Below are 117,383 nucleotides of genomic sequence, written 5' to 3'. Positions count from 1 at the left end.
GTAACATTCTGGAAATGAGGGGCACTCGGGTGGCTCAGTCTCTCTCTCTCAAATAAATAAGTAAAATCTTTTTTAAAATTCTGGAAATGAGAAATGTAATAATTAAAACGTAAAGCTCAGTGGACAGATTTAATAGCAGACAGACACAGTGAAGAGGGAATTCGAGAGCTAGAAGACATCTGAAGAAATGATTCAGGCTGAGTACAGTGTGACCATAGTTAAAAGGAACTGGGAAATGGAAGGATACTCAGATTCAAGAATCACAGTGAATCTCTACTAGAAATAAAAGGATATTTGCATTCCGACACATCATAATAAAATTGCGGAACACCACAGACAGACTCTAGACCATAAATGCAGAAAGAAAAGTCAGATAACTTCAAAGCTGCAGCAATTAGACTGATAGCTGTTATCTTAAAAACAACAATAAAAGTAAAGAGATAATGGAATTCACTGAGCTAAGAAAACATTGAAATCAACCTAGAATTCTATACCCACTGAAAACCTATAAAGAACAAAGGTGAAGGATGCTGGGCTAGCTCAGTCAGTAAAGCACAGGACTCTTAATCTCTGGGGTCCTGATTTTAGGCCCCACATTGGGTGTGACATAGTTAAAGAAAATGGGGGCACCTGGGTGGCTCAGCAGGTTAAGCCTCTGCCTTTGGCTCAGGTCATGATCTCGGGGTCCTAGGATCAAGCCCCACATGGGGCTCTCTGCTCCGCAGGGAGCCTGCTTCCTCTTCTCTCTCTGCCTGCCTCTCTGCCTACTTGTGATCTCTGTCTGTCAAATAAGTAAATAAAATCTTTAAAAAAAAAAAATGAACAAAGGCGAAAAGAAGGAATTTCAAACAAATAAAAACTAAAAACATTTTCTACCAAAGAGCATCACCTAAGGAAATTTCAAAGTATGTTTTTTGGTTTTTTTTGGGGGGGTTGGTTGGAGAGAGAGAAACATGTATGAACAGGTGCATGCAATCTGGTGGGGGGCAAAGGGCAGAGGGAGAAGGAGAGAATCTTAAGGAGGCTCCACACTCAGCATGGATCCCAAGGAGAGGCTCAGTCTCACCACCCTGAGATTATGACCTGAGCCAAAATCAAGAGTCAGAGATGTCTAACAAAATGAGCCTCCTGGGCAGCCCTCAAAATATGTATTTCAAGCAGCAGAAAAGTAATTTCAGATGGAAGGAATGAGATGAAGGAGTGAAAAGAGACAGAAGTGGTAAAACAATGAATCAAATAATTCTACTTTACTGATCGACCATTGACTGTATAAAACTATAATAAAGCCCCATAACATTGAAAACTTAACAGAAGGCTATCTGCCGCCTCTGGGCCCCGGCGCTGTAGTATAGGTCCCGCCGTGGTTCTGAGCTATTCCACGGCCATGATCTCCAGCAGGGGCATGAGACAACCAAGAGCATGAGCAAGCCAACACATAGTGGTGGCCTCGGGCGCCTCATAGGGCACACCACGTTCCTCTGGGATGTCATCCAAGTGCAGTGTTGCTGGAAATAGTACATGAACTGCATGCCATGGAGCTTCCCAAGGTCTCCAGGGACAGGCAGGCCTTCAAGTTCAAGAAAACAGTAGAAGCACATATCTGCGCCAAGAGGAAGCAAGAGACCTGAGCGGTGTCCCGGCTACCAGGAAGAAAACAGCTGCCTACAGGACCAAGCCCACTCCCCGCTGCAAGAGATAAAAACTTCACAGAAAAAACGAAATGGCAAGAAGGAACTCAAACACACGGCCCAGTAACACAGAAGTCAGAAGATGGGTGATGGGAATTATGGTGTTTTAACGTCCTTACAGTGTTTGGAAGAAGGCGAAAGAATGAAGATACACTTTGGATGAGTTAATGAGGCAAGATACATTTTTAGATTAACTACTCGAAGTCTAAGAATAGAATATGTAGCTTCCATCCGAATAGAGGAAGAAACATGAAGTGAACCAGATACAGTTGACCCTGAACGACACAGGACTTAGGGGTGCTGACCCCCTCCCCATGCAGTCAAAAATCCAGGTGTAATTTTTTTTTTTATAGATTTTATTTGTTTATTTGACAGACAGAGATCACAGTAGACAGAGAGGCAGGCAGAGAGAGAGAGAGAGGGAAGCAGGCTCCCTGCTGAGCAGAAAGCCCGATGCGGGACTCAATCCCAGGACCCTGAGATCATGACCTGAGCCGCAGCGGCTTAACCCACTGAGCCACCCAGGCGCCCTCCACGTGTAATTTTTGATTCCTCAAAAACTCAACTACTAATAGTCTACTGTTGACTGGAAACCTGAGTGATAACATAAACAGTTGATTGACACTTTTTTTTTTAAGATTTTATTTATTTATTTGACAGACCGAGATCACAAGTAGACAGAGGCAGGCAGAGAGAGGAGGAAGCAGGTTCCCCGCCGAGCAGAAAGCCCGATGCAAGGCTCGATGCAGGGCTCGATACCAGGACCCTGAGATCATGACCCGAACCGAAGGCTGAGGCTTTAATCCACTGAGCCAGCCAGGCGCCCCAACACTTATTTTTTGACTTGTGTCACTTCTACGCTAGAATATTTAATTTCCAGAGTGAGATCATCCAGTGCTCGCTTCTGCTGTGATGGTCATGGACGGATGTGTTGAGAAGGAGCCTCTACCTGCCAGGGTCCCTGAGTCACTAAATGAGCAACTGGCATTGGACATATAATGTGACCAAGAAATAAACCTTTGTTGCTTAAAAAAAAAAGACAAACTTATTTTTATATGTATTATATACTGTATTCTTACAATAAAGTAAACTAGAGAAAAGAAAATATTATTAAGAAAATAATAAGGAGGGGTGCCTGGCTCAGTCATTAGGTGTCTGCCTTTGGCCCAGGTCATGCTCCTAGGGTACTGGGATGGAGCCCTGCATCAGGGTCTCTGCTAGCTGGGAAGCTCACTTCTCCTTCTCCCCCTCCCCCTGCTTGTGGTCCCTCTCTTACTGTGTCTCTCTCTGTCAAATGAATAAATAAAATCTTAAAAAAGGAAAGAGAGAGAGAAAGAAAGAAAATAATAAGGAAGAGAAAATAATATTTACAGGACTGTACTGTAAGAAAAAAAAATGTGTGTAAGTGGAATCACATAGCTCAAACCCATGTTGTTGGAGGGTCAACTGTAGACAACAATTTAAAAGAGAAAGCTAGGGGTACCTGGCAGGCTCGGTCAGGAAAGCATGTGACTCTTGATCTCAGAGTCATGAGTTCGAGCCCCACTTCGGGTGTAGTGATTACATAAATAAACTTTAAAAAATAATAAAATAAAGAAAAAAATAATTTATTAGCAATGTGCCATGCAATAGATGCTACAAATTAAAAGATTGTCAGAGTGGAGAAAAACCCAGCTCTATCCATTTCATTAAAAAACCCACAAAAAGACTGAAATAAAAAGAATGGGAAAGATGCACTAGGCAAATGCTAAGTCAAAGAAAGCTGATATAACTCTGTAAGTATCAGACAAAATGTACTTGAAAGCAAAAAAAATATATTATTAGGTAAAAATATTATTAGATCACTATACATATAATGATAAAACAATACATTGCAGAAACTGACAGACCAAAAGTTGAGGTTGAAAATCTACCATGATCATGGGAGATAGTAAGTAATACCACCCTTCAATGACCAATACACCAAGTAAGCAAAAAAAAAAAAAAAAAAAAAAATCCATAAGTATTTATGAAATTTGAATAGTGCAATCACCAAGCTTAATTTAATGGAAATCCGTAGAAAAATGCCAAAGCAACATTCCAAAACCGTACAAGGACAGGATGGGGAAAGAATATGATATACCAAGTTCACTCACAAATACAGATGCAAATATGGTAAGTGAACTACTAACAAACCGAAGTTAGCAGTGTTTAAAAAGATAATAGGTTATTACCAAGTTGGATTTATCCCAGGAAGGTGTAATAGATTTAATATTAAGAAATCAACTAATTATTTATTTTTTTCAGGTGTGATAATATATTGTATTTTTGAAGGAAAATGTCCATACACTTAGGAGCTGCATGCTGAAGTATGACATGAGGAACCTATGGTGGTCACATTCATAGAGAAAGAAAATAGAATGGTGGTTGCCAGGAGCTGAGGGGAGAGGGGAATGGAGAATTAATATTTAATGGGGACAGAGTTTCAGCTGAGAAGACGAAAAAGTTCTGGAGATGGGTAATGCTGACAGCTGCACAACAGTGGGAATGTACTTAATGCAATGGACGCTTACAGATGGTTAAAATGGTAAATGTTATGTATATTCCACCATAATAATAAATGGTTAACACAAAATTCCAGGTAATACTAGTCTCTGGGATAAAAACAGGAGATGCAGTTGGAGAGGTACACACATGAGTCTTCTGGGACGTGATAATGTTCTTTCTTGGCTTGGAAATAGATCCCCAAGTGCTCATTTTATTGTTGCTTTTTTAAAGAAACATAGATTTCCATGCATGATTTTGTATGCATGCCGTATTTCTCTTAAAAGTTTAAGCACATATAAACGCGTGCTAAAACAACAATGAAAAGCAAGTAGATACATAAGCACAAATTCAGGATAACGGTTACCTCTGAGCGGGGCGGGAAGGGAGGGGACCTAGAAGGGGATCCTAGGGAACTTCAGAGGTCATGCTGGTTTTTATTTTCTAAAACTGAGTGGTGGGACAGACACAGGAATCCCTTAAATCACGATTCTTGACTCCTTACATGTATTTTGCAAATATACCTAAGTATAGGTGTAGATTTTTAAAGTTTGGCTTTCCGGGGCGCCTGAGTGGCTCAGACAGTTAAGTGTCTGCCTTCTGCTCTGGTCATGATCCCGGGGTCCTGGGGTCCACTCCTGCATCAGGCTCCCTGTTCAGCCAAGAGTCTGCTTCTTCTCCCTTTGCTGCTCCCCCTGCTTTTGCTCTCTCACTCTCTCCTTCTGTGTCAAATAAATGAATAAAATCTTTTAAAAAAAGAGAGAGAGAGAGAAAATAAAGTTCAGCTTTATTTGTAAATCTGGCATGTGTCTAACCCTGAGGCCAGCTATTTCATTGGGCTACTTGTCTAGGCTATATCTTCCCTAACACCTCTGTGTGCCATGGGATAACCACCGTGGACTTGTGATGTGATGAACGGACAGCTTCAGAGCTTAATAAATGATCACTCTCCTTTATGCAGGCGGTTAAAAGGAGAACGCGCCCTCCTTTGGGCTGTATTAAAGTTCCGCCGCAGCTCCAGTTCCTTACAGGGTGGAAACTGGGCCACTATGTCCCTTGGCTGTGCCCAGCCCATTAACTTCCTCTGCCTTTTTCCCAACACCAACAAAGAAAAAACATGGAAAATACAACCACATAAAAGATCCTGTCATATTTGACAAAGGAAACATTTTTCTAGGATAAAGTACCAAGTATCTCTAGTCTATCAGAAAGTGAGTAGGGCTTATCATGAGGGGGCCAGAGGCTGTTTGGCTGAGCCCTCACAGTCATAAAAGACCTCAAACTTAGCTCTTTGACCTCGTCTCCAAATGAGATTACAATACAGCCACAAAGACATACAAGAAAGATGGAAACATTTGTTATGCTGTTTTAAGTGTGTGTCTCCATATCAGGCTGTACTTCCTGTAGGTGTTCTGAGAATGAACAGTTGTTATGAGTCCTGTCGTTATCTTGGGACCAGCAGTCATATGGCAAAGTGGTTTCTGCTTGGAATTCTAATTTATTAAATGTAAGTGTTTAAAAATTGAGTGCAGGGGTGCCTGGGAGGCTCAGTGGATTAAAGTCGCTGCCTTCGGCTCAGGTCACCATCTCAGGGTCCTGTGATCGAGCCCCAATCGGGCTCTCTGCTTAGCAGGGAGCCTACTTCCTCCTCTCTCTCTGCCTGCTTCTGCCTACTTGTGATCTCTGTCTGTCAAATAAATAAATAAAATCTTTAAAAAAATAAAATAAAATAAAATAAAAATTGAGTGCGAATTTAACACCAATTTGGCATTTCTTCATTTTGTAATAAATCAGGAGATTTTAAAACTCAGGGCTGCCAGATTTATCAAGGAAAAATACAGAACACCCAGTTAAATTTTAATTTCAGATAAGTAACGAGTAATTTTTTAGGATGAGTATGTAGCATACAGAATCAGGGACGTATTTACACTAAGGAAAAAAAGTGTTTATTGTTTATCTGAGATTAAAATATAACTGGGTGTCCTGTAATTTTTTTTTAAGATTTTATTTATTTATTTGACAGACAGATCACAAGTAGGCAGATCCCAGGACCCTGGGATCATGACCTGAGCTGAAGGCAGAGGCTTTAACCCACTGTATTTTATCTGGCAGGCATAGTAATGACGTAGTCAGTCTTTCCATCTCTGTGTACCCTGGCATGGGCAGAAAAAGCAAATAACATTCACCGAATGTCTGCTACAGATCAGCCAAATACATTACAAGTGAGATCTCATTTAAACCTTGCCACAGTCCTATGGCACGGTCCTGTCTTATTACTTCATTTTATAAGTAAACACAAAGCTCGAGTAATTTACTCAAGGTTAGATGGCAGACATGGGATGGATGAAGAATCAAATTCAAATCTGCTTCCCCAATCTGTGCTTTCTCCCTCTCAGTGCACTTTCTACCAGAAAGCTTTCACATGGCTTTTTAAAAAGATTTTAATCAAAAAGAGATAGAGTTCTCTTGCCATTTGCAACGACACGGATGGAGCTAGAGTGTATAATGTTAAGCCAAGTAAGTCAGACAGAGAAAGACAAATACCATATGATTTGACTCATAGGTGGAATTTAAGAAACAAAACAAACAAGCAAAGGAAAAAAGTAAGAGAGAGTCAAAGCAAGAAACAGCCTTCCAATCATAGACAACAATCTGATGGTTATCAGAGGGGAGATGGGTGGGAGGGAGGGGTTAGATGGGTGATGGGGATTAAGGAGTGCCCTTGGCAGGCGCACAGGGTGTTGTGCAGAAGTGTTGAATCACCACTTTGCACACCTGAAACTAATGTAACACTGTATGTTAACTAACTGGAATGAAAATAAAAACTTAAAAAAAAGAGAGAGAGAGTTCCGGAAATATTCCAAAGCCTTTTTTATCAAAAGTTAATATTTCATGTGAAATATTTATTATATCTAATTAAATGTGTTTGCATGGCATGAAATGTAATTACAGATGAAATCTGTATCGCCTGACAGGTTTCAAGAAATTTTAATGCAGTTTTGCCTTAGGAAGGTTAGATAATCTCTCTGGAGCTCGGTTTCCTCATCTGTGAAAAGAAGGTGTTTTGTGACAACTGACGTACCTTTGGGATTTCCGCGGGGGGGGGGGGGGGCGGCGGGCGGGGGGAGGTTAGCGGTGGGAGGAGAGACATAGTAAAATCTTATACAGCTCTCTGCTGCCACCTGCTGGAAAAATTACAGCGCCCATTTCTCCTTGAAATGCGCTCTGTTCAGTAACCAGCCAGTACCCTTGATCCCAGGCTTGTTTACTTAGTAATTTCAGTCAATTAATGAGAATTATAGTTTTCTGAGTTTTCCCAGCTTCAGTGTTTTCAATTTGTAAAACAGTCCAAATGAGTCAAGCCTGAACTTTGACCATCTGGAAATTAATTTCTTAGGTTTTCCCACAGGGACATATTTTTTCTACTTGTCCAGTGTTTTGCAATGATTGTCCTGCCAAATCTGCTCACATGGAATTCGCTTTAATACTAGCCGTTAGTAAAAACAAAACAAAACATTGCCGTTAGTGTTGCATTCGTGAGGTCTGATAAAAAGTATTTAATAGAACAGAAAAAAGGCATTTTTATTCAAGTATCTTTTTTTTTTCAAGTATCTTTTAAAGATTTCTGAAACATTTAATTTTTCTGCTCAGGAAGACAGATACACTTCTCACCTACATTCCTACAAGCAAACACAATTCAGAATACATTTTTTAAAAATCTGACTGCTTAACACCTGAAATCTAGTTGTTTCTTTTTTTCTTAAGATTTTATTTGACAGAGATTGAGAACACAAGCAGCGGGGAGTGGCAGGCAGAGGGAGATGGAGAAGCAGGCTCCCCTCTGAGCAGGGACCCTGATGTGGGGCTCAATCCCAGGACTATGGGATCATGACCTGAGCCAAAGGCAGATGCCTAACGAACCAAGCCACCCAGGCACCCCTGGAGTCTAGTTTTTTTAACTGGAAAAAAAAAATTCCCAAATTAAAGGCTGAGTTGTATATTCATTATACTGGAATTAAAATTTTTAAAAAAAATTTTTTTAAATAAGGACTCAGTGCTGGCCTTAACATTTTTTTTTTTTTTTTTTTTTTTAAACATAGACTATTTTTTGGAGCAGTTTTAGGTTCCCAGCAAAATTGAGTGGAAGTCATAGAAGTTTCCATGTGCCCATGCCCCACCCCCACACAGCCTTCCCCCACCAGAGTGGTACACTTGTTAAAATGGATGGGCTTATACAGCTACATCTTTGCCCCCAAAGCCCACAGTTCACATGAGGTGTTGTACATACTCTCGGTGTTGTATGGGTTTTGACAAATGCACTCTATGTATCCACCATGATAATATCATATGAAATATCTTCAGTACGAAAAATCCTCTTTCTGCCTCTTCCATCCTCCCTCCTCCCCAACCTTTGGCAATCCTTGGTCCTTTCACTGTCTTCATCGTTTTTGCCTTTCCCCCATGTTACATAATTGGAGTCATACAATAGGCTGCCTTTTCAGACTCACTTTTCACTCAGGAGTATGGATTTAAGTTTTCTCTGTGTCTTTTCATGGTTTGATAGCTCATTTCTTTGTAGCACTGAAAACTATTCCATTGACTGGATGTACCACAGTTTATCTGTTCACCTACTGAAAGACATCTTGGTTGCTTGCAATCTTTGGCAGTTACGAATAAAGCTGCTATAAACATCGTGTGCAGGTTTTTGCGTGACATAAGCTTTCAGCTCCTTTGGGTAAATACCAGGGAGCATGATTCCTGGATCATCTGGTAAGAATATGTTCGGGTTTGTAAGAAATCACCAAACTGCTTTCCAGGATGGCTGTACCATTTTGCCTTCCCACAAGCAATAAATCACGGGTCCTACTGCTCCACACACCGACCAGCATCTGGTGTTGTCAGAGTTTGGGACTTGGGCCATTCTAATAGGTGTGTCCTGAGAAGGTTGTTGAAATTTGCAATTCCTTGATGACAACACGATGATGTGGAGCATATTTTCATCTGCTTACTTGCTATTTGTGTATCTTCCTCCATGAACTCTCTCTTTAGGTCTTGTTGTTCATTGTTCAATCGGGTTGTTAGTATTCTTAGAGTTGAGTTTTAGAAGTTCTTTGTATATTTCAGATAACAGTCTTTTATAAGGTATGTCTTTTGAAGGTATTTGCTCTCAGCCCATGTCTCATTGGCTTTCATTTTTAAAACAAAACCGCTTTCCAGAATTCCCATCATAATGCTAACAGGGCAGTCTGAATAACTCAATCATAAAATATAAAATATAGGACTAAATATATTGCCAGCTGGGCTTGAGTCAGCTTCACAGGGTGGGAGCCAAAAGCCAGTCCCTTCATATCTGAATCCACATTATCTCAGGGCTTTGTTGTATACCTGCCAGAAGCTTGATGTAATCTGAAGGGCAAAAAAAAGCAGAATCTCACTCCTTTCTAAAAATTAACCTTGAGGTAGGGCTTATTTTGAAAGGAGATCAGGAAATGTCTGGGGGGAAAAGAGGTGATGTCCATTAATGGCCATTTACTCCTTCTGCCTCGTGACTTCCCAGACAGAACTATCAACAGGCTTGGATAGTTGAATACATTTATTTATGACCATCTTTCAATTTATGATGATTCTCATTAAAATGTTAAAACTCATTAAACCCCAAACTATTTTCCAATCCTTCCATTTATGGTACCGTAATAGACAAGAGTGCATATTATTAATATTTTTTCTGATAAAACAAGTAACACAGGCTCCATATACAGAACTTGGAAAACTCAGAAGTGCAGAAAAGAAAAAATAACTTAATTCCAGCTCCCTTTATATTGCCATGCAAAAATGACTATGGCCAACATATTAATGGACAAGATCCCATGTGATTCCTCTAATTGGCTTCATGCCAAGATGCTGGCATTGAAAATCTTGGGTAAGACATTTAATTCCTTGGACCTTGGTGTCCTTGTCTGGAAAGTGAAGAATTTCTTGCCATTCTCCTGCCAAAGCCTATTTTGGGGTGATGTTTTATCACTATGACACATCTCGAGGACTCCATATAACAGCCCCTAGTTCCACACACCCTCAGTTTAAATGGAGTTTTATTTTTTGTTAGTCTGTATTTTCAACGGCCCTATGCAAATCATTGGGATCTGCCTTATTATTTTTGCTAGCAATTTTTGTGATTCAGCTGACTAGTCTTTAAAAATAAAAAGTAAAAATAAAATATCCATCTTTTTAATAAAAAAGGATGACAAAATCTGAAAAGAATCCATCATTGGGCTTTACTCTTGGTGTGTAAAGAAATAAATGTATAAAAGTAGAGGATGAAAATCACTATATTTCAATTCAATTCAGACAATTGTGATTTAGTAAGAAAAAAGGGTAGAAACTTAGGGACCAAAATAAACCAACATCAACAGAACACAAAACATATTTCAGAAGGATGGAATAGGATTTGGAAACTCAAAGGAAATCCAACTAGAAAGGAAAATTACTTACTCTAAGGAAGGGAAGGTAGAGGTGGCTTTAATTACATTCAATTATATAGAAGACATAAGCCAATTATGTGTCTTCTCTATTAAGAACCAACAGGAAATTGGCTTAGGCTGTTGTTAGATTAACTTACACATTAAAAACTGTTGATAAAGAGATGGAAAAGGCAGTGAAAATGTACCAAAAATGGAAAATGTGCTAACCTTTTGTACAGGGACTGCTGTTGTACACTGATATCTGCTCTTTCCTTTTTTTTTTTTTTTTTTTTTTTCCTTCAAGAGACTTTGGGGGGGCAGAAGCAGAGGGAGAGGAGAGAGAAAAATTCCAGCAGATGCCATGCGCAGGATCCGGAGATCATGACCTGAGCGGAAACCAAGGGTCCAACATGCAAACCGACTGAGCCACCCAGATGCTCCCTGCTCTCCCCTTCTTATATAGTAATGGAATCTCCTATTTTTCATAGGGCACGGGGACCTGTGAAATATTTTCTTTTCTTTTTTTTTTTTTTTAAAGATTTTATTTATTTATTTGACAGACAAGAGATCATAAGTAGGCAGGGAGGCAGGCAGAGAGAGAAAGGAGGAAGCAGGCTCCCCGCTGAGCAGAGAGCCTGATGCGGGGCTTGATCCCAGGACCCTGGGATCATGACCTGAGCCGAAGGCAGAGGCTTTAACCCACTGAGCCACCCAGGCGCCCCTTCAATTAATATTTTAAGAAGAAAAACAGCATATTGTTTTAGCCAATAAAAATTTGGGAGAATTTCCTTCCCCCCAGTTTTTATGGAATGTTACAGGTAACCAGCTATTTTGGAATAATTTTGGCCAGCTTTCCACCTACTCTGAAATTCAGGGATGAAGATATAATTTTATCGCATGGTATCAATCAAAGGTAAAGGGAATGATATTCAAGACTTTTGTTGGGCGCCTGGGTGGCTCAGGGGGTTGAGACTCTGCCTTCGACTCAAGTCATGGTCTCAGAGTCCCGGGATTGAGCCCCATATTGAGCTCTCTGCTCAGTGGGGAGCCAGTTTCTCCCTCTCCCTCTACTTGCCTCTCTGCCTACTTGTGATCTCTCTCTCTGTCCAAAAAAAAAAAAAAAAAAGACTGTCGTGACATACTGGTGAGATGCTCATTTCCTTAATAAAAATAATTGCAAATGATTTCCCTGCCCACACGTGGCATATCTGGGAGTCAAAATATATCTGGATCCTTGCAAAATTCTGAGTATCAAGTAAAACAACTAGAGCAGCATGTAGGTTTGGGTGAGTATACACGTGTATACAGGATGTAGCAGAAGCATAGAGAGAAATACCAAGGGAACTAACTCATCTCTAAGTGGAGACTCCATTGTTAGTGCTTTCAAAGAGCTCACGGAATTAACCATGACTCAAGGCAGAATGAATCGCCCAGAGAGCAGTACCGGAATGAAGAATGTTCAAAAGAGGAAAAACATTTCTCATTATAGGGATTTTTAAAGGTTTAAGACACTTAGAGGAAATAGCCTGAGAAATGGCCAAAGCCCATACATTTCAAACTAGACTGTGGATTTTGTTAAAATGTAGGTTCTGATTCGGGAGGTCTGAAGCAGGGGCTGAGGGTCTGCATTTCTTTTTTTTTTTTTTTTTAAAGATTTTATTTATTTATTTGACAGAGAGAAATCACAAGTAGATGGAGAGGCAGGCAGAGAGAGAGGGAAGCAGGCTCTCTGCTGAGCAGAGAGCCCGATGCGGGACTCGATCCCAGGACTCTGAGATCATGACCTGAGCCGAAGGCAGCGGCTTAACCCACTGAGCCACCCAGGCACCCCGAGGGTCTGCATTTCTAAGAAGCTCTCAGGTCATGCTCTTGGTCCTGGGACTCCTTCCAGAAGCAACTGTCTAAAGTCTATTCTTAAGATGTCAAAAGGTAGAGCTTGAAGATGGGGATGAAATCAGAGAAATATGAGGCTTGAGAAATATCAGAGAAATATCAGAGCTTGAAGATGGGGATGAAATAGCAGAGAAATCAGCATGAACCATACCACTATGGGGACAACAAGGGGGTCAGTGTTGCGGAAGTAAGGAGAGTTTGAGGAGTTACCTCGAGACATAAAATTCAGCCTCATTGAGACAGGCCTTGAAGATCAGGTTCAGAAGTTTCTACTTAATTAGAGGCAACAAGGAACCACTGAAGGCTTTTGGGAAAGGGAATGATACAATCAGTAACTAAAATCTTCATAGAAATCCCAATGAATAAAACAAGCTTAGTAAATCAATAAATATTTGAAGTTAGTTAATTTGGAGTCCATCAGCAAACATGTATTCAATGTTTCTTGCTCTTTATGACTACAAAATCAAGTGCAGGATCTTGGAAGGGGTCTGTGCAAGCAGGAGGCTCATGGCAGATTCATCCCTGTATCCATTGTTCTTCCATATATGAAGGATACAAAAGAGACATAAGGCATCTTAAGGAGTTCACAGTTTTGTTTAGGAGGGAAAGCATACTTACTGAAGAAACAAGCTTCATGCAAGGTGCAAATCTTAAAGTAGGACCAGGGGAAGATTTAGAAAGGAGGGAAATCATTTTTTAAAAGTTTAATTTTTTCTTTTAGTAATCTATATACCCAACATGGGCCTGGAACTCACAATCTTGAGATCGAGAGTCACATGCTCTACTGACTGAGCCAGACGGCCAATGATTTACCCTGGTAAATCTTTTTTTTTTTTTTTTAAAGATTTTACTTATTTGACAGATATCACAGGTAAGCAGAAAGGTAGGCAGAAGCAGGCTCCCTGCTGAGCCGAGAGCCCGGGGCTCGATCCCAGAACCCCGGGATCATAACCTGAGCCAAAAGGCAGAAGCTTTAACCCACCGAGCCACCTAGGCGACCCCTGATAAATCATGTTTGATGGAAGTTTCAACTCAAGAAGGTGGGGGTAAATCTGCTAAGGACAAACCTCTCCTATCCATTCTCCCCAACCCCTCATCTGCACAGAAGAAGCAGGTCTGTCTCCTTGGGAAGGAGGAGAATACATGTTAGACCAGGTCAGGTGCTTGTGACCCTTAGCCACTAGAAGGCAGAAACTCTATTTACCCTGCAATTACCACTGGATTTGGCAGAAAGTAGGCTTGGGTCAAATGTAATGGATGAACAAGTAGAGGGAAAGAGATAATAGAGAACACTGAAGAAATGGCAGAGAGTTGAATGTGATGTGGCTGGCAAGGCAAAGTCACTATACATTCTTGAGATGGGAAACGACAACATGGACCCAACGTACTTCTCCATCAACTGGATTGCCAATCCAGTGGACACGGGTAGGACTCAAACAGACAACCTGTGGAACTCAGCAGCACTCAACACTACCGACCCTGCCTCACTCTTGAAACATTTATTTTCCAGCTTCCATGATTCCATTCTCTCCTGGCTTTCTGCTGTTTACTTTACCAGAGGCTCCTTTTTAACTTCCTCTAAGAACTTGTCCTACTTTTCCCAATCTTTCAATGTCCATAAATGTGTATCTCCAGTCCAGAGTTTTTCTTCCAACCTCCAGATTCATAAATTCAACAACTTTCTTGATAGGTCTACTTGGATGTTTCCTAGACACATCATATTTACTATCTGCAAAATTAAGCTCTGAATTTTCTGCTAGAAACACTCCTCTCCACTTGCATATCTCAATAAATGGGATTAACATCTACCCATTCATTAAAATCCAAAGCCTGGGAATCATTCATATCTTCTTCCTTTCTCTCACACAATGTCTAATCCATCAGCAAATTCAGCTACTTCTAGGCCCCAAAATATATCCCTGTCTTTCCAGGGCCACTACTCTCTAGTCAGGCATCAACATCCTAACAGATCTCCCCTCTTCTACTTCTACTAGCTTCAATTATTCTCCACATAAAAGCCAGAGAAATCTTTCAATAATATAAATCAGATTATATCACTCTGCTTAAAACTCCTCCATGACTTTCCATGACACTTTGAATAAAATGTAAACTGCTTACCACTCAGAATCTTTATACTCATTAGGTGCTCCTGCCTCCTGGGGCTAAGATCTTCATGAACCTATAAAAAATGTTTGAGGTGGGGGGAAAAAAAGAACTAGCTCCAAAAAACTAAAAAATCAAAAATCAATGTTTGTGACTACATAATATAACAATATGTCAACTAATCCTAAATGTAAAGTTAATCATTATGTAGTCATTTATGTATTTTATTTTAATAAACGATGTGGATATAAAGTAGAGTGGGTCCCCCAAAGCTCGAATATATAGAGCCTACAGGGGTTCTAAAATGAGCCTCTTTTAAGGCCTTTATATAAGGTCCTGCATACCCCATCTGTCTGTGCCTACCTCTCCATGGTCTCCATGATGCTACTCTCCTACTTACTCACTAAACTCAGCCAGGCAGCTTTACAAATCCTACAATGTACCAGAATCTTTCCTACCGTTCCCTTTGTCCCAAGCTCTTTCCTGACTGGTTCCTTTTCCTCCACTAGTTCTCCAATTAAGTGTAATCTCCTTTTTTTTTTTTTAAAGATTTTATTTATTTATTTGAGAGAGAGACAGTGAGAGAGAACATGAGCGAGGAGAAGGTCAGAGGGAGGAGCAGACTCCCATGGAGCTGGGAGCCCGATGTGGGACTCGATTCCGGGACTCCAGGATCGTGACCTGAGCCGAAGGCAGTCGTCCAACCAACTGAGCCACCCAGGCGCTCACCCTAAGTGTAATCTCCTTAAAGAGACCTTCCCGACCAGTTCATTTAAAGTAGGCACCCCCCCTTCCATACTATCTTTTTCTCTGCTGCCTTATATCCTCCATAGCACTGTGTGTTTATGCTATCTTTCCCATTAGACTAATAAGCTCCATTAAGGCAGGGAAATACATGTGCCTTGTTCTCTCTTGTGTCCTTAGGGCCCACTCCAGTAGCTGGCCCAGAGCAGGCTTTAATAAATAGCTACTGAATGAATGAATAAATGAGTAAGACCTCATTTTCAAGGGAAGAGGGACCTCATTTTCAAGGGAAGAGGGCCAAGCTAGCAAGTTCTGTCTTGGACTCCATCTTGGGAGGCTGGAGGTACAAATCCTCGTCTGATTCTAGGAACCCAGATAGGTTTTAAAAAGAATGTTTGGAGGTTTCCTCCAACAGAAGTTTTGATGAAAGCTCTCTAATTTACCCTTCTGGGGTGGGGGTAGGGGGAACTAAAAATGGGCTCAAAACTAGGTTGAAGGGAGAGGAAGTGGTTTGGAGCAGACGCCGGGCGCGCCAGGTACGGGCTCTTCCTTTGCACCCTCCCCTCCCCTAGACTCTAACGGCTCCACCCCTTCCTGTCTTCAACTTGGAGCAAAGGGTCGCGTTCGTCTCGGTTTGGGCTCCGAGGACCTCATCTTCGTTCATTATTCATGGTGTAGGAGGGCACTATGGGTGCTCGGCTTTTTAATATTCATGAGGGGCGGTCTCTTTCCCGTGTGGGTGTGGTCTCCTGAGAGGGTTCTAAAATATTCATGAGAGAGGAGGGCACTATGGGAGCCGGGGTGGGCGGCTTACTATTTATGAGGGGGCGGGGCTTCCTTCCCGCTGGGGCTCCTGGGAGGATTCTAAAATATTCTTGAGGCCACGGGGGCGCCTGGGAGGCGGGAACGCAGCTCCGGAGCCGACCGGAGCTGGACCCGCCCTCAACCCGGCGGGAAAACCTTGAGGAGAAATTTTCTTTTTTTAAACATTAAGAAATTTGAGGATGGTGGGGCAGAACAGCTAAGTCCAATTTGCCTGTGAGTCCTTAGGCGGAAAACTGTCAAAATCTGTGGTAAAAAGAGACTTTTTTCCCCCAGTACTTTCTTGAGATAGTTTCATCTTTTCCTTGACTGAAGGGGGTAAAAAAATGCATCACCATGTGGTTTGATTCTTATATCGGCCAGTTTCTGCTTTATGGTGTCCCCGGTTTAGCTCTTTGGAGGTGTTTGGGGCCCATACCCTAGCAGGAGTGGGTCTCTTCTAGGGTTTTCTTAGGTTGAAACAAAATAGAAATTGTGGTGAATTGTTGTTGGACGGTTTTCTCTGAAAGGGGCGGAAGTTCAGCCAAGAAGGCCCTCAAACCCTTTACCAGTCAACAACGAATGGGGTGGAACGGAGGCATGGAAACTTTATTATTTTGGTCAATGATTCTCATTCTCTTGGGGGAGGAGGGAGAAAACCGGAAATAGTTTGGGATTACACTTTCGGGATTTTCAGAAAAGCCTGTATGCCCCCGCCCCACGTCGTCCAGCTCTCCTCCAGTGAGGAAAATAAGGAATTGTAAGAGGAGACTTCGGTGTTAAAAGAAGGGGCCCATTGAGTTTTAATCCTCAGAGGTTTAAATATATACGCTTAGTGGTTGACACTGAAGTCCCCGGGGCTCCGAGGGGTCAGTGAGTCTCTGAAGAACCCAAAGGCCCCGTCTAAGTTCCACTTTACATGTTCTTCACAGGCCGGACAAATCTAGGCCGGATTGATAATTTTATTACAATGAAAATACTTTAAAGTGCCTACTGTGAAAGTTAAAAACAACCTCATGGATCAACATTCTTCCATTTATTTACATGCAGCCTTTAAAATATATATACTTGCAGAAGTATCCATTGGCATGGAATAAGATAGCTTTCCTTATCATTGAAAAAAGCGGATTACAAAATAGTATGAACAGTGATCTTTTTTGTCAGAATATATATATATTCTATATATAGCTGTGATATATATAATTCTGGAGTGATATAAACCAGTTTCTAAGTGAATTTAAGTGCCTTCTTTTTGTCTTGCTGTACTTTGTAAACTTTTTTGACAATGCAATATGTTACTTGTGTAATTTTAATGATTATTTTAAAATAGCTTTTAATTGAAGTGCTCATGGAATGCTTAAGCAAAGTGCTATGGTATGGTTTTATGGTTTTAAAGGAGGTTCACAATATGTTTTTCACTGAGAGCTAAATTTCTTGGCCATGTTTTCAAAATATAACTGATTTTAAGTTGATATGTAACCTTTTAGATGAGTAAGTAACAATGTGATTTTAGCAAGTTTGTGACAAAAGGAGAATATGCATTTGGGTCAGATATATTTGTAACTCTTTGATGAAATGTCTTAGTTGTTACTTCAGAAACAGAAAGGCTTAAAAAAAAAAGAGAAACAGAAAGGCTTAGAGTTGTAGTTTTATGTACATGTATGGGTATATGTACAAAAAACAATGTCTTCTGAATTGGCGCAATAGTGACACAAAGTCACCTATTAGGAATATTTTTTAAGAATTATTTTTTGGTGTAAGTAAATTATCAGTCATTTTAATAAGTTCTAAGAAATGTTCATTTCAAAATCAAGTTGTGTAGGCCCTTCTTAAGAATTATAAGTAACCAAAAGTGGAATTAGGAGGAAAATTATTGTTCATTTATTCTAATCTTTTTAATTTTACAGGACTTTAATTTCGCTGTTTATTTGTGTTATACAGCACAGCACATAATTGGTAGTAGTAATACAATCTTCTTAATCTGTTAGAACTTGTAAATTTTAAATGTTCTAAAGTTAGAATTTCTATTTCTTGTCTCTATTTTTACTGCTTCCAACAAAGAAAATATCAATACTCAAATAGAAAAGCTTCACTACAAAATTTTAAAGCTACAATGATATTTTGATTTTTTTTAAATGTAAAGATTATAAAAGCAACATACTAATTGACAGATCTTGAATGTTTTGAATTTGTTATATTGGGTTTTTTCTGTCAAATCTTTTAAAGACTGCATATTTTCTTAGACTATATCTCATCCAAATACATGTCTCTTACTCTACTAAAATTCTTTTTCTAGAATATTTGGCTAAGAGGGAAAAGAATTTTAAACATTTCATATCATTTGAGATGAATAGATACACTCTTAATTGGTGGGAGCTCTGTTAATTAGACATTATATTAAAAGTTTTGTTAATAGAGGGGTTCCTGGTTGACTGACTCAGTAGAGCATGTGACTCTTGATTTTGGGGTCCTAAGTTTGAGCCCCACGATGTGGGTAGAAATCACTTTAAAAAAAAAGTTTTGTAAATAGATAGATAGCTATTTACCAACAAGGTATCAGTTTCTCCATTTTAAAAAATAGCTCTTTGTTGCTATAATTTCCTTTCTCCTTTGTCTCTTGTATTTTATTTTTCTAACCAGGATAAATTCATTACATAAGAAAAAGGATGGCATCTAAAATAAATACCAGTTTCACTTTGATTCCCAACCAGAAATATAGACGTAGTAATCGTCGACCCAGCAGCTATTTTTCCAACACCCTTGGCTCAGATTCTCAGCCCTTATCAACGCTTGGAAATTTTAAAGCCTTGCCATTGGAAATATTCCAAATAATCTTAAGATATTTATCAGGTGAGGTCTGGGAACTATGAGTAGGCTATATAGATGCTTGAATTTTTTTTTTTTTTTCCCTGCAAGAACTACTGTATCATCTTGGGCCCTGCTAGAATGTTAATGGTATTTACATTATGTTTGTTTTCTGGTTTCATCATTATTAGGTAAGGGATATAATGAAGAAAGTGTGGCATTCAAACTCTTTAAAGTATGCCTCTAATTATAACTTAACTGTTACATCCCTAAGTATTTCCAACTCATTGAACAGGAGATTTAAAACAATTTAAAATTTTCCCCTTTTCCTCCACTTTTTATGTATTTTATTATTTAGTATATTATTGATGAGCTAACTTATAAATTCATAGATTGTACTAATAATGATGTTCTTGTAATTAAGCTATTTATATATATATGTATATGTATTTCTTTTGGTAGTGAAGGATATCAGCATGCTAAGCATGGTGTCCAAAACAGTCAGCCAGCACATTATTAATTATATTTCAACCTCGTCAGGAAGCAAACGACTTTTACTACAGGATTTTCATAACCTTGAGCTGCCTAGCAAGAGACAAGACTCTGCCATACTGGAACATTACAGATCTCTAGGTAATTTATGTAATGAGAATTGTAACAAGTAAAGAACTACACTTAATTAAGGGGATTTTATTAAAGAATTCCGTAGGGCCTGTGGGAAATGGGGGATATTTCTTAAAATGTGCCTATTTCTATGATGCTTTAATTCTTCAGTGTGAAGACTTTTCCATAATAGTCCCTTATACTTATCTTTAAAGATGAGAGAATGCGCTTTAGTGTAAAGTATCAGTCCTTGTGGTTTCATGTGCATACAGTGTCACCTTTTCTTATTGTTTAGGTGACTTTCCAGTGAAATTGATGTACTTCCTATACTTCCTGGGTATCTAATGAATTTTTTTCTAAACTTCTTTTCTCTTTCAACCATAATCCAGTCCTTAAAATATAAAAGAAATGTAAACACATTATTGTGGAAGATCACTTATTCTCTTATCAGAAACAATTTTTTAAAAGTACTCCACACATTTATTAATAAATCATTACACTATAATAAATTAGTCTTATCAAAGGAAATTCCATATAATCCATTCCCTTGATTTAAAATCATCTATGTCTTTTACCCCATTCATTGATGTACTCAAATAAAATTCTAATTTTGACTTGACTAGTGGCACCAGTTTAATTATGAAATTACCTTATAATTAACCAAAACATGGCAATAAAGCCCAAAATTAAGGTGATGTTTTCAATTTTTAAATAAAGGCATACTAGTTAAGTTAAATGATTATTACCCTTTAGTAGCACAAGGAAGCCTAGCTTTAAGATAATAAAATAAGACTATATACGTGTATATAAATACATAAAAGTATATTTGATAAATTAATAAGATTACTATTAATTAGATTTAGTTTCATAAGACTAAATGAAAGGTTTGTAATCTGATTACAGTGTTATGTGTTTCAGTATTTGTAGTTGGACTTAGTAAAGCCTGTAACAGAACATAGCAATGACTTTTTGCTACTTGTCATTGTAAATATCTTTTTTCAAACATCCTTAGTTGTAGAATAAGTGGTACATTAAAAGAGTTTATCTTATGGTTTTGATCTGAAAGAATTTTTTTTCTCCCTAACCAAGATTCAATCACTTAAAGAAACAAACAACCATTAAGATAATTATATGGATAATTCAGTGAAAAATACAAATATGTATTGATCTTAATAGCCAGCTTTTATTTATTTATTTAATTTTTTTAAGTCTGCATTCCAGCTCTGTTTCTTTCTTTTCTCTTTTTTTCTTTTTTCTTTTTTTTTTTTAAGATTTATTTATTTATTTATTTGACAGACATCGATCACAAGTAGGCAGAGAGGCAGGCACAGAGAGAGAGAGGAAGAAGCAGGCTCCCCGCTGAGCAGAGAGCCCGATGTGGGGCTGGGATCTTGGGATCATGGGATCATGACCTGAGCCAAAGGCAGAGGCTTTAACCCACTGAGCCACCCAGGCACCCCAATAGCCAGCTTTTAAACACAGTTTTATTCACATAATGATTTCAAACTTCCACTTAGTTTTGGTGCAGACACCTGGCTTATGACTGATTCTTTAGGTAAATGTTTGATGTACTTACCGTTTTCTCTTGTTGCCTTTCCTATCTGATCCGTTCTTGTTTTCAGACATTAAAATAACATTTTCAGAATTCTGTGCTCTGAAGATTATAAATTTTAATTTGCTTCTTCATATAAGACAGAGCAGATGGCCAGTGTGAAAAGAACATTACATCTGACTCTATTTTAGTGGGAAGAAATTTTAAAAGTTAGTCTCTAAAGGGTATAGCAGAGCACCTGTGTTAAAAAAATAAATAAGTCAGCCAGTATTGGTTTTTATGGTAAATTGCAATCCTCAAAAATAGGAGTTTTACATTAGAAAAAGCAACCAGCATACAATTATAGCTTACACTTCCCCAGCTATGATCTGCCGTGGGACTGGATGCCAAAACATGAAAGGGAAAGAACTCAGCTTAAAAACCAAACATTGAAAATGTCTTTTTATGTACAAAAATACAGAGGGTTTATATTTCAAACTCAATTCTGGTCATGTGTTGTCCAAACATAGCAACTTCTAAAAATAAATTGGGTTCCCATAGATTCTACGGAATTATCTGAAGTAGCTATCATATACATTAAAAAAAAAAAAGTAAATGCAAGGAAGATAAAGATAGAGAAATTCATGATATTCAGGTATTTATTTTGCTATCATATATCTTATTTTTAGTAGCATTGCCCTTATAGGAATGTTAACAATGTATTGCCATTTTAGGAAAACAGACACATAAAGTTAGAGGAAACCGATCATACACTTCTGTCACTGTAGTTCAAGTTACATGTCTCACTGGGAAATTGAAGGGTTTTTTTTCTTTTTTAAAATATCTGAACACAAAATTCTATACATTCTTAACATGTAAGCCCCATAAAAGGATATCTTTGAAGGAAGAAATGGATATTTCATCCAAACTGAATACTTTCTGTGAGTGAAAATAACTTCTAACCTCTGAAATTTTAAGTACTTACGATTCAAAATTTTTTTATATGGAGAAAGGAATACAAAATCGCTTTTCTCATTCTTTCCATGTTTTACATTAACAACTCTTAAAGCATTTTCCTTTGTGAACATTTTAATTTCAAGAAATATTGGAATCTGTTTTCTGTAGAATAAAGATACAGTTCCACTAGTGCAGCTTTGTGTCTGTTGTTGTATCTTTTTTAATCTAAATATTTTCTATATCTATCTTATAATATCAATTTCATCATTTTTATAAGATTTTTATACCACTTAGTGGACATCACAGTTATTTGGTAAACACCATATATTCTAAGTGTTTGGTACCCTTGCTCCCAAACTTCCTCTTCAGAATCATATCAGCTCACAGTCCACTGTGATTTATCGTACTTGACTTTCAAGGAAATGTATGCTGTGCTTTACAGGTACTTTTACATTAATTGTATCATTGTCATTTTTTTCATGTGTCTCTTTATGTTTTCAGGTCTGCTGTTTAAAAGATGTACGTTGCTGCTGCCCACAAGGGAAAGACTAAAGTACATTCACAAAATACTGGCAGAAGTAAGATCACACTTCTCAACTGGTTCACAATCTTGATTTCTAATAAAGCTATTTGTTATAGCTTTTTAACAAGCTATGAATGGACCATTTTAGATCCATCTTCAATTAGTAGAATTTTGTGAATTAATACTAATAACTGATTGATGATAGTCTAATACTATACCAAGTATCCAGAGATTATAAAACACCAAAATGTAGTAGTCTTTTACTTATCATAAAATAATTTTTATGTATAATTAGGAATATCATTCAAGTTTATTAGAGTTATCAGAGTATAAAAGTATTTTTTAACCTACATGAGAATCCTTAAATCCTTTAAAGTGGTGATTTAGATTTTTATTAAAATGAAATAATTTCTGAATGTTTACTCTTACTGTTTATGAATGTATGAAAACAAGGAAAGTGGGGTTTTTTTAGATTTTTTTTAAATTTTATTTATTTATTTGACAGAGAGGGAAATCACAAGTAGGCAGAGACGCAGACAGAGAGAGGGGGAAGCAGGCTCCCCACTGAGCAGAGAGCCCAATGTGGGGCTGGATCACAGGACCCTGGGATCAGGACCTGAGCCAAAGGCAGAGGCTTTAACCCACTGAGCCACCCACGCTCCCCAAGATTTTTATTTATTTGACAGATAGAGATCACAAGTAGGCAGAGAGGCAGGCAGAGAGAGAGAGAGAGAGGAGGAAGCAGGCTCCCAGCCGAGCAGAGAGCCCGATGTGGGGCTCGAGCCTAGGATCCTGGGATCATGACCCGAGCCAAAGGCAGAGGTTTTAAGCCACTGAGCCACCCAGGTGCCCCAGGAAAGTTTTTTTAATATTAAAATAACAGAACTTCTGAGGGTGCCTGAGTGGCTTAGTTGGTTAAGCGTCCAACTCTTGGTTTCAGCTCAGGTCATGATCTCAGGGTTGTGGGATTAAGCCCCATATTAGGCTCAGGCCTCAATGGGGAATTTTCTTGAGGTTCTCTCTCCCTCTCCCTCTCCTTTTGCCCCTAGCACCCCCTCCCCATGCACACAAGCACACACTCTCTCTTTAACTCTCTCTAAAATAAATATTTAAAAAATTTAAAAAATAAAACTTTTATGGTAATTTATGACTTGAATGTGTATCCATGTGTTTGGGCATAGTCTCTGTATAAGTTTTGATTTTCAATATACAAACTCAAACATATATCCAACACTGATGGTTCAGTTTTACACTCAATAGTATGCAAACTGTTTCTGATGCATTCGCTTTTTTTCATGTCAGTATTTGCACTGAGTTCAGGTCTATATTATTAGAGCAGCTTCTCAGATAATCTTCCTGCCATATCTTTCTTTACTTTGCAAGACATTCTGTGTGCTGAATCAAGGTTATTCTTCCCAAAGAATCCCTTTCATTGAGTTAATTTTCTTACTTAAAAATCTTTCAGTGGCTACTTAATTTCAGCAAGATAAGGTCCACTGTAGCTGGTATTTAGGGCTCTTCCTGACAATGCAATCTTACTCCCTACTACACTGAGCCCAGTTAAGTATGTCATATCTTTCTTTCCACATAAAGCTTTTCATTCCTACCACTGCACAATGTTATCCTTATTTTTTCTCTCACCTATCTTTACTATCTTTTTCATTCCTTATATTTGAATCCTACTTTAAGACAATGCTTTTTTCACATGCTTCAGAAGCTGTTTTGATCATTCCCAAATTTATCGTTTTTACTTTCACAGTGTCTAATATAGTGTGTATTTAGTCATTTTCACATCTATGTATATTCTAACCTGAATTATCAAAATAATTTCACATGCGTCTATTTTATTCTTCTAAATAAATTATGAACTCCTTTAAGACACTTGGTTTTATACTTCTATTTTGACCTTACTTATGTAACACAATGCTAGTTATTTAGCCTTTTCATTATTTTCAATTAATAGTGAAAAATATTCCTGCATATTTCCTTTATATTTGAATGTCCAATCATTGTACAGTTCCATTGTAAAAGAGGAATTAATAGTTGTTCTCTTTATAGGTTTCCTGTTTTAAATTCAATGGCTGTGCAGTTCCTATCCAATGTTTAGGATTACCATGTTATGGCATATTTTTACAGGTACATTTTTTTTTAATGAAAGAGGAAAAGGCATGTTTTTTTGAAGTGTTAACAGGTAAAGCATGTAGTCTACATTTCAGTAGGTTAAAAATAATAATAATCTAAAAGAGAACAAAATAAAATTATAAAGACTTGAGGAAGTATTAATCTAACAGTGTGTTTGCCACCTCAGATTTTTTTTCTTGAATTTCTCAAAACATTTATTTGCTCAATACCAATATACTTGAAGTTTCCAGCCAGTTGTAAAGACTAGAAATCTTGTGGGGTGGTACGCGCAGGCGCACACACATTTGTGTGTATGTAATGAATTTTTAGTTTTTTGCTAGTTATTTAAGATGTGATTTTTAGAAGTGAAAAAAAATTAAAGCTCTCGAAGATGGTAGATGTGTTAACTAACCTTACTGTGGTAATTATTTTGCAGTATGTACAATTGTAAAATCACGACATTATATAATTTAACTTACACAATGTTATATGTCAATTAGATCTCAAGCTGATTAAAAAAAGAAATCAACTACCTGGTTTTTTTAAAGTTTTTGACTAATCTTTTATTATAAACAAAGAAGATTAGTACTATTATTTATGTTATTCAATATTAATGGTATATTATTAATCTATTATATTGTTTTAAGCAGTTTAAATGTATAGTTTACCTTTGAAGAACATGGGTTTGAACTGTCCAGGTTCACTTATACACAGATTTTTTTCAATAAATACAGTACAGTGCTATAAGTGTATTACCTCTTCCTTATGATTTTCTTTCTTTATGATTTTCTTAATAACATTTTCTTTTCTCTTACTTTATTGTAAGAATACAGTAGACAATACATATAACATACAAAATATATGTCAATTGACTATGTTTTTGGAAAGGCTTGCAGTCAGCAGCAGGCTATTATTAATAGTTAAGTTTTGGGTAAGCAAAATTGACTGGGGGGCAGTGTAAGTGCCCCAATCCCTGTCTTTTTCTTTTCTTTTTTTTTTTAATTTTATTTATTTGACAGAGAGAGATAGAGAGAGGGAACACAAGCAGTGGGGGTGAGACAGGGAGAAGTAGGCTTCCCGAAGAGCAGGGAGCCTGATGTGGGACGTGATCCCAGGACCCTGGGATCATAACGTGAGCTAAAGGCAGATGCTTAATGAATGAGCCACTCAGGCACTCACCCCTGCCTTTCTCAAGGATCAACTGCAATAACTTATTTAAAACTTAACCTTACAGGGGTGCCTGGGTGGCTCAGTGGGTTAAGCCTCTGCCTTCAGTTCAGGTCCGGATCTTGGGCTCCTGGGATTGAGCCGCACATTGGGCTCTCTGCTCCATGGAGAGCCTCTTCCTCCTCTCTCTCTGCCTGCCTCACTGCCTACTTGTGATCTCTCTCTCTGTCAAATAAATAAATAAAATCTTAAAAAAAAAAAATACCTTGCAAAGTTTACAATTTTGCTCTATACGCCAGCCTGCCAGCCACCATCTGCGTGCCCAGATTCCAGTAGCGTAGGCCCTCCTACCATCTCTCTTCCAAGATATGTTTTTGCTTTGGGGGGAGGAAGGACAGGTAATATAAACACATATATTTATTTAAAATTCAAAAGGTGCAAACCTGTATAAAATGAAAAGGAAGTCTACCATCAGGGCCTGTCCATGGTCCACTGAGTTGCCTTCAACAAAAGTAACTGTTGTTGTTAGCAGTTTCTTCTACGTGCTTTGCATAGGGAATGTGATTAATTCGTAAACTATTAAAATCCAGATCAACTATTTTAAGAAAAATTGATATGATTAATGAACCTTTTCAAAATCTAACTATAGATTAGCATGCCATTTGAATTTCTTTTTCATATATGCTTAACTGTACATTCTGGTTGGGTCAAAGATAAATATTAAACTTTGTCGTAATAAAAAGTTTTTGCTCACTCGCATCAGAATGTTATTAGTAATTGCTCATAATTGTCACATTAAGATGAGATCATTCTCATTTGTAAGCAGTATCATAAATGATAACTAGAGGAAGTCAAAGGGATTCTGTTGAAAACTAAACCACGGTATGGCTGTGCCACGTATCTAACGTTGTGCTTTAGGATTTTGGTCTTTGTTACTTTGCCCATACTGTCAGGGTTCAGAATTCAGCACCACTTGAAAGTGTTCTGAAAGGATACTCCCTTGACAACCAAAAAGAAACTGGGTTTGTGGGCATTTCTAGGATTTGTTTATGTATATTTTCTTATTAATTTGAATTTTTCATAGTGGATAAAAATTGCACATCACCTTGATCATGCTCATAAGCTAGCAGTGACTTATATTTTGATTTGATGGTCAGGACATCTGTAATATTTCCTTCATTTTATTATTCTCAGACCTTAACGGCAGGTTGGGATGGACTCGAGTGCCATCGTGTGTATAACTTCTTATGTGAGCTGACTAATCTCTCCCGCAAGATGCAGACCGTTGTCTGCAGCAAACCAGGTAAAAAAAAAAAAACAACAATTCACAGCTAATATTATACAGATACTAAAATAGAAAAAAAAATAGCAAGAGTTTGAAAGTATGTTTAAAAGAAAATCATGACAGGGCACCTGGGTGGCTCAGTGGGTTAAGCCACTGCCTTCGGCTCAGGTCATGATCTCAGGGTCCTGGGATCGAGTCCCGCATCGGGCTCTCTGCTCAGCGGGGAGCCTGCTTCCTCCTCTCTCTCTCTCTGCCTGCCTCTCTGCCAAATTGTGATCTCTGTCTGTCAAATAAATCAATAAAATCTTAAAAAAAAAAAAAGAAAATCATGACATCCATATGTAGTAAAAGGACAAAGAAATGTAAGGAGAAGATAAACACTGAATTAGATTGTGAGGCACGTGATTAGAGAATGAAGTATTCAGAGGGCTCAACTGTATGAATAATATTTTATTAATTAAGACTGGATGGACGATACAAAGTTGTTCATTATAGTATTCTTTAAACCTTTATGTATATGGGATATTTCATAGTTTTAAAATTATGGAATCCTACAATCTAGCAGTTTCACGCTGAGATACTCCTACAGTGTGCATAAGGAGATCTGTGTAAGAATGAGCATTACAGCATGTAAGCATGAAAAACTGCAAACAATCCAAATGCCCCTCATCAGGAGAATGGAAAAATGAATTAAGTATCCATACAGTTGGGGTGCCTGGGTGGCTCAGTGGGTTAAAGCCTCTGCCTTTGGCTCAGGTCATGATCCCAGGGTCCTGGGATCGAGCTCCACATCAGGCCCTCTGCTCAGCGGGGAGCCTGCTTCCTCCTCTCTCTCTCTTTGCCTGCCACTCTGCCTCCTTGTGATCTCTGTCTCTGCCAAATAAAAAATAAAACCTTAAAAAAAAAAGTATCCATACAGTTAAAACCACTGTAGGTTAATATGTAAAACCACATGTATTAATATGGATAAATCTCAAAATGTAAGTTGAGAGAAAGATAACCAAAGGATATTTTGAACATGTTACTATTTATATACAAATTAAAAACATGTAAAATAATTCTATATATTCTTTATGGTAATATACCTGTATTAAATATAAGAACATGGTTAGGAGATAAGATGTTAAGTTTGTAGGTCAGCTTGGGTGGGTCAATACCCAGCACTCAGATATTTGGTCAAACATTATTCTAGATGTTTCTCTGAAGTTATTTCTTAGATGAGATTAACATTTAAATCAGTAGACTTTAAGTAAAGCAGATTACCCTCCATAATAAGGGTAGGTCTCATCAATCACTTGAAGGCCTTAGTAGAAAAAGACTGACCTCCCAAGCAAGAAAAAATTCTACCAAGCAGACTGCCTTTGGGTTTGAACTGAAACTCTTCTCTGGTTTCTAGTCTGCCAGCGTACCCTGCAGATTTTGGATTGCCAGACCTCCATAATCTTTGACAGAGAGAGCGATCACAAGTAGGCAAGGAGGCAGACAGAGAGACGGGAAGCAGGCTCCCTGCTGAACAGAGAGCCGGATGCAGGGCTTGATTCCAGGGCCCTGGGATCATGACCCAAGCTGAAGGCAGAGGCTTTAGCCCACTGAGCCACCCAGGCGCCCCGGCTTGAGATATTTTATTATGAAACAAATTATGGATCAAAAAGGCAGATTCGAAGTCTAATGAAACAATAACAAAATTACTTTATCATATCTCTCCCTGGACGAAAAACTTTATTGGCTCCCCAATGTCATCAAAATAAAGTCCAAACTGTTTATACTGGCTTTTACATTCTCATCCCAGTCTATTTTTTCAAATTTATTCCCCACAATTCTCTGTATCTGCTTGACATAGAATAGTCTTTACCTCTTCCCTCACTGTCTCACCTATCTCTTACACATTTCTACCTCATATCTTTTGTTCATTCTCTCTCTCTCTCTCTTTTTTTTTCCCTAAAATACCATCTGTCCTCATCTTTTAAGACCAGTTTGCCAGACTTCCTCTGTAAAGCCTTTCCTGTTGCTGTGTTACCTGGCTTAATACATCAAGGGGTACTTATTTCGTATGGCCTTTGATCAATAGATTTTCCATTTACTCTTGTCTTATCTACAAGTAAGTAGAACATAAATGGTAAAAGTGTAATATGGTGCCACAACTATGGAAAAAAACTTGACCATTTCTCAAAAAGCTAAACAGAATTATCATATGGCCAAGCAATTCCACTCCTAGGTGTTCCTAAGGGAATTGAGAGCTGGGACTTGGAAGGGTACTCATATGCCAGTGTTCACCATGGTGTTATTTACAATAGCCAAAAAGTGGGAACAACCCAGGTGTTCATAAACAGAGGGAGGGATAAACAAACGTTGGCTCTTCATACAATGGAATATTTTTCTGCCATAAAAGTAATGAAGTTTTAAAGCATGCTAAGATGGATGAACTTGGAAAACATGCTAAGTGAAATAAGTCAGACACAAAAGGACAAATATTGTGTTTCCACGTAACTGAGGTACCTCAAACAGGCAAATTCATAAAAACAGAAAGCAGATTTGAGGTTATCAGGAACTGGGGGCAAAGGGAAATGGAGAGTTATTGCTTACTAACTTAACCTCTATTTGAGGTAATAAAGAGTTTTGGAAATAAACAGTTGTGGTTGAACTGCAAATTGAAAGTAAGTGATGCTACTGTATTGTACATTTTAAAAATGGTTAGGATGGCAAACTGTGTTATATATATTTATATATGTATAAATAAATTTATATTTTACCACAATTTTTAAAAATTAATAATATAATAGGTTTTTTTTTAAAGATTTTGTTTGTTTGTTTGACAGACAGAGATCACAAGTAGGCAGAGAGCAGGCAGAGAGAGAGATGGGGAAGCAGGCTCCCTGCTGAGCAGAGAGCCCGATGCGATGCGGGGCTCAATAGCAGGACCCTGGAATCCAAAGGCAGGATTTGATCCAAAGGCAGAAGCTTTAACCCACTGAGCCACCCAGGCACCCCAATATAATAGATTTTTTTAAGTTTAGTTATTTAAGTAATCTCTACATCTAACATGGGGCATGAGCCCACAACTTCAACTTCAAGAGTCTCATGCTCTTCCGACTGAGCCAGGCATCCCAATATTATTATAGATTGTAAACTATTGAATTATACACTTTATTTTTTTTAAGATTTTATTTATTTATTTAATTGACAGGGAGAGAGGGAACAGAATTAGGGGAAGTGGGAGAGGGAGAAGCAGGCTTCCCGTGGAGCAGGGAGCCTGATGCAGGGCTCAATCCCAGGACCCTGGGATCATGACCTGAGCAGAAGGCAGATGCTTAATTACTGAGCCACGCAGTTGCCCCTGAATCATACACTTTAAATGAGTGAATTTCTTGACATGTAAATCACATATATTTTGATAAGTCTGTTTAAAAAGACAAACCCAAGATATTACTTCATACCCACTAGAACAGCTAGAATCAGAAAGTCATATAATAAGTGTTGGTAAGACAAGAATATGCTTGTCCAGATATAAGATGGTGCAGCAGTTTTGGAAAGCAGTCTGGCAGTTCCTCAAATGACTAAACTTAGAGTTACTATATGACCCAGAAATTCCACTCTTAGGTATATCCACAAGAGAAATGAAAAACATATTTCCACACAGAAACTGGTACACCAGTGTTAATAGCAGCATTGTTTGTAATAGCCATTTTTTGTAATAGACCTTTGGATACAACCCAAATGTCCTTCAGCATGTGAATGGATAAACAAAGTGAGATATATCTATGCAATGAAATATTATTTGGCCATAAAAATGAAGGAGGTACTGATAGATTCCATAACATGGATGCTTGAAAACATACTAAAGGAAAGAAGCCAGTCACAAAAGACTACATACTACATGATTTCACTCCTATGAAGTCCAGGAAAAGGAAATCTTTAGAGACAGAGGATAGATTAAGCGACCAATATTACTTAAGTCCAGGGGTAGTAAAGAATGGAGGGATGGGGGTGCGAGCTAAAAGAACGGGACTTCTAGGGTGCCTGGGTGGTTCAGTCGTTAAGTGTCTGCCTTTGGCTCAGGTTCTGATCCCAGGGTCCTGGGAATGAGTCCCGTGTTGGGCTCCTAGCTCAGCAGGGAGCCTCCTTAACCCTCTTCCACTTCCCCCACTTGTATTCCCTATTTCGGCTGTCTCTCTCTGTGTCAAATAAATAAATAAAACCTTAAAAAAAAAAAAAAAAAGAATGGGATTTCTTTTTGATGTGATAAAAATGTTATAAAATTGACTTGGTGCTGGCTGTATATATCTGTGAATATACTAAAACCACTGAATTGTATGATATATAAAGTTTATCTCAATAAAATTGTTTAAAAAATAGTCCCTTAATAATCTAAAATTTTACAAAGGAAAATGAAGTAACACTTCAGTACAAAGTATATTACAGATGTCTACCACTCACCATATCCACTGTGTGCATATCCAATATGCACATCAGCCTTTCTAGGAAGAATGGTTTACAATTTTTTTGTCTTCATAGGAAGTGCCCGAAAACTGGAGTTAAGGATAAGACTGTTCTGTAGGAACGTCCTGCTTGATCATTGGATACATCGGAGTGATTCTGCTTTTTGGTTGACACGTATATTAAAACCATGGCCAATGGTGAATCAGGCAAGATTATTATATATCATCTTCGGACCAGTATCTCCTCAAGATGGTGAGCATCCATTTTTTTAGGGATGTATGTTTCAAAAATGTTAATTACTTCTACTTTAGGAAGCATATCTTTTTATACCTCCTTAGTTTCCTCATTCCTGATGATTAAAATGTGTTTCATGATTTCATAGATATATACTACATTAGCTTATGCATAGCTTAAGCTTCAAGACTACATGCCATTACCAAATATATTCCTGTCATCTCTGGTGCACCTAAAAATCACTACTTTTCATTTCTAAACATTACCTTACCTCAAGATTATGTTGCTGCTGGAAGGGAATAATACTATCTGTAAAACACAGTAGAAGTTAAATTGACATTCTGTCTAATTTGGGGTACATAATATGATTATGCACATTTTTTTGCCTTTTTAATTAAGCTTGGCTTAGATTAATGTTAAAATTAGCATGCAGTTCTTTGGTTCACATTACCTATATCAGGAGTTAACCAGTTTAAAGTAGCAGCAGGAAGCCAATCTGGGATTAAATTTTATGTGTAATTCACAAGGAGAATTGCTCATAGGTAAAGATTCAAAAATTGACTGGATTACTGTGTTTTGATATATTTAATGTTTGGAAGATACTCAAATACAGCATGCTCTCTTTTTGAAGGATATCAGATTTCATTTGATTTTAATAAGATTACATTAATTGTTTATTATAATTTTTTTGAAGATTTTATTTATTTGACACAGAGAGAGAAGGCACAAGCAGGGGAAATGGGAGAGGGAGAAGCAGACTCCCCACTGAGCAAGGAGCCTGATCATGACCTGAGCCGAAGGCAGACACTTAACCTACTGAGCCACCCAGGCGTCCCATTATAATTTTTGTTATAGGAGTAGCATTATCTTTGAACTAGAAGCACTGTTTTCTTGGTGAAATTACCTTTTCTTTACTTCATGTAGCAATTGTTGCTAAACTTCGTCACATCAGTCAGAGACGTTCACACTTATACTGTTGTCAGAATTGACTTTTCATTGTGAAAGTAGCATATATAAGCAATGGGATTCTGTAATGCCATCCAATTTCCTTTTTAAACAATCCATGAATCTTTATCACAAAGCCAACTATTCTGTCATAGCCTAGTTTTTGTTTCAATTATCCAGGACAGGTGGTTTGGCAGAAAATGATAGAAGGACCTACAGATGAATCCAGCCTGAAAGGTTTGGCTGATGCTATTAAATTACTGTATGACACAGGCACCAAAGAGTGGACAGCAGATGATGTTATCAGTCTTGTAGATGAACTATCAGGTAAACGTACATATTTACCACACAGAGTAGTAGAAATATATTCTTAGAATACAATTATAAAATTGTAAGGATAATCCTATAGGTAACAAATGAATTGCCTATTTGAAATCAATAAATGTTCTAAAATATTTGAAGAGTTTGGTATATGTTTGAAGAGAATACATATAATCAATTTCCTTTTCTCCAATTGCCAATAAATATATATTTATTATTATTTGAAATTTTCATAATTTAATCAGCTCAGTTATTCCCATTTTGCAAGTTCCAAATTCTCACAATCTCCTAGGTTGTGTAAGAAGAGAGCCCTCTTCTATTGGCTCAAAAGGAAAACAGTTTTTTCTATTCCTGCAGAATCCTTTAGATTCTAAAGGTTATAAGTTTTCTTTGCTTACATAGAATTAGATCACCTTGCCTTTTGATCTGTGTGTGGGAGAAATGCTTTGACTATATTGCTAGGACATTTGTAAAAGCCACTATAACTTGGCAATAATCTCTGTTTCTGGTTGAATGCAGTAAATGCAAAACTATAGCATTTTTTTTCTGTGCTTTTCCCTTGGCTCTAGTTGTATTTCCAAAAAGGTAATATAATATTGCATGTATTTAATGATGTTTACTAGAGCTATTATGTAATTTCTTACTGAATAACTGTTCTTCCTCTAATAAAAGTGGTTCCCCGTGAGTGGCTCCTAGAGAATAATGCACGTCTCCTAATCCTAAGTGGAAACAACATCTGTTTCACTTTCATGGCGAGTAAAGCTGTGAATGGACGGGCCATTGAACTGGCAAAGCTGATAGTCTTTTTGGCTTTGGTAAGTAAAAAACAAGCTTTTCTCTAGCAAGTTGTTTAACATTATAGTTGACTTACCAGGGAGCTTCCCTGAAGGAACTGAAATATGTTCAGAACATTTTGAAAGAATAAGTACTTAAGCATCTTTTTTTTTTTTTTAAGATTTTATTTATTTATGTGAGAGAGAGAATGAGAGAGAAACCATGAGAGGGGAGAACGTCAGAGGGAGAAGCGGACTCCCCATAGAGCTGGGAGCCCTATGGGGGCTTGGGACTCGATCCCGGAACTCCGAGATCATGACCTGAGCTAAAGGCAGCCGCTCAACCAATTGAGCCACCCAGGCACCCTTAAACATCTATTTTATGTATATTTAAATTTTTAAAAATATATATAATGTAATATCATATTTGGAATCATTCCTTATATTACTCTCACCCCACTTAATGTCCATATTTTCATTATACAGCTCTGTTGAGTTATATTCTTTTTTAAAGATTCCATTTAAAAACAGCTTTTATGATTTGCTTCAAAATAATCATTGGGGAGCAGGAGAGGATGTGAAAGTAAATGGTAGTAGAGACGAGACAAGATTGGTAATTGCTGAAGCTAGGGAATGGATATTGGGGGTTCACTATGCTACTATCTCTACTTTTGTATAGTTAAAATGTTTTTCAAAATAAAGCAGTAGGGGTGCTTAAGTGGCTCAGTCGGTTAAGCAGCTGCCTTCAGCTCAGGTCATGATCCTGGGGTCCTGGGATCAATCATGCATTGGGCTCCCTCCTCAGCAGGGAGTCTGCTTCTCTCTCTCCCTCTGTCTCCCTGCTTGTGCTCTCACTCTCTCTGTGTCAAATAAATAAAATCTTTTTAAAAAGGAAAAAAAAAAACATTAAAGGGGGCGGTTGAGTATCCAACACTTGATTTTGGCTCATGTCAGGATCTTAGGATCATGAGATCCAGCCCAGTACTAGGGTTCACACTGGATGTGGAGCCTGCTTAAGATTTTCTCTTTCCTTCTCCCTCTGCCTTGTACTCCATGCTGCTCTCTCTCTCTCAAAAACAAACAAACAAACATTAGATATATTTAATATTCATTCATTTAAACACATTGAATATTTTACTATGGGCCTAACACTGTGTGAGATTCTAAGAGTATGGAAATTAATGGAACAAATCTCCAACCAAAAGCTGCTTAAGGTCTTTTTTTTTTTTTTTAAGATTTTATTTATTTATTTGACAGACAGAGATCACAAGTAGGCAGAGAGAAGCAGGCAGAGAGAGAGAGAGGGGAGGAAGTAGGCTCCCTGCTGAGCAGAGAGCCCGACCTGGGATCATGACCTGAACCGAAGGCAGAGGTTATGATTAACCCCCTGAGCCACCCAGGCACCCTCCTTAAGGTCTTTTGAGATCTCTCAAGGTATATATAAATAAATTCAGTGTGATAAGTACAAATATATGTGTATTAAAAAGATACAACCAGACGTAGCAGAGGGGAGCCAATACTGGGTGAATATAGCACAGACAAGGCTTACCCAGCCCCAGCAGAAATAGATTTTTTTTAAAGATTTTTATTTATTTATTTGACAGAGAGAGATCACAAGTAGGCAGAGAGGCAGGCTGAGAGAGAGGAAGGGAAGCAGGATCCCTGCTGAGCAGAGAACCCGATGCGGGGCTCAATCCCAGGACTCTAAGATCATGACCCGAGCCAAAGGCAGAGGCTCTTAACCCACTGAGCCACCCAGGCGCCCCAGAAATAAATTTTGGAAAATGAATGGGAGGAGTTTAGTTTGCTGGGAGATGAGGGGTGTGTGTGTGTGTGCAAATTATTCTAACATGTACCTGCCTACATTACATAGAAATCTCACTGATTTGCCTACCGTCACAGATGCCACCCCAGCCAGTGCTTCAGAAGCACTAGAATAGTCTTCCAGGTGACTGTTGTGAGGAATGAGTGAAGTAATGCATTTCTTATGAAGTAGATACAAGAATCTTTACCAAAGGAACAGCTTAAAACATGAATAAAACTTCTGTGGCTTTTCTTAAAATGTGAAACTGAAGAAAGCTATCAAATTAACTACATTCACAGTGTAAATATTTATTTTAGTAATTAAGCAGATTGCCTCTGAGAGAGAGAGAGAGAGGGAGGGAGAGAGATGGAACTGCATGTATTTGCAGGACCGTAAGCCGCTCAGTATTATTTCAGGAGTAGAATGTGCAGAGGAGGAGGCGGTGAGGAAGGGCAGTAAGAAGGGAGAGGCTAGGTAAGGAAGGCTTTGCCAATCATTCTGCGGGTCTTAAACATATCCTCTAATAGGGAGCTGCTGAAAAGTTTTAGGAAGGTGAGAGCCATGGTAAGTTTTAAGTGTTTGGAAGGTTACTTTGGCAGCACTATAGCAAGTCACCTTTATTGACACTCCTAGAAAACCTCTGATAAACATCTCAGTGCTGATCATTCATTTTCTCTAAGTGGCCTCAGTTTTGTCTTATCTTCATCTTCAATTACTACTCAATTACTACTAGTGGTTTTTTTTTTTTAAGATTTTATTTATTTATTTGACAGATCACAAGCAGGCAGAGAGGCAGGCAGAGAGAGAGAGGAGGAAGCAGGCTCCCTGCTGAGCAGAGAGCTGGATGCAAGACTGGATCCCAGGATCCTGGGATCATGACCTGCGCTGAAGGCAGAGGCTTTAACCCACTGAGCCACCCAGGCGCCCCGACTACTAGTGTTCTTAAACCATTTTATGTGTGGGGTAAATGGTTTCCCAGAAGAGACCGAGAGCTCTTTGACATTCAGGACTAGGTGACTTATTTGTTTCATAGTGCCTGGAACAGTGCCTTACACATAATACATAGTCAACAAACCTTTCCTGTTAAGTTTACATTATAACTAAATGTTGCACTACTCTATGTGGTTTATTTATTTATATATATGGTTTGTTTTCATACTGTATATTATTTGATATATATGGTTTGTTTTCATACTGTATATTATTTGGCTATATGAATTAAATTGACCATTTAGAATGTTAGTAAATACACCTTTTTCCTTTTGGCCAGCTTTAACTATTAACATGTAATCTTTAAATATTTTTATCCTTGGGGTGCCTGGGTGGCTCAGTGGGTTAAAGCCTCTGCCTTCAGCTTGGGTCATGATCTCGGGGTCTTGGGATCAAGTCCCACATCGGGCTCCCTGCTCAGCGGGGGGCCTGCTTCCTCCTCTCTCTCTCTCTGCCTGCCTTTCTGCCTGCTTGTGATTTCTGTCTGTCAAATAAATAAAATATTAAAAATAAATAAATAAATAAATATTTCTATCCTTTATTTTTAAAAGATCTCATTTATTTATTTGTGAGACAGAGTGAGCAAGAGAGAGAAGAGAGAGAGCATGAGCAGGGGGAGAGGCAGAGGGAGAGGGAGAAGCAGATTCCCTGCCGAACAGAGAGCCCAGACATAGGGCTCCAACCAAGGATCCTGGGATCGTGACCCAAGCCAAAGAGTTGCCCAACCGTCTGAGCCACCTAAGTGCCCCCTAAATATTTTATCTTTTAAGTAATGGATAAATATTCTGTACAACTCTCAAGGTGGAGAATTGATAAGATCATAGTTCTCTTGCCTATTAAAATTGCCTGTTTGTCGCCCTTACTAGATTCCTGGAAAATAGAGGCCCTGTCTTTATGGCTTAACCATTGTATCTCCAGCTCTTAGCATCTGCTCAATAAATAATAACTGCATGAATGAGTGAGCAGAAGTCTTATTTTTGATATGTTTAACAGTTATTTGTAATACTAGTTCTTACCATAATGAATAATATGCTGTGATAATCTTGGACAAAGCTTTTATTTACATCACACTTTTTTCCACTAAAATTGTACCATTTAAAAGGAAAGGAAAGTTAGATGTAGGAGCATTTCCCACTTACAAACTCAATATGATGTCATGTGTAATAAATTCTGTAAAGTCATAAACCATCATTGTCAATACCATTTTTAAATTCCAGTGTTTTCTTCACATGAAGCTTTACCATTACTCTTTTTATATCGAAATCAGGTTTGTGAGAAAGAATTATACTGCATGGATTGGGCAGTTAAAATGATGCAAAAAGTCTGTAAAGTCTTTAGCACTCCCATGGAAAGAAATAACTTCCTGCAGAGTGTGGCGAATGCATTTGCGTGTGTTATAATGGAAATGCTCCAGTCGATCATGTCCGGTGAGTGAGTGTGCTTGTAGACGGTGCACAGGTGTGACTACAATGCATTCTAGTCTCCACTTGAAACAGCGAATTCCATGTAGACTTTCATTTGTAAACCAAGAATAGAAGAAGCATTTTTTGTTTATTTTTCCACAAGATATATTTAGCTTTTGGTTTTGCTACTTTTTAAAAATCTTGCATGGATTTTAATGGAAAACCTAAAGTTGAGGAGTCTCTTCTGAAAGGAGCTAGTTCCAGTTTTGCACAGCAAAACGTTCACTTGCTCACTTCCCAACCACCCTAATCATCATAATAATGCCCTATATTGTTTAGTTTCAACACATATGATTATATAGTTCTATTAAGTAGCCAACATGATAATCAACCCTATTTTACAGATGAGAAACTAAGGCTTAGAGAAAGTACTTGACTTGCCCAAGGTCATAGAGTTAGAGGCAGTAAAGCATGGAGCAGCATCCTTTTCTTCTGACTCCTTATTCAGTGCCCTTATACAGTTCCTTGACTTAGTAAAGATCACTGACTAGTCCTCTGTTACCTATTATTAGGGGAAATTGGAACATCTTATTCCAAATAAATCATTTATTTAAAAAAATAACTGTCATTTTCTTTTCCCTACTGTCCACTCCTGTGTGTGGCGTACAGGAGACCGTGACGAAGATGACAGAAGCTTTCTGAATTTGTTCCATCTTGTGCATGCTCAGGCAAACTTCCATAAGGAGGTCTTGTATTTGAGCATGAATACTCTTTCTACCTAAATACTCAGGAAGTCTTGCATTTCGAGAATACCTCACCGAAGAAATAATCGGAAGAGGTGCTACTTTTCCACAGCCAAAGAATAGCATCCATGGGACTTTTTATGACCTAAGTAACCTAAAAACTCCAAAGCTGCACAGAATTTTAGAAGCAATTGCTTGTACCATTATTAATATAAAAATTACAGGCAAACCCAAGAGTGTATTGAGATTTCTCCAGAAAACAAGCTGTGCCTTTCCAGATTTTGGTAAACCTAACCCCCAACTACATAGAGCATTAGTGCCCAATTGGGGGCCAACCTGTATGTGTTAGATGTTGGAAGCAAGGGAAAATTCTCTTTTGTAAGTAGAGGTGACTCAAATTCATTAAGTGGCTTCTATATGTTCACTTTGCCTAGGTCGTGTAGACATAACCTAGTATGCTTTATAAAGAACTATAATATGATGCTTTGGAATGTGCACATAGAAATCACATTTTTTACCACCTTATGGCATAGAACATTATATTTTGTTGATGTTTTATGTGAACTAACAGATCAAAAACTAAAGGAAGTGTGTGTATATATATATTCATATGTATATAAGTATGTCTGTATATTTCTATACATACGAACACACACACACACACACACACACAAACACACACACACACATTTCCTTCTTTAAGACAAAAGTCTATAAAAAGAGGAAAGTATATGTTGTCTTAATACAATTAAGTCATCTTTTATTCCTTCCTGGAGATTAGAGTAAAATGTTGCAAATAAAGGAGAATATAAAATGAAAGAAAGTACCCATTCTCCTGCCAGAACAATCTTCACAAATAATTTGCACTTCTTCCTAAAGCTTTCCTCTCTCTCTTCAAGAGTGGGGTTTGAGGGAACCCAGAAGCAGCATGCATAGGGAGGGCGGCCCTGAGAGAGTGGGGTTTCACTCCAGTAAATGCATTCCAAAGATGCTCCAGACTATTTCAGTCTGACTAGCATTTACCCACCACTTTTACTATTAAAATAGAAATGAACAGTATCTCATGGAGTTGAAATCAGGGGCTGGGGCCCTCCCATTTTCTTCCTGCTGAAGATATACTCATTCCTACTGGACTACTTAGAGGATGGCTTTCTTTTTCTAAGCCTTTGACTTAACTCACCTCTGCAGCTAAGGAAGGAAAGGGACACTAGAAAATATAGAAATTACCCACAGAAGGGGGTGTAAATTGTGTAATTTGTGGGAAATTCTCAAGTGTTTGGCAAGAGTTTAATAAGATAGAGGAAGAGTGAAAATTTGGGGAAAAATATAAATTGTGATAAAAGATTTTACTATATTTCAGTAACAAAGGCACTTACCTTCATTTTTGAAATATTGGAAGTTAACTACCTTTCCGTGATGAATCGTCCAACTATAATTTCATCAATGGCAGAAATTTTTTTTCTCCAGAGTTTAGTATTTGCATATTCATGCAGAAACAAAGTTCTTGCTTTTCTCCTGGTTTCATTTTTCTTCCTCTCATTTTAAGAATTCACCCACAACTAAATTATAAGGATTAAAAATTGGCGAAGACCAGAATACAAAATAATACCTTGATTTTTAGCATTTTCTCCCCCCACACACTCTTTTTCCTGTACATGCTCTGGAAAGCCTAATCCATATATTTATCAAAACACTGGTGATTCCAAATCGACAGTATACCCATTAGATTAGTTGGGGCAGGGAAAGAAGAGTAGAGGAAAAAGTAAAAATTTTAATATATATTGAATATTTTTAGTATTTTACTCAATAGATATTTTCATTCTCTTAGAGAAAGAAATTTGGCTTTGTGAAGATTCTTTGAATTATCCAAGTCCCCACAGTGGTTTACAAAAGAAGCATGGTTTAACTTTACACGTTTTTGACCCAGGTTTTAAATCTCCTGTACACTTGAACTGACGTGACTGCTACTATAAAATTTTTTTACACATATTATTATATTATCCTGGATAATTGTGAATTATGTCACCCTCCTCCAAAATTTGGAATATAAAAAAATCGAATTCATTCTTTGGGTGCAGTAGATAAATGATATTGTCTCACTACCAATAAAGAGTAAACTGACTTCATTCAGTTATCAATAGATAAAAACACTGAAACCAAACTTGCAATTTCCTCAATTTAGCAGCCTGGTTTTTTTGTTTTCCAAATGGAGTCAGGAATAAAGTGTGATATCAAATGTTTAATTGGGAGATTAATTTTCAAAAGTGCATGTTGTTGTCACTGGTGTCAATGTTCAATTGACAGAATAGACACTCATAGTACCACCAAACAAGGAGTATTAGCAAAACGCATAGCCTGAAATTACTAAGAGCTTGTCCACTTATGACTAACTTTAGAACAGTCATAACAATGTGAGCTGCTAACAGGTCAGATAATTTATCCTATATCTTTTCCTAAATTAGAAGATGGACCTGATCGTCTAGCTCTTTTATTCCTTTTAAAAGTGATTCCCTCAATCTCCTTTCATTTGAAGCTGATTTTTACCTCTCTTAGAAAGCAAGCCCATGGCTACATCATTATATTTATCATACTGTTGTTTCTAGACACATACACACTGTACTAATAAACTGAGGACACTTCTTTTCTTAGAAACTAATTTAAAGTTTATATCTTGTGATAAATACTCTATGCCTTAAGAAACCATGGACGATCTATCCTTAATACTTTTTTTTTTTTTATAATTTCTCCTCATGCCCTTCTGATCCCTCAACTTCTTTATCATATTCACAATGCAGGCCGTAAATTACTGTATTGGGGAAGCAGCTTAATCATTTCAGAAGTTCAAGTGGTTGCTTATCAGGCTGCTCTCCACAGCATGAACAATAGACACCTGACTTCACACTTTCCCCGTCCTTTGATGACTTAGTTCATGCTTCCTGTTCTTCCAACAAGAACAAAGATTTTTATTGCCAGGACAGTCATCCACCTTAAGTGGAGATTAGAGCAAGCATGAGGTGTGCAGGGAAAGATGCAACCGGAAGAACCATCTTATGTTAATAAAAACAAACCTTTATCTCTTCGTGTGATTATTACTTGAGAGTCGATCTCTTTAAGTGAATAGGACAGTACTCGATTATATGATTACAGATTTCTTTTCAGTTCTACTAGCAGGTAGCAGTGAAAACTGTAGGAAATCAGGTCATGGACATACGCTCCTTGGTTTATTGAAACATCACTAAGATAGGAAAGATGACCCAAAAGACATCTATATTTGATAGTCTTCTCTAAGTTAAAATAAGAAGTGCTGAAGTACCAAGAACACAGTTTTTTTTTCATCAAGAGAGCAAATATAATTCCAGAATATTCTTCAAGTAAACAGAGACCAAAAAAAAAAAAAGTTTAGCCCTCGAAAGGCTTTCTTACAGATATGTATAAAATTGAAAAGTATGCATTGTTATTTTTAAAGTATTGTATTTATGGCAAAATGTCTTTGATACCTTAATATTTGCTAACGTTTATTTAATTTGTTATTTATTCATATTAATAAAATTTAAATTAGAAACATTCTGACTTGTATAGTGTTTGTTATTATGCCAGTCATTGAGTATAATTCCTTTATTTCTTATGGAGGAAATTTTTTTTTTTAAGATTTTTTAAAACTTATTTATTTCACAGACAGAGATCACAAGTATGTAGAGAGGCAGGCAGAGAGAGGGAAGGGAGCAGGCTTCCCGCTGAGCAGAGAGCCCAGAGCTGAATCCCACGACCCTGGGATCATGACCTGACTGAAGATAGAGGCTTTAACCCACTGAACCACCTAGGAGCCCCAGGAACTTATTTTTATTTAAGCTGTTAGTTGTAGCTCTACCATGATGAAAACACAAAACATCCTAATATAATGTTGCAGGTAGCCATATGATCTGTGTTTATTTATGCTTAGTATTACAGTACATAAGTTAATTAGTTAAATAATTTCATTTACTAGCAACAACTCATAAATTGAACGATAATCTATAAGTAGAACAGTGTTTTGTACTATTCTCCTATTTAATTCAGAGACCAAATTCCCAAGCAATTAATGTTCCAAATACTATAATTACCATCGTTTAACATCAGTTTCCAAAAACAAAGTGTGTAAGTAAGTATTGTGGATTACCTGCAATTTCCCATGACCACAAGCTCTCTTTTTCTAAGAAAAAAGAAGTTTTTAAATATGTCTAAATGTATCTACCTTTGCATCTTTGAGTTCATAATGGAAGTTGTGTCAATCGTTTTTTCTGTTTCCTCTTTTATAAATGATTTTGGTTTTTTGTTTAAAATAGATGGGACAAAACTAACTTAGAATAGGTCATTCTAGGTTTAGCAAAATTTGGAGTGTCATAAAGCCAAATCATGTAATTTACAATTTTCCACTTCAACTATGCTAAGTCTTTTCTTAAAGGAAATTCCTTTTTTTGAGTAATTTAAAATTAAAATGATACTTTTAGGGGATTTGAAGTCTGAATAATGCTAATTTTAAGCCCTTTAAAAGCAAACACATTTTCTGAAATTTAATAAATCATGTCATGCCAAGTTGCAAACTCAGAAAGTTTGGATTTGATTCTGTATACCCAGAACAATGAGTCTTAGGTGGCTCAAAACTTAGTAACATTTATCTTTCCATTATTTAAATATTTCCCAAAATATATCCTCTTTCTCCTGGAATAAAATACATCACTTCCCCATAAAAATCTCTATTTCTTGTCAGGAAAGCAGGAATTAATGTAATACCACATTAATTTTTTCTAAGTAACCTACAATTATTCAGAGATGTTTTTAATGCTTCGATGTGGGCCAAGTACAATATCTACTCTATAGTACAGGATTTCCATATGACAGATTCGTAAAATTTATACAACTTCATATTATAGAAGTAACTTTCTTCCGTGTTTTATTATGTATGAGAATGCTAATATACGCCAGTATACAAATAGTTTAAATGTGAAATTTAAAAAAAGTATCGAAATGATGAACACCGGGCGCCTGGGTGGCTCAGTGGGTTAAGCCGCTGCCTTCGGCTCAGGTCATGATCTCAGGGTCCTGGGATCGAGGCCCGCATTGGGCTCTCTGCTCAGCAGGGAGCCTGCTTCCCTCTCTCTCTCTGCCTGCCTCTCCATCTACTTGTGATTTCTCTCTGTCAAATAAATAAACAAAATCTTTAAAAAAAAAAAAAGAAATGATGAACACCATAAAACTCTGTTATAAACTGGCATATTATAGCATGGAGACGGGCACAAAGTCCTAAAATTCCTTCCAAAACATAATCACTTACTTTTTTAAACCATAATATTTCACAGGTAATATGGGCACTCTTTCTACGTCCTTTCATTACATGCAATACCAGTGATATGTATCAATGGGGTATAACTGAAACTGCCTGCTTGTTTTCACTGAATGTTTAGTGGTTTCAGCTATGCATGTGTATAGGTTAAAGAGCCTTGACCTCATAAAAGTCTTCAGAGTGAACTTGGTTAGAGACTAAACCTTGAAGATCCATACTACTATAATTAACTGTGTAACTTGGACCCCTCCAAGACACTGACATTCGCCTTGAAGTAGAGAAAATTTTAGTTTGAAACACAAAGTAACGCCAAAGAGTCAGAGGAATGTTTTAGTGTCATGTCAAGGACTCCCCAGATAACTGGAGATCATCCCTGATTATATATATATATATATATATATATATATATATACATATATATATATGTATATATATATATATATATGTTTTTAAAGATTTTATTTATTTATTTGACAGACAGAGATCACAAGTAGGCAGAGAGGCAGGCAGAGAGAAGGGGAAGCAGACTCCCCACTGAGCAGAGAGCCCGATGTGGGGCTGGATCCCAGGACCCCGAGATCATGAGCAGAAGGAAGAGGGTCAACCCACTGAGCCACCGAGGTGCCCGCATCCCTGAATATATTAATGTTCAGACCCATGCCTCCTACATCAGTGTAGTGTTTGTCAAATCGCCTCTTGCTGTTACATACCACCACATAGCATTGCTTTTGTTAATATCCCCTAAACAACTTGGGCAAATTGTCACTGCCAAATGTTTGGAATAAGTAAATACTGTCATTTTCTCCTGGCAGTGTGGTTGGTGGTGCCAAAAAAAAAAAAAAAGTTTTGCAGTTGAGTTTTTATTATAAAATGTCATGCGGAGAGAGCAGAAAAGCGAACTACTGGTAAACTGTTAAAAGTTTGTTCCATAAGAATTTTGCTCTCAAAGGTGTGGTTTCCAATGATAATGCATCCTAGAATTGTAGAATTTTCAATGGAAAGGGAAATTTTAAAATTAAAACTAGTTAAAATTTAATAAATAATAGCATAATAAATAAGTAACAATTTTCTAGTCCAACTCTTTCATTTGTCAGAATAAACAGAAGCCCTGAAGGTTAAGGGACTTATTGAAGGTCATTCGTTACCAAGACAATGCTTCTAGAGCAGTGTTTTTCCTTGGCCAGAATTTTAAAATGCAAGTTTCCATTTTAATTGGATCATATGTTGTAGTGCGTCCATTTTACTTTTTTTTAAGACGTGGAAATTGAATACAATATCATAAATCAAAACTCTTAAGTTACTCTTTCTCCTTGTTTATTTGTAAGCTAGCAAGGAAAGTCAAACGTAGAACAATTACGATGGACTTTTCACGGGAACAGGAACCACAGATTTGGGGCCCACATCTACTCTGGATTCCACAATATATGGTTCCTTCAACCCTAATCGGACCCCTTCAAAAAAAAAAGTTTTTTTTTCCCCCCAGACGAGGAACATTCGACAATATAAAAGACATTTATTTGGGAGTGAGAGACAGATTTTTCCCCCCCCAATAACAAGTAAGATGAGGTATAGCTACCCTATTTCAACAATTTATAATTCAGCCAGTCACAAAGAATGAGGACTATATATATAACTATTTCTCTCTTGAAATGAGAAGCTGGGCCACAAATGGTATGGAGTGGGGAAAAAAAATGATAAATCTTAAAAATTCAAACGACAATTTCCTTCTTGCTGGGGAGCAAGACAAGGGCCACCACACAAGCTCACACTGCGGTCTGTAAAGACAGTGTTAAAGTGACTATTTCAGAGATGAAGATAGACGATGTGCTCTTGAACTTACAAGGGGCCCCCTGCCTGCGAGAGGGAAAGGAAAGAACATATTTTAGCATCATCTGTTGCATTTACAACTAAAGAAAGGCTGTCACGATGAGTATCTGAGCAGTTCTCCAGGGTAACTTTAATGAGCCTACATTTCAGCTAGGTGTCCTCAACACTCTCTATCCACAGCTCGAACGCACACAGCATCTGCCAGGCGTGCCCACGAATTCCTGAGGTCCCCACGGAGGGCCTCTGCGTCGGAGCTCAAAAAGCCCCTTGCTCGACAGTGGTTAGCCATATCCGGAAGGCTCTGGAAGAGGTCTGCCGGGTAGCAGGACCGGTGCTGCTGCTAAGAGGCCTCTGGTTGGACTGGAGACCAGGAGCTGCAGGAAACCCAGAAACAGGGCTCAGATGGGAATACCCAGGACGCTCTCAGCAGCCCCGTATTGGCTACGGATGAACAAATGAATGCGTTCCTCTCTCCTCGCCACCAAACCCCACAGCTGGGAAAGAACTGACGTCTTCCCCCAGACCCCACACCCAAGTACATTTCATTAGCTACTTCATCTTCCGGTGAAAATGAGACACTAATTAATTAATGCAACTATGAGAGCTTAATTGCAAACCACTCTGCCGACATATAAAGATGTGTTTTACCTTTAATTACCAAGGGGGATGGGGTGGGAACAACAGACAACTTGGAGTCCGAGCACCTACTAGGAGATAATAGTCCCCACCCCCGCACCCCCCTCCCAATCCATTCTCTCTAAAAATGTTTTGCATTGTGGGTTTTATGTTTCATTGTAAAAGCTTGTTATTTTAAATTAGGTCTCAAAGAAAGAAGTTGGCATTTCTTATTCTTTGCAGAGTGGTCTGAGAAAGGCTATAGGAATGCATCGGAGGGGGGCAAAATAGGATAATAAGATCTCTTTCAATTTTGTTTTTGAATCAATACCCGGAATAACGACCAGAAGCAAATATCCACCGGTGCGTCAGCAAAGCAGGATGCTCGGGCGGTCAGCTTCATCCTGAGCTGGGTTCAGAGGGCTCCCCGCCGCAGCTGCAGGCCCCTAGAGCAGATAGATAATGTAGGACAGAATGACCAGGCCTATGATGGCAAAGAACATCAGGATGAAAATATCCAGCATTATGGAGTCCTTGGCTGGGGAAGCCTCTGGATTCCGGGCAAACGTGAGCTGTGACCACGGAGGTTGCAGCCCAAAGGTTGCAGCCCGGGGAGAGAAATGGCTCCCTCTTCTCTCCACGGCTCCGTCTTTTCCCTTCCCCCTCCCAGGGCCGGAGACGAAGGGATGCTGCCGCTCCATCAGCAGCCTCCCTCCCCTCCAACCCCCCGCCGCCCCCCAGCCAACCAATCACGAAGCCCGGCCGCGGGTAACCAAGGCACTGCTCGATTTAGAGCCGGCAGAAGCGAAGAGGCTCAATTTCTCCGCAGGAACCCAATCCCAGCCCTTCGTATCTAAATGGAGCCGGCATGATAGGGACGGAGGGGGAGATCTGATCTCTATCCGGATCCCCCAGGAATGAATCCTCCTGGCTGCTCTCCTTCTGCCTTTGTCCTCTAACACGTTGATGGCCAATTATCTCGGAAAAATAATGGCTGGACGTCGGGCGGGGGGGGCCATGGGCGGGTTGTAAAGGTCGCGGTGTGAAGGGACATAGACAGGGGTCTCGTGGGAGTCCCAGTTGGCCTCTCTGGGGTTGGATTCCTTTACCGCACCCCGGTTGTTAAGTTCAGCCTCCCTACAACTCTTGCACAGATGAGGCTCAGAGCCGGTCAGGAACTTGACTGATGTTACCCTTGGGGGGGGGGGGGGGCCGGGGTTGGTGGTCCAAGATGGAAAAGGAGGCTTACACACTCTGGGGTCCATATTCCTCTCTCGCCTCCGCCCCTTCCCGCACTGGCCCACCTTTGGTGTCCGAAATGCCCCTCGGCCCTCCCGACACTGCTCAAATCCCTCCGTGCACAGTGGGAGCCCCGGAGTCTCTCCTCCAGCTAACTGCGTCTCTCTTCGTGGTCCTGACCCTCGTCCTTGTTCTCGTCTGTGTCCTGTTCGGAGACCTCCACGCAGTGTTCTACCCAAAGAGAGCGGTGTGGGCTCCTAGGCCTGTCCCTGGGCGGGGAGAGAGTCTAGGTAGGCAAATCAAGTGATGCCTTCTGAGGAGAGAGGGGAACAAATGTTTTATTTTTTTAAACTGGATGGTGGGTACTCAGTTCTGTCTTGTGTTGTTTTTATGTCTTTTTATATCTTAATTATTCCCTAGTAAACTGAAAACACTCCCTGTGTCATCTCTGAGGCCTGGTGTCCTCAGTTCCACCCTAAAGAGTCGTTTTGAAGGCCCCCAGGGTGGGGTCAGGGGAATGAGGGCATTAGGGACCCTTTGCACAGGCTCTGCCGAGGGAACTGAGGCCCCTTCTGGAAGGGGGTCTGGAAACTGCTCTCACCAGCCTGTGCCCAGAAGGTAGAGCCCAGAGCTTTCTGTGAGCAGGGAGTGGGGTCACCCCTTCCAGGCAGACTGCCCCCTCCGATGGCTCTGGTGAATGAAGCCTCCTGAGAGGGAGGACTGCAGCTCCGCACATGAGAGGGCAGGCCGACAGGAGGCCGGATTTGCCAACTCATAACCCCTCTGCTGGGAGAATATTAGTCGGCCTGCTCCTTTGGAGAGGGAGTGGGTGTCCATCCTGTCTTTAACAAGCCCACCCCCGCCTCCAACACTCCCTATACCTCTCCAGCCCTGCAGACCCACTTTTGTCTTTCTCCCTGTGACCAAGGCTCAGGAAGGGCCCTTCCAACTCCGCCATGGCTCTCCCAAAGCCAGAGTGCCCTCCTGCCGTGCCCACAGTAGGAAATGCCCCTTTCCACAAGGCAGCTGGATGGCTTCCTTTTCTACCACGGTCCCCTTCCCAACGCCACAGAAGGGAGGCCACCGGGCCTTCTGATGGGGGATCAGACCCAGGGCACCTGGAGCAAAGGAGAGTGGTGTGTGGGGAGGGACAAAGATGTGAGGTGCAGAGAGCAGGGGCACAAGGCCCACCATGGCAAGGCAGAATGGAGTGAGGCTGTGGGTCCTGCAACGTGCTATACAACTTATGCCAAATCACAGCCCCCCTGGGCTTCAGAACCCCATCCGTGAGACGGACAGGACGGTCGGTACCCAGCTGATGAATACTGCTTTGGGCTGGTAAGATGGCTTCATCCCGTCTTATTCCTCCCAGATGGTCCCTCCATCATTTCCATCCTCACACAGCACCAAGCTCTTTCCAGATGCTGGGCAGTGGCAGAGGGCACAGTGCCCCGGGGCTGAGCTGCTGCATTAGGGCAACAAAGATTTGTTGAGCAGCAATGGATCTGGCCCAGGACAGACCCTAGGGCTTTAGAGGAATTAGATCCATCCCCTGCCCCAGGAATGCACTGGCTCGTGCAGAGACAGGTGCGTAACTCAGGAGGTCAGACAGGAAGAGGGAAATAACAGCTCAGGGATGTTTTGGGAGTGTCACCAAGCTGGGCAGAGAGATACAGCCAGGAGCAGACTGGCTGGAAAATTCTGCACGAGAAGCAGGTGCCAAGTCCCCATCCCAGAACCGACTGCCGCGCCAGGCTGACAGCTTTCAAACCAGTCATCCCCTCCCTGAAGGGCATCAGGATTCTCAGGAGGGTGCCAGGCTAAGGCCCTGAACACTTGGCACGCGTGCACATGCACACACACACCTACACGTGCACACACAGCAACACTTCAGAGCCAAAGAGAAAACCAAGTCCACAGGTAAAAATTATACTTTTATTATTTGAGTCACCAGGAGAAAGATTCACTTGTTGTGGTCCAAGTCAAATGTTGAGAATCGTTAACAGGCCAGAAAGAGTTGATCCCAAGCACAAGCCCACGAGGGAGGGGACCAGAACAGACCAAGAAAAGACAACCACCCCATATAAAAAGATGAACGGACAGCTTCACACACATACACACACATACATACAAACACACACACACACACGGATGAAATGTTTGGACAGAGGCAGATTTCACATGGTCATTTGTTTTTTTAAATACAGGCTTGTGGGGTGGTTTTTTTTTTTTTTTCCAGCTATTTAAAAAAAAAAAAAAAAAGGCCCAAAAGTGCATATGTGAGAGGATAAAGGCAGAAATGAAGCAATAAAGTCGTTTTCCCTGGAGGGACATGAGGAAGAAGATAGGAAGCAGTATGACAGAATTCACTTTTCTCACCAATGGACTTCTTGCATTTTCTTATTGGTCCACTACAGTTATATTCACATTCTAGCTTTGATGCATCTTCTTTCCTGGGATTAGGTTGGCCAAAGACCTTTGGAAACTGTACGAGGCGGCCAGGGACTTGACCCAGCCACCAGCTCTGTGCTATAGTAGGGGTGGATGGTTCTGGAAAGGAGCAAGGATGCCTTAGCAGCCCCTGGTCCCTCAGCACCAGTATGACAGTCCTTCTCTCTGGGGGTGTGTAAGAAAAGGTCCCCTATTTTTAGGGTGGGGGGAGCAGGGGGGCTGGCAGCGAGATTCCAGGGGCTGGCCTGCCTTGTTGTGGAAGGAAAACGAAGCAAAGGGAGAACAGGCTGCTGCTTGCTCCTCTAGGCTTTCCTCCCCTCTCTCCCTGCACAGGTCCCCCAACGACAGGACACGTCTCCGACCTTGGTCCCCAAATCCAAGCTGTGCTTTGAGATCAAGAGGAAAGGTAATGGGCGGCTCCCTCATCCCCCCAGATCGCCCAACCTAGACCCTCCACCTGCCTTCACCTCGGCTGGGGCCACAGAGAGAGAGAGAGAGACGGGTCAGGCAGGGCTCTCCCCACCTGCAATGGTCATTTCTTCATTGTTCCGATTTGGGGAAGATATTCCAACGTCAACCCCCACACCCCGAGGACCTGACTGCTGAAATTTGCCTGTAGGGTCCCCCCTCCCCTGAAGGAACAAGGAGGCAAAGATGTCAACTGTGGAGCCTGAGGGGAAGACAGGAGGGGGAGACCCAGGATGTGTAGAGAAGAGCCCAGAAGAGATGAATGAAGCCAAGCAAGGGTCATCACAGCCGCCAACGAGCGAGAGAAGGGACTTGGAAATAGCACCATCTTTCCCTTCCTCATCCCGGGGTCTGTGCTTCCAGTTTTGAAGCCCTGGGACCTTCTCCTTTTGCTTCAAGGGGGCCTGAGGTTAGTAAGGGGGAGGGCAGGGGGGTAGCGAGGCACCCCCGGTAGGGGTGACAGAGATGGGAAGGGAAGAAGAGGCCTAGAGCCATGGAGCCTGCCCCCACCCTCACCCCAGCAAGCTGCTGGCCCCCACATCAGCCCGGCCAACTCCACGACTACCCCCCTCCCTGACCTCTGCCCAGCACCCTGGAAAGGGGGCGGGTGGGCTTCCGCCGTTTGGCAATTGAAGGAAAGGAGGAATTTTCATGCAAAAGAAGACACCAGGGACTTCTCCCCCACTGGGGTCCTCCCAGAGACTGCCACAGGCCTGGACCCTGACTGCCACAGATACAGAAATGCTCCTTCCCCCACAGGCGGAGTCTCGGAGAGGCCCAAAGGCTCTGAGGCTTTGCACAGTTCCAGTCCACTTGGCTTTGGGCTGAGGACTGGCGGCTGCGGGGAGGCCTGAGACATCTTCCCATGGGGAGGAGGGGGTAGGACCCACCTAACCCAGAGCTCAGGGGGGCTGGCTCTCGGTGCGGGAGCCAGCCAGGGCGCCTGGGGACTGAGGGGAGGAGGAAGGAAAAGGGCTCTGGGAGAGAACACTCTGTCCCCCGCCTTCCCGCAGCTGTCCCTGAAAGTAAGAAAGGCGAGCACTTGACCCAAGCCATGCTTCCTAGGGAGCTCCTCGCCCACGCCCTTGTGCGTGGGCAGGAGAGCGAAATCACAGTGTGAGAAGGAACACATGCAGGGAGGGATGAATGAACCCCGAAGCGGGAACGCTCCCCTCCTCTGTGGTCCTTGAGAGTGGGAGAGGGTGGTGAGGGGCCCCCTCAGAGGGCTGGCAGCCCTGTCTTTGAGAAGCAGAGGCAAAGCCCATCCCAGGGACAGGGGTGGTGGGGTCCCATCTCGGAATGTACGGAGCCCCTCCCCTGGGAGTCCTGGAAAGTTGGGGTGTGTGAGGAGGGCAGGAAGGTCTGGGTGGAGGGGCGGGCAGAAAAGAGAGAAGGCAGAGGCCTGGGAGCCAATGGGTCTGCCATTCCAGACCAGCTCCCCAGGCCTCAGCCTCCCCCAGAGAGGTCCACACCTGTTCCGTCCAGAGAGAAAACCAAGAAGTTGGTCAAGGGAAAAACCTGCCAGAGAAGAGCCCGCGAAAGTGGCAGAACAAGGCTTCAGTTGGCAAAAGAAGCTGGAGGAGGGTGGGAATAAACAAGCGGTCGCAGATTTAAAAAAACAGACACTGAAGGGTGGACAGGTCCGCCCAGGACAGATGTGATGCAGTGGAATGCACTGAAGACGGGCGGGTTGGGGGGGGGAGGTTCAGATGGCCTCCACGTAGTTGGCCGGCAGCATCCCCGTGTCGCCAGTGCGCTCCACGGTCCCGTACATCCAGCCATCGTCGATCTGCTGCACGTTCACGATGGTGTCCCCATCCTGGAAGGAGACCTCGTCCTCGTCCGCGGCGCTGTAGTCATACACAGCGCGGTACCGCTTCTGCAAGAGTGGGGATGCGGTCAGCCTGGGCCCCGGCCCTTCTTTCTAACCCTATATGGCCCAGGCCTCTGATCTGTTCATCCACTGTGATCTCAGGGGGAACTTTCCAAACTGCAGACCTGATCATGTGACTCCCCGGCTTTAAGTCCTTCAGCGGTGTTCCACCTCCTTCAGCACCAGATTTTTCTTTTTTTAAAGATTTTATTTTTAAGCAATCTCTACACCTAACGTAGACCCCAAGATCTGGAGTCCTATGCTCTATGGACCCAGCCAGCCAGCACCAAATTGCAAACTTTCTTTCAAGCCGCAGAAAATAGCTCCATCAGCACCAAAGTCTGTGTGTGGGGTAAGAGGTTACACCCTGCCCCACAAAGTGACCTTGGTCTCTTATCACCAACTTCGCCTTTATCTCTTGGGCTGAATTGCTGCCAGCTACGCCTGCATCCCGAGACAGCCTCCTCCCTAGTCTCCCTGCTTCCGCCCTCAACATTCTGCTGCCACTTCTCAAGAGCCACCCGTGAGCCTTTAAAAACAGAAATCAAAAACGTCCCTCTGCATAGCTCACCAATCACAAAGGCCTTCCTGTGGCCTACAAGTCCCTGCCTGATCTGACCTTATCTCCTACCTTTTTCCCCTCTAATTGCCTTGGCCTTCCTGCTGGCCCCAGGGCCTTAGCAGTTGCTGCTCTCCCTAAAACCACTCACTCTCTCATCTTACTGAGGACTTTGGGGCTCTCCCTCCCAACGTCCTGCTTTTTCTTCCCAGCATGTGCCACTATCCGACCTTATATTATATACCTACTTATTTATTGCCTCCTTATTTGTCTCCCTGACTGAAATATAAGCTCCAAGACAGCAGGAAGGTGGTCTTTCATTCAGTGCCAAATCCCTAGTGTCCAAAACAGGTTTAGCTAGTATTAGAAGGACTGGCTGGTCTATCTGGAATCTTACCCTGCAGGTGACTTCTCAGTCCTGCCCAGCAGCCCCGTGGCATGGACACTCCCTTGTTTATCCCCTTATGTCCAGGGCATGAGGCTCCAGGAGGACAGGTATCTCAGGCTATTTTACTTCTCTATAAGTAGAGTGTCTCCTACTTCTTCCTCCATGAACTACTTCCAATTCCCAGGAACCCAGCACAGAGGAGCTGAACGCAGCCAGGAGCTCAGGCTGGGGGTTCCAGCAGCCCCCTCAGTGGGACAGGCAGCAGAACTTACAGACCAGGGACTTCAACTCTAAGCACAGTAAGCCTGGTCCTGCCCCAGTTCCTATTTTGCTCATCACTGACTTGGCAGCATCGTTGAGCGCTGGCTCTGCGCCTGGTTCAGAGCCGCTGAACCAAGAGGACGTGGCCTTGCCCGCACAGAGCTGCAAACCCAGCAGGGGATACAGACACAAGTTAACAAACAGAACATTCTGAGTTGCCAAAAGTACTCTGAAGAGAACCAGTGGTGGGGAGTGACAGATGTGTCAGGGGAGACCCATGTGACATTGGGGGGTTTAGGAGGACCCCTTGGAGACAGGACTGAGATCTAAAGAATGTGGTCGGGCTTGGGGGTCATCCTCATGAGGAGTGGGGAGCAGGAGGCAGGAAACTGAGCAGGGGAGGTGACTTGTGCAATGTACACCCAGAGCCGGAGCGCTGGGCCCCAACCCCAGCCCAGGGCTCGGTGCATTGACCACACAAGTCTCTATCACCTGCAGAGGGCAAAAGGAGCTGGGGTCAAAGATCTGGGGAAACCAGGCCTCCAGGTTGGGTTTCTAAGGAGAATCTAGGAGCTGTGACCACGAAGGCCTTCTCTGGGCCCATCCACCTCTGGCTTCCCCAGACTTCGGACCCCCATTCCACCTCCCCGCTCCAGGACCTCTCCCACTTGGCCATAGCTACTTACCCCGCCCCCGCCTGGGGCCCTGCATGGTATGGAGACCGGGGCAGCAGGCTCCTTGTAGCCACCATAGGACTGTGCCACCGGCTGCTGCTGGGGCTGCTGGTAAACTGCAAGATGGGAGAGACGAGGCTCAGAAACCCGATCCCTCCCTCGGCCCCCTCCCTTCCCCCAAGAAGCCCCTATCATGCATTTCCACTCCCCACAACCTTACTCAGACCCCACTTCTCAAAGGCTCATCTGTCTGCACATGTACATCTGCTGGTGTTGCACACTCTACAACAGGGGCTATACCTCTGCCAACATGCTGGCACCCGGCATGGACCCTGACCCGGGTGCTCATTGTCCCACTGGGAGGGGGCCTGGGGGGGGTGGGGGGGTGGGGTGTGTGTGTGTGTGTGTGTGTGTGTGTGTGTGTGTGTATATATATATATATGTATAGAGAGGAATTCTTGCCAACCTCCTCCCCATCCCAAAGCTGGCCTGGTCTCAGGCCCTCTGCCTAAACAGGGGCACTGGCTTGCTCACCTGGGGCGCTGGCTGGGATGTGGTGGGGCGGCTGCTGCTGCTCCTGGGTGTCTCGGCGCTCAGACTCCATGCCCTCGCCTCCGCTGGGGGCCATGCGGCTCTTCTCAAACTCCTCATGGTATTTTATCTGCAGTGGCAGAGAGCGCTGGGTAAAGGACTCACAGCAAACCAACCAAAGCTCCTTTCCTGGGGCCACTTAAGATCTCCCAGGACAGGAGAGACTCCCCAAGGGCTATAGGCAGACGGGACCAGATTCCTGTGGCTACTTAACCTTGCTGGGCCTCAGTTTCCACCTCTGTAAAATAGGACATTGGAGCCCACCTCTGGTGTTGCCGCAGGACAACAAGAATGTCCGCTCACTGGTACCTGCTGGGTGGCAGGCACTGTGCTGGGTTCTACCTCCCAGGCCCATTTTAGCCTGTCGGCACCTGGGAGAGGGATATACGACAGTCCCTGTCTAACCGACAAGAAGGAAACGAAGGCACTGACAAGCTAAATGAGGGAGGAGAGCAAACCCTGCCCTGTTCTCTGGAGCAGAAGGAACCAGTGACTCTGGGCCCCAAGGCCTGATGGGAGCTGTCCCGGCCCAGGGCAGTCCCTTTTGGCCATCCTCTCCCACTTGCTCTGCTCCCTTCTCTCCCACTCAGTGGCATTCGCTTTGCCAGGAGGGCAAGAATTGACACTTGGTCAGGCAGGGCTTACGTTTACTAGACCCGGGCTAAAGGTCTAGAGGTGTGGCCTAGGAGAACAGGGCACAGCATCTGTGGCTCACTGCAGGCCCGGCTGGGAGGCCCAGCTGGAAAGACGGGCAGGGTGGGGGTAACATCTCACCTAGGAGTCTAGGTCCTGATGAGCCCCTCCTTTCTCTGCCCCTTCCCTTCGAGCCAGAGCAGGGACTCACCCCCAAATGGTGAGATGGGCTGAGTGTATTATGGGCTGACCATATTACTTAGGGGGAAGCAGCCAACCCTGGCCAGACTAAAAACCAACAGGCTCCCTCAACTCCTGCTCAGAAGGGCACCCAGGAGGGAAGTTTTCAGACCTAAGGCCAGTGCCTTGCTCTAACATTCTGAAGACAAGAGCCAAAGCCAAGTGTCCCCGAGCCCCACTCCCTCGGTGACTCCTGTCCACTGGCTGGAGAGGGGGCGCGGCGACAAGGAGCGAGGCCACCCCTCCTGAGGTCTTGAGGCTCACAAGGCAACTGCCCTTCCGACTTTTGTCCTAGGGGTTAGAAGGGTGAGCTTCCTGTGTTTACTTTCTGTGGAAGAGACCTGACCCCGGGAGCCAGTAACCAGGGGAGGGAGAGCACATGCGTAGAAGCAGACAAAGGCCTGCAGTGGGGGGACACCTGTCCCTAATGCTGGGGGCCCAGCTTCCCTGCATGGCAGCCGCCTTCTCTGGGTGTGAAGGGGTGACAGAGAGCCCTGGGGGAGAGGGTACGTCCGTCCCAGTTCCTCTGCCGTACTCAGGAGCCAACACCTAGAGCTATTCCCAGTCAGTGTCCTACAGACTCCGTCCCTCAGCACGGGAGTGGTGCCCCTCCCACGCCTCATCCCTGGAAGGTCATCAGCTTTTTGCTTACTCATGTGACCCTGGGAGACTCCCCACCGCTCTAGGCCTCACTTTCCTGATCTGTAAACTGTACCAGCTGTTCCCAGGAGGTCCTGAGGCTCCAGACCAGGTCCAGCAACCAAACCAGACTCCAGAGCTGAAAGCAAGTAGGGACATGCGTGCAGTTCCATAAGCGGCTGCTAAAATCGCTCTTGGTGCTTCGAAAACCACTACCCAGGATAAATATTTCTAAATGAGGGCCAGCTGCCCCAGGTGGATGGAGTCGTGGCAGCCTGAAAATAGCGGAAGCCTGCCCACCACCACCGATGTACACACCACCTGTTAGTGTGAATACCAAGAACCTTCCCATTTGCTCGGCGACTCACGGAGAGTGCTTGAAGGCTCTTTCCGCCACCATCTCCCCCAGCCCTGGTGATAATCCCCCCTTCACACTGGGCAGGTACACATTCGTTCCCACTTTACAGAAGATGGAAATGAGCTCAGAATTTCAATGACTTCCCAAGACAGAGCTTTCACTACTCAGGAAGGGCCGAGGCTGGTGACACAGGGACAGAGTCACAGGGGACAGGCCCGCACCCAGGGGCAGGTGCGGAGCTGGGGGGCCACGTGCCCAAGGCCACCCCTCACCCCACTTCACGGCTTCGGTTTGGGCATAAATGTGAGTGGTGCACCTCTCACTTGAGTGGGGGTGATGACCCCAAGGTCACCCTAACTTTGAGGGGAGACGAGGCAGCGTGGCAGGGAAAGTGGGGTGCAGCTCCTCTGCCTGGGCCCACTGGGAGAAGACGCCACCACTCTCCACGACCTCTCCCTCCCTTCCCCAGCAAATGAGAAAACTGTGTTCTGTCTTTGCCGGCCTACCGAATGGCATGAGAAGCCAACAGGCACGCTGAAGGGAGTCAGCCTATCCGAAAGGGAAAGAAACATTTTCCAGACTCCAAGCATCTGGCTCGTCCCTGTTCCACAGTCAGCAGAGTTTAATCTTCCAAGAGCCCTCAATGGGGGTCACCATAAACCCAGAGATGTCACCTAGGGCCTCAGCTTAAGAACTGTCACAGGCAACGGGGTGGCTCAGTCAGTTAAGCATCCCACTCTTGGTTTTGGGTCAGGTCATGACCTCATGGGTCACTGGATCAAGCCCCATGTTGGGCTCTGCGCTCAGCATGGAATCTGCTTAAAAGCTTCTCTCCCGGGACGCCTGGGTGGCTCAGTTGGTTAAGCAGCTGCCTTCGGCTCAGGTCATGATCCCAGCGTCCTGGGATCGAGTCCCACATCGGACTCCTTGCTCGGCAGGGGGCCTGCTTCTCCCTCTGCCTCTGCCTGCCATTCTGTCTGCCTGTGCTTGCTCTCCCCCCCCCCCTCTCTCTGATAAATAAATAAAATATTTTAAAAAAAAATTAAAAAAAAAAAGCTTCTCTCCCTCTGCCCTTCCCCCCAACTCTCTCTCTCTCGATCTGTCTCTCTCAAATAAGTAAATCTTTTAAAAAATAAGGAACTATCATGGGCCCCCAAGCACTCTGTTCTATGCCCAGAAGATCCAAGTGCACGTGGGTTGAGAGGCTAGGACTCGGGGGTGACCAGTGGAGGGTCCATTCCATGGCTAAATACAGAACCCCATTTTCTCTGCTAGCCCACATTCTGTTTTCTGAACCCCTGCTCCTGATTGTGGTGGAAAACGGAGGTCTGACACCACACCGCACTCTCACATGACTCTACATCACAGGCCACAAGGGAACACAGACTCTGGATGGAATCATCAACTCACCAGCCAGAGTCTATTTTTTTTAATAATTTTTTTTTTTAATGTCTCCCACTCTCTGAGGGCTGATTGTGTGTCCTTACATGGATTACTCATTTCCTTTTCTCAGCCAGCCCCACGACTGTGCATCACTATCACCCCCCCCCCCCAGTTTTCTAGATGGGGAAACCACGTAACAGGTGGAGTTAGCAGAATCCAGCTCTCATATCGCATCCTTACTTCTCAACTACCATGCAATACTGCTCCCTACTACAGACTAACAGTATTTTGTTTTTAAAACAAATGTGAATCTGTGTTCACCTTCATTAGTCATCAGAGAAATCATTGCAGGTTAAAACCACAGTAAGATACCACTATACACAATCAAAATGGCTAAAGTGAGCAAGTCTAAGTGAGGAGGCAAAGCAATGGGAACTCATCACTGCTGGCTGGAGGGGAAATCAGTACCCACTTGAAAAACAGATCGGCATTATCTGATAAGGTGAAGGATCATAAACTCTAAGACCCAGCAATTCCACTCCACAGGAACCCCAAGAAATATGTATGCGGACGTCCAGAGCTTGTGGAAGCAATCTTAAATCCAACACCAGTATCAATAAAATGTATTAAGCTTTAAATGGAATATTATACAGCAACGAAAAAGAATGGCACGTAGCTACATGCAAGTATGTCCATGAATTTTTAAGCATAATGTTGACCAAAGGAAGGAAGACACAAAAAGAATACCTAGTATATGTTCAGAATCAGGGAAAACAAAACTATAGCATTTAGTAATACACAGTAACATATTAAAATTAGAAAAAAAGGGGCGCCTGGGTGGTTCAGTCTGTTAAGCTGAGTGTCTGCCTTCAGCTCAGGTCATGATCCCAGGGTCCTGGGAATGGAGCCCTACATCGGGCTCCCTGCTCTGCAAGGAGCCTGCTTCTCCCTCTCCTTTCTGCCTGCCACTCCCCCTGCTTGTGCTCTGTCAAATAAGTAAAATCTTAAGAATAAAATAAAATTTAACTAGAAAAAATAAATCACAGCAACACTCTCAAAAATTATACTCCGGTTGTTCCACGAGCCTGTGTCCAGGTCATCTGACCCTGGGCATGGAATTTCTGTTTGATGTTACTACTTAACTACTGACTAGGCCCAGCCCTTAAAGAGTGAAGCCAACTTAACCAGAATATGCGCTGCTCATTCTTTTTCTTTTTTTTTTTTTAAGGATTTTATTTATTTGACAGAGATCACAAGTAGGCAGAGAGGCAGGCAGAGAGAGAGGAAGGGAAACAGGCTCCCCGCTGAGCAGAGAGCCCAATGTGGTGCTTGATCCCAGGACCCTGGGATCATGGCTAGAGCTGAAGTCAGAGGCTTTAACCCACTGAGCCACCCAGGCGCCCTGCTCATTATTTTTCACTGATATAAACGCAAAGCATTTCTTCCTGTGGCAAAGATATTCCTGAAGTTTATGGTTTTATGGTCCTGTAGAACATTACCGAGTTCTGCAGATAACAGCAGAGTACTAACCAGTTCCAGTCTCATTGTATCCAGCACTTTCTTTAACTGACTATGCAGCACATCTGCCTGTCCTAACCTCCAGCATAATTAGTTAAGTGAAATATAGGAGAGGTGCTCACTGTATGAGAGCTAGGTTTTTAGCACTTTAAAAACTCTATTCTGGGGCACCTGGGTGGCTCTGTGGGTTAAACCTCTGCCTCTGGCTCAGGTCATGACCTCAGGGTCCTGGGACCTGTGGGCAGGGAGCCTGTTTCCCCCTTTCTCTCTGCCTCTCTACCTACTTGTGATCTCTCTCTCTCTCTCTCTGTGTCAAATAAATAAAATCTTAAAAGAGAAAAAAAAAAAAAACACAAAACTCTATTCTAAGAGGAGTTCAGGTTGTGGCGGGCGGGGGGGAGTTCAGGAATGTTTCTTGACTTGCACAGTGAGCACAGGTGTTCCCTCAGTGTTACTGGGTGTTACGTTCCACAGAAAAAGACACAGGATTGTATACAGAAAATCAATATATAAGAAGATATGGAGATAAACAAAACCAGAACTCCCCCACTGTTTAGCAGGGGCTCAGCCATGAAAATTTCCCAGTGCATTAGAGCCACTGGCATTTGGGACCAAAGGTCCTTCCAGAAGGATACGCTGCATCCCAGAGCACACAGCCCTGACCTCCCAACCCTTCCCATGCCTTTAACCAAGACACAGTTCCCCCAAAAGTACAACTTACTGGACGCCGCCTCAAAAGCTTTCACACATTCTCAGTACCAGACAATGGCCCAACTTTTCAACCAAGCTTTATCCCCTACCTCTTCCTGAGCCACAGTGAGGAAAGTGGACAGGTCTGCCTTTACAGAGATGGTAACTGTACTGACCACACTGATCTGACAGATGACAGACCACACACATCCAAGGCCTTTAACCATTATTCCTCTGGGGATGCAATCTCATCCCTTCACAAGATGGTCTGACCTCTCCGGGAGCAGCTGGAGGTCACCGGGTGCTAACCTGGGAAGCGAGTGACCAGCCACACAGAGGACACTATTTTGGATACTAAGCAAAAGGTGTGGCTCTCTTCTAAACACTATCTTTGCCCCCAACTTTTCTGGAGGTTGGGACAACCTCACAAGGGCTCTCAGCATGGTTTCGAGCTCCCTGAGAGTTCGGGGATGTGGCCGGGCCTGGCAATCCCTGACTTAAGGCTTGAGAAAGCACTTTTTTTTTTTTTTTAAAGATTTTATTTCTTTATTTGCCAGGGAGAGACACAGCAAGAGAGGGAACATAAGCAGGGGAAGTAAGAGAGGGAGAAGCAGGCTTCCTGTGGAGCAGGGAGCCTGATGTGGGGCTCAATCCCAGGACTCTGGGATCATGACCTGAGCCAAAGGCAGTTGCTCAATGACCAAGCTACCCAGGCACCCCGAGAAAGCTTTTTCAAGCTTTTTAAGGAACAGCTCTCAAACTTCACTGATTATCCCCAGAACGCAGCTTCTCCCCAGAACGTTGGTTAAAATGCTGGTTCCTTAACTGCGGCTCAGGTCATGATCTCAGAGTCATGGGATGGAACCGCGTCGGGCTCCCCACTCAGCCAGGAGTCTGCTTGGGATTCTCTCCTTCTCCCTCTGCCCCTCCCCCTGCACTCTCTCTCAAATAAATAAATCTTAAAAAAATAATAATGAAACAAAATAAAATGCTGGTTCCTGGGTCGGGCTCCCAGAGATGCTGAGTTAGGCAGCCTATGAGGAGCCGGCCTATGGGCCTGCATTGTCAATAAACCTTTCCACATCGGGACATCTGGGTGGTTTAGCTGGTTAAGTGCCTGACTCTTGGTCTGGGCTCAGGTCATGATCTCAAGGTTGTGAGATCGAGCCCCACATCAGGCTCTGTGCTCAGTCCAGGACTCTGCCACAAATTCTCTCTCTCTGCTCCTCTTCCCCTGTGTGTGCACTCTCTCTCTTTCTCTAATAAATAAATAAAATCTTTAAAATAAAACAAGACCAAAAAAACCTCTCCCATGTGATTTTAGTACAGTCATTTACTGAGGCCACATCTGACAGACTAACTGGGTTCACTAAAACTGAGAGCCCTCCAGCTTTGTGGTCACACCTCAGACATCCCAGCTAAAGCTGCAAAAAGCAGAACCCCGTCAGGTTCAAGCCACCTCCCCCACCTCAGAGCAGAGGACAATCAGCTAATGGCAGCCCTGTGGTTAATGATAAGATGGTTATCACCTTAGGTGTAGATGTCTTGGCCACAGTGAGTTCAGTTACCAGAGCTCCTCAGATGTTAACACCTTCAATAACTGGGTATGGAATATTCTGGAAGCCTTCCAGTAAGGGAGGCAGGGATGACTGGGCTCGCTTGTCTTCTGCCTCTAAAAGCCACAGGCTGGAAGAAATAAGTAAATGTGCCGGCGAACTGGGGTTGTAGATGAGAGCACGTGTCCTTGCAATGGAAACACCACAGAGGCCTGGAGAGTCAAGACTCCAGCTTTGCGAGCCATTCCACATTTTCCCCACTGCCCAAGGCTTTCCCCCTCCCTCCCACTTGTCATGTGGAGAGCTGGAAGACACAGACCTTCTTTAACCCTCTTTACCCTTCAGAGAGTCTGGGCAGCATCCGTGGGGAAACTCTAGGGTACGAGGCCAGATCCTGGCTTATAAAGCAACTGAAACAGGTTTTACTAGAGAGAGAGAGTGTGTGTGTCTGGGGGGGGGGGTGAATTTGAGCTCTCCTAGCCCAAGGGAAGCTCTCCATTTCCTCAAGCCACAAATTTCAAACCGTAGGTCAACGGCCTTGTTGCAAAACCCACTTAGTTACCCATTTAGTTAAGTCTGCAGCAAGCATCTTTACAAGATAAAATAGAACAGAAAATATCTGAATCCTCTCCAAGGACTCTTCGAGGAAAGCTCTGAGTCGGTTTTCTCTCTAAATAAATAAGCAAGCCTGTTTGGTGGGTCATCATGTGAAATGTATGTTGTATAGTAGGTTGCAAAGTCTAAAAGCCACTGACTTGGGCCTGACTGGTTCTCCTGGCCCTAAGCCCTTGCCCTGGAACCCATGCGAGCCACTGCAGAGTCACTCTAAGCACAGTGCCACCAAGGAGGCTGGGGGGGGGGGGGCGGGGAGATGGGTGCCCCAGGGGGGCCTGCCTGAATCCCAGACCCTCCACCCCAAGTGACCTCGGGCAACCTGCCGACTCCTTTCTGTTCTAGTCATAAAGACAACCATTTGCCCAGGCCTTCATTTGTAGGACCACCGCCACCCCCCTGCCCGCCCCGACGAGACTGGCTGGGCACACACTGCTATTCTGTGCCCTGGGACCCTGGGCCATGGGGCCACGGGGCCCTGGGGCCCCACAGCCCAGGTTCATAGCAAGTGCCCCAACCCCCTCCACCCCCGCCCCAGGCAGCTTCCCTGCAAACTCAGATACACAGACTGCAAGTCTGTGGCTCTGCAAGGCAGGATACCAACACCTATTCCCCGGCCACAGGTGCCACGGCCCTGAGAGATCGACCACCCACGCTCTATACCCAGTGCCGCCACCTCCAGACACGCCGACCATCCCTAGCCCGGGGGACCGGCCAGCCAACAAAGCCAGCTGGGGTTTTTACACAGGAAGGAAGAGCAAGCCGAGGTGGGGGTGGAGGCCGAGGGAGGGCGGAAATACTGCAGTATCAGCACCCAGAGACAGACGAAAGGGGGGCCGGCCCCTCCCCACCTAGCCACCCAGTTACGACCTTTGTGCTCTGACAAACAGTCCGTCTGGACCCTGACGCCCACCACAGCTGCGGTGGGGGGGCATTTTAGAGAGGGTGGGGAGAGCTTCAGCACACAGGCCCTCCCTGTACAAAAGCTGAGTGCTTTTCCAGTAGAAGTACCATGTGGGCCCAGGGTGGAATGGGGGAGTATGGGGGTGCACAGAAAAAAGGCAAGTGGGAAGCCTAGACCCTTCCTTCCTTCGTGACAGCTGTCACCCAGGTGGGCCAGGGGACGCGAGGCAGTGGGGGTCCCACAGCAGGCAAGGGAGCGTACGTTACTGATCTGGTCCTGGGTTTTCTTGATTCTCTGCAGCTCGGGCGTGTCCGCCACCACGCTGAACCCTTTGCCCTTGTTCTTCTCGAACTCCTCCTTGTAGCGCACCTGGAGGACCAAGTTGGGGAGAAGAATTAGCGTCAAGACAGGGGCGGCAGAGGGATCCAGCCCACGGCCACCTCTGACGGAACAACCAGCCAGGATGGAGACCCTGACCAGAAATTCCCTGCAGTGACGTTCACCGCCCCCGCACCCCGAAGTCAAAGCAGGAGGCTTAGCCAAAAAGTGTTTGACTACTAACAATAACCCACAGAAATGTATTCAGTGCCTTCTGAGTGCCAAGTGCTTTACATGAATTATCACAAGTAAGTCTGCAAGCTCCGTTTTGCAGATAAAGAAACTAAGCCGGAGAGAGGCAAAACCCCCTGCCAAGGTCATACAGCTTGGAAATCAAGTCCAGAATCACCAGGGTGCAAACTCTCGGCTGCCTGACTCCCGACCTCTCCCCGCTGACCTATCCTATGTGAAAGCTATAGGAAGAAGGTACTTTCCAGAGCTCCAAAGGCTGCCCCAGCCCTCACCCTAGCCAGAATATGGCCCGACCCACCGAGAACCCGGAGAAGTCTTGGAAGCGCCCAGCTGAGCAAAGGCTGTGCCAAGTGACAAAGCCGGCACCCGGAAAGGAGGGCGGAGAGACAGCCACTCGGAAGGACTCCATCAATGAGCCTTTGACGGGCCCGGCGGCTTCCTGGAGCCTGCCCGGCCTGCTTCTAAGGTCAATGCCACATGAGTAGATGACATCGGTGGGGGCAGAGACAGGACTTCGGAACAGGGTTCCAAGCTCCGGGAAAGAACCCTACCCTCCAACACTGCCTTCCTCTCCTGAGAAATTCACGGAAGCTCAAGTACCAGAGGGACTCGAGTCAGACCTAAGAAAGGACTTCCCGAACGCTAATGGAATTGAAATATGAAAAATATCTCATTCTCCCCAGGGGGTTTTAAAGAATGGAATGGAGGCTAGAAACGCCCATGGGACACAGAACAGTTCCTTGGTTTCCAGAGACTTCACTGTCCACTCCTGAGCCACCAGCTGTTCCAGCCCCAACAGCTGCCTGGATTGCCTCTGGGTGTGTGTATGCGCGCGCACTGTCCTAGAAGCAGGTCAGCCCAGGACACGAGGCCTAGGGCCTCGGGAGTTTCCAGGATAGGATGCCCAGGCAGCTCGCAGGCGTGGAGTCAGGAGTCACCTGGCCACACCGCTGAGCTGCACCCTGACCCAACCCAGGACAACACTCTCGGATTCATCCGGCCACACCCACGAGTTCCTCGGCACACCGCCCAGGGGTCAGAGGTCCTTGTTCATCCTCTGGAGCCCAGCTTATCCACCCAAGGTGTTCTCGATCCTACAAGGTCTCAGAAGCGCCCCTGTTTATTTATTTATTTTAAACAAGCCCCTTCATTCTGATCCAGACTGAAAACCAAGGCCTGGATGTGCCAGTTCCCATCAGACTGCAAGTTAACACAGTAATACATGGACTGACCCACCCCCAAGGGCCCAGAACTGCCCCCAGCATCAACTCTTCCAGAAAGCCCTGGAACAGCGTGGTGACCTTTAGTGCTGAGGGCAGGGAGACCCTTTGGGAAAGGAGCATCAGGGAGAAGGTGGCACTGGAGTCAGAAAAATACAGCTCCTGATGCACAAGCCCCAAATCCAAGGCCTCTGGTCTCGGTTTCCCCATCCATAAAAGAGCTGTAAGAGGAATCAGTTAGAATATGGGGAGGAGGCTTCCCATGCCAAGCATGGGCAAACAGCTAGAGGGAGCTGGTCCTAACCAGTGCTCAGTCTCGCACTTGCCAGGCGGTCTTGGGCAAATGACTTCACCTTTCGAGCCTCCATTTGCAATCTGTAAAATGGGGATAGCACCACCCATTCCAGTCAGTGGCGCCAACTACAGACAGTGGCTTGAACACAGTCAATGAGTCCTGGAGCATCCTGAAGCAAGGCCGGGCTCCACATCTGCTGCTGAGGGCAAGTGTGGAAGTGCTTTGTCAACATTCAAGTGCTGACCACGTGCCAGACCCCCACTCCTTCCTCCACTTCCTGGCCCTGTAAGGGTCAGGTCCCTAATCCAGGGGAATAATTGCCATGGCGACACTACCATGATGTCAGCTAGTTCCCAGGCTCAGGAACTGCCTCTCCCTCCCTGCTGGGGAAGGAGAATGTGTTTCACTCCTGGCACAGGCCACCAGATAGGGCGGAGCTGGGGTGGAACCAGGATGCAGAAGGGCTGAAGGGAGGTCAGCCCCTCAGGGCTGTGTGTCACTAGGCAAGCCAGTCCCCCTCTCTGGACTGAGCAAGCCAGTCCCCCTCTCTGGACTGAGCCGGGGGCGGGGGGGGCGGGGGGGGCGGGGGGACACTGGCCCGCTGATCTCTAAAAACCTACCCAGCTCTGGAGTTTGTGATCATTTTTAAGTACCTGCAGATCTCAACTATGAAGATCAAGGTGAGGAAGATTCTCTGTGAGGCCTTTTGGGGCTGGAGTGGGTGGCAAAAGTGAAAGGTAGACAGCCAGGGAGTGTAGGGGAGGACCCTGCCCAGAGCCCCTCTCTCAGGGTTCTCTGGTCTCCCAAGCAGGAGTGTTTGCCTTCACCTGGGATGGCTCAGCAGGATGTGGTAGGGGCTGGTCTCTCAGGGAGGAAACCTGCCTAAGGTCATTCAACCCAGTTGTGGGTAGGGACAGGGGGCAACTCTGCTCTGGGGACAGATGACTCTATGTCTGGGAGCTGCCTGGGCCGCCCATTCTGGAAATTCCCCACGCAGGGCCAGATCTGAGGCCGAGGCTCCTCCCACCCACCAAGCAGGGCCCTGGAGGCTCCACTTTCTCTACACGTGTTTATTAATAACTCCCTGGGTCTATCTTGTTCATTATTTATCCCAGCAAAGTAGGTACAAGTAAGTGTTTGTGGCGTGCATGATGGGTGACTTGAATAGACACAAAATATCAAACAGACAGCACAATTTAGAAAGTCACTGTTTTGCTGACCCAACATAAGAGCAAAGATCATGACTTGAACAAAAAATTTTTTCTCCTAAATAAACCAGTATAAAACAAAACAAAACCAGAAAATTTGGGTGGGGGAGGGATACAGTGCCACTTCTTTTTTGGGAAAAAAAGAAAATACAGTGCTTACTGTGTGTCTACTATATGCCAGGCCCACATACTATGTAACTTACCTCCTTCTAACAGAAAAGAAACCAGCTTGAAAATTAAGACACAGATGGGGAGGAGAGCGAATGAAGAAGATCAGTTGGAAGCAATCATCAAAAGGTCAGTGTCTACTCCCCAGCTTCACTGAGCCCAGGCTCTACTTCCTCCCCTTTCTAAGATAATAGTTAACTAGTGAACACTGATTGAGTACTGACTCTAGCCAGGAACTGCTCTAAATGCTTACCCCACACTAAAATCCTCTATATCCTAATGATGGTATAGGTCCTTCATAACATCTGCTATATCCTCACAACAACTTTTGGAGAAAGGTAACCCCCATTTTACAGATGAAGGCACTGAGGCTCAGGAAGGTGAAACAGTTTCCCCCCCAAGGTCACACAGCTAGGGTGGCGGACCCAGGATCTGACCTTTAGCAGGCTCAGGTCAGAGTAACACCAAGTATGCTGCCTGCGGTGCTGGGGACAGACCACACTGTCCAATGCCTGGGACTGTACAGCGCCACAGGGGGGACGATGGGGACAAGAGAGATTTATTCTCCCTGAATTTCTGCCTGGGTTCTGGGGGCCACATGGATGTTGCCTCTACTCAGCTGGGAGCTGGGGGAGGGAGAGCTGCCTTGGGGAGGGGGTGCAGCTGGGGCCCCAGCCTCCGCTTCCCCGCCTCAGCCAGGCCTGGGCAGGACCACCCACAGGGTCATTTCTGGTCAGTTCTGTGGTTACCTCCCCCGCAGGGGAGGCTCCAGGTGTCCCAGACACCCAAAGTACCACTTTGGGAACCAATCTAGACACAGGAAAACAAATAAAGTTGAACTAGCACTGGCAGCTTCCAGAGACTGAGGAGGGCTGGGACACACGCATACAGGTCAGGAAGGGGCCCTGGAAAGAGCCCAAGTGACACCCTGGTGGGGTGGGGCACGGTAGGCAGAGGAGGCTCCCACTTCCCTTCCCGCCAGCCACAAGCTGCTCTAGCCAGCCCTGCCCCCACAGGAGCCACAGGAACCAGAACCTGTCACCACCCCCAGACAGGCCCACTCAGCTCTTCCAAACCTCAGTGCCATCAGCACAGCCCCCAACCACTAGGCAACTGGGGTTCGCTGTCTCCATTTTACCAGGGAGTTTTGAAAAAAGCTAGGGGAGGACAGCAGCCAGGCTCAGACCACAGACCCACGCTTGCAAAGAAGACAGGGCCCCCGCCTCTATCCTCGCTGCCTACCCCAGCTTCCAGGCCCAGGAGCCCAATGCAGGTTAGAGGCCAACGCCGGTTAGAGCCGTGTCCTCAGTGCAGAGCCCTGACTCCCTAAGGCCCCCACCCCTCCGCTCAGAGCAGAAGCAAGGTGAGCCCCAGGCAGTTCCACCCAGCTTCCTGCCTGCCCCTCTCAAGTCTGGCTCTAAGTCTCACAAAGTAAGTCCAAAAGGCTCATGAGAATCACCAGGGCAGTCAAAATGCAGATTCCTGGGCACTGCCCAAAATTGCCAACCAGAGACAGGGGCCTGGAGGCCCAGGAAGCAAGCAGAAGTCCAGACCCCAGGGAGCAGTGAGCAGAGGTGGGGCAGAGGGGGCCTGAGGAGCACAGGGGAGCCTGAGCTCCTGCTGCTTCCTCCTACATACCCCGCCCCTCAGGGATCTGGTTCCAGGGCCAGAAAGGGCTACAGCCGTGCCTTTGTGGGACTGACAAAAGCTAAGGGAATTAACAGGGTTTGAATTTCTCCTCTTGAGAGTAGGTGTGTGTGTGTGTGTATGTGAGTGTGCGCGCGTGTGCGCGCACGTGCGCGCCTCTGCCTGAGTGTGTGCACACACTCTCACACACCTCTGGGAGCTGCACCTTTCCAAACACCTGACAGCCCCTCCCACATCTCTTCTTCCAGGTTCCCCTATTGGGGCCCCCACCACTTGGGGGTCTGACTGCCCCTCTCAAGCTGTGGAGTGAGTCCAGGTTACCCTAGATGCTGTGGCCTGCACACTCCTCAAAGCCCCCTCCACCTCTGGCCCCAGGGGGTCCCTCTCCAGGATGGGGGGGCGCCTCTCCAGGATGGGGGAGTCCCGGGTGGTCGTCAGCAGCCAGCTAGAGTCTGGCCAAAATCTTCCCCGTGCAGACCCAGTCCGGGCCCCAGGGCTGCCTCAGCCCCTCTTCCTGCCAGCTGGACCACCCGTGCCCTTCTCTGCAGGCAAGGTCCGGTGTCCATACCAGCTCCCCGCCAACTGTGGGTTTCACGCCCGGCAGGGTCAGCATCCGGGCTGGCAGCTGCAAGCTGCCGCCTAGGGAAAAACCAGCTTCCCCTACTTGCTCCCGGCTACTGTGGGACACGCACGAGGCTTACGCCTCACACCTCACCGGGACTGTACGTGGTCAATATCACTGTACTTGGGAGTGGAAAAACCAGAGTCCGGATCCTGAAACTTCACTCACTGTGCGTGTCAACAGGCAAAGCCTGCATTCCCCCATCTGATGGTTCTCAGAGTGGGGTCAAGGATGAATGAGGCAAAAAGTAACTATAAGCACTGTGCTAAGCTATAATTCTCAGCAGCACCAGGAACTAACGTGTTTATTATCAAGGTAGAGATAAGTTCTCCTGAGGGAGTTGGGTGGAAAACTGGAAAGAACGCAAGTCTCAGGATTCGACAAACCGGCCTTCAAAGTCCGTAGGATCCCTTCCTTCGTCCTTGGAGTGGGGGTGATCCTGCCAAGGTCTCAGGCTCGTGAGAACTAAGGGCACTCAGATGCCCAAGGCATTTGGCACTCAAGACCGGAGCAGTCAACAGTCTTCCCACCCGTGCCGCTACCCCGTATGATCTTAGCAAGTCCTCTCATGTCTCTGGGCTGTTTCCTCATCTGTACCACAGAAACAGCACCTTCCTCCCAGCTGCCAGAGGACATAGGTAAAGCCCTAGAGAGCATAGGGCTGGTTCTCTTTCACAGGACCTCCTGGGACACAGGGACCTAGAGAGGTCCTGTAAACGCCAGAGAGCAGGAAGCCCACTCCAGGGGGATCAGGAGAGATTCTCCCCTGTGGCCCCAGGGGGATCCTCTGCCAGCAACATTTTCCTGGCCCTGGGCACCCTGCCCACTTGGCTAAGTCCCTCAAGGGGTCTTTGTAGAAGCCCCATTCCCTCGAAAGTCCAGGCCAGGCTGGTCCCAGAAGCCCTCCCAGACCTCCAGATAGAATGTCCTGTTCAGGGCTCAGGGCTCTGGATTCTTTGCTTATTCCTCACTGTCCCCTAAATTCAGAGTCTTGCCTGGACAAGAACCCATCTCCCCCCCAACACAGCGGCATGTACCCCACTCCCCACAAAGCACAGGCTCCAAAAATCAGGCCCAAGGAGACAAAGGTAGGACAAGCCCCCAGGGGAGACCCTCTTTGCAGCCTACCCTCTGAGGGGCTTTGGAGACATGGCCATAAAGGGAGGGCGGACCTCCGATGGCATGAGCCTGGAGAGGTGAGTCCTCTCCTTTGAGGGGGGGTATGAGTGGAAAGGAGGGAGAAGGGAACAGCTTCTTGAAGGAGGCGGGCTTCAGAGGCCCCACAAGAAATTTCTGGAGCAGAGAGAGTCAGACACCCATACCTCCCGAACCCACTTCCTCCACTCCTTTGATAAGGTCAGGAAATATGAAGTAACCAGGAGCAGGGGTGGGGGCAGGGAGACATGACAAATGCCAGGATTTCAGAACCTCGGCCCTGCTGAGTAACCACAGCAGGGAGGAGGAAGCAGCCCTTGCCAAACCCAGGGGTTACAACACCCCTCGCTCCCCGCCAGGCCACAGGGCCTGCCCCGCCCCCTCACCTGACTCTGGAGCTCACTCTGTTGCTTGAGGCGGAGGTTTTCCGGGGTGTCAGCCACCATGGTGAAGGACTGCTTGGGGTAGTGTCTGAGGAACAGAAAGAAAGAGGGAAGGTCACTCTGGGGAAGGGGTAGGAACCTGTGGGCTTCTCACAGGCCTGAGTCTCCTGGAAACTTCCTCTTATCCATGGGCAGCCCCTGCCCTGTTCAGCAGCAGGACCACGATGTGTACCAGCCTTGGCTGAGGTGGGGCAAGCATGTCTCAGACTTGGCCGGGGCCAAACCAGGAAGACATATCAGGCCTGAGGGGCTGGCTGGCCATGGAGAGCTGTCCTGAGCCAACGGAAGGCCCTGGGGACAGTGTCTGAGGGTTTCAGATGGCCCTTGTTTGGAGAGAATCCATGTCTTAGAATCTAGCATCCAGCGGGGTTGAGAGGCCTGGGCTGCCCAGGACAGCCCCACCAGCCGGCGGCCAGAACAAAGCGTCCAGCTAAAGGTAGAAATGGAGACCAACCAAGCAGAGGAAGGGCAGGAGGGATGTGGAGACAGAAGTAAAGGAGAAAGGAAATGAAACAGACCGAGCAAAGGGGAAAAAGAGACAGACAAACCAAGAAACAGACTCTTAACTCCAGAGAACAAACTTATGGCTAGCTAACCAGGGGGCAGGTGGTTGGGAGATGGGTGAAAAACATTATGGGGACTAAAGAGTGCCCTTGTGATGAGCACTGGGGGATTAAAATAAAAACTTAGCAGCGCCTGGGTGGCTCAGTCCGTTAAGCCTCTGCCTTCAGCTCAGGTCATGATCTCAGGGTCCTGGGATCAAACCCTACCCACATCGTGGTCTCTGCTCAGTGGGGAGCCTGCTTTCCCCTCTCTCTGCCTGCCTCTCTGCCTACTTGTGATCTCTCTGTCAAATAAATAAATAACAGCTTTAAAAAAATAAATAAAATAAAATAAAAACTTAAAAAAAAAATAGTAGTAAAGGGGAATGGGACATGCATATCGGGGGGTGGGGGGATGTGGGGGAGCTTCCTGGAGGAGGTGGTAAGAGAGGAAAAGCACACAATCCAGAGTGGTATTATGAAGGGCTAACGTGGTCTTACTTAACTGGAAGGTAGGTGAGACATTGGCTTGACGTCAGAAAATCAGCCTGAGGCCCTCAAGTGACAGGTAACGCTCTAACAATGGTTGATGTGTGCCCAGTGTCTCAGTTCATCAAATCCCCACAAATGCCCTATTTTCCTGCTTTGACAGAAGGGGGAACTGAGGTTCAGACAAGTTAAACAATGTGGCCAAAGCACAGGGGCAGTAAGTCATGGCGTCTAAATTTGTATCCCGTGTCCCCAGGGCCCAGCATCCTGAACCAAACCCTCCTGATCCCGGACACAGGGCAGACCAGGAGCCTGTGCCTCAGAAAGAGGACTGGCTTGGAGGTAACAGGAGCTAGGGCAGCCCTTAGAGGGAAACCCACAGTGACCTCCAGGATCAGGCAGGCCGTGTCCCCTCAATTCCCAGAAGAGGAAACAAGTGTTGTGATGCAAGGCACTTAGCACTTAGCTGATTTCATAATTCATTTATTTATCACTGGTTTCTTGTCTTCTCTCTACTTCTCCATGATGTGAGGGGTTCTGGTCTCTTTTGTCCACAGATTTATCCCAAACTCCTTCAAACAGAACCTGGTGTTAACAAACGTATGTTGGATAAATGATGTCCCACCAGGCACTAAAGCTGGGTCAAGACTAGAACTCAAGTCTCTCATGCCCCCCTTGGTCATGCCAAAGGTCCCCAGCAAACCAGCTAGAGGAACGGCAGCCCTGAGTCACTGCTCTGTGGGAATGTGCTGGAATGGGAAACGGCTGCGGGTCCACATGGGCTCCAGATACCTCAAGGGTTGGCTAGCGGCTTCTCTGAGCAGGAGCTGAGGTCTGGCCATTTGCAGCCCTGGGTGATGGACACCTCACCACGACCGTGACCACCTGCAGATCGCCGCGTCACAGACTGTCCTCAGGTAAGCAGTGGAGCGCCTCCTTCCAGGTATGTTCAACCCTGGCTGGCCTGGCCGACAGGCCCTAGAGCTGGCCTCCTACTGTGTGCTCACCAAAGCTGGAAGGTTCCTGGGGGGAGGGGGGAGGCGCCCTGAGCAAGAGCTACCGGTGAACTCATGACTTCCCTGAGCCACCACTTGTGAAGGGCAGGACTGGGGTTTGCAGAACTAAACCAAGGTCGGGGGTGGGGGGGGTTGACTAAAATGGACACAGAGCTGGGCTCTGGCCCTGCCATGGACTCGCTGGGTGAGTTCAGCATATCCTTTTTCTTCCTGGGCTAGTTTCACTGTCCAGGACCCAGGTGCTCCCAGCTGTGCCCCTCCCCCAGCCTCCACTGCTCCACCTGGGTCCTGCCTCCCAGTTAGGCTGAGCCCTCTGCTCCTCCAGCAGCGAGGGAGGGAGAGGACAGAAAAGTAAACACAGGTGCCTACAGCTGGCGGGGCTAAGGCTACCGCAGGAAAGCTGGGCCACCCACAGCCCAAGTGCTCCCTTCAAAATTCCTCCGCAGTTCCAGAAAAAGGGAGGGCCCACTGGGAGTCTGTTTCTGGAGATTAGGAAGAGACCGGCAGGAGGGATCCAAGTTCGGATCTCTAGCAGAACTGGCTGGCCCTGAGGGCCTAGGAGGGAAGCCTCGAGACAGGACCCTCCCACCACATCAGGGCCCTTTAGAAGGTGTGAAGGTGTCCGCAGGTACTGCAGGTGTCACGGGGTAGGGAGTGTGGAGAGGAGAGTATCACTGGCAGAGAAGAGAGGTGGGCTCCTAAAGCAGGGGGACCAAGGGGAAGACCTCCCGGGCAGCTCTGGTCAGTTTCCAGATGACGTCACTCAGCACTGGGTGGGGAAGGCTGGCGGGCAGCAAACACACGTTTGCCAGTCTACACACCTGGGCTTTCCCATCTGCCTGAATGTCCAAGGTTAACATGGAGTGCCAGTTCTGGTGGCCCAAGGACAGCCCGACACAGGTGGATGACATGCCCCCCCCCCAAATCTGCAGTTACGAGGCTCCTTTGTTCCTCACACCCACAGATTACAGAGACGGGCCCTCCGCAGTGGCGCGTGTCTCTGAGATGCAGGGGCCAGTGGGTCCCTTGTCTCTGCCGCTGCACCAAAGCAGTATCAGGACAGTCTCCCACCCCTGCAACAGGCAGCAAGGGCCTCTGGATGGGACCGTCAGGTGTTTAACCTTCACTTTGGAACCACCTTGACCCCCAGATCTCAGCCCCCCACAGCCAATCCCATCAGAAGGGAAGGGGAGACCAGCCTAGATGCTCACGCAGCTTAATCTGGAGGGAAGGTGGGGGGAGAGATGGGGAAGATTTTAATCCTGCATCAGATTAAATAGATTCAAGAGGAGCTCCAGAACCTCTAATCTCTTAGCCCACCGCCTCCTGGACCCCAACCCTGGACCAGAGGAGGGCAGGCAGACATCTCTTCCTCCTGCTGGGTCAAACCTGTCCCCTCCCCACAGCCCTGGGCCCCTGACGAGACAACCCTGCCTTTCCCTTCCCCTGCTCACTGTGCTTCAGGTTCCCATGGCAACCCCATCCTCAGCTCCAGGCAGGAGAGCAGAGCAGAAGCAGACAGAGAGAGGCTGTGGGGGTGGGGGGTAGAGGCGCAGACGCGAGGGTGGCTGAGGACACCCAGGAGGGCAACACCAGGAGGCTGTGAACTCAGGATCCTCGCAGACAGTGTCAGTGAGGAAGACAGGTGCCATGAGTGTGTGTCAGGGTGGGGGGGAGGATACACAAATGTGGATGCTGTGCCCTTCCCCCACCCACACAACTGCCTTCCAAGAAGCCTGCAACTGATCTGACCTGCTTCCAGAGATAATTGCTGGAAATTCTACCTTTTCCATCCCTCTCTCAGGGATTCCCATCTCCTCAGGTTGGATCTCTCCCTACCCACCACCCGCAGATCCCAGTCGGGATGAACAGATGTGCGTGGAAGCCAGTGCAGGGCGCTGAGGCCACTGAGGTCATGAGGGGTTACCACCTCTGCTAGTGACCCTGCTGGGACCCCAGCCCCACCAACAGCCCAGAGCCAGGGTGGGAAGAACTGGGTGTTCCAACCCTACCTGGAGCTCGGCGCAGAGCACAGCTGTTCTTTGTCCCTTCTGTGGGCCAGGCTGCACCCAGCCCCTTGTTTCTTTCTCCCAGCAGTGGGCCCTCAGTTATGTCCCTCCCCGCCTTTGACAGCTGCCATCAGCTGCTCTGGGGAAGAGAAGGGCATGGAGACAGCCCAAGTCCACTAGGAGGGGAAGCTTTGGGGGTAGAGCGGGAGACCACGGAAAGAGATCTAGCAGCTATGAGAGCAAGGACAGGGAACAGCAGGCCAATCAGGCAGCGGCTGGCAGCAGCGAGGACCTCTAGGAGAATTTACAGGCACACGAAGTGACTTCTTGATAAGACTATGTCCTGTGCCCCGTCTCTCTTGAAATCCGCCACAAGGCTTTGGGCTAGAAAAGGCAGGCATTATCATCGTGCCCATTTTACAGATAAAGAAACTGATGCTCAGTGTCAAGGGCAAAGACCTTGCCCAGGGCACTCCCCCTCCCCACAAGGGCCCCGGCCATCTAGGGGGAGGCTGACATCTCTCTCAGATGGACCCCAGCCCAGACCGCTAGCTCCCAGAGCTCTGGGGAAAGATGCACTTGGCAGGGTGGGTCTTGAGCAAAGTACTTTATCTTTCAAGCCCAACCAGTTCCTAAGCTTGGTCATTATGAGACCCTCTGGGAGTCAGAAGCCACTTACTCAATACTTTTCTAAAGCAGGAGCGCCTGGGTGGCTCAGTGGGTTAAGCCTCTGCCTTCAGCTCAGGTCATGATCTCAGGGTCCTTGGATCAAGCCCCACATCAGAGGGAGCCTGCTTCCCCCCTCTCTCTGCCTGCCTCTGCCTATTTGTGATCTGTCAAATAAATAAATAAAAATATTTAAAAAAAAAAAAAAAACCTTTTCTAAAGCAGGTGTCTCAAGAGGGGAGAGTGACCTGCATGGTTGTGGGTGAAGGGTCCTCTGCCTCTCCTGGGTTTGCCCTAAGGACCTCTGAGTCAGCTTCCTGTTCAGAAGGGCAAGGAGGGCAGGGAGGATGCTGAGAAGTGGTGAGGCTCCCACTATAGACACACTGGTGACAGGGATAGCTTACAGGACACAGCCCTGCTCCGCTCCTGCCCTCAGCCGCATTCCAGAGGCAGAGCCAGAACCAGAATAGACCAGAGATCCTGAAAGCCCGCTCCCCCTTTCTACAAGCAACCTGGCCCCTTCCAGCCTTACACCCCTTCAAAAACCACAGCTTTTTGTTCAGGGAGGAACAAAAATACATCAACAAAAGCAACAAGGAGCCTTTGGTTTTACCAAAAGAAAAAAAAAAAAAAAAAACCAGCCCCTACATCCTGCCTGTGGAAGGAGCTGCTGATTCCCCTGCTGGGAAAACTGCCCATGTTGGGGGGGGGAGCTCCTTTCTAACCCAGTTTCTCACTCGTCTCCCAGGCCTGAGGGGCTGAAATGGTGGGGACAGGAAGCAACAAGGAAGCATTGTTTGACCAGAGGGGGGAAAAAAAAAAAAAAAAAGAGCCGCCAGAAAGATCAAGGCCAGACATGAAGAAGAACTTACCAGCCCTCAGGCATGAGAGACAGGATGAAAACTCAAAGCTGGTACCCATCCCTGATGGCAGAGTACATTAAGAGAAATGATTCTGCCAAGGTGGGGAAGGCATGCAAACACTGGGCCTCAGTTTCCTCATCTCTAAAATGGGCGGTTAGGAAACAATCCCTGAGGTCCCTTGAGGCCCCGACAACTCTGAGTGGTACTGGCCCTTTGAGTCTGCCTTCTCCATTCCAAACACACATCACACACACCCCTCTCACTCCCGCTCCCAGCCAGCGCTGCACCTGCTCCCTGGGACGTCTGATCCCACTGTTCCCAATCAGAGGCAGGAAAGAGGGAAGTAGAAAACTCCAGGCCCTAGTCCCCGATTTACCCACTAATGTCCCCTCCCTAAGTGTAGCTGGGATTCGGGACAGTTTGTGAGAACCCAGAGACATTCTGAGCCGGCAACCCCAGGAGCACAGGCCCCACCCCACACTCGGACACCGGAGGGAAGAAGCAGGGCGACAGTCCCTTGTTCTCCAGAGTCAGCCATCTCCATCCGCCCTCTTCAGCCCCTCACCATACAGCTCAAGGAAACTGACAGAAGGATCTGGAAATCTGCAGTCAGTGAAGAGGTGGGGAAGGTGCTTCTGAGTGTCCTCCCTTCCTTCCCCGGCCCATGTCCACTCCCACACTCAACACCCCCAAAAGCTGGTTCCCCTCTCTGCCTGGCGTGTGCGGCCTCCGTGAACTCCTGGCTCCCAAGGAGGAGGGAAAAGGCCCATTTCTCCCCACTCGCACCCCACCCACCCATGACCTCCACATTCCGGGACTATGTGCATGGAGACAAAGGGGCAGGTTTGTGGGTGTGGACACATCAGCCCCCCTTACACAAAACATAGTTTACAAAACAAATAATCGAGGGCATAAATATTCCTTTAACCAAGGGAGCCAGCAGGCTCACCCCACCTACCTAGAAGTTTCGCGAAAGCATTTGAGGGTGGTTCTTGTACCTCCAGCCACTGTGCAAAAGCGGGAAGGCACACCTCTCCCTTGCCACAGCAGTGGCTGTGCCTGGGAGCTGTGAACACACACGCCGCCCAATCCATCTGACTCCCTGGCATTTCTCCCCGGCCCCACACCCACGCATGTGCGTCTGGATACGCATGAGGCACGTGTTTATTAAGGCCCCATCTGTAGGGGCCCCTGACCGCCCAGCAGGCTGGCTATAAGCTCTCGCCTGAGTTCTCTTTCCTGTCTAACCCTGAAACAAGTCTGGTGCAGGGAGGGAAACAGAAGAGGCCTTTTTGCTGCTCACAGTCACTTTATGGAACATTTTAAAATCTCAGTCTTGAGAAGCCACCAGGGAATGACAGCCAGCCTTCTTCTCTCTTGACCACCTCCCCCTGCAAGATTCTGGCTCAGGGACTGGCCAAAAATAGGCACACCATAGAAGCCTCCCTGCACGCCAAAGTCACACCCTCACCCACTGAGGGGGCACGGTCCCACTCCCTGGCCAAGTGCCAGGAGAGATCAGCAGCCCCTCTGGGGAAGACCCAGAGGAGCTGAGAAGGAAGGAAGCCAGGCCCAAGGTCTACAAGGCAAAGCTGGGAGCGGGGTGAGAGCACAGCTACCCCCTGGGAAACCCCAAGATTTAGAAACCTGAATGCCACCGAAGGATGGGGCCAGAGGCAGAAAGGAAACAGGAGGGAATGAGAGGGGATGTCAGCACAGGGCCTGGCCCGTGGCAGGGGCTCACCCTCTTTGGTCTAGGGGCCGGCATCCCTGAGACATCCCTAAGACACCCGGCATCCATAACAGGGGAGAAACTGAAGGTCAGACAGGTGCAGAGGGTACTTCCTGCAGGCCAGGCCTACTACATTTGGCTTCTTCTGGACTCACCAGATCAGGTGTGCGGGCCAGACCCACTGCTCAGCAGATGCCCTCCCAGCTGAAGTGAGAAAGGACTGGGGGAATGGGGGGCCAACCTGCTTCTCAGGCAGGGTGGGGAGGGGGGTGGCAAGAACCTTGGGGAAATAGCACCCAGGAAGAGATTCAACTTCTGCCCCTCCCTGGAGACCCCAACCCCTGCAGGAGCCCTCACCCCACTTACTGCGACCTCTCTGGGAGAGGGTAGAACAGCTAAGCTGGGACTCTGGCACTAGGCTGAGAAGATACGGAGAGAACAAGGACAAGCCTCTGATTTCTCTCGCCAACTCCCATCGCTCACTGAATTCTAGGCTACTAGAGTCTGAGCCAGAGACATGAGAAAGCATCAATCCCTGCCACCCACGCCAGGCTTGGGGCTCTGCCACACTTCGGCCTTGGAGGGGCAGAAGCTCAGCAGATGCCCAAAGGAGCCTTGGGGCCCAGAATCCAGCTTCACGTGGTCCAGCCACGAAGGGGTTAAACTGCCCCTGGCCTCTGGCTTCACTGAACCCCACCCCACTCCCCAACGGAGGGAGGAAGTGGCAGAGAATCAGGGCTTGTGTGAGCCCTTAAGAATTCTAAGAATGTCCCATTTCCCTTGGGGGGGTGGGGGGGGTTGGTAGGGGAAGAAGATCCGTGGAAGCTAATAGAAAAGCAGAGGCAGCTGCAGAAGAGCCAGGACCAGGCTGTGACCCTCCTTCTACCCAGGGGCAACCTTCCCAGTGCCCCAGTCTCACCCAGAAGGGACAGTGTCCAAGCTGCCCAGGGACAAGACATGGTGGGGTTAAGAGGCGACTGGGGTGCTATAAGCAAGAGACAGCCTTTCAAAGGGGTTTCAGCCCCCCAGACCCTTTAGTCAAGTCCCATGGTTCCCCTCCTTGGTGAACTTCAGTTGCGAAGAGCCTCCTGACTGAGAAAAAGCCAGGACTCAAGTCAGATCCTGGCTTTTTCTGAATTTTCACTTTGCCACTACTTAGTGACTTGACCTTCTAAAGCCCTCATCTGCCAAGGGTGCCGTGAGGTCACACACACGTGGCAGCCCCCACATGGAGTTTACACTTGCTACACAGGAGGTCAACTTGAAGGCGGTAAATTTTCTGAACTGCCCAGGATGGGAAGAGGGTGTCCCGGATAGAGTCGCACCCCACCTCTCCCTACCTCCCTGCAGCAGGACGGGTGGCAGGACCCAGTAGGTCCCAGTGCAGCAGGAACAGAACCCCAGTCAACTCCACTGGGAAGGACAAGGATTCTATAGCCAGGAGGGAAGAGATCTGCCCCTGGGGCCACGGCCCCTGCAGGCTGCCCCCAGTTATCAGGGGGCGAACATCAGAAAGGGCTACAGCCAGAAGCCCCCAAAGCCTAAGGTGCTGACCTTCTGATAGGGGGCAGGGGAGAGAAAGAAATGAGGGAAGGCAAACACAACAGGGCAGAGCACCGTGTCCTCAAGGGCCCCTCTCTCGCAGTAGGGTGCAGTGGAGGGAACATACCTGCCTGGCAGAGAGCAGCATGGTTACTGGGTCTGAACCAGCCTCTCAGACATGGGTCTGGCCATGTCATTGTGGGCAAGTCCATTCCCTTCCCCAGCCTCAGTTTCCCTCCCTGTAAAACGGGCCTATGAGCTGCCCTTACTTCATCCTGCCCAGGTGAGGACTAAAGGTGATGAGTGCTTATTCCTGCGGTAGTGCTGGGCAATATCCCCAAACAGGAGGGAGGATGGGGGAGGGGGGAGACTCACACATTGCAGTAAGGGGTTGGGGGGGGAACTCACGCGTTGCAGTAGGGGGTCTTCTCGTAGCCCTTGTAGTTCTTCATGTTGAGTGTCATCTTGCAGGTCTCGCAGTGGAAGCATGCTTTGTGCCAGAACTGGGGACAGAGGCAGAGGGAGCACAGCTGTGAGACACTGGGACTCAGAGAAGGGGGACTCGGGCCCTAGAAGGAGCACTCCGTCCCAGGGACTGGATCACAGCCTCAGGTCACAGGCTCCGGCAGACATGCTGGGTGAGTGGGGGGAAAAGGCCCCCAGAAGGTTGGTTCCACCTCCCCCAGACCACTTCTGCTGTCCCCACTCCCCCCCCCAAGCTGGAGAAGCCTCATTGCTGATGCAAAGTTGCACCAGAGTTGCTAAGAAGCCATCACTGCTGAACTTGAAGGGGCAGCTCCGTGGCCTTGACAAGGTCTAGAGAAGCCGATGGAGGCGGGCCCGGTGGCCATGTCCTGGGCAGGAAGCCTTAGGAAGCCTTACTCCCACTCCAGCCCCACCCCCACCGCAAGGCTGTTCCTGCTGTCACCTCCCACCTCCTTGAGGCTCCCTGTGACCATGGTGGGGTGAGTGCCCCAAGCTCTGGTCACCACACCCATGCCCTTTCTACCTTCCCTCACCCTTCTCCCAGCCCCAGCCAGGGAACTGGTAGGAGAGCCCCCCACAGGGGCTCGCTCTCCCTGGAGGCACTACATAGCTCTGCTTGGAGGCTTATGCCACAGTGGGGACATCAAGTCAGGGCCCAGGCCTCCAAGCCATTTCCATGTCTGTAGAGTGAGAACAGTAACAATGAGGAGTCAATGAGAAATCACCTATACAGGGGCATCTGGGTGGCTCAGTGAGTTAAGCCTCTGCCTTCAGCTCAGGTCATGATCTCAGGGTCCTGGGATCGAGCCCCACATCGGGCTCCCTGCTTGGCAGGGAGTCTGCATCCCCCCTCTCTCTGTCTGCCTCTCTGCCTACTTGTGATCACTCTCTGTCAAATAAATAAATAAAATGTTAAAAAAAAAAAAAAAGAGATCACCTATAGAGCACTCAGCACAAGCACTCAGCTTGGCCCCTCTGGAACGTTAGGTGCTGGGCACTGCGACAGGTATAAACCCACCCCCAGGGGCGCATCAGCTCCCAGTGGAGGTCTGTGTGTGCTGGGGAGCAGGCAGGGGGTGGGGTGCCTCTACTGGCCCAACCACAGCTACAGCGCATGTGCATGTGCGAATGAAGGGAGCAAACCATGGGGTGGGACAATCGAGGGGAACAACCGGTGCAACAGAAGTGCTCCCATCCTGAGAAATGTTGATCCTCACTGGCAGGCAATCCCCTGCCAGGGAAATAGAGATCCTGCCCCAGGTAGCCCAGAAAGAGATCAATACCAACCTGGAGTCCAGCTTTCAGGATCCCAGAATCTAGGCTATCTGCTGACCTGGCTGGTCCCTCTCTGCCCCATTTCCTAGTGGTCAGAGGAAGGCACTCCTGACCCCTCAGAGAAGGAGGCCGGAAGCCAGGGAAAGGCCTAGGGGGAGACTTCCGGAGGTGCTCAGCACAGAGCTGGCTCTCAGCCCTGTGTCAAGGAAATCCCCCTAGTCAGTGCTCTTCAAAATGTGCTGCCCTGCCAAGGGGTGCTCCTGGGTCACTCTGGAGGAGGGGGCAGAAAAATGGAAGCTGAGAGGCTAGGATACCACCTCCTCAACCCTGGCCCCCCTCAACCAGAGACCAGGGGATAATCTGGGGGTAAGAGCCACTTTCCCTATCAAGGAGACTGGCCCAAGGTGGAGGAGTAAATGAAGTGGTAGGAGACCCACTCTTTAGGGAAGAAGGCCAACAGGAAGTCTGGAAGCAAAGGCATGGCTGTCAGCTTGGCCTTTACCCCCACCTGGGCCTATCCCAGAGCCCAGCCCTGACTCCTCCCAGTACGAAACCCATACACACACAACTGGCTGGAAAACGAGACCGGGGTAGTCCCGGGCCCCCATCAGTGCCCCCAAGTGACAGCCCCCCTCTCTCCCCCAGTGCCTGGGAGGTGCTGGCAGAGTGCCCCAGCCCCGTCACCACCCAGTCTGCTGGCCTCTGCCTGCCTAGCGGCACAGGCCCCTTGCCTGGGCCTCCACCTCCCTGCCACCCCCTCAGGGGCCTGCCAGGAAAAACATTCTCTGGAATCCGGACCATGACCCACTTTCACACACACACATACGCAGGAATATGCACTGTCCTAGGACTGGGGACCTCCAAAGCTGCCTCCTGACTGACTTGGGGGAGACACAGGGCAAGAAGGAGATGGCCAGGTCCCCGCACCGGGGGTGGGGGGGCGAACCCCTCAGGAAGGGGGGCAGGGCATACTGGAGAGGCTGGGGGTACAGGACTGCCACAAGAAACCTCCCAGCTGTCTTCTGGAGGAAGGGGAGCCTCCAGGAGGGGAAGGCGCCCATTTCCATAGACGGTCCATCCCCCCCTCACCCTCAGAGACCCCATACTCCGTCACTCGAGAAGCAGTGGGGGGCTCAGGAGCGGGATCATGGAAAGGAGAGTGGACTGACGGCCTCCAGCAGCGCTACTGATCTCAGGCTCCCCGTCCACAGAGTGGTCTCACAGAGGTGCGCGACAGGGGCATGTGAGGGACGGGGTGACCCAGATGCAGGCTCCAAGCCCAGCAGGGAGAGCCGCTTCCAGTCATTTCCCTCCTCCCTCTAGGGGAGGGCTCCAAGGTTAAAGAAAATCCAGTAGCTCCGACTACTGTGTCCTCTTTGGACAGGGGAGGGGAGAAGTGGAAGGGGGAACAGACGATGGCCCTTGGGGGCCAAGTTGGGGCTGCAGACCCCAAGGGGATCCCAAGATGAAGGGGACCCCATCCCTGTTTCCATCAGGTCTGGTGAAGGACGCAGGGAAATCAGTCAGTACAGTCCCACGATGACCTATCTGCCTCCCTCCCCTGCTCCGACTGCCCTGGCCCAGAGCCAGAGATCCCCCACCCTTTCCTGGAGGCCCCAGGTAAGATTTCAGAGAGGCATGCCTGAGACTCTAGCCTCAGGGGAGCAAAGTACACTCTGGGTACTGCTCTAATCCTTCCTGCTGCCTGCAGGAAGTGTACTGTTTCCTTGTCACAAAAACCAGAGCTGGGGGGGCCAGTTAGAAGCCTCTCAGCCCCTCTCCAGGCTCCGGAGGTACCCACGACGCTCCTCCACCTGCACCTCCAAAGCTGCCATCCGTTCCACTGCAGACCCATTCCACAGGAAGGCAAATGGAGGCTGATGCGGGCAGAAGCCAAATCTCCCACACTGGTGGAGGCTTGGGCCAGCCTCTCTCTCTGGAAGCACCATGCAGGGGCGGAAGGGTTTCTCACAGCTCTGGGGGAGCGGGACGTGGCGAACCTCAGATCACTGTGCCTGCAGCCTGGCACCTTGCCCTCTGCGCCCAGCCCAGGCTACCCGGGGTGGCCATGAGTCAGGGTTAGAGGGTGAAGCCGTCCCCTCCCTTCCTGTTGCCAAGGGTTACAGAGCCTCCCTCCTCTGGGAGCAACACCAGCTATACCCTGGCCAGGCTGCGGTCACCACCCTAGCTCTGCTGGCCACCTGGGCTACTGGCTTAAAGGCACAGACCCTGGCTGTACCTCCCCAATTCTCGAGGGGGAGGTTACCATTCCCAGTGCTCCAGCTCCACACAGGAGCCCAGGCCCAGAACATTCCTCAGGCCGGGGTCAGGAAGTGGACCACTAAGGACATTAGGAGACGGTGTAAATCAAAGTACCTTTTGTGAACACAGAACAGACAGAAAAGCTGAGCACAAAGAACTTTAGATTTGAATTCCAGCTCTGGCTGAGGGGGAACAGCCACATGATGTCGGAGCCTCCATGGACGGGGTTCATAATTTATAGGAGCAATCACATCTGTTTTGTGAAGACGGAACCTGGCGCGTCAGTCAGTAGTAGCTACTATGAACGGATGGTCACGAAGATCGTGGGGTGCGCTGAGCTTCAGCTAGGAAAGTGGGGCACCACGGCTATTCGACTTGTCCTTTCTCACATCTAGCCCAGCCACCTTCTACCTTGCTGCCCCCTGTGGCGGGGTGGCTCAGACCACCAGAGCAGAGCGCCCTCTGGCCAAGGTGTTCCAAGTGGACCGAACAGTCCACAAATCCTCTACCCCTCCCGAATGTCTCCACCAGTTTTTAGGGTCCTGGCAAAGTAAGCCAGGGGACAGCATCCTCGACAGTACAGATCCCCAGATATAAATGCTTCCCCAGAGGGTCCAGGACAAAACTCCAACCTTTTCCAAACGTCAAGGACGTTCTGAGTCACAGACTCCTCTCTTCCCCAAAGGCCCCACAGCAACCATTCAGAGAGCCCGGCACAAAGCAGGTGCTCAATAAATATTTGCTGAATGAATGAGTGAATGAGGTCACCCCATTTCTCCCCCAACCCTAAGCCTAGAAGTCCTCTGGGAAAGCACATTCTGACCTCCCTCCTCAAATGCCATCATCAGCAATGCATATTTATTCAGCATGCAAAGCATGCTGCAAGCTGCAGGTTGGGGACAGGTTGGGGGCAGGGTGGCCATTAGAGGTGACACAGCCTTTACCCACCTAAGCCTTTGAGAGATAAAGCTCAGGGAGAAGAAAAAACTAACAGCAAGGACGTCGCTTGTGCTCTGGGTCACAAGGTGAGCTATGTACCATAGGGAAATCATAGTGAAATGTGTCTAATTTGACTCTCTCCTATAGTAAATGGGAGGCCTTGGGAAATTGGTTAGCAACCACACCTATGAGACGGAATGCTTCCCCCTCCCAAGTCTCAGTCATCTGGGCACCAGGTCCCTAGTCCAAGCACCTGTCCTTACTGCATAGACAGAGTTGGGAGGATTAAGTCTTAACACCTGAATATTCTAGGCCTGCTGCTCAGTGGAGGTGGGGGCGGGGGTCTCCCCAAGGCCATCACCTGTAAGGAGGGCTCTAAAAAGGAGGAAGAACCAACTTCCACTTCCCAGGGCAACCCAACCTGAATGTCTTCTTCTAGGTAGGGTAAGAGAACCCCTGGAGAAGCACGTTATAGAATCCCTACCCCCTCACCTCTGGCACCCAGCACCAAAAGACTTTATAAGGGAGCTGGATGTCGGGCTGGACCGAGTATCCCAGAAAGACAGGCAGGACACAGAGTGCATGCACCACATCCCCTGCAGGCACTTTAGTACACTGCTCCACCTCCAATGAAATGACATCATTCATACCCGTAAGACAGATGGTGAATACTGAGGCCTAAAGCCATTCATAAAGCTTGTGGGAGCAGACCCAGAACTAAGACCAAGTTTCCCAACTTCCGGCCTAGCAATCCCTCCACTATATATAGCTTCTGCCTTATAAAGGTGAAAGAGCCTACAGCCTCTTCCCAGTTCATGACTATGGAGAGAATGGGGGGAAGGGGGATTTGCGGCACATGGAATGCAGAGGCCAAAATGCAAGATGCAGAGGCCAAAGTAGGCGAAACCCCAGTGTGCAAGGACAGTTAGCTCTTCAGCCTGTGCCTCCAAGCTTAAGTCCTGCCCCCCAGAAGCTGGCAGGGTCTCTGGGAAGCTCAACACCCCCACTGTTTATGCCCACAATATGGCCCTCCTCTTCTGCCCAGCCAAATCCAGGAAAGACAATGAAACAGCAGAAACACATACATATGCCCATGTATCCCATATGCCCATGTATCTCCTTCCTCCAAGAGCAAGTTCAAAATTATTTCAGGCCTACTCCCATTGCCCTGACTCAGAGGCTAAAGATCATGGGGGAAGCTCCAATCCCAAGGGGGAGGGAAGAGACAGAAAGAAGCCAATGAACTATCCTTTCCCAAACAAAACCTGGCTCCAGGTGCTCAATGAAGTTGGCCCCAGGGTTCTGCACCCCTCTTCCATCCCATGCCCCTCAACCCCTACCAGTTCAGACAAATCAGAGGGGTATTTGGATCTGGGGTCAGCTTTGGGAGGTGAGTGAAAGGCCTGCCAAGGAAGGAGACAAAATCAGAGAGACTTCTCCTGCAGAGTGGAAAGAATATGCAAAGGGGAGGCATCGCCTTAGGATCTTAGGGAGCTCACAAGACCAGATCCTACCCCAAACTGCTGGAAACACCCAGTTCTACTCTTCACCCCCCTCCAAAAGTATAATAGCAACCAGATGAACAAGTCCAACATGGATGGGGGGGGGGGGGGCAACGCGTAAGGGCCCCTAGGGGACTGTGAATTTCTAGAAGGCCACCTTTCCCTCTCCCTAACACCTCCCCCTTTTCTTGGCTTCCCCTGAACTCAGCCAACCCCACCCTCCATTGGGGAAACCTGCTTTGAAAAGTTAGCTCTTTGTTCTACACGCCGGTCTCAGGCTCTGAGCACAATTTCAGGAGATCTCTGCAAAGCACCCTCCACCCACCCTACTTCAGCACCCGACCCCGCCCCGCTCTGGCTGGGCGGCCCAACCCCGGGAGTTGGCTTCTAATTTGAGGTGGGGGCTGGGAAGCTATGGAGGAGGTCCGCTAGTCCATTAAGCGCGGAACCACCGAGGGGGGTGCAAGTCGTCCAAAAAAAGGGGGTCTCGCAGTGGGGCTTGGGTCCTTATTCAAAGCCCAGTTCACCAGATGCAACACTCGCCGCGGATAGCCCCCGCCCCCGGTCTCCAGGCCCTGAAGTCCGGCCATTTGCGGCCAGAGCTGACGGTTTCGCTGAGCCCCCCAGCCTCTGCCCCGCCCCCCCGTCGCCCCCTCCCCCAGCGCCCCGCGCTTCCGCCTACTTGGCGCTCAGCGCGGCGGGGAGAGGGAGCGGCAGTCTCCTCTCACTCTCCCGGCCTGGGGGCGGGACTGCACCCCTAACCTTCCCCCACCCCCCAACCCCCACCCCGGGGCCTGGCCACCCTACTCCTCTTCCGTCCTCCCAGCTTCAGGGCACAGAGCTCTACTATTCGCCACTAGTGGCTGCAGCCACGCGTGGACTCCTTGCCGCGCCGCAGATCTCCCGGTTTCCAGGCTGGGGTCTGTCCCCACACCCCATGACACCGCCCTCCGTCCCTCCTCCCGGGATCGTGGGGATGAGGCGGCACAGACCCGGCCCTTCTCTCCTCCCCTAATCCGAAGCATTGCTCGGGGACTGCAACGACGTGCCTCCCGATCCCGGGGCTCACCTTATCCAGACAGTTCACCTTCTCCGTGGGGTACACGATCTTGCCGCACCGGGCGCAGTTGGGATTCATGGCTCCGGGAAGGGTTGGGGCGGGGACGCCCGAGCTCGCGCGCGTTCTCTTTCCCTGGAGCGAGCTGGCGGGAGGCGGCCGCGGGTGCAACTACTCAGTGAGCGGCGACGGCGGCTGGAGCTAGGAACTGGCCTCCGCCTCCGCCCTCCTTCCCCTAATAAACACAGCGGGGAGGAGGGGCTGCACCGGGGCGGGGACGCGCCGCGGGCGCGGGCAGGGGCGCGCACGGGCAGCGCGCTTCCCGGGCGACGTGGGGCTTCGCGGGGGCGGATTCCGGGGAGGGCGGCGGGGCCCGGGGCGCGCGCCTAGGTGCGTCTTGAGGGTCCCCAGTCCGCGGGCGCTCTCTAGCAGAAGATGCCCGCGAGAAGGGCGCCCGGAGGCCAGGGACCCGTTGGCGCTGGAGGCGGCGCGCAGCCGGTGTGGCTGCACATCTGGGGCGCCCGGGCTGCAAGAGGCGGGCCAATCCCTCGCACCCGTCGAGGGTGGGGGCTGGAACCCTTCCGAACGCGGGATTGGATTCACCAGATTCGGGGACTTTCCTTTGTGCTGGTCGATACCTGGCGTGAACCTGCGGACGGAACGGGAAGCCCCTACCCCGCCCCTCCTTTAGCCTCCCTTCCCCCACATCCTTTCGCACATTTGTAGGGCGGAACCCGTCCCTACAGCCGGGACGCGGCGCGGGGCAGCCCTGGCCGGTTCTTCCTTCCCTGCGCTCTGCCTTGCGCTCTCCTGGGGTTCTCCGGGTCCCGATACCTTCTGTTTTCCGCCTGGCCCTCCTTCTTCCTTCATTCCTTTCTCCTTGGTCTTACTCCCTACTCCCTCCCGTGTAGCAGTGTTTTAGTACCCAAAAGAGCCGTGTCCGGGCGCAGCGGCGGCGTGGGGGTATAGCTCAGTGGTAGAGCATTTGACTGCAGATCAAGAGGTCCCTGGTTCAAATCCGGGTGCCCCCTTCGTGGCTTTTCCTTCACCTTAAGACGAACATTTCGCGAATTGGATTTACTGTTGAATTAGATCCTAGGTTGAAAAAAAACCCAAAGTTGACTTATTTTACAAATGCCTTCCTCATTTTCCTAACCTTAGCAGAAAGCTTTCGATTTTGCTTTGTATCCAGCTGAAGGAGTGCGTGCGCGCACAAATCATGTTCAAAACCTGCAGCTCCCTATTATCCGCGCCGGCCTTGTCACGATCTCTGCGGCAGCCGCCAGCAGCCTCAAGTGTGTCAGGCAGTTCGAGGCACCCGGGTCGGAGGACAGGATTACTCCCCCAACTTGGCTTTCCGTTTCCGATGGGGGAGGTGGATGGTCAAAAGAGGGAAACCCGCAAACACAACCTTTCCCCAACTTCAAGTTTCTTTCTTAAGTCAGGTGTCATGGACCTGCTGTATTCACCCCTCCCTATTGTTCTTGACACAGGCAGAGGGAACGCGCTTCAAGAATGTTAAAACGGCGAATGCACACCCACCGGCTCATTTTAATTTACAAAAATAGTTACGTCCGGATGCAAACGGATATATACGGATGCGGTGACTCTCAAACTCCAGCGTGAGCCAGAATTACCAGAAGACCTTGTTGAGTCCCGTTTCTGAGCCTGGAGGGGAACTTCAAAGAATTTGCATTTGTAACCAGTTCCTGGGGGCTCCCGCCGCTGGTGGTCAGGGGCCACACTTTGAGAACCACTGAACTAGCACTAGGAGGCAATGGAGTTTCACAACCTGAAGGTAGGCCATGTATCTCCGTTGGCTTCCTGACTGACAGTTAACCATTGTTGGGTCACGGGGAACGATGTGTGAAAGCAGCAAGGGTGGCCCCCTCGACTAGGTTTTGCCCAAAAAAAGGAAAAATAAAGGAGAAAGGGAGAGACATGCTGCCTGGGTCAGGGGCGGCTGTGATATTTTAAACCCGGAATCTGATTGTGTCATCCTTGGGAGCCCCTGGGGAATCCTCCGTTGCATTTTTCCCCATGGCTCTCATAACTGTGGGAGGCGTTAAAAGCCAGGACATGGAGACTGAGCAGAGGCCAATCCCAAGGAATAGCCAGTTTTTCACCCCTTTTCTGGACACCAGGCCTCAGGCTTACCACCTGCACTTTTGTCAGACCAAAGCCCTCCCTTTGAATAATATAAAGAAGGAGAAAACCATATACTTTTGACCTGTCTTCTGTCTGCGCTGGGACTTAAACTTCTCAAGCACGTAAATGAACCTTCTGAATGTAGATTCTGTTCTCCGAGTCTCCTCTGTCAGAATATGAATAAGGCTAAATAATATTACCTCCCCCGCCGGGCACTCCGCTGTTTGCCCCGCCCCCGCCCCCGCCCCCCAAAACAACCTGTAATTAACATTAAACCAATAGATCTCAGTCTCAGAGATGAAAATAGTTTGATCCCATCTTTCACCCACAAGTGGGTTTCTTGGCACTGCGCTGAGTTATATCATAAGACTGGACAGAGTAATAATCACTGTTCAACCTCTGGGATGTTAACTGCTTGCTTCTCAGGTACAAGGAAGAGGTAGCTGCCAGGAGAAATCAGCCAAGTGAAAGAGACGGGGATTCCAAACAGTTTTGTGTTCAGAACCTGCTGATATTGGGGTCACACACGTATTCAGAACCTACAGATATTGGGGTCACACCTGAACAACTGTGAAAAACAGTAAAGGTAACAAAGGGGGCACCCGGATTTGAACCGGGGACCTCTTGATCTGCAGTCAAATGCTCTACCACTGAGCTATACCCCCTCTGCTGGCAAAGACTTGTTAAATTCTCTTTACTGCAATCCTAAATTTTTCATCTTGAAAATTCTTTGTTGGAAGTTTGTTTCTTCCTGCTAGGTAATACTGAATTTTCTAGTAAGAGGAACAGAGCTAAAATACCAATTGAAGATGTGACATTTTAAAAACATGTGAAGTCAGGTACCAATCTGCCTTTTCCAAAACAGACTCCATCTCTTTACCCAAAGAAGTCAGAAAACAATCTTTTGCAAAACTAGTTAGGGAATCCTTTTCCCTGGTCTCTCTAAGAAAAATACAAACAACAGCTAGCAGGACATCACTGGGAGACGTCCCCTGGCTATACTTTCTAGTGGTCGCTCTCTCTTTTTATGGAGCAACTATTCCCCTTTAGATGCAGAATATATTTTCCATTCTCACTCACACCGAATTAAAAATCTAGTGAAGACAAACCAGAAACTGGAGAGTTAGGATCTGAAAGACATGAAAGGGACACTTGGCTACCTGGGAAGACATGCTTTCTAAGTAGCAAGACTAATGCCATGTCCCTAGAGCCAGAGTGGGAGGAGAGGTGGACAGGGGAAGGACAATTCAAAAGAGCTGGACAGGTAGCCAGGGCCAGTGAGGGCCTTGTAACCCAAGGTAAGGAGTTTGGATTTTATTCCAAATAGATTAAAAGGCAGCCATCGGATGGTTTTGGGGGGGGGGGTTGAAATCATCACCCACACTTCTGGATGTATAGGGATCCAAGAAGGGACATAAAGAATACATACAATGGAATACTACTATGCCTTGAAAAGGCAGGAAATTTTACAGTATTTGACGACATGGGACATTATGCTAAGTGAAATGAGCCAATCACAGAAGGACAAACACTGAATAATTCACTAGATGAGGTATCTAAAACAGTCAAATTCATAGAAGCAGAGAATATAGAATGGTGGTGGCCAGGGATGAGGAAAGAAATATGGGGAGTTGCTAAGCAATGGGTATGAAGTTTCAGGTATACAAGAGGAGTAAGTTCTAGAGCTCTGCTCTACAATATTGTGCCTATAGTTAACAATATTGTATTGTACGCTTAAAAATCTGCGAAGGGACATCTGGGTGGCTCAGTCATTGAGCGTTCAGCTCTTGGTTCCGTTTCTGCTCAGGTCATGATCTCAGGGTCGTGAGATTGAGCCCCACCTCAGAGTCCAAGCTTAGAACAGAGTTTGCTTGAGATTCTCGGGCTCTCCCTCTCCGCCTCCCCCTGCTGACACCCACGCGCGTGCACACACACACAGTCTCTCTCTCTCTCTCTCTCTCTCTCTCTCGTAAATAAACAAACAAACAAATAAATAAAATCTTTTAAAAATCTGTGAAGAGGGTAAATCTCATGTTAAGTGTTCTTACCACAAAGGAGAAGAAAAAGATGGACACGGAGAGACAGGTTAGGATTCTCTTGCATAGTGGAGGTGAGAGACGGCACAAAAATATTATCTTACACTTCTGCAGGTCAGAATTCCAAGATCAAATGTACGGGGCTAAACTCAAGGTGTTGACATGTCTGTATTCTTTTGGAGGCTTTAGGAGAGCCTCAGTTCCCTTGGCTTTCGCAACTTCCAGAAGTCACCTGCATTTCTGGGTTCATGGCCCCTTCTTCCATGTCCAGGGTAGTATCTTCTCGCCCTCTGATCCCCACCACATCCATCCTTAGATCTTCTCTCTGTCTCTGACTCTGATCCTTCCGCTTCTCTCTTAGAAGGACCCTTGTGATTCCATTGAGCTTATCCACATTGCCCAGAATAATCTCCCCAACTCAAGATTCTTAACTGCAACCACATCTGTCTTTTATAAGCTAACAGATGCACAAGGGGTTGGGGACATGGACATATCTGGAGGGCCATTATTTAGCCTACTGCCATGGGAACAGCAGAGCTGGAGAGGAGTGTGGGCCTCCAAATGGGCCACAGGAGGGGGGTTACATGCTTCCTCTACTTTGGATGGCTTGAGGAAGAAGAGCGAAAGAGAAGAATCGAGAGTGACTCTTCTTTTTTGTCCCCTATCTGGGTGGATGGTGGTGTGGGTTCCTGAGATAAAGAACACTGGGAAAGGAGGAAGCTTAGAGGAGAAAAAAAAAAATTAAGTTTCTTTTTAAAACTCTTACACACAAAGTAAGACAGTATCACGCCCTGCCCTCATGGACCTCACATGCTCGTATGGCTCCACATGTTAAGGGTGAGATGCCCCATAGATATCGAAGACGGGATGGTAAGCATGCAGTTGAAGACCCAGTGAATTCTGGGGGCCAGGGAGAGGTCTGGGCTGGAAATGTAATTCCATGAGTTGTCAGTATACAGTGGGGTGTTGAGGAAGAAGGAAGTCAATCCCAGAAGTGTGCTAGACTTGGCTCATGCTGCTTCTGAGAACTGATGACTGGATTTTCAGGAATTTTAAAAGCCAGTTGACTTCCCTGTGGTAGCTTGAAATTGGCAGGTGGGGATATTTGCATCATGGGAATTAGCAAATGCTATAAAAACCACGTCCTTTGAAGCCAGTTAGTTGTTAGCCATTTACCAGCACACCACTGCTTCCGACTGACTCCGATTTTCTCCAAAATGGAAGAAAGAGGCCAGCTCTTCGGCAAAGCGAGTGAAGAGAGATAAGATGTGGGAGGTTGGAGGAGAAAATATGTGAAATAGACATTTTGGAGACTGAGAACATGAACCTAGTCAGCCAGTGGTGTAGGAATACTAGACGGGGAAGCCTAGCCTGTTTGAGATTGATGAGTTGATGCGGGCCTTGTGAGCTCTTCTCCAGCAAAATTCAGCGGCTTGGGTGCTAGCTGGGTGTAATGTGATGGTTGAGTTTAATCAGGACTGATTTGGTTTGCCAAGTACCAACTAGGGCGTGTAATGAATCAGGCAACAGTGCCAGCTACTCTGGGAAAACAAAGAGGAATGCAAAGTGATCCCTGCCCTCAAGGAACTTACAATCCAGTTGGGGAACCAAGATATGTAGTCCCGGGCAGGGGGGGGCGGTTAGGGGGGATTGCTGACAGTCAGGAAGGGAAATGTCGAGTAGCAGAACGCAGAGATAGGTCGACGATGTTGAAAGAAATGAAGTCACTGGCTTTCTTAAAAATGGGTAGCAAGAAAGAAATGTGCAGGCGACCACAGCTATACAAAGCAACAGAAGGGCTTTCTGATGTAGGGGAAACCTGTTGATGTTTGAAGAAACCAAGGGAGAGGAAGTGACTGAAGAAGACAGAGAATGGGGACAAGAGAGGTTCTTCTGGTACAGGAGCAGGGAGGGTCTGAAGAAGAACAGGGGAAGCATTTTCTCTCTTGCACAAAGCACTGGGCTGGGGATTTAGGACAGCTTGGGATGCAGGCAATGCACAGAAGAATTCCCAGACGCCAAAGGTAAGAAAAGCCTATAGTTGATGGAAAGAGGGAATCCTGTCCACATGCACCTACACAGAACCTTCAAGCCTGGGTCAGAGCAGGCCTCACATTCCTCCCCTGCCACTTGGGTCCAGAATCCCTCTGAAATCTCATTTTGGATGTTTGCATCACCCCAGGAAGCCTGAAACAGTCAATCACAGGTACTAAACTATTATTAATCACTGAAGGACTGGTCAGCAAACACTACAATTAAAGTATAATCCCTTTCCTTCCAGCAGAGGGGGTATAGCTCAGGGGTAGAGCATTTGACTGCAGATCAAGAGGTCCCTGGTTCAAATCCGGGTGCCCCCTACTGTATTCACTTTTAAGCCTTACCACCCTCCAGACCAGGAGAGAAAAGAGATGCTGATGCTAACTAAGCAAGCATCCTCCTGTCCATTCTGCAGAGTGTTAAGCTGCAGCACCAAGGATTCCAGGTTCTGATACCTGAGTCAACGTGAAAACAGCGCAGTTACCCTATAAGGTGAGAATGTCTGCAACCTTTCCAGGGTTCTCTGTCCAGGTCACTTCCCAAATATGGTCTGGGGGGATTTCTTCTAGGCCTCTCCGAGACCCTTTGTAGCAAGAGAAGAGCTCATTTCACAAGACTACACAATCTGTTTCTTGTTTTTTCATGAGTACACAGTAGAACTTTCCTAAGGCTGCCACAGTGTGTGCTATCACGACAGATTAAGAGTGGGAACATGAAAATCCAGGTGTCTTCCATTAAGCCAGACATTAAAGGGATCTCCAAAAACATGTAAAGCAAAGTCATTCTCTCATTAAATTATTTTTGTTTGGAAACATGTATTTTTCATGTTAAGATGTTATGTATTTTTTAATAGGCAGTGGACTTATTATCCTCAGTGAATTAACAAATGCTTAAATATTTCACAGTTTGTTTTTTAAAGGATTTTATTTATTTATTTGACAGACAGAGATCACAAATAGGCAGAGAGGCAGGCAGAGAAGGGGAAGCAGGATCCCTGCTGAGCAGAGAGCCCGACACAGACCAGATCCATCCTAGGACCCTGAGATCATGACCTGAGCTGAAGGCAGAGGCTTTAACCCACTGAGCCACCCAGGCACCCCAACATTTCAGTTTTCGTGGCTAGTCTGGTCAATGTGAGTAGATACAACCTACATAAACAAAAACTCTTTGGGGTTCCCAATAATTTGAGAATGTTAAGGGGTCTTCAGATGAAAATTTGAGAAACACTACTCTTAAGTAAAGAGATGGCTCAGGAGAGAGCATCCTGGGGTTGCAAAATGGCACAGGGAAGACATGACATTTGAGTACAATGTTGAAGAACAGAAGGATAAAGCAAGAGTCCTGAAATCCTAAGCAGTTTGGTGTTTCTGAAGAATAAAGTATAAGAGGAAAGGTGATTGAAGATGAGGCCAGAGAGAAAGTAAGCCATTTCAGGAAGAGATGCCCATACTGTGCTAAGGAGCTTAGATTTTATTCTATAAGCACTAGAAGGCCAGCACAGGGTTTTAAGCAATGAAATGTTATGGTCAGACACTGGTGGTAGCACCAACTGAGAAGACTAATACAGGGGAACCTGGGTGGCTCAGTTGGTAGAGAATACAATCATTGATCTTGGGGTTGTGAGTTTGAGCCCCGTGTGGGGCCCATTGTTTACTTTAAAAAGTAAAAAAGAAGAAAAAATAAATAAATACAGTCAGAAGAGCAGATTTCCTGGTAAAATGAGGATTTCTATTTTGGACATGCCAGGTTTGAAGTGCCTGTGGGGTGGAGGTTTCCCAATCACCATTTCCATACATTGGTGAGAGCTACACAGAAATGTCTGGGCTGGAGATAGAGACAGGGGAGTGGTTAGCAAAAAGACAACTGAAGCCATCTGGTTGGATGTGATCACCCAGGGAAATACAGGAGGAAAGAGCATAGTGGCTTAGAGACTGTGCTTGGGAATCAGCCAGGTTTGGAGTGGCATTCCAGCTCTGCCTTGCACAACCTGGATGATCTTGGACACATGACTTCACCTTTTCATTTCTCCATTTTCTTATTGGTAAAATGAGAATGATAATAATACCTACATCACAGGTTTGTTGGGGGGATCCAAGAAGTCACATTCTGGTAAATGTTTAACTCAATGACTAGGACTCAGCAACCTTCCATAAATAGTAACTTCTGTTATTTTTTTTAAATATTTTTGCTTACTTATTTGACAGACAGAGATCACAAGTAGGCAGAGAGGCAGGCAGAGAGAGAGATGGGGAAGCAGGCTCCCTGGCAAGCAGAGATCCCGATGCGGGGCTTGATCCCAGGACCCTGAGATCATGACCTGAGCCAAAGGCAGAGGCTCTATCCCACTGAGCCACCCAGGCACCCCATAACTTCTATTATTAGCAGCATCATGGAAAACATGGGTGAAGAGTGTTAAGAAGGTGGGAATGGTCCCCGCATGGAGTGCTGTGGAGGTCAGTTAAGACACTTGGATTTTGTTTTGTTTGTTTGTTTTTTTAATATTTTACTTATCTATTTTTTGAAAGACAAAGATCACAAGTAGGCAGAGAGGCAGGCAGAGAGAGAGGAGGAAGCAGGCTCCCTGCTGAGCTGAGAGCCTGACGTGGGGCTCAATCCCAGGACCCTGAGATCATGACCTGAGCAGAAGGCAGAGGCTTTAACCCACTGAGCCACCCAGGTACCCCAAGACACTTGGATTTTGAAAATGAGTAGGTCACGGTGAACTTTTTATTTTTTATTTATTTATTTATTTATTTTTAAAGATTTTATTTTATTTATTTGACAGAGAGAGATCACAAGTAGGCAGAGAGGCAGAGAGAGAGAGGAGGAAGCAGGCTCCCTGCTGAGCATAGAGCCCGATGCGGGACTCGATCCCAGGACCCTGAGATCATGACCTGAGCCGAAGGCAGCGGTTTAACCCAATAAGCCACCCAGGCGCCCCACACGGTGACCTTTTTAGTAAAATTTTTCAATATATATCATTTCTAGTATAATTTCAGTCACATAGGGGGGACATAAGCTACAGAGAAGGAATGTGTACATGTAGGAAATAAGGAAGTAGAGACCAATGATTTCCCATTGAAATGACCGAAAAAAACAATAGCATTGGAAGGATGGGCAGCCAATAAGAGCGCTATAGGGAACATTTTTTTCTTTTAAAGATTTTATTTATTCATTTGACAGACAGAGATCACAGGTATACAGAGAGGCAGGCAGAGAGAGAGGAGGAAGGAGGCTCCCCGCTGAGCAGAGAGCCTGACTCGGAGCTCGATCTCAGGACCCTCAGATCATGACCTGAGCTGAAAGCAGAGGCTTTAACCCACTGAGTCACCCAGGCGCCCCTGTAGGGAACATTTTTAACACCAAAAAAGATGAAAGAAGATAATTCCAGAATAATAAGCAGTCCTTTAAATTGAGCAAATGTAGCTTTATAAGAGACGCTGTATTTTCCAAATATTTCTAATTTTGCCATAAGCAAAGGAAAGCTTCTTCATGAAAGGATGCTGACATATAGAGATGATCAAGATTGATTTCTTTAAAAAAAATTGATTTCTTCATTTGTTCAGCAACAATTCAACATGTATTTATTGAGCAAGACTCCGTGCTAAGAGCTAGGGATATACTGTTGAACAAAAGGATGTGGACCCAACCTTTATGAAGCTTATAGACTAGTTATAGACTATTTGGGGGGGGGGGCTGATTCAACAAACAATCTTCAAATACATATTTATGAACTGTAATAAGTAGTATGAAAGATATGAAAGAAAAATGCCGTGTGTTAAAAAATGCTCTCTTTCTCTAGAAAGAGAGTCAGGGCAGATTTCCCTTGGAGACAGTTAAGCTGAAATCTAAAAAATCAGTAGACATGTTGTACATGACAAGGGTAGGCAGGGTATAGTACTCCAAGCATGCATTAGGCCTGTGGGTAGTCAGGAGCATGGGCACCAGGCTAAGAAAAGTCGACAAAAAAGTTAACTCACGGGGTGCCTGGGTGGCTCAGCAAGTTAAGCCTCTGCCTTTTAGTCTGGTCATGATCTCAGGGTCCTGGGATTGAGCCCTGCATCAGGCTCTCTGCTCAGCAGGGAGTCTTCCCCCCCCCCACCATAATTTGTCTGCCTGCTTGTGATCTCTGTCTGTCAAATAAATAAATAAAATCTTTAAAAAAAAGTTAGCTCATGAGAACAAGAGCAAATGTGGTGTAAGGCAAGGCTGACAAGATAGGGCAATACCAGATCAGGGCCTAGCAGGCCATGATATGGATTTTAACCGTTGATTCTATGAGCCCTAGAACCACTGGAGGATTTTCAGGAGGGCAACGTTGTAATGTTTGTATTTCAGAAAAATTATTCCTGGCCATTGTATGAATAGTCAGTAGGTAGAGGGAGAAACAGAGGTCAGGAGGTATGCTGGGAGGCTTCTGAAGTAACTTAGGTAAGACATGGACCAGAGCAGTACTAGAGGAGATAAAAGAGGATAGATATGAAAGGCTTTTTATTTTTTAAGTAATCTCCATGCCCAACATGGGACTCAACCCTGAGATCAAGAGTCACATCTCGGGGTGTCTGGGTGGCTCAGTGGGTTAAACCTCTGCCTTCGGCTCAGGTCATGATGTCAGGGTCCTGGGTTAGAGCCCCACATCGGGCTCTCTGCTTGGTGGGGACCCTGCTTCCTTCTCTCTCTCTGCCCGCCTCTCTGCCTACTTGTGATCTCTCTCTCTCTGTGTCAAATAAATAAATAAAATCTTAAAAAAAAAAAAAAGAGTCACATCTCTACCCACTGAGCCAGCCAGACACCCTTGTAATGTTTAGGAGACGAACTGAAACGAACTTGGACAAGAGGCTCCGATGGGACACCCGGATGGATGGCAGTGCCATTTACCAAGAGAGACTAATTTGGTAAAGAAATCACATATTGAGAAACACATGGAATTTGGTTGAGAAGTGAAGGAGCGTGAAAAACTGGTAGCTAGAGAAGCTGGCAGGATCAAGTGAAGGCATGTTAAGAGTGGTAAGGGAGATTGATAAATGTACAGATTTATAAACGTCTTAATGTTGAGGTGCCCCAGAGCTTAGCTCGTGGTCTTTATTTGCCCTTACTTTTTTTCTTTTTTAGATTTTTCTTTTTTAATTTTTTTAAAATATTTTTCAGTGTTTTTTTGTCTTGCATTTTTAAAAAAGTTTACTTATTTGTCAGAAAGAGAGAAAGAGCGAGTGAGCACAAGCAGGGAGAGCGGCAGGCAGAGGGAGAAGTAGGCTCCTTGCTGAGCCCCAGAGTCCTGGGATCATGACCGGAGCCAAAGGCACCCACTTAATCGGCTGAGCCACTCAGGCATCCCTAGAATTTTTTTTAAAAAGGTTTTTTTAAAAAATTTACTTATTTTAGGGACGCCTGGGTGGCTCAGTTGGTTAAGCGGCTGCCTTTGGCTCTGGTCATGATCCCAGCGTTCTGGGATCGAGTCCCACATCGGGCTCCTTGCTCGGCAGGGAGCCTGCTTCTCCCTCTGCCTCTAGCCTGCCACTCTGTCTGCCTGTGCTTGCGCTCTGTATCTCTCTCTCTAACAAATAAATAAAATCTTTAAAAAAAAAATTTACTTATTTTACAGAGAGAGAGAGAAGGATCACATGTAGGCAGAGAGGCAGGCAGAGAGAGAGGGGTAACAGGCTCCCTGCCTAGCAGAGAGCCCAATGTGGGGCTCGATCCCAGGATCCTGATATCGTGACCCGAGTTGAAGGCAGAGGCCTAACCCACTGAGCCACCCAGGTGCCACTAGATTTTTTATTTTTAATTTCTACACCCAACATTGGACTCAAACCCACAACCCTGCAATTAAGAGTTCCACCCTCCACATAGGGGTGCCAGCCAAGCACCCTACCCTTACTTCTTTTTTCTTTTTTTTTTTTTTTTAGATTTTATTTATTTATTTGACAGAGAGAGCGATCACAAGTAGGCAAGGAGGCAGACAGAGAGACGGGAAGCAGGCTCCCTGCTGAACAGAGAGCCGGATGCGGGGCTTGATTCCAGGGCCCTGGGATCATGACCCGAGCTGAAGGCAGAGGCTTTAGCCCACTGAGCCACCCAGGCACCCCCCCTACCCTTACTTCTTTATGATCTCATCCACTGTCATGTTTGCAAACAGGGTTCACCCTCGAAAAATGTGGGTTTGAACTGAAATCCCATTTTTTTTAATTTTTATTTATTTATTTGACAGAGAGAGAGATCACAAATAGGCAGAGAGGCAGGCAGAGAAGGTGAGGGGGAAGCAGGCTCCCCGCTGAGCAGAGAGCCCGACGCGGGGCTCAATCCCAGGACACTAGGATCATGACCTGAGCTGATGGCAGAGGCTTAACGCACTGAGCCACCCAGGCGCCCCTGAAATCCCATTTTTTTAATCCCATTTTGTAAAAAATGCTGTACAATACTGTAAATGTATTTTTTTCTTTCTCTTGATTTTTCTTTTTTTTTTAAGATTTTATTTGTTTATTTGACAGAGAGAGAGAGCGCGCGCGCGAGCAGAAAGAACAGCAGAGAGAAAGAGAGAGAGAAAGAAGAGGCTCTCTGCTGAGCAGGGAGCCGGACATGGGACTTGATCCCAGAACCCTGGGATTATTACTTGAACCCAAGGCAGACACTTAACAACTGAGCCACCCAGGTGCCCCACCTTTTGATTTTCTTAATAACATTTTCTTTTCTCTCTTACTTATGTTGTAAGAATACAGTATTAATACACATAACATATATGTTATTTGAATGTTTATGTGATTGGTAAAGCTTCTGGTCAAAGTAGGCTATTAATAGTTTTAGGGGAGTCAAAAGTTATACATGGATTTTTTTTTCCAAGATTTTATCTATCTGTTGGACAGAGACATAGCGAGAGAGGGAACACAGGCAGGGGTAGCAGGAGAGGGAGAAGCGGGCTTTTTGCTGAGCAGGGAACCCAATGCGGGGCTTGATCCCTGGACCCTGGGATCATGACCAGAGCTGAAGGCAGACGCTTAATGAATGAGCCACCCAGGTGCCTGTATACATGCATTTTTGCGTGCACAGAGGGGTCGGTGCCCCATCCCCAGAATTGTTCAAGGATCAACTGTTCACCTATATGCTAACAACTCCCAATTTATAGCCCCTTCAGAACTCCAGGCTAATATGTCCAACTTATTATTTGAATCTTGTTCAGTTGTCTAATAAACATTTAATTTATGTCCTATTCTTTTTTTTAAGATTTTATTAATTTGACAGACAGAAGTAAGGCAGAGAGGCAGGCAGAGAGAGATGAGGAAGCCGGCTCCCTGCTGAGCAGAGAGCCTGATGCGGGACTCGATCCCAGGACCGGAGCCCAAGGCAGAGGCTTTAACCCACTGAGCCACCCAGGCGCCCCAACTTATGTCCTATTCTTAACCACAAATCTGTTCCTTCCATAGTTTTCCCTATCCCAGTTGATAGCAATGACATCTTCAACTTGCTCAGACCTAAAACCTTGGAGACATCTGACTCCTTCCTTTGTTTCCACACCTTGCCTTTTGTTGGCTCTACTTCCAAAACATATCCAGAATCTGACCATATCACATTTCCTCCACTGCTACCACTGTAGTCCGAAGCACCATCATTCCTTTCCTGGGTATTTCAAGAGCTTCCTAACACATCTCCTTATTTGCAACTTTGCATGCTCTCCCACACTCTAGTCTCAATTAGAGTGACCCTTCTGAAATATTAGATCATGTCCCTCTGCTTACCCTGGGGCAACGGTTCTCCATTCCAGTCCCCAAATGCTGAAGTCTATAGTGGTGTACAAAGCCATACACAATCTCATTCCATTACTTCTGACCTTCTCACCTGCGACTCTTCCCTTCACTTACTCTGTCCGGTCACATCCACTTCCTTGCTGGTCTTCATATTGCTTAGGCACACTTCCACCTTGGGCCAGATAATTGGCTGATGACTCTCTCCCCTGTTCTTCCCAGACATTCATATTGCTAACTCCCTCACCTAAAGTCTTTGCTTTAATATCGACTTCGTCCATGAAGCCCACCCTGACCATATTGTTTCAAATCGCAATTCGCCCCTATTCCGACTTCCTGATACCTGATACTTTTACTTTTCCATAGTACACATCATCATCTTACCTGATACACTGCAGTTATTGTATCTATTTAGTGCGGAATATCCACTATCATTGCCACCCTTGCAGAATCCTTAAGGGCAAAAATGTTGATCTGGCGTTTTTCCCTGATGCAGTCTAATGTATACCCATGATGGTACCTGGCATAAAGTAGGCACTCAATAAATAAATAAATAAATAAATAAATGTATGGGAGGCGAGAATTCTACCACTGAACCACCAATGCAATAAATGTATGTTTGAATGAATGCATCGGCAAAAGCAAAAAAGCCAGAAGAGGAGGTTGAAGCCGCGAAACGGTAACTGATAAACAAAGATATCTGAAATACAAATGAGTCTGGGACCAAACATACATAAATGGAATTATCTGTAGTGCTAAAATGGCACTTACTCAAAACCACATCCTTTTTTGGGGTGGGGGGTGGGGGTTGTTGATTTTTATTCTTAATCTTTTTTTAACACAATTTTTTTTCCAATACCACATCCTAAAGATACCATTCAGAGCTCTTTCTCGCTCAATACCCCACTCTCTTGTGTTCTTTGAGGCTCCTACACAGGCCCTTTTAATCATTTCTTAATTTCGAGTGTCCAGCGAAGTTCCTGACACATACTACGTGCTCAGTAGACGTTATTGGGTAAATTAACCAATGTTTCTGTATCCCCTACAACTTTAGAGCTCGTAAAGAAGAGACTCCGGGCGTCATTTTCTCCAGCAGCCCTCAACACCCACACCTCCCACTTCCCAACGAGAATTCAATCCGACGTGCACGACTTACTACGTGATAAGACAGCGTGCTTGCGGAGGGCGGGGCGGGGGTGGGAAGAAGAGGATTGCGCAAACTCTGGGTCACGTGACGAGACTGGGCGGGGCATCAAAGTTCATATCCCAGAATCCTTTGTACCTACTTCCTTTTTGTCTCTTTCCGGCGTCCAAGATGTCGAAGCGAGGTGAGGGTTTGACTTTTGAGTATCCTTTGCCATCTGTCGCGGGGTGACTGCTGGCCTCTCCCGGAGCGGTGGCCATGGGCAGCTGGGGCGCTTTGCTCTTCTCTGGGGCGGAGAGGGAGAGGAGGGCGCTGTGAGAGCACTGGAAGGGCCGCCGAAAGTGGCGGCGGGCGGGGGGGGTGCTTGGAGAGTTGAGTTGGCAGCATCCGGACAGGAGTTTAAACCAAACCGACGGGATCCCTCTGCGCCTAGCACTCCAGTAATAGTGTTGAAGTGAGACTGGCTGAGGCCCCAGAGTGGACGACTTGTGCGATCTCCCGCCTTGCAGGGAGAACTACGTGGTGCAAAAGGTGCAGTGAGGGTTGAGTAGCTCAGGCCCCTTAACCGTAACGTAAGGGCGGTAACAGTGAGGAATTGGCTGTTCGCTATGGGGAACCGGGTGACTCGTGGGGAGGGGTAGGCGGAGTCCCAGAGAAAGGGACTGGAGGATACCGTTGCCCAAAGCATGTGCGAGTGTGAGGGGAAACTTGGAACCATGGCTAGTCAGTGACCCCTATCCTGTTTTCCTTCCTACCCACAGGACGTGGTGGGTCCTCCGGTGCGAAATTCCGGATTTCCCTGGGTCTTCCGGTGGGCGCCGTGATCAACTGTGCTGACAACACAGGTGAGACCTTCAGCTGCACTCCGCCAGGCTCCCCCTTTTAAAAGCACTCGTTGGGCCTTGACTAATGACCCACTGAGCCGTCAAGAAAGGGCAGAGTGAAAACACTGCTTTTGGGTGAAGCAGCAGCGTGCTGTGTTGTTTTGCTTCAGTCGGTGGTGTGACAAGGTGTTCCGCCTTGGTTGGGGGGTACTAACTGGGAGTGTGAGCTGAGGGAGAGGCTCTGGAAGTGCCGGAGAAACGTTACACAGGTTCCCCCCCCCCCCCAAAAAATTACTTGTTTACATTCTCAATAGGAGCCAAAAATCTGTATATCATCTCTGTGAAGGGGATCAAGGGACGATTGAACAGACTTCCTGCTGCGGGTGTGGGTGACATGGTGATGGCCACAGTGAAGAAAGGCAAACCAGAGCTCAGAAAGAAGGGTGAGTAGAAACGCTGAATCTTCCTTAACTGGTGAGCAGTTGAGGGATTTTTCCCTTTATTGGAAAATGGAATCATAATTTTACCATTCTGAAGGCTCAATTTCCTTGGAGGGGCAGTGTGAGATAAATACCTGCAATCGGAGTTCTGCTGCTTTTGCTGTCTTAAGTGCTCTCCACTACCCGGTCTTGCTGTATTTGTTTCCATTTTTGAGTAATCTCTAAGTCCAAGGAGGGACTTGAACTCCTTACCCTGAGGTCAAGAGTCGCATGCTCTACTGACTGGTCCACCAGGCACCCCAGTAAATGGTTTGTTTTTGTTTGTTTGTTTGTTTGTTTGTTTTGGTAGGATTTAGAGCTTGACCAGGTGTCAGGCAAGTTTCCTTTTCTGGAACTAGATTTGAAGGGGAAGAATGATCCTTGAATACTTTCTCAAGTGGTTGTTAGATTCGGGTAATAAACTGAGCATGTAGAGCATTTGGTCTCTGACCTAACACTTTGTAAGTACAGAAAAACATTGCTTCCTGATTTAAGGAAAAAAATAATTAAGGCTTTATTTGTTTATTTGACAGAGAGAGCACAATTGGGGGAGTGGCAGGCAGAGGCAGACAGAGAAGTAGGCTCCCTGCCAAGAAAGGACCCCGATGTGAGCCTCTATCCAGAGACCCTGACACTGGGACCCAAACTGAAGGCAGCAGCTTAACCCACTCAGGCGTCCCTAAGAATGGTTTTTGTTTGTTTTTATAGAAGAGATTAACTCAGAATTATGATTAACTCAGAATTGTGACTTGTCAAAAGTCCAAATGCTTCCAAATGTCTTCTGTAGAAGCTAAAATAGGAGCTGCTCATTGCTTAATCCCCCTAGGTGTATGAGTTGATGGGGAGGGTTTCGGGCACTTTGACTTGTCTGGCTGGCTTTAGAGCTCCTGATACTCCATGCACTAAACTTCAGCTCCTGAACTTCCCTCCTGTACCTAAGTAGTCTGTCTCTGATCTAGGGTATCTTGCTCTTCTGAGAAGTCCTAGCCATCTCTTGATGGACAGTGCAAATACAGGTCTTGGCTACATACTGCAGTCTCTCCTTGTAGGCCTGTACAAGCACCCCTGCCACCCGCTGATGATTTGGTGGGGGTGGTCAGAAATCTTTGTTTACATTTAATACCGACTTGAGGGCGTGGAGTACCAAGCATTGTAGTTAAGCATTGATTAATTGATGTGTAGATTGGGATCTACATGCAACCGGACAGGCTCTCCTCTTAGAACACTTGCTGGGTCTGGTCTGTGGCCTGGGAAGCTGTCAGAGAAGGGCAGAGCAATCCACTGTCACTGTTGGTGAGATGGCAGCAGGGTGTGTTGTTGGTCTCAATCAGGTTGTGGTGGGACAGACCAGACAACACTTTATAGTTTTAAAAATAGTGAATTGCCAGCTCTTAATTAATCTTACTTGTCCTTGTGTCTGCTGAATGAATACATTCTCTCACCTTAGACTTCCATGTAACAGACAGAAATGTGGAAAGGAGCAATTCTGGAAGTCCAGAGTCTTGGATTTGTGTGTGGCCATATTCATCTGCTAGACTGGTCATTTGTGAGAATTTAAGTGCTTATGAGTAAGGGCTCCTGGCTGGCTCAGTCATAAGAGCGTGTAACTCTTGATCCCCAAGTCATGAGTTCAGGTCCCACATTGGGCATAGAGTTTACATTAAAAAATGTTTTTTCTAGTTAAAAAAATAAATGGTTATTAGTAGATACATGAGGGTCCAACAGAGAAGGCTCTCAGTAAATACCAGTTAACCCTCAATGTGTATTTCATTCTTAAAAACCTGATCAGGTAGAGCTGCCTGGCTAGCTCAGTCAGTGGAGCATGCAACTTGATCTCAGGTGGATTGTGAGTTTGAACCCCATGTTGGGTGTGGAGATTTCTTCTAAGGGGGGAAAAGAAAACCCTGATCAGAGGCCATCTTACATATAGAAATAATAATGGCCTCAAGGATAGCCAGGATCCCTGTCCTTGTTTAAAAAAAAAAAAAAATTCTTGTATTTGCAGTGTCTGATGTTGAATGTGGAAATGTAACTTATCCCTATTTACAAAAGGAACACTTGAATGTCAGTTTAAGTAACTTGTTCAGAGTCTAAGCTAATGATGGTCATGGTTTGCATGCACGTGATGTCTGACTTAGTTCTTTTAAGTGCTGTAGATGAAGGTCTGGAAAGGGTTCATTTTAGTGCTGGTAGGTTTTTTTTTTTTTTTTAAGTTTAACTTAAGTTTTGAGGAAAACTGTTCCTCAAAAGTTAAACAAAATTTTATTTGTTTATTTATTTATTTTGATTTTAGTATTTGACAGAGAAAGGTCACAAGTAGGCAGAGAGGGGGGAAGCGGGCTCCTTGCTCGATCCTAGGGCCCTGAGATCATGACTTGAGCTGAAGGCAGAGGCTTAACCCACTGAGCCACCGAGGCATCCCTAGACATAATTACATAGGAAATAGAAATTAAATTTCTATTATCCAACCTTCAGACTTCCAAGAGATGACCACTGTTAATATTTTGTTGTGTGTCTGTCTTTTTTTTTTTTTTTTTTTTTTTAAGCTTTTACTTTATTTATTTGAGAACAAATAAGCATACAGGCCCAGGGAAGGGGCAGAGGGAGAAGCATACTCCCCACTGAGCAGAGAGCCCGATGCAGGGCTCCATCCCAGGACCCCAAGATCATGACCTGAGTCAAAGGCAGATGCTTAACTGACCGAGCCACCAGGTGCCCCATCCTTTATTTATTTATTTTTTTTTAAGATTTTATTTATTTGACAGAGAGAGATCACAAATAGGCAGAGAGGCAAGCAGAGAGAGAGAGAGAGAGAGAGGAGGAAGCAGGCTCCCTGGCGAGCAGAGAGTCCAGTGTGGGACTCGATCCCAGAACCCTGAGATCATGACCTGAGCTGAAGGCAGAGGCTTAACCCACTGAGCCACCCAGGCGCCCCCCCACCGTCCTTTCTTTTTGAGTTACATGCAAAAAATTAACTTGTAAACTACTGTTTGAATGGGACCACAGCCTTCCCATAACTCGTTGCTTCACAGATATTGTCCTACATGTGAAAAATTAGATAGACATAATTTTTTTTTTTAAGATTTTATTTATTTATTTGACAGAGATCACAAGTAGGCAAAGAGGCAGGCAGAGAGAGAGGAGGAAGCAGGCTCCCTGCTGAGCAGAGAGCCAGATGCGGGACTCGATCCCAGGACCCTGAGATCATGACCTGAGCTGAAGGCAGCGTGGCTTAACCCCACCGAGCCACCCAGGCGCCCAGACATAATCATTTTTAAGTGGTTCTGTTTTGTGTATTTGCCATGAAATACATAGGTTGATTCCAGCTTTTTGCTCTAATACAACAACACGTGTGCCCACAGTTAGGCATTTGAGATAAGGTGTAGAGTGTGTGGTCAATATCTTGGATGTACTTCTGGGGTTCACGGAGTGTGTAGACATATATGCACACCTTGTTGTAGGTTTTCTTTGGTTAAATTGGTGTGTAAATGAACTTCTATTGTAAAATCTAACACGGTGCATATTTAATGCCAGTAAACTCTGAAAAGCAGTAATTTTTAGATCAAGGTATGTGCTTTCTTGGAGGTTTTGATATATACTGGGATGGAATATATCTAATGGGTTCATTAAAAGCTGGGCCTCTACTTACTCCGTCCAAGAGGGGTCCCATTTTGTGATACTAGGATCTTAACAGCATCCACCTGTTGGGTGAAGTGGGAACAAGTATAGAATGTGCTTAGCAAGTTTTGTGCTAGTGTTGCTGATTGTTGTAAGAAGAGTACAGATTTACATTTGTAGGAAGTGCAGGCAGTTTTGCCTTGAAGTAAGGTTTTTCCTTAAGGGCTGAGTGGTATTTGCACTGTCTCTCACACTCGCTTTTAGGAAATGAAAAGCAAATGGTGAGTCTGCATTCTGTTGAGTGGGAAATGTTGGGGAACTAGGTGAGATGTAAACTGCTTTCTTGTGGTGGCACTGGGACCTGACAGGTTAGTGACTACTGTCCTGTTTTCCCTCTTAGTACATCCAGCAGTGGTAATTCGACAACGAAAGTCATACCGGAGAAAAGATGGTGTGTTTCTCTATTTTGAAGATAATGCGGGGGTCATAGTAAACAATAAAGGTGAAATGAAAGGTAAGAAAGAAACCACAGTGTTGCCTAAGTCTTCCAGATGGGATGATTTAACCTCTGGGTCTATCTGATCTTATCTGTCATCTCTTTTTTTATGTAGGGTCTGCTATCACAGGACCAGTCGCAAAGGAGTGTGCAGACTTGTGGCCCAGGATTGCATCCAATGCTGGCAGCATTGCATGATTCTTTGGTGTAATTGTTTAAAAAAAAATTAAAAATTATTTGCTCCCAAAATTTGTCTTCCTGTTCTTTTCTACCTGTCACTCTTTTTGACAACCCCAAACCTTTTGTAAAATGAAATTGCTTAGTGCAGTACTTGGTTTTGTGACTCTACAGAAACTTACAGACTTTCCCATTTCTGCTGTGAAAACTTTTAGTTATTTGTGTTCAGAGTTCTTAAAGTAAATTGCAGGTAGTAGTTACTATTTGAGAGGTTACCCAAGGTAACTGCACTGTGCTTTAAGATAAGGGATGGTGAATGGTCACATGGTGGACACACACGGAGTTCACTGAGTGATGTGGGGAAGGCCCAGGTGTGTGTGTGTGTGTGTGTGTGTGCACACTTGGAGTTACAGGTGTCCTTCCCGTAAACCAGCACATAAAGGACTGTATTTGTTGTTTGTTTGTTTAAGATTTTTATATTATTTTATTTGACAGAGATCATAATCAGGCAGAGAGAGGAGGAAGCAGGCTCCCTGCCAAGCAAAGAGCCAGATGCAGGGCTCGATCCCAGACCCTGGGATCATGACCTGAGCTGAAGGCAGAGGCTTTAACCCACTGTGCCACCCAGGCGCCCCATAAATGGCTGTATTTGTAAAACCTAACACATGATTACCATGTTTTGTTTTGGGTTTTTAAAAAATATTTTATTTATTTATTTGACAGAGATCACAAGTAGGCAGAGAGGCAGGCAGAGAGAGAGGAGGAAGCAGGCTCCCAGCGCAGCAGAGAGCCTGATGCGGGGCTTAATTCCAGGACCCTGGGATCATGACCCGAGCCGAAGGCAGAGGCTTTAACCACTGGGCCACCGAGGCGCCCCCATGATTACCATGTTAATTTGCTCTTGTGGAAGGCAATTGAGTTACTAAAAGTATCTGCATGGTTTGCTATCAAAACATTTTGATAGGATAGCTCTATGTACCTGCAAAACCTTAGTTGGGAATGAAAGGTAATGTAATGAACCAGCACAGTGGGTGTAAACCTTGGCAAATTCTGCCTGAAAGCATTGGACATTGTGCTTTTCTAAACCATGAGAAGTGATGTATGTGAAATTTGGAGTCTGATGGAAAAAATGAGCGCTCAGCAGGTTTGGGTCAATAGTCTGGCCTAAAGATGTTGGAACAGGCTTTTCAGCCTAGATTTGTGTTCACACATCTAGTATCAGAATATACTCTGCCTTATGTGTTCTTTGTAAGGCTGAGGATTAGACTATGTGTGGACCCTAGCACATGGTAAGATGACTACCCTTTTGTCCAAGATTCAGAATGGAATGTACTAATCTAATCAGTGGTTCTCAGCCAGAGTGTGTCCAGGCAATATCCCAGACCCAGTTAAGTCAGATTGTGGAGGTAGGACCCACGCATCAGTACTTTCTAAAGACACCCACCACCCCCCCGGAAATTTCAAGGTGTAGCCAGGATGGAGAACCAGGGCTGTCTAGAGAGGCTATTTTGGTTTTAGGACCAGGAATCTAAAGCAGACCTGTCCTCCTACCCTATTTTCCATCCTGGTGAATTTGAAGTTTTTAATGTGACATGAAGCCCTCGGGTCCTCCATTTAAAATTAATCCTTTTTGGGGGGTGCCTGGTTGGCTCAGTGGGTTAAGCCTCTGCCTTTGGCTCAGGTCTTGATCTCAGGGTCTTGGGATCGAGCCCCACATCGGGCTCTGCTCAGCAGGAAGCCTGCTTCCTCCTCTCTCTGCCTGCCTCTCTACCTACTTGTGATCTCTGTCTGTCAAATAAATAAAGTCTTTTTAAAAAAAAATCCTTTTGGGGTGCCTGGGTGGTTCAGTGGGTTAAGTATCTGCCTTCAGCTCAGGTCATGATTCCAGCGTCCTGGCTTGAGCCTGACCTCGCTCCCTGCTCTTCTCCAAGCCCCCACCCCCAGCTGTGCTTGCTTTTTTCACTCTCAAAATCTTTTAAAAAGTTAGTCATTTTTATCCCCTTGTGTTAACTCTATGAAATTTCTCCAAGAGGTACGAGGGATGAGCCTCCCCTCTACCTCCCCTGCCCCTGCCCCGCGTCTTCTGTCTTCCAAGCTCTGTCCAGGTTCTTTACAAATTTTAATAGAATGGGCTCAAACTATAGACTTAATTTTCTGTAACTTCAGATTCCTAGGAATTTACCTATTAATGGTATAGAAACATGCTCGACATTAACTTGCCAGAATTAGTGGGGTTTGTGTGTACATACAGGCAACCTTTTTCTAATTAATACATGTGCCTTTGGGGCATCTGGGTGGCTCCATCGGTTAATTGCCTGGCTTTGCTGGGGTCATGATTTCAGGGTCCTGGGATCAAGCCCCACATTGGGCTCCATGTTTATGGAGAGTCTGCTCCATCTCCCTCTGTCCCTGCTCCTGTGCTCTTTCTCACAGTCTCTCTCAAATCTTAAAAAAACAAACATGGGCACCTGGGTGGCTCAGTGGGTTAGGCCTCTGCTTTCGGCTTGGGTCATGATCTAAGGGTCCTGGGATCGAGCTCTGCTGAGCAGAGAGCCTGCTTCCCCTTCTCTCTCTGCCTGCCTCTCTGCCTACTTGTGATCTTTCTCTCTGTCGAATAAATAAAATCTTTAAAAAAAAAATTTTTTTTAAGTGCCTTCATATAATTGTGACTATAAAAGATTTCCTTTATCCTTTTGTCTCATGTTAGGATGATAATAGCACCTCATAGAGTTGGTGTGAGGAGCACTGAGTAAGGCACCCTGATGTGTAAAGCATCTATGTAAGGTTATTCAAGGGGGAAAATTTGGAAATAAAAAGTAAAAATCACCTGTAACTGGTGACTAGAAATTATTGTTCATGGTTTGCTGTGTCCTGACAATGTACATAAAAAGAGCTAGAGGATTGGGCACCTGGGTGGCTCAGTGGGTTAAAGCCTCTGCCTGCGGCTCAGGTCATGATCCCAGGTTCCTGGGATCCAGCCCCAAATCCGGCTCTCTGCTTGGCGGGGAGCCTGCTTCCTCCTCTCTCCCTCTGCCTGCCTGCCTGCCTGCCTACTTGAGATCTCTGTGTGTCAAATAAATAAAATCTTTTAAAAAACCCACAAAAACTAGAGGAAAGAAATGTGGTAATGTGTTAACCTGCTGGTTTTTGTTTTTGTTTTTGTTTTTAAAGACTATTAGAGCACAAGCTGTGAGAAGGGCAGAGGGAGAAGCAGACCCCCTGAGCAGACAGCCCCAGTGGGGACTCTGTCCCAGGACCCTGGAATCATGACCTGAGCCTGAGGGAGACGCTTAATGACTGAGCCACCCAGGCGACCCTGTTCTGTTTAAAGATTTTATTTTTAAATTTTTATTATTTTTTTTAACAGGAGGAGGACTAGTATCTCTGTTTCTAAGCTTCAGTTTAAAATTACTAAAAATGAGAGCTGGAAGTAGATGGTCTCTGAACTCTTTCTGATCCATTCTGGGTACAAGCTTTTCAACGGAGCTGAGTTTGGGAAGTGTAGTACGGTGGGGAGGAGGAGGAGGCTAGCCCTGCGCGCACACCACCTGAGTTCCGTAATGCCTTCTACAGTCTCCAGTTCCTCTGGCTTGGTGTCTTACGTCATCCTTCGCCCCAGGGCCTTGAGAGCAACTTAACCAGGCAGCCCTAAGAGCCTACCCTGTTCAGACACAATACGGTTTGTGTCACTGGAGTCTTTGACAACGCACCACCACGTAACAATGCGACTAATGCGCAGGGGAGCCCCTACTTCGTCCTTCCAGTCCCAGCAGAAAGGCCCTTGGGGGCTGCAGTGGTGGGGATGTCGTACTACTGCGAGTGTCCTCTGCGGCTGGAGAAGAGCTTCATCTTGGACGGCGTGGCGGTGAGCTCCGTGGCCCGCGCCCATGAGCGCCTGAGGCCCAAGCTCTGGTCGGCGATTCCGCCCTACAACGCCCAGCAGGACTACCACGCCCACCGCTACTTCCAGAGCCGCGTGGTTCCGCCCATTCTGCGGAAAACCGAACAGGTTATTGGCTAGGGCCCCGATCCCACCGGCTGCCCCGCAAAGCTTGACCCTGATGGTGGGGCCTGACTTCCCAAATCCGGGCATCTTACCCCTAGGGAGGGCTCCCCGCTCCCACCCACCCTCGGCTTGCTTTCTTTCTTTTTTTTTAAAGATTTTATTTATTTATTTATTTATTTATTTATTTATTTATTTATTTATTTATTTGTCAGAGAGAGTGAGCACAGGCAGAGTGTCAGGCAGAGGGAGAGGGAGAAGCAGGCTCCCTGCTGAGCAAGGAACTCACGCGGGACTCAGGAAGCTGAGCCCAAGGCAGCCGCTTAACCAACTGAGCCACCCAGGCGTCCCAACCCTGGGCTTTCTTAATCAAAGCCCAGAACTGGTGCAGGCAGGTGACAGGGACTGAGCTCCCTGAGCTCACAGAATCACTTTTCAGCCCTGCGTTTGAGAACGATCTCATTTTGGGTCTCTGCAAACCTTAGGGAATGGGGCTGGAAGCCCGCCTCTGCCAAACCAGTTTCATTGTCCTTTTTGACATCACGGACCCATCCTTTGGGGTGATCACATGCCACAGATTCTCTAAAAGCTCGAAAATCCTTGTGACTTAAGCAAACGAAACAAAGCAAAGCCTAGAACCCCCAGGCGGGGTGTCCTCTTTTGGTGATATCACAATGACAGAGGGGCTCGCTCCATGGGACTTCCTGTGAGCTGGTGGGAAGGAAACTTCCCAGACCTCTGCAGACCTCTCTCCTCTCCCGGCCTTTCCCCTTGTGGGTGTTGCCTCTCCTCTACAGAGTCCTACCAGCGATGGGAGATCTGTCAATGTTTGCTGATGACTGCAACTTTTTCCAACACTTTTGCCTCCAGTATTTGTGTACATTTGTCACAGTGGTATGGGGAGGGGACAGGTGGGGTTAATGGGGGTTCTGAGAACAAATCTTGGGTTTTTGTCTCTGTGTGTGTGTGTGTGTGTGTGGCCTTGGTGTTTGTGTGTGTGCCTGGATGTGCATCGCATGTGCGTGGACACGTCTGTATGTCCCATGCCCATGCTGGAGTGTGTGCGGGCACTCTACTCGCATAATTTTTATGACTGAAGGATCCAGAGTGTGGGAGGAAGAAAGAAAAACTTGAGTATTTAAAAGCTTGAAAATAATATGGTATGCACACTTTTGAAACTATGTTCCCTTTTATAAGAGTTTAACCATCACAGCTGTTGGTGGTGGGTATTTTCATTTACATAAAGAAAATGATTGTTTTTTTTTTTTTTTAAGATTTTATTTATTTATTTGACAGGCAGAGATTACAAGTAGGCAGAGAGGCAGGCAGAGAGAGAGAGAGGAGGAAGCAGGCTCCCTGCCGATGCGGGGCTTGATCCCAGGACCCTGGGATCATGACCTGAGCCGAAGGCAGAGGCTTTAACCCACTGAGCCTCCCAGGTGCCCTGATATTGCTTATTTTTAAAATAAATTAGGCACCTGAGTGGCTCAGTTGGTTGAGCACCTGCCTTCAGCTCAGGTCATGATCTTTGGGTCCTGGGATTGAGCCCTACATCGGGCTCCCTGCTCAGCGGGGAGTCTGCTTCTCCCTGTGCTCCCCCTCCCCCTGCTCATTCTCTTAAATAAATAAAATCTTAAAAAAAGAAATTAAAGAATATTTACTATGCCAGGCCCTTTATTTGTCTCAAATCTTATAGCAACACTCCTTTCACTGATGAGGAAAGAGAGATCCAGAAAAGCTGTGCCATTGGCCCAGGCTCACACGGCTCGTTAGTGGCAGAGCTGGAATTGTAACCAGTCTGGCAGCAGACACTGAGCCTTGAACTGCCCGCCTACGCTGCCCCTCTCTGAGAGACAATGGGTCAATCCCTGTTTCATATTTATTTTTTTTTTAAAGATTCTTAAAAAAATTTATCAGAGATCACAAGTAGGCAGAGAGGCAGGCAGAGAGAGGTGGGGGGGGGGAGCAGGCTCCCTGCTGAGCAGAGAGCCCAATGCGGGGCTCAATCCCAGGACCCTGGGATCATGACCTGAGCCAAAGGCAGAGGCTTTAACCCACTGAGCCACCCAGGTGCCCCCGTGTTCCATATTTAATCTGGTCTGGTGACCCCCCCTGCAACAAACCCAAAGGGAGTTTTGAGTGTGCCCCTCTTAGCACGGTGGCTGACTGTCTTCTGTGTTTTCTCTCTCACTCTCAGGATCATGGCGGCACAGGAAGAGATGGCTGGATAGTGGATTATTTCCACATCTTTGGAGAAGGACAGAGATACCTGAACAGGAGGAACTGGGCTGGAGCAGGCAAGTGCCCCTGGCTTTCCAGCCTCGGCATGGACCCGGTGGAAGAGTGGTGTGCGGTCCCTGGTTCAGGGAGAGAAATCAGGCCACAGAGACCCTTGGCTTGGGGGGCAGGGGAGAGGCCTTGGGACTGCGTCCCCAGCTTTGCTTCTCAGACGTACGCCAGTGGCATCACCATGCTTCTATGTAGTGACTGAGCTAACCGGCTGTAGGTCAGACGGTTTTTATGCCCACGCTCCTGCTGCCCTCCAGCTGGGCAAATGAGTGTAGGAAGGTGAAGTGACTGGCCAAGGAGGGCTTGGCGGGGATTGGAATTGCGCTCTTTCCAACTCTAAAGCCCATGTTCCCCTCCCTGCTCCCTGAACAGGCTGTGTCCTCCTTTTCCAGGCCCTGTTGAGCAACAGGAAAGGAAGGGTGGAGAGAGGTTTTTCTGACAGTGTGAACCCTCCTCCCACCCCAATTCCATCACCCTTTGGCCACGCTCTAGTCATGTGACCCTTTGTACCATTTGGCCAAATTGAGCTCATCCATTTCTTCCACATGGGTCAGAAGCAAGGGTGAAATGTTTTCAGTCTTCCTGGGAGTGAGGCAAGTTCAGCCAAGCCCAGAAGTTTTTGGCCCCTCCTGTCTTAGCACATAGCATTCACGCTCCTCCTGGTATACAGTTTGGTTTCCAGAAAGCTGTCTCCTGGACTTTATCAACACTTGGCTTTTAATCAAGAGGCTTGAGACGTTTGAAGATGGGTTCAGCTGGGACATGGGGAGTACATTATATACCAGCCCCGGGGGAGCAGGGGAAAAGCAAGAGGGGGCTGAATGGGGGCTCAGGCCTCTCTCTCTACCCCCCAAGGGCATTCTCTCCAGCAGGTGACCGGCCATGACCACTACAATGCTGAACTGAAAACGATCAAGGGGTTCAATGGTCGGTTTGGCTATCGCCGGAATACGCCAGCCCTCCGTCAGCACCCGTCTGTCTTTGGAGAGGTCACCCCATTCCCTCTCTTCTAACAGCGTCTCTTCCCTTCCCCCCACCTTGACCTGAATAGAGGACAGATGTTTAAGGCTATTTTTATATAAGCAGTGATGTTATTTGTGCCTCCGAGTGTGTTTCTTCCCTGAGGTTGGGAGGGGACTGGCTAGTTTGTCTACCTCAGCTTCTCTAGCCTTTGGAGAGGAGGTGGGAGGAGAGAGGGCGTCCTTAGGCTCCCTTACACTCCATGCCCACCAGTGCCATGCTTGAAAGGAGGCCTCCGTTCCCCCATGCCCCTGCCAGAAGAAGGACGACACTGCACACCTTGGCCTCCACAAAGCTCCGCCCCGGGCAGCACCCAGGCTAGAAGCTGGCTATGTTTGCCCATCAAGAATGAAGCGGGTGCGTTAGTCCCAAGAGATTGTGCTTGGTTGCCCTGAGAAGGATTTCCTGATTTTCCTAAGTCATCCCATTCCAAATAACTGACATCTTCCTTCTCCTTCCCATCCCACAGTCCATCAAGAGGGAGTGAACAAGGGGATATCTGGGGTTGCTGTTTAGCCTCTGGATTCTGCCATAGTACTTCTGACACGGTACTTGTGAACATTTTCCCTGTTGGCGCTCTGTCAATTTCCTTTTCAGCTAGTTTCCGGGATGTCATTTTTCAAGTGTCCCCACCCAGTTTATTGGTGGCCAAGAGAAAAGCCAAAGCAGATGATGGATATAAAAGAAGGTGGAGCTTTAGAACACAAAGCTCGCCAGAGCTCTAGCATGGGTGGAACCTGATGCTACTGAGTCACCTCAAGTGGACAAGGAAGAGAAAGACAGTAGGGTGTTGGGGGTATAGCTCAGGGGTAGAGCATTTGACTGCAGATCAAGAGGTCCCTGGTTCAAATCCGGGTGCCCCCTTACTCCTACTTTTTTTTTTTTTGCTTCCATTGAAAAGAATCAAGGGAATACACTGTATCTCTTAACTCCCAGCCAGAGTTACTAGAGAGGACAAGGAACTCTCAACTCATTCTTGTACTGAAACACTACTAGTTTCCCCTATATTTCAAATGACTCTTAGCTGAAATCCCTGGAGGACCCAGCTGGGCTTCAATGAAGCCAAAGTCCCTAAAGAAACTATAAATCTAAAATTAGGTGTGGGGTGCCTGGGTGGCTCAGTCATTAAGTGTCTGCCTTCAGCTCAGGTCATGATCCCAGGGTCCTGGGATCAAGTCCAACATTGGGCTTCCCACTGCAGGAAGCCTGCTTCTCCCTCTCCCACTCCCACTAGTTGTGTTCCCTCTCTTCCTGTGTCTCTGTCAAATAAGTAAATAAATAAAATCTTTTTAAAAAATTAGGTGTGAGGGGGGATCTGGGTGGCTCAGTTGGTTAAGCTTCTGCCTTTGGCTCAGGTCATAATCCCAGAGTCCTGGGATTGAGTCTGCTCAGTGGGAAGTCTGCTTCTCCCTCTCCCTCTGTCCCTCATCCCTGCTTGTGCTCTCTCAAAACTCTTTAATAATGAAATAAAATAAAAAATTAGGTGTCAGAGCTATGAACCCAAATTTAGCAATCTGATGTATGAGAGTACAGATAAAGAGGTTCATACAACATGTATTTTTGAGAATTTAGTATAATACAAGGCAGCTGTGAACGAAAACCTGAAACCAGGCCCCTGTCCTTAGGGAATTCTGTGTCTGCTGGAAATTGGCATGTTCACACACAGCAGTCAGGGGGAGACATGTTTGTAACTCGAGGAAGAAATGTCTTTTAAAAATACCTACTCACCTTTTCTAGACTAATTTCTAACTGAAGCTTTCCTACAATTTGTAGGGACATTCTGCCTGATCTGAAGAATACTATTTATGACACTGAGCAATTCTCTCTCTCGAAGGTTAGGGGCACTTTTTTTCCTCTTAGTATTTTTTTTTTAATTTTTTATTTTTAAAGATTTTATTTGAGAGAGAGAGAGAGAGAAGCAGATTCCCGGCTGAACAAGGTACCCGATGCAGGACTTGATCAGAGGACCCAGAGATCATGACCTGAGCTGAAGGCAGACACCTAATGGACTGAGCCA

At 46.1% G+C, this 117,383-nt stretch overlaps 4 protein-coding genes and 5 non-coding genes across 12 annotated transcripts; 7 read left to right on the top strand and 2 right to left on the bottom strand.

Annotated features, from left to right (window-relative positions):
* The first annotated feature begins 16,291 nt into the window (after nucleotides 1–16,291).
* FBXO47 (F-box protein 47) lies at nucleotides 16,292–39,950 on the top strand. 3 transcript variants are annotated; one of them, XM_032319761.1, is made up of 11 exons: nucleotides 16,292–16,447; nucleotides 18,851–19,060; nucleotides 19,478–19,648; nucleotides 22,608–22,684; nucleotides 24,688–24,765; nucleotides 27,112–27,220; nucleotides 31,715–31,891; nucleotides 32,999–33,145; nucleotides 33,812–33,954; nucleotides 37,974–38,133; nucleotides 38,779–39,950. In XM_032319761.1, exons 2-11 carry the CDS (start codon nucleotides 18,877–18,879, stop codon nucleotides 38,889–38,891), a joined length of 1,359 nt encoding a protein of 452 aa, XP_032175652.1. In that variant the 5' UTR covers nucleotides 16,292–16,447; nucleotides 18,851–18,876; the 3' UTR covers nucleotides 38,892–39,950. The 3 variants fall into 3 exon arrangements, with proteins under 3 accessions (XP_032175652.1, XP_032175655.1, XP_032175653.1); XM_032319764.1 differs by having other exon boundaries at nucleotides 16,292–16,479; XM_032319762.1 differs by having other exon boundaries at nucleotides 16,292–16,482.
* Nucleotides 39,951–49,768: 9,818 nt separating this feature from the next.
* LASP1 (LIM and SH3 protein 1) lies at nucleotides 49,769–87,440 on the bottom strand. 2 transcript variants are annotated; one of them, XM_032319765.1, is made up of 7 exons: nucleotides 87,372–87,440; nucleotides 80,247–80,341; nucleotides 70,923–71,007; nucleotides 63,913–64,020; nucleotides 55,062–55,188; nucleotides 54,540–54,643; nucleotides 49,769–52,651 (listed from the first exon to the last, which is right to left on the bottom strand). In XM_032319765.1, the coding sequence occupies exons 1-7, from the start codon at nucleotides 87,438–87,440 to the stop codon at nucleotides 52,478–52,480; spliced, it is 762 nt and encodes a 253-aa protein (XP_032175656.1). In that variant the 3' UTR covers nucleotides 49,769–52,477. The 2 variants fall into 2 exon arrangements, with proteins under 2 accessions (XP_032175656.1, XP_032175657.1); XM_032319766.1 differs by lacking the exons at nucleotides 70,923–71,007; nucleotides 87,372–87,440 and having other exon boundaries at nucleotides 80,247–80,327.
* Nucleotides 87,441–88,318: 878 nt separating this feature from the next.
* On the top strand, nucleotides 88,319–88,390 carry TRNAC-GCA. Its single transcript has one exon. It is a non-coding gene; the product is annotated as a tRNA-Cys (tRNA).
* Nucleotides 88,391–90,100: 1,710 nt separating this feature from the next.
* TRNAC-GCA lies at nucleotides 90,101–90,172 on the bottom strand. Its single transcript has one exon. It is a non-coding gene; the product is annotated as a tRNA-Cys (tRNA).
* Nucleotides 90,173–93,828: 3,656 nt separating this feature from the next.
* On the top strand, nucleotides 93,829–93,900 carry TRNAC-GCA. The gene has a single exon. It is a non-coding gene; the product is annotated as a tRNA-Cys (tRNA).
* An 8,639-nt stretch (nucleotides 93,901–102,539) lies between these two features.
* Nucleotides 102,540–108,122, top strand: RPL23 (ribosomal protein L23). The gene is made up of 5 exons (XM_032319768.1): nucleotides 102,540–102,644; nucleotides 103,222–103,305; nucleotides 103,599–103,727; nucleotides 107,782–107,895; nucleotides 107,993–108,122. The coding sequence occupies exons 1-5, from the start codon at nucleotides 102,632–102,634 to the stop codon at nucleotides 108,073–108,075; spliced, it is 423 nt and encodes a 140-aa protein (XP_032175659.1). The 5' UTR covers nucleotides 102,540–102,631; the 3' UTR covers nucleotides 108,076–108,122.
* LOC116578607 lies at nucleotides 103,337–103,471 on the top strand. Its single transcript, XR_004280974.1, has one exon. It is a non-coding gene; the product is annotated as a small nucleolar RNA SNORA21 (small nucleolar RNA).
* Nucleotides 108,123–111,773: 3,651 nt separating the features above from the next.
* On the top strand, nucleotides 111,774–115,440 carry C18H17orf98 (chromosome 18 C17orf98 homolog). Its single transcript, XM_032319767.1, has 3 exons — nucleotides 111,774–112,063; nucleotides 114,255–114,354; nucleotides 115,202–115,440. The coding sequence occupies exons 1-3, from the start codon at nucleotides 111,857–111,859 to the stop codon at nucleotides 115,357–115,359; spliced, it is 465 nt and encodes a 154-aa protein (XP_032175658.1). The 5' UTR covers nucleotides 111,774–111,856; the 3' UTR covers nucleotides 115,360–115,440.
* Nucleotides 115,441–116,158: 718 nt separating this feature from the next.
* Nucleotides 116,159–116,230, top strand: TRNAC-GCA. The gene has a single exon. It is a non-coding gene; the product is annotated as a tRNA-Cys (tRNA).
* The last annotated feature ends 1,153 nt before the right edge of the window (nucleotides 116,231–117,383 follow it).

The sequence above is a fragment of the Mustela erminea genome, chromosome 18 (genome assembly GCF_009829155.1).
Source record: "Mustela erminea isolate mMusErm1 chromosome 18, mMusErm1.Pri, whole genome shotgun sequence".
Taxonomy (NCBI): Eukaryota; Metazoa; Chordata; class Mammalia; order Carnivora; family Mustelidae; genus Mustela; species Mustela erminea.
The sequence above is the reverse complement of the archived record's forward strand: the minus strand, read 5'-3'. Positions and strand labels throughout refer to the sequence as shown.

Coding starts and splice junctions, on each gene's coding strand:
- FBXO47 (XM_032319761.1), top strand. CDS start 18,877: ATGGCATCTAAAATAAATACCAGTTTCACTTTGATTCCCAACCAGAAA. Junction 27,221..31,714: donor CGTTGTCTGCAGCAAACCAG/GTAAAAAAAAAA, acceptor TTGTCTTCATAG/GAAGTGCCCGAAAACTGGAG. Junction 33,146..33,811: donor TCTTGTAGATGAACTATCAG/GTAAACGTACAT, acceptor CTCTAATAAAAG/TGGTTCCCCGTGAGTGGCTC.
- LASP1 (XM_032319765.1), bottom strand. CDS start 87,440: ATGAATCCCAACTGCGCCCGGTGCGGCAAGATCGTGTACCCCACGGAG. Junction 80,342..87,371: donor AGGTGAACTGTCTGGATAAG/GTGAGCCCCGGG, acceptor CTCTGTCCCCAG/TTCTGGCACAAAGCATGCTT. Junction 52,652..54,539: donor GGGCCCCAGGCGGGGGCGGG/GTAAGTAGCTAT, acceptor CCACTCTTGCAG/AAGCGGTACCGCGCTGTGTA.
- RPL23 (XM_032319768.1), top strand. Junction 103,728..107,781: donor ACCAGAGCTCAGAAAGAAGG/GTGAGTAGAAAC, acceptor TTTCCCTCTTAG/TACATCCAGCAGTGGTAATT. Junction 107,896..107,992: donor CAATAAAGGTGAAATGAAAG/GTAAGAAAGAAA, acceptor TTTTTTATGTAG/GGTCTGCTATCACAGGACCA.
- C18H17orf98 (XM_032319767.1), top strand. CDS start 111,857: ATGTCGTACTACTGCGAGTGTCCTCTGCGGCTGGAGAAGAGCTTCATC. Junction 112,064..114,254: donor TTCTGCGGAAAACCGAACAG/GTTATTGGCTAG, acceptor TCTCACTCTCAG/GATCATGGCGGCACAGGAAG. Junction 114,355..115,201: donor GAGGAACTGGGCTGGAGCAG/GCAAGTGCCCCT, acceptor CTACCCCCCAAG/GGCATTCTCTCCAGCAGGTG.